General features: G+C 37.2%; 1 protein-coding gene across 8 annotated transcripts; it reads right to left on the bottom strand.

The window, feature by feature from the left end:
- Window positions 1-11,225: 11,225 nt before the first annotated feature.
- On the bottom strand, window positions 11,226-76,234 carry ATP2B1 (ATPase plasma membrane Ca2+ transporting 1). Of its 8 annotated transcripts, none has more exons than XM_044678343.1 (21): window positions 75,788-76,229; window positions 63,243-63,440; window positions 54,484-54,738; window positions 54,268-54,393; window positions 51,744-51,884; window positions 48,298-48,336; window positions 44,202-44,363; window positions 42,691-42,905; window positions 35,968-36,210; window positions 34,638-34,879; window positions 31,286-31,523; window positions 29,501-29,680; window positions 28,518-28,605; window positions 28,076-28,182; window positions 25,929-26,120; window positions 25,557-25,770; window positions 25,088-25,299; window positions 20,746-20,853; window positions 18,739-18,921; window positions 18,271-18,384; window positions 11,226-12,662 (listed from the first exon to the last, which is right to left on the bottom strand). In XM_044678343.1, the coding sequence occupies exons 1-21, from the start codon at window positions 75,993-75,995 to the stop codon at window positions 12,351-12,353; spliced, it is 3,777 nt and encodes a 1,258-aa protein (XP_044534278.1). In that variant the 5' UTR covers window positions 75,996-76,229; the 3' UTR covers window positions 11,226-12,350. The 8 variants fall into 8 exon arrangements, with proteins under 8 accessions (XP_044534278.1, XP_044534279.1, XP_044534281.1 ...); XM_044678344.1 differs by having other exon boundaries at window positions 18,298-18,384; XM_044678348.1 differs by having other exon boundaries at window positions 12,544-12,662; window positions 18,231-18,384; window positions 75,788-76,228.
- Between the last annotated feature and the right edge of the window lie 46,664 nt (window positions 76,235-122,898).

Raw genomic sequence — 122,898 nt, 5'->3', positions numbered from 1 at the left:
CTTGGTGCATATATATTGAGCAGTGTTATTTCCTCATTGTTTATACTGCCTTTAATCAGGATGTAATGACCTTCCCTGTCTTTTTTAATCATATCTATTTTTACTTTGGCTTTGTCAGAGATCATGATAGCCACTCCTGCCTTCTTTTTCTCATTTGATGCCCAAAAGATTTTGCTCATACCCTTAACCTTGAACTTGTGTGTGTCTACCCACCTCATATGTGTTTCTTGTAGACAACCTATGGTAGGATTTTGGTTTCTGAACCACTCTGCTATTTGCTTCCGTTTTATGAGTGAGTTCATCCCGTTCACATTCAGAGTTACAATTGTTAGTTGTGTATTCACTGACATTTTTTGTATCCTCCCCTAGACCCACTCCTTCTTATTGCACTATTTTCTTTTACACCAGTGGTTTGCTTTCAGCCAGTATCCCTTATCCCCTCCCTTGATTGACTTCCCTTTCTGTCCACTCCCTTGTTGTTCCCTTCTTTTTGTTTTTTTAAAGACTGAATGAATTCCCTCCCCCTTCTTCTTCCCTCCCTTTTTGGCCTCCCCACTCCCCTGCTCCCTTTGGTTTATCCCTTCTGACTTTCTCAGTAGGGTTATATGGAGTTTTTTATCCAGATGGATAATAAAGCTACTCTTCCTTCTCCGGGTTGATTATACTGAGAGTAAGGTTTGATTATTACCTCTTAATGCTCTCTTCCTCTCCTTCTTATGGTAGTATTTATCCCCTCCCCTTCCCATGCCCTCTTTGTGTGTAATAGAATATCTTATTTTTCTTATTTACTCGGATTTTTCTTGGTGTCCCCTACTATTCCTCCCCTCTTTCCCACCCCCCATGTCATCTTAGACCATTTAGTATCCTGTCCTCTCCCTATGAATTATTCTTCTGGTTGCTATAATATTGAATATTATAATAGTGTATAGAGTTCACTACAGAGAATTATACATAGCATTTCTCCACCTAGTAATACAGATAATTAGATCTTATTTATGCCCTTAAAGAGTCAAGCTTAAAAGACTATGAGTTTTCTATCTTTTCCCTCTGTTTCTTATTTACCTTTTCATCTTTCTCTTGATATCTGTGGTTGAGTGTCAAACTTTCCAATTAGTCCCGGTCTCTTTTGTGCAAAAACTTGGAATTCTTCAATTTTGTTGAATGCCCATACTTTCCCCTGAAAGTATATGGTTAGTTTCGCTGGGTAGTTGATTCGTGGCTGAAGGCCCAGCTCTCCTGCCTTTCTGAATATTGTATTCCAAGCCTTGCGTTCTTTTAGTGTTGAGGCTGCCAGATCCTGTGTGATCCTTATTGGTGCTCCTTGATATTTGAATTGTCTCTTTCTGGCTTCTTGTAAGATTTTTTCTTTGACTCGAAAGCTCTTCAATTTCGCTATTATATTTCTGGGTGTTGACTTTTCTGGGTCCAGTTTAGAGGGTGTTCTATGGATCCTTTCAATGTCTATATTGCCCTCTTGTTGTAGAACTTCAGGGCAATTTTGCTGAATAATTTCTTTGAGTATGGAGTCCATGTTTTTATTTATTTCTGCCTTTTCTGGAATACCAATGATTCTCAAGTTATCTCTTCTAGACCGGTTTTCTTGGTCTGTCACTCTCTCCTTGAGATATTTCATGTTTCCTTCTATTTTATCAGTCTTTTGACTTTGTTTTATTTGTTCTTGTTGTCTTGAGAGATCATTGGTTTCTAAATGTTCGATTCTAGCCTTTAAGGACTGGTTTTCGGCTCTAATGTTTTGGTTTTCCTTTTCAATCTGGTCATTTTTGGTCTTCAGTTGTCTCGTCTCACTTTCCAGTTGCGAAATTCTGCCTTTTAAACTGTTATTTTCCTGCCAGATTTCTTCCATCTTCCTCAGCATTTCATTTTTAAACTCTTCCATAACTTGTGACCAGCTTTCATTTTTTTGGGGAGGTTTGGATTTTTGTTTTCCCTCCTCTGTTGTCTGGATTTTCTCTGTGTAGAAGTTGTCCAGTGTTCCAGAGTTTCTCTTGATGGTCTTTTTCTTCTGGATTTCCTTATTGCTGGCCATTGTTAGCCCCGCCCCTTTTCCGCTTTGTCTTTGCACTCCGGGTCTGCCTGGGCCTTGCAAGCTTGGGGGGGGGGGTGGCTCTGGTCTCCTTGTCCTCGGGATCAGGCCTCCTGGTAGTTCCCGGTCTGCCCCTCTGCCCGAGGTTCCTTCAGCAGTCTTTGGGGCTGCTTCCACAGCCACGCTCAGGTCTGCACCGGGTCCTCACTGGAGGTCCAAGCCTGGGCTGGAGATCGTTATTCAAGCCTCGGGCACTGCCTTTGCCTGCGTTGATGCTCTTAGGGCCCTGCCTTCACCCCCACAGAAGGTAGTGAAAGTCTGTAGGCTGGAGATCTTTATTCGCACCTGAGGCGATGCCTTCAGAGCTTGGGAAAGGCTGAGTTTTAGGGGCCTTTGTCCAGGCCGGAGGCGGTGCCTTCACCCACGTGGGCGCTCAGGGAAAGTCCCAGCCACCTGGGGTCCCTCGTCTTGCAGCGCACAGGTACGGGCTCAGGGGCTGCCAGTGATTGTCTGGTTGCCCCAGTCCTGTTTACCTGCTTGTGCGGTGTGGGGGGTGGGGGAGGGGCTTCTTCCTCACATGTTTTAGTGAGAGCTGTTTCACCCCTTTACAGTGTGGAAATGCCCCGATTCTGCGTACCTTCAATGCTGCGCCCTGTTGTCGGGTTCCTTCGTTCCTCTGGACTCGTTTTTATTTCCCCTTGAGGGGTCCTGTGTGGTTCGGTCAGGAGAGATCGAGCAGCTGCTCCTTACTCTGCCGCCATCTTAACCGGAAGTCACAAATTAATTTTTAAAAAAGGAAATAAATTGAGAGCAGCAGAGGAAATGAGATGGAAAGGTTGGTTAAAGTAGATAGTATACATTTTATGTAAGTTGAATAACAAAAGCAGAACATGGTTTGGAAGGGCCAGAAGAGGCAATGGACTGACTCCTCCTCTTCTCTTATGGAGGATAGGATGGAAAGTGAGACTTCATTGGAGGGCATTGTGGGAAAAAACAGCTTAAGGAGGGTCTGTTAAAATTTTTTTTTGTTAAAAATTTCAGAAATTGGTGAAAGCTACACATCAGGGCTTGAATTATTTTATTCATTGTCTAGACATAAAAAAGTGATGGAGAAAATGTTAATGATGCCGATTGAACTTTAAAGAGTGTCCTACTTTTTTGAGATATGGTTGTTCAACATTGAGCAGGATACCCCTGGATAGGGATCATCTGGAAAAACCAAGATTACAGTTCCCAGGTTGAGAGTAGAGGAAGTAGGTTTAAAAAAAGCCTAGGACAGAGGAAAAGTTCTCCCACTTACAAGTTGGCTTAAGGAGGCCATATGGCCCAGAAGAAAGGATCAGTAGTGAAACAATGGAGCAAGTATTTATTTATTTTTTAAATTGAAATTTTGAATATTTTCCTATAGTTACATATTTCATGTTCTTTCCCTCTCCCCCAAACCTCCAACCTCCCTCCCCCTGTAGCCGATGCACAATTTCACTGGGTTTTACACATATCATTGATCAAGACCTAATTCCATATTATTGATAGTTGGACTAGAGTTATTGTTTAGTGTCTACATCCCCAATAACATCCCCACCAGCCCATGTGTTCAAGTGGTTGTTTTTCTTCTTGGTTTCTCCTCCCACATTGGAGCAAGTATTTATTGGCGGACTGGAGCAAGAATTTTAAGGGAAGGGTTTTGCCCTGGCGTTGGCAGAGATGGATAACAAGGAAGAAGGAGGCAGCGAGGTGAGAGGCTAGCTCATGTTGGACTGAGGACAGAGAGAGTGGGAAAAGGCTAAACACAGGGTTGGCCTTTGTAATGATGGAAATTCTCAAGAGGTGGTTATTTCTTAATTTTTAACTTAATTGATCAGTTGACCAGTCAAAGCATCCTTTGTCTTTCTCCACCATCCAAAAAGATAAGAGAGCCTCACTCCTCTGGCCCCAGTCTATGTATGTACACCACTTGTGAGCTCACCACTCAGCCCCTCCCCTGGACATCCCAAGAAATCTCTGATGGGTAATAGCCACCGAGGATGTGGGCTTAGAGACCTTGACTCCTTCCTCATCACTTTACCACAAGAGGAATGTGTCCTTGCTGGACCAGGAAGATACCAGCACATTCTGCCATGGGGCTGGTCCACTGGACTATCAATCCAATATGGCGGCTTGGCCCTCTCTTAATCTTTTTCCTGGGTCGGGGTTCAGGTGGCTGTCCTGTCCTGCCCTTAATCCTTTTATCCTCAATAGGGTCAAAAGATCCCAACCCATTTTCAGGACCAGGAGTTCTCTTTCTTTAGCACTGGGTGTAGTTTTAGCTTAGAATCAGACTGTTTCAGCCAGTCTTTGAGACAAACTCTTTCACAATTCAATATTAATTTTCCACACCTTTACGATTGGGGAGATTTGGGTTATTTCAGTGGGTCTTTCTTTCTTTCTTTCTTTCTTTCTTTCTTTCTTTCTTTCTTTCTTTCTTTCTTTCTTTCTTTCTTTCTTTCTTTCTCTTTTTCTCCTTTCTCTTTTTTCTTTCTTTCTTTCTTTCCCCTTACATTCTGTCTCTGTATATTCTAAGACAGAAGAGTGGTAAGGTAAGGGCTAGGCAATAGGGGTGAAGTGACTTGCCCAGGGGAAGTGTCCAAGGTAAGATTTGAACCCAGGACCTCCCATCTCCAGGTCTGGTTCTCTATCCATTGTGCTACTCTGCCGGCCAAACTCAAGGTCTTTTATTAATGGTGTACCATCTCCCCCTTTTCCCATCCCTCAAAGTGTATCTCATCCTGACATTACAATGTAATCAAATATAAATTATGTTAAATACTCAGATTTCTAAAAGGTGAGTTTCTTGGGACATTTTGTACTCTTTGGGGCCCCTCTCTGCACCTCTTCTCATTGATGGCAAGAACAGAATAATAGCAGCAAGCCTTGAAAGTCTGCAAAGTGCTTTCTTTATACACTTCATCTTGCTTGAACTTCATAACAAAGTGGGCAGGAGGCTACTCCAGGGGTTGTTGGTTGGTTGGTCATTTTTGACATGGCCCTCGGAATTCACTGAACTCACAAAGGAAACTCTCTACATGGACTGGGGCAGAACCTCCTTTGCCACTTACAGTCTAAGTTCCCTGGACCATGGAGAGGCTAAATGAAATGTCCAAGGTCAAACAGTGAGTATGTGTCAGAGGCAGGATTTGAACCCAAGTGAGTTCCTTAACCCTTAGGCCACACTGCCCCTCCGGGATCAACATTTCCATTTTACATATGAGGAAACTGAAGCTTGATCATCAGAGGCAGGATTCAAAATAACAACTTAATAAACTAAGAAACAATAATTTATTAAACGCCTACAATTATGGGCCAGGCACTGTGCTAAGTCCTGCTCTCTCCAGTCCTCCAGACTTAAAAAATCAGAGTCACCTTTAAATGTTTCTCCCCGGGAGCGAGAAGACCCAGTGAATTGAGAGCCAAGCTTGGCGTTGGGAGGTCCTGGGTTCAAATGTGACCTAGGATACTTCCTAGCTGTGTGACCCATTGCCTAGCTCCTTAGTTTTTGGTCTTGGAATTAATGTTTAGAAGGTGAGTGTTTTAAAAAAAAAAATAACCCCTCCAGGAATTTTGCTCTGTATCTTGTATAGACCTAGTTGTTATCTCTCCATTAGAATGTAAGCTCCTTGAAGGAAAGAATCAGGTTTTTACCCTTCTTGGCAGCTCTAGTGTTTAGCACATTGCCAGCCACAGGGTAAGCATTTAATGCTTTTTTAAATTGACTTGACAAGATTCAAGGCTCCCTGCAGAATGTGGACAAATGTAAATAACTGATCTATTTTACAGCCACCTAAATGTTCTATACCTAAATTTTAAAAGCTTACAATATACAGCACGTACTGTTTTAAGTGTAATAGAATTCATTCTATCTGGGTTTATTCTCTAATTTAACAATAATTATTATTTTGTTATTAATTGTATAAATTCTATATGACTATATGATATAAAATCATAATTAATATTATTATTACTAATAAAGCATTTAGTCTCTAAGTAAGGGTTATGAGAAGACTCAGGAAAGAAATCTCATAAGAAAAGTGAAGGAGAGAAGGATCCCCTTTGGCTGGAAAGATAGGAGAGAAGGAGGGGAGGAAGGAAGGCTTTAGAGAGGAGGTGGCACCTGAGGCTGGCCATCAAAGAAAAGCAGGATTATGAGGGACCAAAAAAAAAATGTAGAGGGCACAAGCTGTACCCAGTAGTGGGGGAATAGGACAAGATTAGGGAGAACTAGTGGTGCCTTTTGGGACTTACTTTACAGTAAAGGAAACTGTAAAATATGGTTAGAAAGGCAGATTGGAGCTAGATGATGGAGGGCCTTAAATGCCATGTTAAAAAGGAATCATTGAAGGTTTTTTGAGTTTCATTCTTAAAAACTCATTCATTGGAAGGATCAAATACAAAGAAGAATAAACTGGCGGAGTAGTGGGGAAGGATGCAGGGGCATCAGTTATTGGATACTATTGAACAGCAGGTCAACTAAGTGGTAATGACTAACCAGGAGGGGGTCAGTAATATGAGAAATATTCTAGAGGAACTATTGATAGGACTTGACAACCGATGAGATGCTGGGGAATGGAAGAGGAATAAAAGCTGACTTGGTGGCTGAACCTGGGTCAAAGTATTGTTCACAGAAGTGGAGAAGAAAGGAAGCCATTTGCAGTTAGGTTTTCAGCATATCCAGACAGACATCAAAGTGGTGGTGTTTATAGTTGGAAACATGGAACTTCTGCTTAGCAAAGAAGTCCTCTTCAAAGAGGGAGAACCAGCGAACAACTGGAGAACGAAGAGAACAGAGAGCAATGCCCCTGAAATTGTGGGAGGAGATGATAATCAAGAAAAGTGGAATGAACAACTTTTAAATGAGGCAGAGGAAGGCTGGGAAATTCCCATTATATTAGTTACAGGTGTCCAATCTCGAGAGAAGCAGGCATGAAGTCCAGATGGTAGCACACTGAGGCATTTCCCATTACTAGAAGCCTTCAGGAGGCTGTGAGATAGACAGTTAACAGGGATGAGAAGATCTTTTTCTCTTACTCTGTCTTGTATTAATAATTATTTGTGCATGTCCTGTTTTAGCCCTTTAAGGGTGGTACCTTCATCTTTGTATGCCTAGCACCCTACATAGTGGCACTTAATGTTAACTGGCTTACCACTGGTTCTGTCCTTATCAGTCACTTTATTAAGTAATTATCTCTTCATTTGTTTATAATTCAAGATAAAATGCTTGCTTCTAAACAGTCCTGTAAATGAAAAAGAACTCTTTAAAGCGCTACTCTTCAATAGACATTTAGCTTGGAGCTCAAGGAAACATTCGGTCTTAAATATCTAATTTCTATATTCTATAATCAACCCGCCATAATTCGCAAACTACAAATACTAGCATGAACGTTGTTTCAACAATAGACACAAATGATGGCTGTGATTGTTCATTCTCTCAAATGGATAATTCGAAAAATTATGTACGAGCCAGCCCCTTCAATTAAAATAATTATAAAGCACCCAGAATTTGAATTAAGGAAAACATTGCTAAAATGACAAAAAAAAAAAAAAAAAAAAAATCTCAACTGGCCCAAAACTTCAGTGCACAGAATGTTCTAGAAACCAAGAACCATTCTCTTATTTCATTAAATGTCAAGTAACTTTAAAGACAGTCCAATCCTGCCCTCCTCTCTCCAAGATTTAAGCTTTTTTCTTAATAGACTATCAGATATTTTCCCTCAAAATCAGGATCAATAATTTCAAGTTTAACGTGCCATCGTGATGTCTTTTCGCTGGGTGGAACCACACCCTCCCCACCAATCTGCTTCTTCCTCCACCTGGTTCTGAAGAGATGGGGACTGGACCTGTGAATATATTGGTAGAGGGCGAGAGCACTCTTTTCACTTTAGACCCTGAGAAATTAAGTGATGCTACGGTCCAAGGTAACACAGCCAACCATGTATCGGGGAGAGGATCTGAATTCAGGTCCTCCTAGGTTTGAGGCTGCCTATCCATTCAGCGTTTCTAGTTTTGGAACCATCATCACGATCACTTGAGCCACCTCTGCAACATGTAAGCCAATCTGTTCCCCAAAAGGCTCCACTCATTATTTTCTTGGTCAATGTCCACACCCAAATACCTTTTCCTGGCCACTGCTCATTAATTAATTAGTGTTGTGTCCCTCTATTAGAATGTAACCTCCTCCCCATAGAGCCAGACTTTATTTTACCCTATGCTTGTGCCTTGGATTTGTGCCAAAAGAAAATAATAGATACACCAGTGTGTTCAGTGTACCCTTGCGAGGAATAAGCAAGCAGCGATTGCTTACCCACTAAATGGGGATGCCATCGTCTGAAGAGCCAGAGAAAACGATTAATAAGGGAGTAAAGTAAGCAACCTTTAGAAATCGGCTTCTTAAAGTCGAATACACACATATATAACGTAGATGAAAGTCATCTTGATGATTCCAAAACTCTCAAAATAAATGAGTAAAAAGCAAACTAAACTAGCAGGAGACCTTTTTTCCTTTTTTTTAATTTTTAACCAGGCTCATTCTAAATGCAAGTTGGATATATCCTTGGTACGACATTTGGAAGATTGTGAGATTACTCACATATACTGGGTAAAAACCTTATTCTGCAACCCACAAACACATATAATAATACAGCCATCAAAATAGACTGCAATGGCCCATTCATTGATGCCAAGATGCCACCTGGCCAATAGGAGCTCAGGGAGGAGAGACACAGGCAAAAGGCAGAAATTTACAATATAATTACAGTTCACCGTATGTAAGAAATAAAATACATGGCCATGAGATAACAATCCATTTTTAAAAACTCTCTTTTTGTTGTCGTTCTGGTCAGCTCTAGAAAGAAATTTTATTTTTAATTCAAAACGAATTATGTGAAATGCACATACAAATCCGAACTTGACAGAATAGAAAAATATCTCATGAGGATGATTACAATAGCAGTTGGTACTGTTAGAAATTTCTGGTTTGTAAAGCAGTCCACTTAAGTCCTTGTTTGAGCCTCACAACAACCCTGTGAGGTAGGCAGGGCAGATATGACCTTCTCCACGGAGGGCTTGAGTGGTGCGCCCAGGGTCCACGCAGCCCACGTCAGGGGTGGGACTCCGACCCAGGTCTCCTCCCTCCAGCCCTAGAGCTGTTTCCTCTAGACAACAGGGCAGCCAGAAACAGCTTTTTGATCAATTTCTGCTTCTTACATGTATTTAGATGCCCCCCTCCCCAATTTTACATAAAATGCATTTCAGTCCACTTAGGAATTATTTATACGTCAAAAAACATTATTTCCACAAAGCTGCTTGTTATGGAAATTCTGTGCATCAATGTAGCTTCAAAAGGAAATTGGTTTGAGTTTTACAAAAATTAAAGGAATTACTATCGATGAGTTTCAGAACCTATCAGAGCATTATTAAATGAGAAAATAGACCCTTTTGAGCTTGTAATACCAAACACTAAATGTGGCAAGGGGTTAGAGGATAGGGAGGGTGACGGAAGGTATGCCAAGCCCTCGTCCTGGACTTACTTAACACGGTGGTCTCGTGACAGAGGAAATGACTGATTATTTCAGTGCTATGACACATGGGTTTGCATATGGCTGATTAAAAAAAACCCTGAAGATTCTGGCAGGAAAACCATTTTGACTTCAAAATTTGATATACTGATTCTAACATTTAAAAAGTTGAGTCCTCATTCACAAAGATAGCCTATTTATTCAATTAAAATGAATGGACAACTGGTACAAAGAGGTAAAAAAAACAAAAGGCCAAACTACATGGTGAGCATCGTTAAAAAAAAAAAAATCTCCATATCATCCTGATATTTCAGTTGGCTTGTACGCGGCAGAAGAATCTGTGAGAATAACGGAAAGGATGCGTATCTGCTTAGAAACAATCGTCATTTCCTAGATGTCGTGAAAACTATCACTTGGGGCATTAGGAAGATGGTAATGAATCATGCTTGGCATTCTCCACCCCTTCCCTGGTTTCCACACGAACACTAGAAAATGCATGGAAATATTAACAAATAGACAGGAATTAGAAATATTTAAGCATGCAAAAAAATTGGGTCGGGGAGGGAGGCAGAGGAGGAGAGACGAGTCGAGTTTGGGACCGAGTTCAGCTCTACGTACTATGCCCTTCGCTAGCCCGCTTGTGTTTTTCTAGTTGAGACTGTTCTTGGGAGCTCCAGCAGAAAAGAGTCAGAGAGAGGAGGACGCAGATACCCACCATCCTCACCCAAATGCACGGCTGAGCCTGGGGAACCTCAGGACCTTGCCTGGAGACCAACTCTGACTAAAGCAGGAGCGAAATCCCTTTCCCCTTCCCGCCGTGTTTCCAGGCAGAGCCCCAAAGGAGGCTCGAGTTCCGCTCCTCGTGTTCCAGAGAAGGAAAGAGAAAAGAGAAGACAGCTTAACTGACTTGTTCAGCCCCAGGTCAGGCAGGCGTGAGGGGAAGAGGGTGGCTGAGCAGCCCCAGACCAGGCGGGAGTGAGGGGGAAAGGGGGGCTGAGCACCCTGTTTTCCCAATCCCAAGTCCAGGGCCTTTTCTACCCTATCAGGCGCCCTCTTTCTGCGCCAGTCATCAGTGACTTTCTTCTAGGCTCTGGCAGAGCCAACGCATTTCTGGACCTGAGGATGGTGACCACTTAGATGGAAGGACACAAAAGTGTAAAGTTTACACTGTAAACGATGGCGGCCCACGAGGACCTCGTGGCCTCCTGGGCCCTGAGCACCGGCACCGGCTCACGGATGGCTGGGAGGAGGGGACCCGGCGGAGGAGACGCAGGCAGAAGAAAGGAGACCCCAAATCATGCCCACTGAACTAGCCAATCTGCAAGGCGAGTCTCATTTGGTTTGCACACTTATGGGCAAAAATTAAAATGACAAAAGGAAAGGCTTTTTCATGACTTAAAAACCAAACCAAACATGAGTTGATTTGGGCTAAAATGAATTTTCGGGTGCTCGTGCCAAAGCTGTGGGCTTTTCCTTTCTCCAACGCCAGGAGCGCTTCCGGCTTACAGGACTTCCTGGGGCCTCCAAGGTGACATTAGCTCAGTGAGGAGAATGAATCACACCCTGAAGTTCCACCTTTGTGGAACTGTCCCTAGAACGAAGCTGAGAAATTTGCAAAAAGACATGGCTACATATTTATTTAATAAAAGGGCGTGTTTATTTATGTTTACAAACAGGTTTCAAAAACAAAAGGAAAACATGTATGCTACTACTACTAACCTTTTTTCAAAATGCCAACAGCCCTCATGCCTTATGAAGGTTTCTTAAGATTTATTAGAAAAATCAACACAGTTCACTCACAGTTCACCAAGACATCACTAAACTAACAGGTTTAGACAAAAACAAAAAGGACTAAGGTTTTGTTGCATTTTGATTTAATTCAATTTGCCTGAAATAACAAAAGCATTTCAAGCAACTTTCATTATGTAATTGATGTCCCGCATTAAACAATCTACTAAATTCTGAACAAAAAGTTATTTAGCAAGTTTTCCAAAATTTTTAAAAATTAAACAGTTGTTTTCAAAACCATTAAGTAGTAAATGTATTTAAGAAACTAATTAGGACAGAGGCCATAACTTCATTAGGACACTGCTGCTCATGTTTCCACAAAGCATTAGTGTTATCTATTTGGCTATCAGTATTAGCAATTTATCTACAATATTTAACAAGGTAAATTGTAGGCAAAAATTTAGTACAGTTTCAATAGAAACACCCTTTTTCCTGAAAATACAGCAGTATTTGAAGGACTAATTTTTCTCTGCATCAGTTATAAGGAAGCTTCCCATCTATGAACAGGAACAATAAAAGTATCTACAAACCTTGTAAACAGATCTGTATCATTTATAAACATAAATAATCCAAATTATTAACAGCCAACAGCAGAAATTAAAGTATCGATTCAATGATCCAGGGCTCCCTTGTCTTTCTCAGCTTTTCCTCCTCCCTCCCCCCTCCCCCCTCCAAGGATCAAGAGAAACTAAAGCTCTGCTAAACCCACTGCGCAGGACCATGCGTAAGTACAGTCGATGATCCACAGGTCACTTATGTCAGAGTTCAGTACTCCCCACCCCCCGAAAAGCACCCTCAAAGTCTGGCGGAAAGCTTTTATGGTTTAAAAAAATAAATCTACATTCGTACAAGTATGTCTTCTGTTGAAGTCCGAGACAAGAATACGATCTTGTCCAACACGATGTGTGAAAAGACCCAGTTTCAATTTGTTTCTTTACAATGCAGCTAGTGTGTTAACATTCGGCTTACAATCAGAGTGATGTTTCCAAACTATGTAGTGGGCTTCCTGGGGATGAAGAGGTAGCAGACTTGTTCATTTCTATTGTAAGATGAATTCCGCTGTCCACAGCATTATTATTTTTGTTGGGAGAGGGTGGAGGACTCGAGTTACGCTTTGTAGGGGCATCGTCTTCAGCATCAGTGTCATCAATAAGGGGAATGTGAGGCTCAGAATCCTCTATCCTAAACTCAGGATGTGTCATAAAGTTGTGAATCGAACTTCGTGACTCGGGTTTTTCTAGCCCTTCGTATAAAGAACTACGAAATGCATTCACCACTCGAATCTGCAAGGAGAGCAGAGAGAGAAGGGTATGAGAGGGCTGCAGACAGGCCTTCGTGGAAAATGGCTTATTTATGAGTCTGAATCCACAAACAGCAAGGTATGAGTGAGTCATATTTGCAATAATGTGCAGTGGGACTTGCAATAACACTGTAAAAAAACCAAACATTTTAGTAAGACACTGCAAGAACAACAAAACTACACACTCTAACAATCAAGGTGTCTAGAGTTTAAAGTCGTGTCAAAATAATCACATCACTGGCCAATGGCTGAGACTTTAAAAGTCAATGTCAAAATGAAGCCATTTGAGTAAGAGCTTAATTAAAAAAAAAGAAAAAAAAAAGCACAACAAAAACCGAATTATACGTAAGCTTAGCCCATTTCCGTTACAAAATGTTTACTGGAAACCAATCAGAAAATGCTGAACAAACTCAAGCACAGAGGGTTACTTTTCATCATGCTAGGAGTTAGGGGGGCACCAACTATGAAAAGCCAAGCAAGTATAAGCTCAATGCAACAATGAATTGACATCCATTCCTCTTATGCCCTAAATTAAAAAAAAGAAAAGAAAAGAAAAAACCCTTCAAAATATGCCACTACTAACAGATATAAATATTTGAGTATATGCCCATTTCCCTAATGAGTTTGAATTTTCTATTCAAGAAAAACATCCCAGACATCAACCAACTCTATATAGCAGTGGGAAGAAAATGAACACAAGATGCACGGTAATTTCCCTAACACAATTTCTCTTTTCTTTAATAACAACATATAAACTTGTCCATGAGTTCTTTCATTGAATCCAGAAAATATAAAGGTATGGCACAACAAACTGAGTGACAAATTTAGTAGAATTCTAATTTAAAAGGTTTTCTGAGAAGAATGAATTAAGGCACTTTGTTTTTAAACTCTTGCTTTCTGTCTAACAACTCTAAGATGCTAAGAAGAGCAAGGTAAACAGGGTTAAGTGACTTGCCCAAGGTCACACACAGCTAGGAAGTCACTGAGGTCCATTTGAACCCAGTTCCTCCTCTGAGGCCAGGTCCCTAGCTGCCTCCAAAGCAGGTGAAATTCAAATGAAAAATTCAACATGAAGAGTTAAGCCATTTTGTTAGTCAAGTCTCAGTGTGGCTTTCAATGAAAGAAAAATACTTTACTTTTCATTATGCTTAAATAAAAGCAACCTAGATTTGGAAGTATAAACATTCTTTGCTATGGCTCACAACCCCTCACCCTCAAAGTCTTTTCCAATAAACACCCTATTAGGCACAATTCTGTTCACTGCAATACACGTACAATATTCCACATAGTCTCAGCAATTAAGTATACAATACCATATCAATTTACATTTGTGTTTAAAGCTTTACAAATTATCTTCTAGCTGATGTGTTTTTGTTTCCTCTAAGATTAGGCAGAGTACACTCTCGTGCATGCACAGAGAAGCAATAATTTGTTTCCTGAATAAAAAAGGATTATAATGACAAACAGTATACATATATTCCAGAAGCCTAATGTTACAATAACCCTTACTGTATTTTGATCAAGTTCAGTGGTGTGCACCACTTCAAATGCAAGGGAGCACGAGGCACATTCAGCCCAAGTTTTAACTCAAGGGTGAGATTGGTGGAAATTCTGAGCCTATGGGCTTTGAAATACCAACAGAAACTCAAATTTGCACCTTCCTTCCAACTCCAAATCCAAGTGATTTGTTCACTAAACTCTTTAGTAAAGCTAGATGAGACAGTTATTGAAAAGTGTTTAGCATGCTGCCTAGGACACACTATGTGCCATATTAGTTATTACTATTAATGACACTTAAAGAAAATGGGGAAAAAAAAACCACCCTAAAATGAGCTATTTTATAGTACAGCATAAAAATACGAGCCAAAAGGGTAAATTTACAAAATACTTATAAAGTTTTATGCTCATTTCATCAAAAAGGAATCTTGACCACTGGGACAAGTTTATAGTTTAAGAATGACTACTTCCTTTCAACATACACACAATGTGTTTATCCTTGGCTCCATTCAAGGTACTTCGAGGGATTATAAGATCCTAGAATTTGCTTCAGTTTCCCCCCTTTTTAAAGGCATCCTTACTTTATATAACGTGTGGAAGAACTTAATGGCATTTCCTTCACAGAACCTTGATGATTCTTTGAAGGTAAGGAAGTAAATTGTATAACGAAAAAGATAACAGCATGCAGAAGAGTGGTTATATGAAGTTTAGCAGTTAAGAAAGGCAGACAGGGGAGAGAATGAGAACTCCCAGGGATGAGAGGGATGCCTGTGGTTTGAAAAAGCTCTAACAAGGCAGTGGGGGGAAATTCTTATGTTAAAATAAAGCAGTTTAATGGCTATACTGCCTAGCATGTCACAGGGCAGTTCATCTATTCTAATCATCATGTCATCAAAACTTCAATTCTCAGATTTTTTCTATGGGAACATTTTCCAATTTCACGACGAATGTCAATGGAGAAAAACAAGAGTATGGTTTTACTTTGTAGCCAGGCTCAGCAGAACAGAAGTCTATTACCTACGGGACTGCGCACCTTTAAGTAACAAAGAGCAGCCAACTTATGACACTCAATAGTGCCTTTCATCTGGTCACTCTTTTTTACTTTAATATTCCAAATGTTCATGATTTTGTTCATGTCTGTAATGCTTCTATTAATTCATGTTGCAACTACTTCATGTAGCCTAAGCCGTCTTCACCAGATGCTACACCTCTCCCTTCCCACCCCATCACCCATGAATCACTGGACACCAGAATTTTGGTGAAGAGATTCTCTAAACATAACTTTGCGGGTGAGGACCCTCCAGAGAGGCTAAAGTCAAGACACGCCTTCAGGAGGGTTCTTGGATAGGAGTTCCCGAGAAGTCCACACTTTACACGTTATTGTGGTAGTTATATCACATGTCAGACTGAGCTTGTGGACAACAAAAATACTGAAATTCTTGTCAACTGGGTCTCAAAGTTAAGCCAGGCCTCTGTACCATATACAGCACAGTGCTTTCATGTAATCATAAAAGAACACCACAAACAACAAATATGATGCTAAAAACCTAGATATGTTTAAAGCAATGTTCTGTTAGTTTGACTCTTTGGTGACCTCATGGAAACTCCCACTGGCCATTATTTCCCTAGAGTGGTCCATAGTTCCTGTAATTTCCTTTCAATCTTCTCCACATCTTGCAAAGGTGACGTCTGGCCATTTCAAGTTTCTTAGAATCCTTTTGGTTTCAAGTTTTTCATAGGATTATTCAAAGGAGATGAACAATCAGATGAAGCTTTTTTTCCTGCCCATGGAACCTAAGTCACTAGATCTCAGGGATGTAGTTATTTGAAAGCAGTTCAGTTCACTCTTACTCCTTCCTCAATTACATAGGGCTTCCATTCTCTCATCACCACTGGTGCTTGGTCCTTTTGAGTCTGAAGATCATTATCCTCAAAAGAAAGGGCAAAACAAAGTAGGAGATCTGAGGTGGAAGCTTGAAAGCACAAGGTAAGAGTTGGCTTCCTGGCCACCTACAGAAATTTCTGAATTGCTAAAGATGGTTAAGAATGCACTGATGGTGATGTCACTTATGATGAATGAGTTGGGGTGTGTGCACTGAGTGAATGAATCTAGCTTTCTTGCAAGGTGAAACATTCCAGAGGCATTAGTCTAGGAAAGCTTTATATTATTTGACTGAATAGAGAACTCCTATAATCCTAGAATTTGTTCATGCTGGAGGAATAGAAAAAATAAATGTTGAGTGAGATCAGTTATGAATAGGCACTGCTAGAAAAGGGAAACAGGGTCATACTGGGAAATGGTCATTCTCAACTGGTCACAGATGTTGCTTTTGAGGACAGCTAGAGAGAGCCCTTGGACTAAGTTGACCTATTAAAGTCATAATGCTCCCAAGGCTTTTGTAAGAATGGAATGAATTTCAAAGAAAAAAAATTTAGAAAAGCTTTATCACCTTAAATTATGCTAGCTGTTAAAATGTTAAGTGTATTCAGTCTTAGAAAAGTTATATTCTCAAGAACTATCAAATATTTACATACTCTTATCACTAAATTCTTTTGGAGGAGGCCAATCTTCACAACACTCTCAAATAAAATAAGTAAAAATGGTTTGCTTATTTTAAGACTGATAGCTATTTACATGGACTCAACCAACATAACCTCCTACCAACAGAAGCGAACAAAACTTCATGGGGTGGTGGCCTGATGTAGAGCAAAGTTCGATTTTGGGAATTAGGTTTTGGTCCTGGCTTTTATTAACTGTGACTGAGTAAGTCACTGAATTTCATTTTGGTTCAATTTCCTCTCCATAGTAAAAGGAGGAATAATAGTATTATCCTTCAATGAGATAATATTAAATGCCATCATGTTCCTCCTTTCAATGACTTCCAGAAACATTTTTGTGCTCTGACAATAGAAATGCTGCGAGAGAAAACTTAAAAGTGTAGTGCTCAAACAGAAAAATCTCCTCTCCTTCAACTAACCATTACTTTTTACCTCCCCACCTCTAGTGCTTCTAGCCCTTTGGCAAGAGGTAAATAAGATTTTTGTCCCGATTGAGTTGCATCCACTAGAGGTCAACAATTTTGTTGGAACTGAGTATGGGCCCAAAATAGTTGTGAAATATCTTGAGGATGATCCACCATGAAATCTGGACACCTGGAATTCACTGTAAAGGCAAAATGATTAAAACACAAGATTTTTGAGAGTTTGTTACTTTCTGAAACCCTAGTGGGGGAGGGGGGGAGAGGGGACCACCTGTTAATTTATCTCAACAAATAAAAATTATACAATTATGTAATGGTCAATGAGTAGCCCATAAAATTTTCCCAAATTCTAATTTTGCTACATTAAATGAACATAACTAGTTTACTGTATCATTTGAAATGACTTTAAATAAGATCATTTAAATGAAATAAACATATCAATACTACAGAACCCCGAAGTTTAGGGACACAGATATACCTGAAACAAATCCAACAAGAGTAGCTTTGGAAGCCACTCTTAGGCAGCCAGCTCTCTTTTATTCCAGTTGCTCAGGGCTACATTCGGAAACTGAGCAACATAAAAATAAAAAAGATCCCATTCATTTTCAGTTTGTAAAAAGCTCTTTCTCAGGTCAGTGGGATCAGTTTCAGATTGTATGCTTCTGGGAACAGTGCAGTATAAACATGTTTAAAGGCATATACTCAAACACTTATAGCAGTTTTTACTAACTCTATACCCCCACATCATTCCCTATGTGAATAACGAAAAGTTCAGCACATAGGGAAAGTCTTTAGTTCTATACCCAGTCTTACATTTGGTTGTAAATGCTTCATCTTTTATCTAAATTGACAAAAAATGAAAAAACTGCCACCCCCTCCAAAAATAAACAAAACAAAATGAAAAACCTCAAGGTTTCAAACCACTTTATGAAAAGAAAAAAAAAGAAAAAAAGAAAAAAAAAAGCTTTATGAAAGGCCTGAACAATGAGTTTAAACATTAAGGAGAAAATGAGAAACGTCAGGTGTGTGAAGGAGGAAATGTTAATTTCATGCACTTAGGAACACACACTCACACCCCACAGTAGTAGAAGCGGTAGTAGAGGAAAACACTACATGTGTAGGGGTAGAAATATTTGTTACATCATGGTGCTGGCTGGCGATGGAGGGTTGCCGCCTTAGAGCCCCCTGAATGGTACTTCCACTCTGGAAAGCATTCACTACATCCATCTGCAAGGAATCAGAGATTGTGACAGCTTGCTCAGCAAGAGAGAGAGAGAGTACAAGAGAAAGGACCATCCCATCTATAAACACATAAAAAGTAAAGAAAAAGGCACTTTTTATAGAGCAAATAGGCAAGAAGAGCATTTAGAGAAGAAAATGAACAAATCAAGGAGCAAGAGGGCTAGACACGATTGCACACCGGTAAGTGAGTACAACTCAGTCATCTTAGACTAGTCTTCAGAGGCCTGAGGAGTCCCATGGGCTGGGAAGGTCAGAGTGAATGAAGGGCGCATTTGAGTCCCTCCCCCTCTCATCCCCCCCCAATCTCCCTGGCCCCCAAGGCTCTCCCCCCACCCATACCTGAGTTTGTATTCGGTTCAGACCCCTAAACCACAAGATCTGTCCTCGTCGTAACTCTCGCTCAGCATGGTCAATCTCTTCAACATCTTCAGCTAATTCTTCTTCAGGAATTTCTTCTTTCTGTGTTCCATGACCAGCTTCTTTAAGGAATTTTAAACGGCTAGTTGGAATTGTTGAAATGAGCTATGAAGTAGGGGGAAGAGCTCTAAGAATAACTCAAGTACATAATTAAGCTGGTCAACTTAACATAGGAGATGCTTTTAAAATGACAAATGTGATCCAACCAATAAGCTTAGGAGCTCTTAAGTTATCTTATTAAGATCCCATCAATCAAGTTCTAAGTTAGCTTATCATTAAAAATGTTACTGTTAACTTTTTTTCTACATGGATATAAAATGTCATTACATGTTCAACATTTTACTTAACTGGGCATTTAAATTTTCCTCACAATTTCACAAACATACTGAGACATCATATTTTGTTTCAAATAAAACAAATCCAGTGGTAGTCCCGTTTGCTGGAGGTGAAAATATATACATACAAACCCTTTCAATAGTAGAAGAAAATTATATCATTAGAAAATATTCAACTACAAGGTTAAACTGACTTGGCTTTATATTATGTAAACACTGGAATGTAATACCATAACTAAGATTATACCGGTGCAGCTGGGTGGCTCAATGGATTTAGAGCCAGGCCTAGAGAAAGGAGGTCCTGGGTTCAAATCTGGCCTCAGGCACTTCCTAGCTGTGTGACCCTGGGCAAGTCACTTGACCCCCATTGCCTACCCTTACCACTCTTCTGCCTTGGAACCAATACACAGTACTGATTCTAAGATGGAAGGTGAAAAATCTTGTTAAAAACAAGACCCCCCCCCCCAGATTATACTCTAGAAATAACCCCCCACATGCCAAAGAAAAGAGAATGGTAAATGCTGGTGGAATTCCTAAGCAAGTAATAAGGCCACTAGAACTCATTCAATAACCTGGAAAGGGAAGAGGAAAGAAGGTTCTTCTTGTAAGATGGCCAGGCCATGGCAATATCTCTAGGGCAGAGGGGTGCTCACAGAGAATTTCCAGTGGTGACTTGGAGAAGAAGGGAAAACTAAAGGACAATGAAGTGCCAACTTAAGAGTAGGTATCTGAAAATAGATTTAAGTTCCTTAAAAAGGGTAAAGCCAGGATGAAAAGATTTTGTATATATACATGTATATTTATGTGTGTGTCTTTATGAAAGCCTATGTCAAAAAACCTTTGAAACAAAGGGACCTAGACTCTGCTGGTGGAGGGCAGGTGGGGCGTAAGCCTATAGGCACTACTTATAACTTGTCACGACATTACGTACATGTAATGAAGTGTACTGAAGAACATGTACATGAAGACATGATCTTCATATTTGCATATGTCAAAAATTAGGACACTGATTAAACTAAACATTAAGAGTGAACGTTTATACATTTTACAAAATGTGTAAACAAAAAAACTACGAAAAGAAAAGTAACGCATTTGGAATTACTTAAACAGAAACACCTTAACGAGTTAAGCAGTTTGGCATTTTTTTTTTTTGGCAGACTACTAGAGAGGACCTAAACATCAATTCTATATTCATGACTACTTCTGTAAATGAATAGGAAAAAATTTCATTGAAACTAAACAATTCAGCAATTTGAGCTCATCTTCATTGATTTTAAAATTCCTTCTAAAGTCTTGCTGAAATAACTGCTTCTGAAAAAAGTTAACTTCCCAGGAGAGGAGCCCAGAAATTTTAAAAATTATAGATGAATTCATGCAAGTGTGGTGTAATGAATAGGGCTCCAGTCCCTATATAAGCATATTCATAGTTGACACAAAGTGAGAGACTCAAATAGACCTTAAATCTTTGGAAACAAATTCCCAGAATGACACCTACCTGGAATTAAGTAGTAGACAGTGCTAATTAAAAAAAAATTACTAGCAAGAAAATTTGATGTGATTTTGAGTTTTACACAAATAAAAGTGAGATTTTTACCTGGCCCCAGAGTAACGTTCCCATTCCTAGGAATATTGACCACAGCCACTGTTCTATTGAAAGTTCTGAACAACTGAAAGGTTTTCCACCAAATTGCACAATTATTATCTGCAGGAGCAAATCAAAGTAAATTCATTTAACAACACTGACAGTTCTCTTCTTACAGGAATCTTTAACTTTAAAATACATAGTTGTCTCTGTCTTCGCTCAGCATCTTTTTAAAAAGCACCATTTATTATTTTGTAATTCCAAACTGAAATAAAAAATTTCTCAAAAGAATATGCTAATTGTAACAAAGTGGCCTATATCTGGCTGTAGGCAGCTATTGATGTATTTTACAAAGCATTTGGGACAACCACAATATTTGTGTTGAAAAATGACTGAAGATAATGCTATAATTAGGCATGCTCTTTCACCAACCTTAGTTACACACATATTTTAATAAATGCTTAAAAAGAAATGAAAACCAAATTCTTAGTAACTAAATTAATACTGGACTTATTTATGCAACTCAAATGAAATCCTAAACTAGCCTTTCTTGAATTTGTGGTACTTTAACTTAACGTATTTTTTTTTCTTTTGGTATAAAGCATACAAATAAATAGCTATGTTTGTCATTTAAAACCATTAAAGTTTGTAAGGAAAAAAAAGATGAAAATATAGTTATTTATTCAAAAATAACTTGTTAGAATAAATATATCAAGGACTTCTAATTTCAATTATAAGGAAATTCCCATCTTCCTGGTTATAGATTTCACTCCATATATTATTTAGGAGAGGTGCCTGAGGCTCCCAGGGCTTAAGTGACTTACTTAGGAAAGTTAGTAAATGTAATAGGTAGGATTTGAACTCCAGGGCTCTTGACTCTAAATCCAGCCTCCTCTCCATTATGTCCTGATGCATCTTGCCACAAAATAGTATTCAGGAATGATTCCCTGTTCAACTAAGTGTAATACTATCTATCATCACTAAAGAAGAAAAATCAAATGAGTTAGAATTTACTATAGAGCCAAACTGGTCAAAATCCCTCAGAAAATCAACTGTACAATGTACAAAATAGAATACTTAATTTTTAAAAAGGAACTAGAATGGTCAGAATTGCTAGGTTACAAACTAAAGAGATATCTGCCCTCCTTTCCTCACATAGCACTTGTAAAGATCAAATGAGATAAATGTAAATGTACTATATAAATATCCAGATCTATCCCAACTTGTAGTCTTGGCAAGCCAGCTGTGAATCTGGCAATGGGAGATGACCAAATCTTCCTTCATTAAAGGATTATTGATTGAGAGCTGAAGAGGGGCCTTAAGCCTCGCCAGATGACCTCCCCCTTCCACCCCCCACCATTTTACAGGTAAGGAATTAGAGGCCCAGAGAGGGTAAGCAGCAAAGGCACAATTTAACCAGTCTTCAAATGCAGGGCTCTTTCTCCCTTAATTGAGGGTTTTAAAATAAGAGTTCCTTTTTTAAAAAGGAGAGAGAAGCCTTCTTTGTGCTTTATTCTTTCTACTTTCTCTCTGTTAAAAACAAAGACAAAATCCAACAGGGGTTAAAAAAAAACAAACAAAACCAACTTTACAACCATATATGGAAATTAATTACTACATTGTAAGCTCATGAAGGACAGAAAGGGTCATCTTTCCTTTGTAGCTTACATGCCCAGGGCCAAGCAAAGTGCTCAGCAGAGGGGCTCAAATGTTAACTGGGTGGGGTGGGAAGACTTTGTTAAAATGAGCATTTTAAAGTGCACATGGAAAAATTTCCCCAAAAGCAGATAAGTCAACAATATTGTAACTGAGTTGACAATCTTCCTGGTAGAATAGGTATTTCTTTGTTTTTAATCCTTACCATCTGTTTTGGAATTGAAGGAAGAGTGATAAGGGCTAGGTAATGGAGGTTAAGTGACTTGTCCAGGGTCACACAGCTAGGAAGTATATGAAGCCAGATTTGAACCCAGGGACCTCCTATCTCTGGGCCTGGCTTTCTCTATCCATTAAGCCATCTAGCAGCTCCAATTAAAATAATTTCTCAAATTTTTCATTCAAAAGAATGTTTATAGATTTTCTGGTCAGAAGGGAAATTCCTAATTATCAACAAGAAAAAGAACCGAGAATTTTTGCCTCAAAGACCTGTCTTTGAAAGGTTATGTTTTAGATTCATATTTAATCATGTACATTTATAAAGAGGAGAGCCAACTTTGGGGCTCCTCAGCTTTTAAGTTAGCAAAAATAAAATAATTTCAGTACTAAAAATATTTGTTCTCAAGGAAATAAAGGAAGATATGGAAGAATATTAGATGTAGGAAAAAAGAAAGGCTACATTTAAGTATTGTGTTTGGAACCATTTTAAACAAAAGACATGCTAAGAGATATTTGTTTTCAGCAGAATCTTTAAAATAAGTTTTGAAGGTAAAACTACAATTTACTAGTTGATATTACAATCTGTGTTTTAAAAAAAAGGAGAGTTTTCAGAATTGAATGTTATCATTAAAGCTAGCCCACAGAAGAGTATTTACATCTTTTTCAAATTTGTTAAGTCATTAAAACACAGTCAGTACTGTATTTTAGTATTTCACTGAATTGGGCTTTTGGAGGTACAATTCAAATACTTGTACAAAATCACATATTAAAAATATAATTCAGCAGAGTGATCCATAGTTTTGAAAAGCTTAATAATAAGAAGGATATCTCCTCATAAAAAGTGAGGATGAGACAACTGATAGAGCACAAATATAAACTTCCTTTCTGAGTTATAAAGTGAGTAGTAGCAGCAGCTCTTGCTAAGTGAGCCAGCTCAGTTGTTTAGAAATTGTTCTGATCCACACAAAAGAGCAGAGACAATAATACTCACAGATACTGGAGTAGCCCTTTATGGTTCCAAAGAACCTTCTGCATACTGCCATCTCATCTGATCCTCACAGTTCACCAGGGAGGTGATGATTTATTAAGAGCTTACTATAGTGCCCAGAGTGTAAGTATTCTTCATACCATTTTACAGATGAGAAAACTGAGGCTCAGAGGTAGGGCTAAGTGTCTTGTCAAAGGTTACATAGCAAGTAGCTGGGGAAGAATCTGAAGCCAGGTCCTTTGGCTTCAGACCTACTGCTTTATACACTGAACCATAATCACCACCAGTATCCTACTTCATTGCATAGCTGCTTAATGGAAGGAGAAGTGAACTTCATTTAAAATAATGACTTTATAAGAGTATTGGGACTATGTTTTTGCATAATAAATACTGACCACAGCTAGAAAGTAAGATACCAGATTTCCTCAATGGCATAAATACACATTTGAATCTCATAGTAGTTCTTATAAAAACACATTTTGAATAATTAAATTTAACAAATTTAAATACAAAATTTTTGTTATGTCAAGAAATTTTATGAAGATGTGGATATGGATTTTTCTAAAACTTAAAGTTATTGGGGGCAGCTGGGTAGCTCAGTGGATTAAGAGCCAGGCCTAGAGACAGGAGGTCCTAGGTTCAAATCTGGCCTCAGACACTTCCCAGCTGTGTGACCCTGGGAAAGTCACTTAGCCCTTATTGCCTACCCTTACCACTCTTCTGCCTTGGAGCCAAGGGCCCTAACAAAATAAATAAATAAATGAACAAACAAACAAATAAAGCTTAAGGCTATTATCAAATAGGGTTGTCTAAAGTAATTTTTCCAGGATCCCAAGTTCTAAAATAAATGCTATACAAAGTTAAAAATATTAAAATTTTTATATTTTTAATTAGTTAATATTATTGGTAATGACTGATAATACTTGTAGAACTAATCTTCTTAACCATGGAAAAATTTTTCTTAATTAAAAAAAATTAGTTCTACCATTGAAAAAGCTCACTTTTTAATTCTAAAATTTACTGTGTTCACTGACTTCCTGTGTGATCCTAGTTCAAGATTTGGTAATCTCTAAGGCAGAACAGCATGGGGAACGATGATTTGCAAAAAATGAAACAGACATACATAAAGACATTCACAATCTAAATCAACAAATGACATCCTTTACAAAGTCATGACATTTGATTATCTCAGTATTTCCTCTGAAAAATGGGGAAAATGTTAAAATTTTCCTATTTATACATGATGACATTTATTACCCCATTAAAAAATTTTGTTTTGATAGTGGCATTTCAAAATATAAAATGCACTGACAACTTACAGTATCAGGACTGGAACTGACTCATAATTATGAACCCCAAACAGTTATCCAGTACAATGGAGGACTGGATAAGAAGGCCATAACTATAATATCTAGGTTATTTTTTTGACAAGCCTATCAATCTGCTCTCACTGATACAATAATAAAATTTGCAACTGTCTTCTAAGTTACCTACCTGGACCACAAAAGTGCCCAGAACAATTGTACAGAAGATAGCATTGTTGAAGATGCCTTCAAACACATTTCTTTCACCATGAATTTTTCGGGCATTTATCTCATTGAAAAGTTGCATCAGCACGAAGGTGTTAAACACAATAGTATAATGTTCTGAAGGTGGAGCATGCAAAGGGGCGTTTCTTCCACTATCAATATCGAAAAATTTTTCCCCTGAAATAAAGAAATTGGCACTTTGCAATTACAACATAAAACACAACAAATTTATTTGATGAGGTGTGGAAGTTATTTTAATAAACAATCCTTTGTTTGCTCTCCAGAAAAACAACCATAAGCTACCACTGTCTGGAAAGCAGGAATTTGAAGGCTAAATGGGGAGTGTCTTGGAAACTTGATTACATGAAAACATCAGGGACATATTAGGCTGGAACAGGAGTTAAATGAAGCTTTGCTAGAGTTCAATATCTTACCAGCAAACAAGAGCGTAAAGACTACGACAAGCTGATAGAATGCATGACCCAAAATATTCTTCATCATTGTGCGAGAGATGAGAGGCTTGTTTCGGCCGTAAGGCTTTCGAAGCAAGAGAGACTCAGTAGGGGGCTCGGTTGCCAGAGCCAGGGATGCCAGTGTGTCCATGATGAGGTTTACCCACAGCATCTGTACAGCCTTAAGAGGTGAGTCCTATAAAAAGACAGGCTTTCTCATAGCTATTCTGAAACATCTGGGATTGAGAAAGTTGACATTTTTCTTGAAACATCAGGAAGAGTGCCGCATCAATTCTGATACTGCAGTTATTGAACTATTTCGTTTAGAGCGAGCAAGCTGTCCTTTCCACCTACCTGAGTAATACAGGCCCCCGTGAAGGCAACGATCACAGCCACCACATTGACTGTGAGCTGGAACTGAAGGAACTTGGAGATGCTGTCATAGACATTCCGTCCCCACATGACGGCTTTGACAATGCTTGTGAAGTTGTCATCAGTAAGAATGATGTCCGATGCTTCTTTGGCTACGTCGGTTCCAGCAATACCCTAATAGGAAAAGCAGGAGAGCACACGAGTACTTGATGAGTCGGGAACAAGATTAGATGGTGAAAACCAAGCTGAGTCGTGCCTCTGAACCGATGCGCAGTGAAGCAGTCTTAGGACCAGAGAGCAGCTATGGGACAAGAGCCACACAGACAAGCCACTGGATGAGGCTGCTCCTCGGAGACGGGCTACACTCAAGGAGCACAAAACACAGTTTAGAACCCAGGCCCAGTTCTGAACGTCCCGTGGCTTTGCTCTGCTAATGCCAAAGTGTCTTCCCCCTCTTACATTCCAGCACCCAATACAAGAGGAAAGCACGCTGCATTTGGAGAACATTGGGTTTGATGCTGGGTTCTGCCAGTTCAAGTCTGGGTGGCGTGAGTCAAGTGACCCTCTCGGGGGCCTCTCGCTCTGGGACCCTGTGAATTCAGGCTCTTACATCTCATGGATCTGTCTCCTCTGTTTTTGTTCCTACGATAACTCTTGAGTTGCATGCCAACAAATGCTAAAGGGGCTGTGGGAAAACAGGCATATTTGGCACACTGTCTGTGGAGCTGTGAATAGAACAGCCTTTGAGGAAGGCAACTGTGCCTGGCCAAGTTACTAAATTGAGTGTAATGCCCAATAGTTCTAGGCCTTTACTCTAAGGAGATTAAAAAAAAAAAAAAGACAAAAATATTTATGACAGTTTTTTGTGGTGGCAAAGAGCAAGACGCCCAAGGAGTGTCCACTGACTGGGAAAGTAATGCCCAACTTATGGTATGTGAATATAATGGAATACTAACAGGATATGAGAAAGAAGAGGTTTGCCCTTTTAACAATGAACAATTATGAAAAGACACAGTGAACAATCATAATTCTGGAGGCCCAGGGAGGAAGAGTGCTGCCCTATCCCCACTCCCAGAAGCGGTGCCAGTGGTCTCTCTGCCTCAAGCTTTTCCTCATTCCAATGCACTGTCCTCTCAGTGGTCAAGGTGAGCTTTCTAAAAGGCAGGGCTTACTCTCTCATCTCCCTGTGCAGTAACTCCAGGGGTTCCCTTCTCATCTCCAGGATCAAATCTAAAATCCTATTTGGCTTTCAAAGCCTTTCATCAACCGTGCCCTTCCAACCTCTCTGGTTTTCTTTCACCTATTTCCCTCCATCTCTTCTGGGATCCAGGGACACCAGCTCCTTACTCTTCCTTCAATAGGGCCCTTCCTCTCCCCACTGTAGGAATCTTCACTGGCTATGCCTTATGCCTATGACTCTCTCCCTCAGATCCACCACCTGGTTTTCTTCAAGCCTTAGCTAAAGTCACACAATCTGGAAGAAACCTTTCCCAGATTTCCCTGGGTGTCCTCCTCCTGACACAAACCCCAACTGATCTCCTCTATCTCTTGTCTGTGCAGTTGTTTGATAGTGGCTCTCCCATTAGACTGTAGACAACTGGGAAGCAACAGGTTTCTTTTGGCCTTTCTTTGCACCTCAAATGCTCAGCACAATATCTAGAATATAATAGGGGGCTGATAAATGTTAATTTATTTTTAAACCCTTACTTTTCATCTTAGAATTGATTCCAAGTTCCAGGGCAGAAGAGTGGCAAGAGCTAGGAAGTGGGTCTTTTGTGACTTACTCAGGGTCACAAAGCTAGGAAGTGCTTGAGGCCAAATTTGAACTCAGGACCTTCCATTCTGAGCCATGGCTCTCTATCCACCTTGTTACCAGCTACCCTGAATAAATGATAACTGACTAAATGACTAATATGCAGAATGAGGCACATTTTTGGACATGGCCAAGAATAAGATTTGTATTGCTTGACTAAATGCTTACTTGTTATAAGTATTTTGTTTTTCTTTTATAATCTTTTCAGGTGGGGAAGGGGAGAAAAACAAAAAATCAATGAAATCATTGAAAAATTTTAAAAAAGCATGCCAACTAACACATTAAATTTCAATATGAATATCTCCTAAATTCCTACCATAGCAAATCCAACATCTGCTTTCTTTAGTGCAGGGCCATCATTGGTACCATCTCCAGTTACAGCTACAACCTGTCGTTGCTCGGAGACAGTACTGTCAATTATGCCTAAAAGGGAACAAAAAAAAGAGTACTTTAAAAACTGTTCTCTTTACTCCACAAGGTAATTGTCTTCTGGCCTAAGGAACTAAAAATGTTAGAAAACCAACAAATTACAAGCACTCTCCAAAGTTAAGAAGGACACCACCACATTTTTTAAGAGCAAGTCTGGATTATTAAGATTATGATGAATAACAACAATATTCAGTTTATCAAAGAAAGTCAGTTTATTTTGGATGCCAAGGAAAAAAATTAAGAGTTTCATAGATAAGAACCTACTTGATAATTAAAAAGTTAAAAGTTAAATGTTAAATGTTAAATGTTTTATTTAAAAACCTGATTACCTTTAACCAGTGTGTGCTTGTCAGTGGGAGATGATCTAGCAAGTACTCGAAGCTTTGGCCAAATCTTGTCTATGCGTTCTTGTTCAATCTGCAATTGTAATCAGAGTTAAAACTAGCCAATGCAAATTGAGTAAGTGGCCCTTCTGCCTCCATTTCCCCCACCACCAATCTACCTTCCATCCTACTCCCTAAATAATAAAACATAGCCCGGATCACTTAATTTCCTATAGCTTCAAAACCTTCAGCAAAATACTCCCAAATACCTAAGGAACAAAGTCCAAACTCTTGTAAGTCTGGCCTTTGGAGCCTTTTACAATCTGTTCCCAACTAGTATTTCTAGGTGCTAATTTCACTAAATACCTTCAAGTAGTCTTGGTTTTTGCGTTTTCTTCTTCCTTCTCTCTTCCTCCACACATCTAGCATTTGAAATCCCAGATATCTTTCTGAGTCAAGCTCAAATTCCTCTGCCATGATACCTGTTCCATGACTCCACAGGCTGTACTGGACTTCTCCCTCTGGGTACCTTCCCACTTAAACTAGTCAGGTTCTAGACACGCAAAATATCCTATGTGTAGATATTTTACCTTCTCTATTAGCATATAAAATGTCAAAGGACAGAGATATCTCTCATTTATTTTTCTGACCCCCTAGAATGCCTGGCACAATATATTTTGTGGCTATAGATAGCAATAAATATTTGCTAAATACTATTCCCCAGCTGGAAATTATTAAGAATAAATTCAGTGGGGGCAGCTGGGTAGCTCAGTGGATTGAGAGTCAGGCCTGGAGACGGGAGGTCCTAAGTTCAAATCTGACCTCAGACACTTCCCAGCTGTGTGACCCTGGGCAAGTCACTTGACCCCCATTGCCTACCCTTACCATTCTTCTGCCTTGGAGCCAATACACAGTATTGACTCCAAGATGGAAGGTAAGGGTTTAAAAAAAAAAAAGAATAAATTCAGTGAAGGAATCAAAGAACCTACCTCTCCTTTTTCATTCCTTATTCTTCGGTTGAAATCTTTACCTTCTAGGCACAGGAAATCTTCCCCAGGATGCAAAATACCACATTTAGAAGCAATAGCACGAGCAGTATTAATATTATCACCAGTGACCATCCGCACAGTAATTCCAGCACGCTGGCATTTTCTTATTGCATCTGGTACCTAGTTTGCATGGAAGAATCTCATCATTACATAAATATGTAGCCATATCTAATATAGGAAGTACCCAATTCCATATGAGATAATAGGTCCACAGAAATTACATGTGTATGTGCTCACAAATACACCATTAAGTATGTGCAGAAGGATGCTGTACTTTCAAAGCAGAAATTCAATTATCTAAAAAAGAAGGCTCCACTCTTTCCAACACCCATAAGAATAAAATCTAAAAATTAATCACTTTATCAAACAGTGGTTCAGTGATACAGAATAATTAGTTCTTTAAAGTCTTTGGATAGGAAGAAAGTTATGATTTTAAATGATTTGTGAAACTTAAATGAAAGAATGATCCCTAGAGATTTTCTAAGGGTTGTTTTTCTAGCTCTGAGTCCATTCTGTATGTGAATGGCTATACTGTTTGGTAATTTTCTTATTCAGTTAAATACATAAGTAAAGTAGGACAATAACACAAAAACAGTAAGAGTCATCTGTATTTTTTAGCTTCTGAAGATACAAGATTTGGGGGGGGGGAGGAGGGGGAGGAGGTTATTATTGCATATTTACCCTCCTGAAAACCTAAGATGAAAAAATATGATAAAACATGCAACTAATATATACTGTCTAAGGAAACACTGAATTGGTAGTAACTCCACTCAGAACTTATTAGAGAGTAAGGAAGCTCTGGAATGAAAATCTCATAATTCATTTATGGAGAGGGGGACCATTCTTTTCCTTTCAAAGGCAATTCTTACACTTTCAGATGGTAAGGCAAGAGAATCTACATGGAGAAAACTTTTGATGTTAAAAATATACTCTGCAAAAAAACAAAAAAACCAAACAATTGAAGTAGCTAAATAAATTGAATAAACTTCAATGGTCCCTCCTAAAAGGAAGAGCAAGTGAGCAGCACACCATCATTGTAAAGGGCAACAAGTAGGCAAACATCACATCCACCTGTAGAACTTAATATGCTTTCTATTCAGTCTGAGGTGGAAGGAGTTAGAATGGTTTTCCTTGAATAAAAAACTGGTAAGGGAGAGGGAGAGAGTCACTAGTATCCCAGTGTATTTATAGTCCCTAGTGAACCTTTTAGAGACCACTTGCCATGCCCTGCCACACCCCTCCTCCCCCATAGCCTTATCCCAGACAAGGGAGAGAGAAAGAGAGGGGAGTGGCCTAGGTGCTCTAATCAGGGGAGGGGAGCAGCTCCACCTGAGTCCCTCTGCCTTTCTAGTAACCATAACTTTGGTAGGTGACCGCACACATGCCCACAGAGAGGTCTCTATGTGCTATCTTTGGTTCCCCATCATCACAGGTTCCCCATCAGAGCCCTAGAACAAAGACCTGATTGGGTGAAAAAGCAGGTGCATCTTCAATTATTTCAAAAAGCAATCTGCTTAATAGTTTGAAAACACTTCAGCATCTTTAAGGCAGAAATTTTACCAACAATTTCCAAAACACCCTTTACCTAATTCCAAAAAAATTAACAGCTTTAAGTAACCATACTCCCAAATTGTTACCTCAAAGTTGATCAATTATGCTCCCTAATTTTCTCCCTAAGAGGCAAAAACACTATGTGGTTTAACTAAATGGACAGAAGTTCTCTACCTCCGGTCTCACGGGATCTTCAATCCCTACAACAGCAATGCAGGTTAGGCCTGTGACGATGTCATTTTCATTATCCCACTCTGGTTCAGGTTCTCCTGCTGGGAAATCTCGGAATGCAAGACATATAGTTCTCAATCCTTCTGAAGCCATTGGTTCAATCACAGTTTTAACAATATCATCCCGGTCTCTTGGTCTGAATACCTTTGCTTCACCATTAGCACTCAAGATTTTGAAGCACCTATAAAGAAATGTAGAAGGATCATAAATAAATAAAAAATAAAAGCCAAATCCTGAATGTTGGTAAGAATTTAAGAAAGTTGCCAAGGCATTAAGTAGCTATGTGACCTTGGGATAAATCACTCAAAATTTATGAGTACCAGTTTCTTCATTTTTAAATCAATGATCTCTAAGGTCTCTCTCCTTCTGCTTCTGGAATTTAATCTTTTTATGAAATTGGTTTCAATTGAATCATGCTTAAAATATCTTTGGTCCTGGGATTCTGCAGGGCTCTCTGTTTTTTCTTTTTTTTTTAAACGGATGCTCTGTATGTATCACTGTCATTTCTTGATATGTACCCCACAATTCCCAAACCCCACCAAAATAACCAAGCCGTTTAGTTATTTTTCAGTTGTTTGCAATCATATATAACCCCTCTTTGGAATTTTCTTGGCAAAGATAATGGAATAGTTTGCCATTTCCTTCTATAGTTCATTTTATATATGAGGAATTGAGGCAAACAGGGTTAAGTGACTTGCTCAAGGTCACATAGCTAGTAAGTGTCTGAGACCAGATTTGAACTCAGGAAGATGGGTCTTTCTGACTTCATATTCTATCCACTGAGCCATCTAATAGTAGTCCCTTTTTACGATCATAAAAAGTTTAAAATCATAGGAAATACATTATAAAACTATATCATCTGTACCTTAATTTTATTATTCTTGTGAGTTTGCTGCTACACAACAACCTTAAATTTACAAACAAAGCAGGCTTTAGATGAAAAACAAAGAAAAACAACAGATTTATTATAAATTATATCAGTTTTTCTCAAGTAGGCTCACAGGAAAACCACGCCTGAATGACACCCACGCCCCCCTACCAAAAAAGGTAGTTGAAATTATGACTTGTAACACTTGTATTAATGAAATTTTTTTAAAAGAAAAAATTTTCACATCAAGTTGTACAAAGCACAAGTAGAAAAATTTGTTTAAAACAAAACAAAATTTAGGAGCAAAAGATCACAACACAGGCTTTTCTGTGAATAATTTAGAATATCTATGTCATGTAGACATGTTTCTCTCAAAGATGTGACTTTAATGCTAAAATGGAAATTAATTTTTCTTAAAAGAATATTGGAGGAGGGGGCAGCTGGGTAGCTCAGTGGACTGAGAGTCAGGCCTAGAGACGGGAGGTCCTAGGTTCAAACCCGGCCTCAGCCACTTCCCAGCTGTGTGNCCTAGAGACAGGAGGTCCTAGGTTCAAACCCGGCCTCAGCCACTTCCCAGCTGTGTGACCCTGGGCAAGTCACTTGACCCCCATTGCCTACCCTTACCACTCTTCCACCTAGGAGCCAATACACAGAAGTTAAGGGTGAAAAAAAATAAAAAAAATTGGGCTATTAATACACTGCCTTCCATCGGGGCACCTACCTCTAAGTCCTCAATCTGGGTGGCTCTTGTTGGAATGTTAGAAGCCATTTCTCTGGTGCCACATTCAAGCTGTCAATACAGCTGTTACTTCTTTTCCTACATGACCATAGCATCTCCTTTCTCAGTCAAAAATAATGTTGATTGATCAAATGAAGTAAACTTATAAAAAGCTTTTTACAAACCTCAACAGCACTGGGCAATAAAGTCCTTTCTTTTTGATTTCTTAGATCTGGGATTAATATGGGGGGAAAATCCTTCTACTGTGGCAAACATAAGCTCTAAAATTAATCTAATACCCTAAAACAAGAGCATATAAATACGCTTGATTAAAAAACAAACAGAAAAAACATTTATTGTGTGTATTACAAAAAACCTAATAGACCATTGGCCTTGGAGTCAGGACCTCAATTCAAATTCAGTTTCTGAGTATTCTAGAAGCATCAGACAACTTGGAAGCTTATCTCCTAAAGTCTGATTCCCATAAAAATCTTAATGTATTGGTATATGAAGTATCATGGTAAGCAATTTTTCCATTGATAGAGCGATTCCTCCCTCATTCTCTGGACATAGCTGAAGACCTTTTCTGTGACTGATAAATAGAACATTCCCCCTAATCTTCTCTCATTGCCCGCTGCCCCCCCCAACTCCCCCGGGGGAGGAAGAGAGAGAGAGACAGAGAGAACCCTAATCTTCTTCACCTCTGGGTCTTATAAATGCCTCTTTTAAAAGCTTGGGGGTAGTCTTCTCAAGGATATATTTTATTCATGTATACAGAGACAACAACCTCAAATTTTAGACAGAGGGAAGAATGAGTATTAGGGTGGGTAACTTTAACATCTTTTCAGTAGCTAATGATATTATCTGATTTATTTCTTCTATAATGACTCCCTCTCTAAAGTATTATTAAAAACTGATACTCAAGGGGGCAGCTGGGTAGCTCAGTGGATTGAGAGTCAGGCCCAGAATCAGGAGGTTCTGGGTTCAAATCTGGCCTCAGACACTTCCCAGCTTTGTCACTCTGGGCAAGTCACTTGACCCCCATTGCCTAGCCCTTACCACTCTTCTGCCTTGGAGCCAATACATAGTATTGACTCCAAGACAGAATAAGGGTTAAAAAAAAACAACAACAACAACTTATTGTGGAATCCTTTAAAATTTTCAAGTCTCCATCTTATATTTCTCCCATAAAAATGAGTCAAGTTTATGCCTCATCTTTAGATGAGGCTCAGGGAAAAAGGTGAATTCCAAATGTAGTTGTCCAACTAAGAACAGATCTCTAAGGAGATAGAAGATACTGGTTGAACTCTTGCATTTTATTTCACAGATATAAGCATTTATAAAAATACAGGCCATTGGTGTCAAATACATATAGAGGCCACATTAAACTACAAACAAAGATCTTTGTGGGTACATATTGATTCCATGTAATATTATCTATGTTCTATTGTATTTATTTTATTATTTCCCAATCACATTTTAATCTGATTTGGGCCACATTCAGGCGTATTTGGACCATATCTTTTATATGACATTTATGGTAGGCATCTTACAAAATTCAGTAAATTTAAGAATAGCAAACAATAAAGTATGGAGATAGAGGTAACAGTCTTATGGTCTTATCAAATAACCAATATATACATGTAACGCTGACCAAATGATTCACATTATATAATGTTACCATAAGCAGCAACTGATTGTGTACTTACTTTTTAAGAATGATCTCTGATGCACCCTTGCTGAATATTCTGTAGCTTCCATCTGAATTTTTCAAGACGGTGCTCATAGATTTCCTAACCGAGTTGAATGTGTAGACCTTATACAGAGCTTCTTCAGGGATTTCATTCCTTACATCCTGATAATCTCGTTTTAAATCTAAAACAAGTCCCAGCAGGGCACATTCTGTTTTATTGCCAACATGACGCGGTAATCCACCTTCTCTCTCTGGTGGCTGTAAGAGAAAAAAAAAAACAAAAAAACAGAAACTAGTTTCCCTCACAGAAATATAAAAAGTTGCCATTTTTAAAAAAAGACAACAAAAATATGTATAAAAAAAGTTATCACATGTCCAGGGAATACAAAATTTGCTATTGAATATCATATAAATTCTTAATAAATCTCATTTAAGTATAAATATCTTTATTTGGAATATAATTTATAATTTGATAGGAAATAAAATAACTCACACCTTACTCTTTTTATTTTTTTAGAAGCTGAAACTGCTACCAAATGTCAGGGCTATAAAAATGGAACACATATCTTTTGCTCTTTAGCCTATCATTCTCACTCCATATAGTAATTTTGTTTATATTTTTATATAGAAATAATATGGCAAAAGGAAAATTTAAAAGTAAAGCAGTTTTTTGCATTATTAAGTTAAGTGATTCCTTGGGAAGGTGAGTGAATTTGTAGTTTATTGTATCCAAGGGCCAGTTTCTGGAGACAGAGGCCAAAGAAATGATTTCTCTTTAAACCAACGACAGCAAATATCACTATAATTTTTAAAATATATATTTTTTTAAAAAACAAAACAAAACTATTTTTGGCTGGATACAAAATTTTCTTAAAAAAAAACAAACAGATCTTAGTTTCTAGATAACCAAGAACTGAGTTTCACATAAAGCTGTTTAGGAAAAAAAAAGCTGATGAGAAATTAAACTGATCAAATATTTTTTCTTAGCAGATGTAATTAATAATGGTTGTGAAATCAGCAATGTATGTAATGGAAAACATACTCAGATTGATAAGAACACATCTGTCAAAGGACAAATAAATAGGTTATTTGGTATAATACACGTGTGTGTGTGTGTGTGTGTGTGTGTGTGTGTGTGTGTGTGTGTGTGTGTGTGTGTAGGTAAAGTTGGCTTGGTTAGCACAATGGAGAGTTGGAGAGAGTGCCAGGCCTGGAGGTGACAGGACCTGGGTTTGGATGTGGCCTCAGACACTTCCTAGCAGTGTGATCTTGGGCAGGTCACTTAATCCCAGCTGCCTAGTTCTTCTGCTACTAAATATATATGTGCAGGTTATTCAAAGTCTTACCAATATTTTTGATGTGTAAGCACAATTCACAGAAATTCCAGTTACAAGACAGGACAAAATGCTTGCTGGAATAGCATCAGGGTCAGGAACTTTTTTATAATGCTTTTCATTTATGTAAGCCTGGACGACTGTCATTCTATTCATGGTCAATGTCCCTGTTTTATCTGAGCAAATGGCTGTTGCATTTCCCATTGTTTCACAAGCATCCAGATGTCTGACTAGGTTATTATCTTTCATCATTTTCTATAGTAAAAAATAAAAAGAACAAATTTAGTTACTTACAAATATCATTACTATATTTCAAAAATGAACATGGTAAACCTTTAACACTGAAAGACGATCAAGTGTCTTGGTCCATTGAGGAATAGTACATGAAATCCTTGGTTTTTGTCACATCAATTGTTTGCCATTACATAAACACTTATTTTCATTTCTTATTATCTTAACTCATTTTATTTAATTATATCAATGATCCTCAACACACTGGATTAAAGAAGTGCATATGTACAAGTTTATAGCATTTTGCAACGAACTTTTCAAAGAAATTTCCAGTAAAGAATTGTTAGCAGGCAACTGGGTGGCTCAGTGGACTCAGTAGAGATGAGAGGTCCTGGGTTCAAATATGGCCTCAGATACTTCCTAGCCTTGTGATCCAGGGCAAGTCACTGCCTAGTCCTTGCTAGGTAGGTAAGGATTTAAAAAGAAAAAAAAGAGAGAATTATGTTAAACTAAAAAACAAGGACCTGTGTGCAATATGCTGCCTTGAAGATACTATAATTCAGCTTTATTTTTTTCCTACAAAAGAGTGCAACAGCATAGTACCAAAAATTTGTGCTTGTATGGAGGAATTAGATATCAGGCTAATTAGCCATTTGAGCTTTGAAAAAAATTGTTTCCATGTTAAAGAGTAAGGCTTCTTATTCACTCAATAGAACATTTATCATTCAGCATGTAATTGCCTGGCATGTTCAAGAGAGAGACAGTGCTAGGAGCTGAGAGTAAAAGACTCCCAAATAGATGCCAATCCCTGCCCTCCAGGAACTTCCATTTTCTCCCCCCTGCCCCCAGTTTATTTATTTATTTAATCAGTTTCGGCTATTTTTTTCTTTTCTACCCCCCTCCCATAGTCAACAAGCAATTCTACTGGGTTTTACATGTGCCATTGCTCAAGACCTATTTCCATATTATTAATAATCTGCACTAGAGTGATTGCTAGAGTCTACATCCCCGATCATATCCCCATCAAACCATGTGATCAAGCAGTTGTTTTTCTTCTGTGTTTCTATTCCCACAGTTCTTTCTCTGGACATGGATAGTATTCTTTCTCATAAGTTCCTCAGAATTGTTTTGGATCACTGCATTGCTACTAGTAGAGATGTCCATTATATTCAATTGTGCCATAATGTATCCATCTCCGTGTATAATATTCTCCTGGTTCTGCATCAATTGCTGGAGGTTGTTCCAATTCACATGGAATTCCTCCAGTTCATTATTCCTTTTAGCCCAATAGTATTCTGCCACCAACAGATAACCACAATTTGTGCAGCCATTCCCCAATTGAAGGGCATCCCCTCATTTTCCATTTTTTTTTTTTGCCACCACAAAGAGCAAGGATATATTTTTGTACACATCTTTTTCCTTATCTTTTTGGGGTATAAATCCAGCAGTGGTATGGCTCATCCAACCCTTGAGCAATTAATGCTTTTCCAATTGTTTAGATCTTAGTTTTAATTGTGTGGAAAGCGTTTTGTAGTTGGGTTCATATAATTCCTGCATTTGTCTTGGCAAATAGATTCCTAAATAATTTTATATTGTCTAGGGTGATTTTAAATGGAATTTCTCTTTCTAACTCTTGTTGCTGAGATGTGTTGGAAATATATAGAAATGCTGATGATTTATGTGCATTTATTTTGTATCCTGCAACTTTGCTAAAGTTGTTGATTATTTCCACTAGCTTTTTAGTTGATTCTCTAGGATTCTTTAAGTAGGCCATCATATCATCTGCAAAGAGTGATAGCTTGGTCTTCTCACTGCCTATTTTAATACCTTCAATTTCTTTTTCTTCTCTGATTTGTCAAAGACTTTTTCTGCATCTATTGAGATAATCGTGATTTCTGTTGGTTTGGTTGTTGATGTGATCAATTATGTGGCTGGTTTTCCTAATATTGAACCATCCTTGCATTCCTGGTATAAATCCCACCTGATCATAGTGAATAACCCTTGTGATCACTTGGACTTTTTTTTGCTAGTATTCTATTTAAGATTTTTGCATCTATGTTCATTTAGGAGATTAGTGTGTAGTTTTCTTTCTGTTTTTGGTCTGCCTGGCTTTGGGATCAGTACCATATTTGTGTCATAAAAGGAATTTGGTAAAACTCCTTCTTTGCTTATTTTGTCAAATAGTTTGTATAGTATTGGGATTAGTTGTTTTTTAAATGTTTGATAGAATTCACCTGTGAATCCATCAGGCCCTGGGGATTTTTTCTTAGGAAGTTCTTTGATAGCTTGTTTGATTTCTATTTCTGATATGGGATTATTTAAGTATTCATTTTCCTCTTCTGTTAATCTACACAGTTTATATTTTTGTAAATATTCACATCAATATCACCTAGATTGCCGTATTTGTTGCCATGTAATTGAGCAAAATAATTCTTAATAATTACCTTAATTTCCTGTTCATTGTGGGGTCACACTTTTCATCTTTGATACTGTTAATTTGATTTTCTTCTTTCCTTTTTTAAAATTAAATTAGCCAGTATTTTATTTTAATTATTTTCTTCAAAGTATTAGCTTCTAGTCTTATTTATTAATTCAATATTTCTTTCAATTTCAATTTTATTTATTTCTCCTTTAATTTTTAGGATTTCTAATTTAGTTTTTATCTGGGGATTTTTTTCATTTGTTCTCTTTCTAGTTTTTTAATTTGCATGCCCAATTCATTGACCTCTTCCCTCTTTGATTTGTTAATATATGCACTCAGGGAAGCAAATTTTCCTGAGTACTGCTTTGGCTGCTTCACATAGATTTTAATATGATTTCTCCTCATTGTCATTCTCTTCAATGAAATTATTGTTTCTATGAACCAATTTTGGAGAATCATTAATTTCCAATTAATTTTTGATTTGCCTCTCCATGTACCCTTACTAATTATTATTTTTATTGCCTTCTGATTGGAAACAGTTATTTATTGTTTCTTTTTTTGCATTTGTTTGCAATGTTTTTATGCCCTAGTACAGGTAAATGTACCATGTGCCACTGAAAAGGTGTATTCCTTTTTGTCTCTATTTTTCTCCATATATCTATTAACTCTAATTTTTCTAAGATTTCCTTCATATCTCTTATTTCTTTCTTATTTATTTTTTGGTTTGATTTATCTAAATCTGATAGAGGAAGGTTCAGGTCTTCCACTAGTATAGTTTTACTACCTGTGTATTCCCTATCATTTTGATTCCTCTCCTAGTCCTGTCCTTTCTTCTTTCACTATTTCCTTCTACACCAGGGTTTTGCTATTAATTAGTCCCCTTAATCCCTACCCTTATTTTACTTCCCTTCCCACTCCTCCCTCCCTTCTTATACTTTTCTTTAGAGTCTATTAAATTCTCTCTCTTTTGGTACTCCCTGCCCCATTCCCCCCTCTTTGGTTTTTTCCTTCTCAACTTCCCAGTAGGGTAAGAGAGAATTCGATACACCAATGGATCTAGATGCTCTTCCCTCTTAGAATTGATTCCACTGAGAGTAAGGTTTAACTATTATCTATCAGTATTCTCTTCCTCTCCTTCTTTTAATAGTATTCTTTCCCTTCCCCTCCCATGTGTGGTATAATTTATCCTATATTTCTTATTCTTTCAAGTTTCTCTTGGTGCCATCTTCTATTCCCTCCCTTTTCTTTTCTTCTTTTTTTCTTTACATATCATGTTAAACCACTTAGTACCCAACCTCTACCTATGAATAATTCTTCTAACTATAATGATAGTTAATACTGTTTTTGAGACCTACAAATTTCATTTTTCATATAGGAATATAAACAATTTGACTGTACTGCAGCCCTTAACCTCTACCCCCTCCCCCCAATCTTGTTTACCTTTTCATGTTTCTCTTGTATTTTGTATTTGGACATTAAAATTTCCGTTTAGTTTTGGTCTTTTCTTTACAAATACTTGGAAATCTATTTTATTAAATGCCCATACTTTCCCCTGGAAGTATATAGTAAGTTTTGATGGTTAGGTGATCCTTGGTTGTAGATCCAATTCTCTTGCCTTTCTGAATATCATATTCTAAGCCTTGTGGCCCTTTAGTGTGGAGGTTGCCAGACCCTGTGTAATCCTGATTGGGGCTCTTTGATATCTGAATTGTCTCTTTCTGGCTTCTTGCAATATTCTCTCCTTAGCTTGGAAGTGTTTGAATTTGGCAATTACATTCCTGGGGGTTGTCTTTTTTAGGATTTAATGTAGAGGGTGATCTATGGACTCTTTCAATGTCTTAATCTGCCCTCTTGTTCAAGAATATCAGGACAGTTTTCTTGGATAATTTCTTTTAGTATGATGTTAAGGGTCCCCTCCCCCCATCCCCCAAGTAGACCTATGAGTCTCAAATTGTCTCTCCCCTCCTGGTCCTGTTTTCCATCTTCTCAATGAGATATTTCATACTTCCTTCTATTTTGTCATTCCTTTGACTTTTCTTGTTGTCTTGTGGGATCATTAACTTCTATTTGTCCAATTCTAGTCTTAAAAGACTGTTTTTCAGCTATAATCTTTTGATTTTCCTTTTCAGTTTCATCAATCCTACTTTTTATGGCTTCTAGCAGGTCAATTCTGGTCTCCAATTTGTTTATCATTTCATTTGATTTTTGGGCTTCTTTTTCCAAGTGGTAGATTCTGTCTTTTAAACTGTTTTCTTTTTTGAACTATTTCCAACTTTTCTTGCTAATTTTCTTCTTTCTTATTTGGTTCTTGAACTAGTTCCTCCAGAGCTTGTGACCAATGTCCATTTTTTTGGTAAAAGTTGGATGTGTCTGCTTGTTTGTCGCCCTCTGCTGTCTCCTCTGCAGTCTGCTGTTTTTCTCCATAGATGTTACCCAGGGTCAGAGTTTTTTTTCTTATTTTCTTAATGTTTTTTTTTTTTGGTAGTTGTAGATTGTAGTTCTTGGGTGTTGGTGGCCATTGTTGTTAGTTTTTTCTTCACTTCTCAGCCAGAAGTCTGAGTGAGGAGGGTAGGCAGCTCTCTCTGTACTGAGCTACAGAGCAGTTTTTGCCCGAGGCTATTTTTCAGTCTTTGCTGGGTTTGTTGTGGAAAGCACTTCTCTGCCCTATCTCTGTGCCCAAGCTCCTTGTTCCTCAGCCTCCTAGGGTCCCAAGTCTTGGCTGCTCTCAGGGGTAAGTCTGTGGTGTCCTCAGCTAGTCCCAAGAACCTAGAGATTGTCCTGCACTTGCTCTGATTCTGGTGTCTTAGGTGGAGCGGGGGAGGGGTGATCAACTTGAGCTTTGGTAGGAATAATTTTACCCCCTTAAAGCATGGAAATGCCCATACCCTGCCTACCTCCAAAGTTGGGCCCTAACATAGAGCCCCTTAGCTCATCTGATTTTGATTTTTGTTCTTTTGAGGTACTTTATATTGGTCAGAGGTGGGGAGAAGACAACCCTCTGTAGCCATCTTTGCCCAGAAGTCAGGAGCTTCCATTCCAGTAGGGAAGGCAGGGGGATGTGGGAGAAGGGAGACTAGAAATAGCTTCATTGTCAAGCTCCATCTAATCTCAGAGGAAGGCATGAATCTGAAAAATTTTGCAGCAGCAGAACAACTGCATTCTAGGAATTAGAGAGAGTCTGTGCAGTCAGGGAAGTAAGAGACAAAAGGTCAAGTTCAGCAATAATTAGGAGTTTGATTTGGTTAGAAAATAGCATGCATAAAGGAAGTAAAGTGGAAATGTGCAGTTTAATAGGTGTGGAAAGGTTATATATGTGTGTGTACATATATATATATATATCATGCATAAAAATAGCATAGAAAACTTAGAATTATTGCAACTACTGTACTTCACAAAGCTTTTTAATAAATGTCTTACTTGGAAGGAAAATGGCTTTTCATGATACTCACTAACAAGTATTAATTTGTTGTCTTTTTTCCATTGATCACCTACAAAGTCAATCTCCTAAATATCTGTGTGGAGCAGACTAAGATTGGGACTAATTTAAATGCTCAGATGTCTAAAACCTTAAACATTGAACTTTCATGTGCTAAGTAGAAAACAATTAAATTATACCTCCCATTCATCCTTTTGCCCATTCTAACTTCACAGTAATAGATAATTTTGAAAAAAAAAAATTTAAAGGGTGATTCTTTCCAGGTCAAGACTTATAAGCATTTTTCAATATTACAAATTATAAAATCATTAGGGTAAGAGTTACATTCTTTTATATAGCACACTATATAACTCACATTTATGAAGAAAAAAGTTATTTGTGTAAAATTATATGTGTAACATTTTTCTAATAAAAATTTTTGACTTCTGTAACATGGAAAATGGCAGGGTGGAATTCCTGCAAGATACAGGGTCAAGCCTCACCCAGAATTCCAGGGGACCAGAAAATATTCCAGAAAATACTTAGGGAAACCTCCTCCAAAGAAATTATGATTATGTGGGCCATATGGCTATTGTTATTTACCATATTGAGAAATAATCTTATTTAAAAAGATTTTCCTCTTCTGAGTCATTACTACAGGACTTACCTTTACAGAGTAAGCAAGTGAGATAGTAACTGCAAGTGGAAGACCTTCAGGCACTGCTACCACCAGGACTGTGACTCCAATTATGAAGAACTTGACAAAATACTGGATATAAATAGGTGTACATTCTGCCAGCCATGGTCGTTTCTGAACCCAGAATGTGTCGATTACAAAATATAATACAAGGATGATAACTGTGATTGCAGACATCAATAATCCTTTCATTGGAAAGAAAAAATTAAATAGAATTACCTAAGGAAATAGGACATTTTAAAAATATAACAAATTCATGATCTCTAATATGGACTTTCTAAACTAATCTAATCTGCTTATTTGTTAACAGTTTGTTTATACTTCGTAAATGATTCGTAAAGAGTCAAAAGAGAAAGAGAAGAATTATCTTGTCTGATCTCCAGAAAGTAAAGAAACAGAAAACATCATAGATAGACAAATTCAAAGTTTGTAGTTTTATATCCCAAAACATGTATTAAGTCTCTAAAAAGGGAGGAAAGTATGGTATGGCTAAATTTCTTTCCAATTCTTGGAATTAAGATGTTCAGATAATTTCATTATTTAATGTTAGAAAATGTCAGTCGAAAAGTTTTGCACTGAAATAAATTTCAAAATAAATGGTTCTTCACAAATTATTTATTTGCAATTTTAGATAACTTGCATGCCACTACAAATAGAAATGATTACACATTTTAAATATGCCTAAGATTTTGTGCCAAAGTAAAAAGGGACAACTAGGTAGCACAGTCATTGAGCTCCAGGCTTGGACTCATGAAGACCTGGATTCAAATATGACCTCAGAGTTCCTAGCTGTATGACTGACTCTTGAGTAAGTCATTTAACGCTGATTGCCTAGCACTTGCCATTTTTCTGTCTTAGAAGTAAAGGTAAAGATATACATTCTTAAAAGGCAGAATTTCAAATTTTTTGGCAAGGAAGAGGTTCAAACCTCATTGTGAAGAAATGAAGCTGTGTTGACCACCTTTCTAAGGCTTCTTCCAACCTCTAGCTCTATAATATACATCAGCCATTCTTCTACAACTTAAAAAGTCTTTAAGAGGGTGTTGTGGACACTGAAAAATTAAGACTTGCCCAGGGTTGTAGTACCCATTCCTTACACCCTCATAATTTCGTTTTAAATTGAAAACAAGTCCCAGGCTCATTATAGCAAGTTGGATCTCAATTACAAACTAAGCAGGGAAAAAAGGAATGATGGAATCTTATTTGAATAAAATATAATTAGACAGCTTATACAGATACACTAAGACTTCTGGGACCTCCTTATCCTTAGCTATTATCTCTAGCTGAAGAGAAATAAAATTAGTGTGTGTAATAGATGTGTCCTTCCTAATTTACTTTTTATTCATACCCTCCAATGTAGAACTTTGGCTCTAAAAAGAAAGTGATATAAGCGACTTTTAAAAAGAAGAAAATAGTCAAAGTTAAAAAAAATATATATATATATATATATTCCAATCTCCCACCTCCCAATTACTTCATACCTGCTTTTCCAATCTGAACTGCCAATTTTGTAAGTTTTCCTTGTAAAACCGACTTTTCTTTCTTTGGCAAGTTTGCTTTCTTTTTGTCTTTTTCATCACCATCTCCTCCTTCCTCACTCTTCAATGGCTGCATTTCCATGGCTGCACCATCCTGAGCTTTTGCTAAGATTGAAAAGAAACATACATTAAAAAAAAACCAAAACATCATATCATTGGTATGATTTATATGCTATTAGAATTTTTATTAATGTCTTATGATCTGTAGAAATCCAGAAACCACTTGATAACCCAAAGACCCCCCCCTCAAAATACAATAAATGAACATTTATTATGCAACTATATTATGTGCAGACAATTCTGCCATCCATTGGCAAAGATACATTTGGATGAGACACAAGCCCCGGCCCTCAAGGAAATGAGGTCTAATAAACACCCTCACAGTGGTCATTTGAATAGTATTCTGTTCAAATCTAATTGGCTAAAACACAAACATGCATTAATGCAGATAACATATTTAAGTATGTTAAATTATTACAAGAAGTACCAAGGTGACAGAAAGAAGGGAGAGGGAAAGGAATGAAAAAGGCAATCTAGAGTGATACTTGAATTGGGCTTTATAAATGATGGGTTTTAATAAACAAAGATACACAATAATAAAGGAATATTATTATTATAAAAAGTATACTAGTGTGATCAATGTTAGTGAACATTCAGAAGATAGACTTGCCTATATTTAGCAAGGGTATAATGAATGAAGGAGAGTAATATTAATTAAGGTTGGAATGATGGTATGGTACCAGTTGACAGAGGGCTTTCAAAGATCAAAACCCTAATTTGATAGCCAATGGAGACACTAAAGGACTTTTTAGCAAAGGGGTGGCATTTTGGCAGCTGCTGTAAAATCAAAGAACTTCAGAGTTGAAATGTCTTCAGTGGTCACCTAGTTTTAACTCATTTGTCATAAGGAATTCTACCTCCTCACTCTACTCATGTCTGAATTATGAAATAATCTAGCATTTCTGCTTGAAGAACTCCATTGAGTCAGTTCCTTCTACAGTAAGTCCAAATTTGCCTTTCTGAAACTTGAATCTGTTACCCCTCAGTGACCATTTAGTCCAAACTAAACTGAAAAAAAGAATTCTCTATAGAAAAAAAAAAAAAAAAGCTTCTTGGCTTTTTGTTTAAAAACCTCCAGGCAGAGAGAGTCAACTTGGAAGGCCCTTTATATTATTTAGTTTTGTTAGAAGTTTTTTTTTTATTTCTTTCATGAAGCCTTAATTTGCTTTTGGGGGGGGGGCGTGCAACATTTCTACCTATTGTTCCTAGTTTTGCCCTTAGAGGCTATAAAACAGCCCTTCCAATCTACTTGAAGATAACTTCCCTGACCCACTCCAAACCTCATGTCTCCAGTGTGAGACTCTCTTCGGGTAAATGATTGGATATGAGAGACATCAAAGTCAAAGATCACCCCCAAGACTATGAACACATGAAATACGGATAAACTCTAAGAGAACACCACTATTAAGAGATAATGAAAAGGAGGAGACAGGAGTTCAGATTTGGAACCAGAGGCCTTGAGAATGTATCGCTTTTAGTTAAGAGGATTTCCAATAGAAAAGAGTCAACAGATTTATTAATAAGCTAGAGAGGGGCCAAGAAGAATTAAGAATAAAAAAAAAAGTCTAATGGACTAGGCAATTAGGTGATCACCGGAGAGCTTGGAGCAGTTTTATTAGACTGGTGAGGGCAAACATCCATTTGCAGGGGATTGAGAAGAAAAGTGGGATGTGAGGAAGTAGAAATATAGGTTGTAGACATCTTTTTTAAGGGAGAAGAATAAGCTGGGTGGGGTCAAAGTTAAACTTTCCTTTTTTGGACCCAGGAGAGGAATACATAATTTAAAATGTATTGTGGGGGGAAAGAAAGTTATCAGATGAGGGGAAAGGGTGTGGTCTAAATCAGTAGTTGAAATTCCATTGTGACTGGAGGCAAGAAAGACAAAGAGTTTGAACAATAAGAGTTTGTGAAATGACAGAAGGAAGCTGAGGGAGTTCATACATTAGAACCCAAATCTCAGGAAAGGGATTACTTAACTTTCTTTTTCTAATGAAAAGTTCTGAGGGAACAGTTGGGAGCAAGAAGAGTTGGAAAGTGAAGCCAAGAGGATTATCTGAAAGGATTTTGGTAAACACATTAGCTGCCCCTTGCCCACTCAAAAAAACTGAAACATTGCATTAGGTTGAATAATAACCAAGAAATCCAGTGAGATGCTACAGGAAGTGATTTCTTCCAACACAGAACTAGACAAAAGTCAGCCAGAAGTCTGCAGGCAGTAGGAAAAGGAGCTGCCAGCAAAGCCAGAGCCAGCTTAGGCAAGCAAGCCAGCAGCCTTTCAGCATGACCAAGGACTGGCCAAAGACACGTGTACCCTGCAGGGCTCTCAGGCCAAAGGCAGGAAGAGCAGAGGACGACTCCCTGGAAAAGCCCCAGAATGGCTGTAAATCTACAGTGGGGGATACTGGAAGCTATCAGGTGAAGTAGCAATCTGTGCAGGAGCACCTAGACTAGGACATTCCACGATTCCAGCACATCAAATCTCAAAGATGAGGGGGTGCCTTAATTCCAGGAGACTGAGGTCAGCAGAGAAATCCAGGTGACTCAAATCAAGGTTGCACAAGGTTGACCACTCCATAACACAGTAAATGCATACATAATTTGGTGTAGAAACAACACCAAATTCAACAGAGAAACAGGTGGGGAAAGGAAGAGGAAGCTAAAAAGGGAGAATGATACTGGGAAGGAAACAATGACAGGCAAAACAAATACCCTAATCATGAAGTAAGGATTAAAATAGGGGGAAAAGTCCAAGGACTGCAATCTAAGGGGTTCTCATCAACAAGTCTGAACTGTGATCTATAAACATGATGGAATAGGACTGTGATATAAGAAATGATGAAAAGAGATTAATTTCAGAGAATCTTGGGAACGTGATCCGATGCAGATAATGAGTAGAACCTAGAAAATAACTGATGCAACGACAACATTGTATGAAAAGAAAAGCTCTGAAAGAATCCCCACTACTGATGAAAGTGATGTGCAGCTGCCCCTCCAGAAGACCTACTGTTATTGTTACTACTCTTCTGTTGTCAAGACTGGGTTGGACTGAAGATGAAGAGACCTCTATTTGTGAAAATGGCTACTGTTGGAATTTAATATTTTTTTTCTTCCTTTTTAAATTGGGGAGTGGGAGTAGTAATAATGGTTTTCTCAATAAAAGAACACTGAAGTTTGCAAAATGTACAGAAAAGAACAGAAGGAAAAATTGATGAACAAGGAAATTTTGAAAGAAATGTGTGGAATTTGTTGAATATTTTTTTAGAAATCAAATATGAAGGAGAAACTCAGGTTTTATGTATAATTTTCTTCCCTGTGTTAAACTATGTACATAAAAAAAGCTCTTTTGGTGTTTCAGTTAAGAATTTTAAAAATACAATTAAAAAGACTTGGAAAACTCTTTGTAATTATTAGGTGTAGAGAAATGAGATTAAGATTAGAGGATTAATGACAGACTAGACACTACAGGTAAAGTTCTAGCTAATGAATTCTGGATGAGTGAAATAGGCCCAAATTCTTTGAACAATGTTCAGCAGCCCCAGAGAATGGGTTACATCCAAGGAAGATGATTTCTAGGCTGGTCAGAATGTGGTCAGAAGGCAAAGAAAGGCAGAAGTGGCAAAGGATGGAGGAGTTCCAAGTTGGGTGGAGTTAAATAGAGAATCCTAATGGTGAATTTACAAAAAGGTAACTATCAGGAAAGATTCTTACCCTGACCAAGCCAAGGAGAGAAATCACTAGCATATGGCAAAAGACAATTTACTTCAAAAGCCACAATTTTTGCTGTCCCAGTTATTTCCATTATTAACAATGTGGTGGGTAACATTCATTATTGTCTTCTGCATGTCTTCATATAGATGCTATTTTTGAGCCAAGAAGGTAAGTAGAAGAGGTGTAGGCAGGTCATGATTTTTTAATAAAACCAAATGCCTTTCTAAATATGACAAGATAACTAATTTCTAGGTAATGCTTCTAAATTTACCTTTGTTGCGGTTCTCAACAGTTCCATCTTGTTTCTTATCTGTAAGGGAAAAAAATGAGAATGAAGCTCAAAACCCCAAAAAGTAGTATCTGTAAACACAAACTTACTAAATGGTAGCATAATCACTTTAATAATGATAAAAGTAGTCGTATGTTTTGCTTTATGGTTCAGTTGTGACATTTTGCCAATTATGAATGACCTGCTTCGTCATCCTCCAGATTTGGCCAATGAAAATATATTTGGTCAAATCTTTGGCCATTAGTAATCCTTCAGACTTGTTACAAGTTTTTAATGTTCTCCATTTTATTTATTTCTTTTATTGCTGAAGAAATGTTCTGTATTTTATGTACACTTATATTCTAAAAGTCTAATCATATGGTTAATTATAAAAGAGCTGGAAGGGAGTTGAGAAATAATCTAATTTCCTTCTTGTCTTACTTCTCTTCCTCCTTTCCTACTGTTTTATCTCCCAACTCCAACTTTCCAACTGAAAACAGAAAGTAGGAAAAAAAAAACCAACAAAGAAGCATATTCTGAGGCAGCTGGGTGGCTCAGTGGATTGAGAGCCAGGTCCAGAGACAAGAGGTCCTGGATTCAAATCTGAATCAGACCCTTCTTGGCTGTGTGACCCTGGTCAAGCCACTTGACCCTGGTTGTCTAGCCCTTACCACTCTTCTGTCTTAGAACCAATATACAATATTGATTCTATGATGGAAGGTAAGTGTTTAAAAAACAAAAACAAAACAAAACAGCATAGTCAAGGAGATGAGTCCATACACTGACCAGGTCCAGAAATGTATTTCACTTACTACATCCAGAATTCACTGCTCCTCTGTCATGTTATTTCTCATCACTGGTCTTCTGGAGATGTAGCTGCTCATTCCACTGATAGAATTCATAAGGCTTTCAAAGATGTTTTTCATTATAATGTTGTCACTATAGAATTTTCTTTTTTTGCTCACCTCTCTCTCTGCATTAGTTCCTAATTCCCAGAATTTTTAGGAGCCACCCCCCCTTCATCCTTTTTTTGGGGGGTGGGGGCACAATAATATTCCATCATGTTCATATATCATGATTTGTTCGACCATTCCCCAATTGATGTGCAATTCATTGTGAGACCTTTTATCCCTGCTCCCTTTCTGGCTTTTAATCTCCTCTTCAGGATCTGGAAGTTTGTTTTGCTTATGACTATTTCCTCTCTAGTACTGTTGTTATTATTAACTTCCTTTTGCCTCTCCCCACCTGCTTCCCTGTTGAGTTCCATGGATTTCCACGTGTGTGTGTGTGTGTGTGTGTGTGTGTGTGTGTGTGTGTGTGTGTTCGTTCAACCCTCATTTGTTATTAACCTTGGATGATCTCATTACTTTTTCTTTGGCCTGGAAACTGTATTTTTGCTCTGACATTCCTGGGACATTTCCCATGTGTGCTTCTTTCAGGAGGGGTTATCTTCTATTTCATTTTTTTCTTCTGGTTTTAATAGATACAGCCTTGATTTCTTGGAGTACAGCTACTAACTTCCCATTGAATTTGAGCTGCCTCTGTTGAAGCTAAAGCTTTGATTTTTTCCCAAGAAATTAAAAGAATCTTAGAGACTCTCTAGTGAATAGAGTGTTCAATTTAGAAATAACTGGACTAGAGTCTAGTCCAATCCTCTTATTTTAAGAGATTTTTCTGAGAAAGCTCAACTTTGACAAGGTTAGTGACTTGTCTAGGGGAACCCTGAGCCAGAATTCAAACCTAGGTCTTTTAGTAGCATTCTGAAGAAACAAAAGGATCAAAGGATAAAACACGAAATCCAAATTGGGATTAGTTCATGTCTTCATCCTTCCTTCAGCAGGCTTCATATTTATGCAATTTCACTGGTTTTTACATGTATTATTGTTCAAAATCTATTTCCATATTATTAATATTTGTAATAGTGATCATTCAAAGTCAACATCTCTAATCATATCTCCATCTATATATCTAATCATATCTCACAATCCAACTACGTGATTGATCATATGTTTTTCTTCTGCATTTCTGTTCCCACAGTTCTTTCTCTGGATGTGGGTAGTGTTCTTTCTCATAAGTCCCTCAGGATTGTCCTGGGTCATTGCATTGCTGCTAGTAGAGAAGTCCATTATATTTGATTGTGCCATAATGTATCAGTCTCTGTGTACAATGTTCTCCTGGTTTTTAGCCTTTCGCTTTGCATCAATTCCTGGAGGTCTTTCCAATTCACATGGAATTCTTCCAGTTCATTATTCCTTTCATTCAGCATAATAATATTCTATTCCCGTCAAATTATTTTCTTAAAGAATAAGGCCTGACAGTCACTATTCTAGTTACATTCCAGTGGCTGGCCCCTAGTTACTTCTCAAATCAAATATAAGCCCCTTTTGCTTGCAATGTAAAGCCCTTCACTCTCCAATCTAACCCCAACTTATCCATTGACCTTTTCTATATATTATTCTTTTATGACCCAACTGACTTCATACTGTTCCCCAGTGGAGGAATTTATATGGTTGATGATACAACAAAGTTAACTATGGAATAGTCAAATAAGCAGGAGGAAAAGTGAGAATGGTGTTATGAGAACAAAGAGAAAAGCAGATATTTAGGAAGAGAGTATGGTTAACAACAAAAAATAGTCTACACAGGTCAAGAAAGACTAGGTTTGGTAAAAGGCCATCGGAACTGCAATAGGAAGTCACAAGTAACTCTGGAAGTAGCAGTTTCACAATTGAGTGATGAAGTTTGAAGCCAAAAAGCTATGAGTAGTGGGAGAAGTGAGAAGGGAAATATAAGCAATGAGAGAAGACAGCTCTTTGGCAATGAAAGTGAGCCCAGATAGGATGACAGCATGGTGGAGTGGGAGGAAGAAGGTCAAGTGAGGGCTTTTTTATGGACTGGAGAGACACAGTCATATTTATGGGCAACAGGGAAGGAATCGGTAAACAAGGAAAGACTGAAGATGAAAGAGAGAGGGGATTATTGTGGGGACAATCTGATGAAGACAGGAAGTAACGGATTTAAGGCAGGGGTCAGCAACCTTTTTGGCTGTGAAAGCCATAAATGCCACATTTTTTAAAATGTAATTTCGTGAGAGCCGTACAGTGCTCCCAATGCACGCTCCTGTAACAGCGCCTGAAAAATAATTGACTTTATGGCTCCTGCAGAAAGAGCCATACGTTGCTGACCCCTGATTTAAGGGTTGTAGAGGTGTTGGATTATTTTATCATCCCTTAATTTGCCTTCCAAACCTCTTTCATATTAAAATGTTTACTAGGTCCTTCCTCAGTTGTTTATTTCAATGGAAAGTACTGTGCATTCTATAGAATATGAATGCTAAAAAGGCAATTTACATTTTTTCTTCATATTTGCTCAATCAATGAAAAAATCCAGCTTCAACAACCACTTTCAAATATAAACAATGTTTAAAAGAATCAAATTACTGTATTTACTTTTCTTTTCTTTTTTCTTTTCATCTTTCTTTTCTTCTTCTTCACCTCCAGCCCCAAGTAAGGTAAAAATAATTCCAGTTTGGGAGTTCACACCCACAGCAGTAACTACCATTCTTCCAGAGCCTTCCATCACATGGGTACCTGCAATAATATAAAATGTAGTTTCTACTTTGTAAACTTGATGCTATTTAATAAAAAGCATAAAACTAAAATCTTATTTAAAAATAAAGAAAATAATTATTCAAAATTTTTCACAGATGAGTATTAAGAGAAAGCTTTCAAAAGTAGACACTCAATCTCCAAGAAAGGTTTCAGGAAATAGAGGTAAATTATTCAAAGTACTTTCAAACCAGTCACATCTCTATGGTGATAGTTTTCTAATTAGTCAAATCTCACTGTAAGACACAAAAATTAATAGTAGGTATAAATACTCTGTAGAAAAGCATAAATAGGCAAATGGAAGCATTTTTTATGATTACAAACAGCTTGGCAATTCTTAATAGCTTCTTAACATTTTCATGGAACAACAAGTCTTTTAAATCTGATTAACTGGTAATTGTAAAAAAATGTTAAAAAATAAATGAAAACAAATCAAAGATCTCACTTAAAATATCACCACAGTGTTCAATAAGTCACTTTCTGTATTTTGATTCAAGGAGCCCTGTGAATTCTAGATCTTTGGTAAATATCTGTGGAATAAGTTATATGTATATGACACATATTACATCAGAAAAGTGACTCCAAAGAAAAAAAGAAGTCATCATTCTCGACCTTTTTTAACTGCAAAATGAGTGGAGAAAGTAGCAACCTTGATATGCTCAGAGGTCTTTAACAGCTCTAAAGCTGTGATTAGAGGATCCCATTCTGACTAATGCCCTAAAACCTCATAGCTGATCATCCACTCTCACCCCCCCCCACTAGCTGTCTTTCCTTGTCTTTAGTCTGTAAATATGCTTCCCCAAACTACAAAAAAAGGCCCTCTTGATTTTTCTCCCTCTACTAAATTATCATCCTAGATCAGTCTTCTCGATTCACTGGTCAGACTCAAAGAGAAGTCTGCCAATTCTTCCTTTCTTCCCTACTCCTCAGTCATTTGCAATCTGGCCTCAGCCGTCCCCTACCCACACTTGGCCAAGCAACAAGTAGTTATTAAATATCAGGCTTTGTCCAAGGCTGCTCCGGGGATACAAATTAAAAGAAGAAAGAAAGAAACAATCTGTCCTCTTAAGAAGCTGACATTCTATTGAGATGCCAAAGATCTGATTCAGAACCCCCTTACATTTAAACTAGTAAAATATTCTCCCTAACTCACAAAGCTGCAGTCTGTCTGTCTGTCTGTGTCATTGAAATTCTGTACACTACACGACAATCAATCTCCTAAATGTCATAATGTTTATTTCCCTTTTGTAAGCCTGTTGTGACTCTGGGATACTTCTAAGACAGAACACCGACGTCGGGCATTTAGGACAGACACCCCCTGGCTGGTTCATCAAGCCCCCTCTAAATACGCCTCCGTATATTCCAAAAGGCCACTCCCCAGAGAGAGAATGAGCCAGCTCCAGACCTCTGCCTGGGTTGGAAAACCCTTCTGCAATGGATGCTGAGAGAGGTCCTTTAGGAGAGGAACTTTAATTCTTGTCTTTGTGTTTCCAACACTTGGTACAGTGTTTGGTATATAATATGCATTTAATAAATGATAATCAAATTATATTTTTTTCCAACACCCAATTCAATAGACTCTCTGGTCCATGTAAACCTTCCCTGAACCCACAATCTTGAAAGATCTCTCCTTCCCTCAATTGTCTAAAATACTTTGTATCTCTCTCTTAAAACACAAATGGGTCAGTTTTTTTGTCTGTTATCCCTTGAGGAATTTGCTTAATTGCACAGATTCATTTTTGGACACAAATACAACACATTCAAAAATGAAGAGAAGCACAAAGATATTTAAAATAGGTAAGAATTTTTTTTAGATAATTTTTTTTATTGAGTCTATGACCAATAAAAGACATTTCCCTGTCACATCTTTGCCCTGATCCACCTTCTCTCTCTTCCTCAAATAGCTCCAATCTTTTCTCTGAGTGCCCTTGATTGGCTGTCTCCCAGACATACAAAATCCTTCATGTTGCAGCTTGAGCAAGCACCACCTTCCACTTGAATCTGCCCCAACTGCTAGTCTTTAACTATCCTCTTTCTTGTCTATGTGGTCTACCAGGACAGGATATTAGTCCTACTCCTTCAGAGTAGTGATTGTTTCCGATTGGTATCATCGGTGCCTAGCTAACCCACCAAGAGACACTTTCATGTTTTTTACTTGCTTATCTAATGTTGGTCAATAACTTCTCTGCAACTTTTCCAATTCTTCAGGGAGCCTCCCTAGGCCCTGGAAATCAAATGACTTGAACTTGGGTTTTCTTAATTCTATGACGAACCCTAGCCCATTACATTGTCTTTTAAACCATGACAGTTCAACATCCTCATCTTACAGTTTTTAATTGATATAGCCTTTATAAAAAATGCAGACCTGATAAGAGTAAGGGATCTTTATCTAATGTCTTCTTAACATGATCAGATTCTCCAGTCAGTGAGCTTTCATCAATTTTTAGATCATTTCCTTGAATAAGTATCCCATCAGCTGGAAGAAGATCACCTGAAATACCAAGTAAAAAAGGGGTGTAATGTGAGTGAGATCACTGCCTTTGGGGGTGGGCTGGGGATATCCTTTCTCCCAGATGCTTACCATATTTCACTTGGGCAATATCCCCCACAGTAATGTCAGCCACTGGTATCTGAATGACTTGCCCGCCTCTGATAACTGTGAACTTCTGTTCTTGTTCAATTCGACTCTGCAGACCTCGAAACTGCTTCTCTTTACTCCAGTCATTGAAAGCCGTCACTAACACAACACATACTACTGACAAAAGGATAGCAGCTCCTTCAATCCAGCCGGTTTCACCTTCCCCTTCTTCCTCCCCAACGGAAACTTGTCCACAAACTACAGGGAAGAAAAGACACAACTAATTGGTGTGGTTACCATGGCCCTACACCAGCCAGTGGATAAGCATTTACTGAGGAAGCTAGAGGATGCCAGTGTTCAGAGTTCCAGGCCTGGATGTAGGAAGAGTTCAAATCCTGCTTCAGACTCTTTCTAGCTATGTGACTCAGGGCAAGCCACTTTACCTCTGTCTATCTCAGTTTTCTTAACTCTAAAATGGGGGGGGGGGAAGAGAGTTAATAACAGCATATATCTCCCAAGGTGGTGGTGACAATCGAATGAGATTAAAAACTATAAAGTGTTTAGCACAGTGAGTGCCTGGCACATACTAAGTGCGATATAATGTTTATTATTATAATTTTAAAGTTCCCGTTATGGGCCAGACATTGTGTTAAATGCCAGGGATAGAAAGAAGATAAAAGATAGTTCCTCCTCAAGGAGCTCATAGTCTAATGTGAGAGTATTTATTTGGTAGCCTGTTATTTATAATAATCAAAACCACTGTTAAAAATCATTCTATGAATAAATATTAATTTCCTATTATTTAAAGAGTATTGTGTGGACAAAAAAAAGAAAAACGAAAAAGGATAAATCCTAGGTCTTAAACATTTATTGTGGAACTAATGGAATGAGATTATATATTATCTCCTTGTACCTCCTGCCCTGTCTTCCATGGAGCTTCTGGGGAGGGACTTCCTCTATATTACTGGACTCTCTTCTCTACCCTGAGGACCTTAAAATAAAAATAATTCAGTGCCTAACCAAGGGCTGTATGGCTTGCATATGTCAGGGGCAAGGCTTGAACTCAGGCCTTTTGCCAAGCCCAGCCTTCTCTATGACACCCAAATGTATGTACATGATTAATGGCAATAGTACTGAACCTGGGGAGTTCTTTCAATGGTTTTGAAAACTCCCTTTACCAGTGCTTATCCATATTAAGGAGCTAAAAAGCTAATAGAATAATTTTAAAGAGATAAGAAAGGTAGGATCTAGACCTGTGATTACGCTGATTTACAGAGCTCTCAGTTGAGGAAACTCCTATCAAAGCTCATAAGCATCTCCTCACTAGGTTCCATCTCAGTAAATGTAAGAGAAAATCTCTGCTGAAATGAAGGATGAGAGATTCAAGAAAGAAGATAATCTATCAAATAGTCTCTGTGGCATCAGGACAATCAGTACAAATTGAATAAAAGTATTATCCAAGAGCAGTGTTAAGTTTATACTGAGATTAAACACAGTTTTGGGGGATAATTTTCTCTACTACCATCTAACTACTCAAAAAAACATTTCAAGCTACATATTCACATTTGCAGCTCAGATTAGACAACTGGAATGAATATCAAAAAACTATGTTTCTGTTGGCTCTGTTGGATTTCTGTTGGATTCTGGAGATCAACATAAGTAAATCTATTCTATATGAAGTCATTATAAAGTTCATCTAGGTAAACTAAATGATTTTTACTAAATACTAGATTTAAAGCCCAGCTCTCCCACTGACATAGCTGTGTAACCTTGAACAAATCCATGAAGCTCTCTGCCTTTAAGTTCCTGAATTTATGAAGCCAACACTTTACTACTTAATACACAGTATTCTTATGAAAATCAAATGAGGATGCATGACAAGTAATTTGTAAACAACTATTCAAGTGATCCAACTACAATTCTTCTCTAAATTATTCCCTGACTCTTCACAGAAGCTATTCCAAACCTTCTTTCTCAAATATCTTGTCTCTCTCGTCTCTTACTTTCCAAGGAAAACTGAGTCCTTTTGAATTGAACTGAGTTCCCCCTTTCCCCTTGTCTTCATCTCAAAACTCCTTAACATTATCTTCTTTTCCCCAGTTTTTGAAAATCTAGTGGATGTTCACCTTGCCAAGGTAAATCCCTCTACATGTGCCTTGATCTCATCCCTTTTCCTAGTCTTCAACTTTCCTGATCTCTTTGCGGCATCTGACAGTACGGATTCCTCACTTCTGGATCCTTTCCAGTTTTTTCTATCTCTACTCTATAGGTTCTCTTACTTCTAAACATGACCTTCTTAAGTCTCTGTTGGCCATTATCCATATTTTTCATCTCTAACAGTAACTTGTAACCAAGGCTCTGGTCTCTCATTCTGACCCTATCAGCTCCCATGGCTTTGTCATTCTTCTATAGACTACTCACAGATTCCTATATCTAGTATCAGTGTCTCCTCTAAGATGCAATCCAGTACTATCAACTGCCAAGTAGATATTTCATCTGGGATGTCACAGAGATATCTCAAACATGTTTCCAAACAGAACTAATAACCTATTTATGCAATTTCTCCATGTCTGCAAAAGGCCCACCTATCTGATTGCAGTTTCTCAGGCTGGTAACCAATGCATTAACTTTGACTCAAGAGTCTCCTTTGACATGCAGATTGAACCAGCTGTCAAATATTACCATTTCTGTTTTCATGACATGGGACAATGCTGGTGCCTTTGTCACTTCTCACCTCCATGATTACATCTTTTTTTCATGAAAAGGTCTCCCTGACTTGAGTCTTTTATCACTTTAGTCAGTTCTCCACAATGACAAGAGAATGGGTTTTATATTCAATATTATTTATTTATAAATTTATATTCAATAGAATCTAGTGGCTCTCTATTGTTAATATAAAAGAGTTAACAGAGATGGAAGAGGTCTCAAAAAATGATGAAAGCTAAGGATGAGGTTATTTTCCAACATTTGGCACAGAAACGTGTGTTTAGTCTTTAGTTATAAAGATTTTTTAACAACAACTAAAGCACTGGTTTCAGACTGCAGTTCAAATTGAAGTAATGTTACACTTGATCTCTGCATTACTGTCCTCTGATCTGGCAGCTATTGCTTTGTTATAAGCCCTATGCCAGTTGTTATGCTGCTTCATTTTTAAATTAATTTATATTTTGTGGAGCTTGAGATTTTAAAGGTTTTACTTCAGCAGCTATACTGGTGTGGGACTTTGAAGAAGTTTTGTTGATGCTTATTTGAAACTACTGCATCATTATATACATATGTACATGTACATATATATATATATATGGTTTCTCAATTCAGAATTTTCATAACAGAAGGAAGGATCTTAGTCATTGCAATTAATTATAAAATAGCTCACATACATAAATCACAAAGGTTGGAAGACACTTTAGATAATCTCATTTGACCCTTGTTAGTTAGGCAGGGTATTACCTTCATTTTTAAGATAAAGAAACTTAAGTCCAGAAGTTAAAAGTGATGATCAGTTAAGGGTTGGGACCAAATCTGAATTCTGTATCCTGCTACCCTTAAACAGGAAGTTTTAGACCTTTGGAGAGGGAAACGTGCTGGAAGGAATATTGGCAAGAGGATGAAATGAAATCAACAACACCAAGCATGGGAGAAAACCCTGTAAGTCTTCCATCAGGCAGATACCTCCTATGAACAAGGCTTGTGAAAAATGTTATGGACAACAATAGGAACTTTCTAAAGTGTTGTTACACTGGAGACATGGATTGGATAGGACAATGGTAATGGATTCTAAACAAAAAGAACTACCTATTATTTGGTTTCTGTCTTTTCTATCAAAGAGAATGATCCTAACACTAGACAGAATGGAACAGAATTAGAGGTGAGAAACAAATGAAAAAAGCAAGCAAAATGAAAAAAAAATGGTAGTAACTCCTATCCCCCTTTCAGTGGTTCATATCACCTGTGCATGCCATGTAACTGTTGAGGCAATGATAGCAATCCTTTGCTAAATCAGAACACAAGAGAAATGTGCCCGGACTGAAGAATTTCATTTGATTTTTCAAAAGGTGGATTCTGAGAACTGTCAGGCCAGTGAGCATGACATTCTAGTCAAAAAACTAGACTGGGACTCTCAAAAGGATGACTTGGCAAGCACTCAGAAAAGAGGGGCACAGTCATTGGTCTATGAAGTCAACCTAATTCCTTTTTTTGGACAGATTCCTACAAGACCATAAGAATGCCATAGACACATAACTAGCAAGGCACAGGTCAAAGATTCTTGTGATATGCCTTTGGCCAAGATAAAGAGATTCAATTAGGTGGATGTAGAACTAACTAGTCACTGGATTCAAAGACTAAGGTTACCAGTGCTATGTTAATCAAATATGCTAATGTCAGCAAAGTGATTAAGCTGCATAAATCAGAGCACTGAGTCAAAGGGAAGTCTCCTCCACTCAAACCTGTCCAGGTCAGATCTTATCCAAAAGTGTCAGGTTTGGGAGATCATCTTTTAGAAGGGACATTAACAGTCTGGAACACATCCAAAAGAGGATAACCAAGCTGGTGAAAGCACTTAAAACCTTGCCATGAGCATAATGAAGGGAATTGGAGATGTTTAGCCCAGAGCAGAGAAGACGGAGGGGTCATGACCATAGACGTTGAATGCTGCAGGTTTGTCTTAAGGATGAGGAAAGTGATTCAACTTGACTAGAGGGCAAAATGAGGTATTTCTGTAGGGCCTATACAGAGTTAAGACTTCAGCTTAATATAGAAGAACAACTTCATAAAAATTAAAGTAACTCTCAAATGGAACAGATTGCCTGAGGAGGGTTACCTCTTTTCTGACACTGACTATCCATTCTCTGTTTCAAGTTTCCTATTAATCAGCCCAACTTCAAGATAGGCCTCAATGAGATGACTCCTAAGAGATGACACCCTAATCCCATGATTCCATTACTTCTGAGCACTTTCTTGACTTGGATTTTACTACACTTCTAAGACATTTAGAGTACAGTAAGGAAGGCTATAAATAAATTATTTTAGACTAATGTAAATTGAGAATACAATGCTTAAAAAGAAAATGGAAGAAACAGAGCATACCTGACTTAAAAGACTCATCTCTGTCCTCCCCATCTTTTTCAGAATGGGATTTCTTTGTAATTTTCTAACAATGATCCTGCCTTGGCTTTGAGCTGCCAGAAGAAGTTAGTGTGAAACAGCTGAAATAATGAATAGAACTTTTTTTACCCTTCTAAATCCTTACCTTGCAAATACTGAATATTGATTCTAAGGCATAAGAGCAGTAAGAGCTAGGCAATGGGAGTTAAGTGACTTGCCAAGGGTCTCACAGCTAAGAAGTGTCCGATGTCAAATTTGAACCCAGGACCTCCTGTCTCGAACTGGCTCTCAATCCACTGAGCTACCCAGTGGCCCCCTTTGAAAGGAACTTTTGATAAGGTGGTAGCTGGTGGTGGTTTTTTAAAAAACACTATACTTATTATGAATTATATATGAATGTGGTTGATAAAACTAAATACCTTATATTACTGATTAACATTTTAATCTATTAGAACTATTCATTTTAAGTCACTTGTTCCTTTTTAGAGGATGAGTTTTATACTCTCTGAGTAAGCAAAAAGATTCTGAAGGCTAAAGCAGGAAAAGAGTAGCAAGGTTAATAGAATCAGAAGGGTATTGATGGATTGAAGGATGAAATTTTATTGTGCCAACTTTTTTCCAGCAATCATTCAACAATCATTCATTAAGCACCTATGATGTTCTAGGTACTGTGCTAAGTACTGGGAGATAAAAGATGAAAATAGAAAAATGTCCCTGACCTCCAGGAGGGTCATTTTCCTAAGGGGAAAATAATACACATACAAAATATTGAGTAATTTCAGAGGTGGGAGAAGAAAACTCACAACCTCAGAGGAGGATGAGAAAAGGCAGGAGACTGAGCTTGAGCTGAGTCTGAAGACAGCCAGGGGAAGTTGAGAAGGGAATACATTTTGGTCATGTGGACAGAGGTATAGAATTGGAAGATGGAATGGATTATATGAGACACAGCAAGTCACATAGTTTGCTCTGTAAAGCAAAAGAAGGGGATACTGTGAAATCAATCTGAATATATAGTTTCAACCTGGATTATGAAGAGACTGAAACATGTAGAGATACTATCAGTAATTCTCGATTAAGGGAATGACACGGTCAGGCTCTAAGGAGAAGGGATGAAGACAAATTGGTTAGGGAAGAAACTCAGGGCCCAGTAAGCAGGCTGTTCCGATGATCCAAGCTTGAGCTGATAAGGGCATGAACAGAGAAGGGCAGATGTGAAAGGTGCTGCACATACAGAATCAACACCACTGAGTACCTGATAAAGTGGATGGGGGAAGAGAGGGAGAGTGAAGTCAAGGAGGATTCCATGATTGTGAGCCTAGTGACCAATGGACTGTGGTATTCTCAAAAGAGTAGTTTTCAATGGGAAGATAATAATGTGAACATGTTTAGTTTAAAATGTTAATGGGATATCTAGGTAGTGGATATCTGGAAGGTAGATGGTGATAGGGGCCTAGGATGAAAGAGATGAAGACTGGAAATGTAGACTGAGGAGCCATACACCCAAGATGACAACTGAATTCCATGGGAGAATCAAGAGAGAGAAGTGTGTTCAGACTCGGGCATCACTGAAAAAAATGAAAGAACTAAGTAATGCAACAAAGGAATTTGACCACAAATGAACAGCCACACAGATGGGGAGAATGATATTATGAAAACTGTGGGGAATCTGAGAGGAAGGGTTGGTCAGCAGTAGCAAATGAGAAACCAAGAAAGAGCAGGAATGAGAAAAAGTCACTAGATTTAGCAATGAAAGAGATCACTAGAAATCTTTGAATGAACAGTTTGTAAATTTACTGGGCAAGATTATAAGAGGTTGGGAAAAAATAAGATGTGAGGAAAAGGAAGCCTTCCATCACTGAAAGATAGACGGGATATAAATCAATAGCTCAAGGAGGTAGCAGAATAAAGGAAAGATTAATTTTTAATCATGGAGGAAATCTGGCCATGTTTGTGGGCAATAAGGAAGAAGCCAGAGGATAAAGGAAGAGAAGGGGTAATTTCCTAGGGCACTTGGAGGGGTTAGGCTCAAAGCAAAAGTATTGGGGTTGGCCTTGGAAGAGAAAAAGAGCATCTTTTCCTCAGAGTCTAGAGAGCAAGAGTAGACAATGGACATGTTTTTGAGGGAATCTGAGGTGTAGAAATAGGAGAAAAGAGGGATTTCAAAACAGCTTCAACTTATTTAGTGAACTATGAGACAATGGGGAGGGAGTGGTTTAAGGTAGTTTGAGGGGAAAAGATAATGTATGGGACAAATTCTACGGGGAAAGTAATAGGTATGCAATCAGGGAAGGAGGAAAATAATGGATGAAAATAATATTGTAATCTCTTTAACAAAGTTATTTTCAGAAATTACAAAATGTAAACAATGTTTTAAAACAATAATTAACAATTTGGTTCTTATTTCTTAAAGGGAACAAAAATCCTAAAAAGATAAAACAGTCTAAGACTTTAAAGAGGAAGTGTTCAAAGGACGAAATCCAAGCTAACAACTGCCATGTTTTAAAAATGCCCAAAATGGCTAATAAGCAGTGAAATGGAAATTACAGTAACTCTGAGGTTCCTTGTTCCTTGTCATATCCATGAGATGGGCAAAGTTGACAAAAAAGGGACAATGGTGTTAGGCCCGTGAGAGAATAGGCACATTATCACAGGGATGGTGGAACTAGTTCCTCCATTCTGGAAAATGAATGGAACTATGCCCCTAAAAGGAATGAATTGTGCACATTCTTTGTCACCCAGAGATAACACTACTATCCCCGCCCCCCAATCAAATAAAGAAGAAAGGAAAAACCAAAACTATTCTACAAATCACTTTCAAAGTATTAGAGTTCTTGTCAAAAAACTGATACTCAAGGGGGTAGCTGGGTAGCTCAGTGGATTGAGAGTCAAGTCTAGAGACAGGAGGTCCTGGGTTCCAATCTGACCTCAGACACTTCCCAGCTGTGTGACCCTGGGCAAGTTACTCGACCCCCATTGCCTAGCCCTTACCACTCTTCTGCCTTGGAGCCAATACACAGTATTGACTCCAAGATGGAAGGTAAGGGTTTAAAAAATATCAACAACAACAACAAAAAACAACAAAAAACTAATACTCAAAAGATTCAGAACTGGAGAGTGACACCTAGGTGGTTCAGGAGGACCTGGGTCCAAATCTGACCTCAGATACTTCCTGGCTGTGTGATCCTGTTCAAGTATTGGTTCTAAGACAGAATAAGAGCCTTGAAAACAACAACTAAGAAAAAAAATGTGCCCCATCTTTTCCATTTTCCCTCCCTCTCCATATTCTTTAGTAAAGTATTCATCAGGGGCAGCTAGGAGGCTCAGTGGATAGAGTGCCAGGCCTGGAGATACCTCCTAGCTGTGTGACCCTAGGAAAGTCACTCAATTGTCTAACTATACTCCTTTTCTGTCCTGGAAGTGATACTCAGTATTAATTACTTCTTAATGGTAACATTATATTTTGTTTTATTTTTTTTGTCATCAACTTTATTTTTTTAAAAAAACATTTATTAATGTTTATTTTTTAGAAAAGTTAACATGTTTACATAATTCATACTTTTACTTTCCTCTTCACCCCTCCCCCCCCAATGGCTGATGTGTATTTCCACTGGTTGTAACATTATATTTTAAATCATTTTTGAGGTCAGTTCACTTACCTGCATTATTCCCTTCTGGAGGTCGATAAAAAGAAAGGCCCAGTGATACTATGGCTGCAATTTCTAATATAATTAAGGTAACATCTTGTAATGCTTCCCATACTAATTGAAGAAAAGTTTTTGGCTTTTTAGGAGGTATAAAGTTCTTCCCAAACACTGCTTGCCTCCTCTCTATATCTGCAGGATTTCCACTTAAACCTATTTAAAAAAAAAAAAAAAGGCAAATGTGCATGTCAACAGTTGTGATATTTGCTAATTTTAAAAAATATTTTAATTCTAGCATTTGTACCTCCTCAAATTCAAATTTTCAAGGCTCTATTAAAATCACTTATTAAAAACAGATCAAAGCAACAGCCACATCAAGACATGTAAGGGAAATTCTGATTAAATGATTTAAGAAAATGAAATAGAAGTTTTAGTTGCAGAGTGAATTTTTCACCATTTTTCTTTTCTACTCTATTTGCATGTAATAGAGGCAGTAGAGTCCAGTGGAGAAATAATGGCCTTGGAGTCAGGAAAGCCTTTATTTAAATCATTTTGACATTGTATCACTAGTATATCACAGGAGCTAGTTAACTTCTCAGGTTACTAAAGCAACTTAGACATTTGCAAGTAAGTTGGAGAAAAATTTGAGATCTGTATTATTGAAACGAGTTACCCCGTCAGGAGTTGTCGACACCAATGGAATCACATGTCTGTACCAAGAAATTATCTAAATAAAATCAACATAGCATATAGTGGATAAAGTGCCAGAACTGGAATGGCAAGCTCTGTTGCCCTGGGCTCATCACTAAACCTCAGTGCTAGGAACTGTCAACATATTACCTTCATCAAACCTAATCATTTCTTCATTTTCAAGTGTCTTGGTTGGTACTGAATTCCAGGAGAAAACTGCCCTTCAGCTGCTATGGCTCAGCTCACTTTTGGTTTGATCCTCATGGGGCCAGGGAAGAACTGGAGAGCCATACTATCATTAGTTTAGAAGCAATAAATGGTAGACAAAAAAAATCTTAAGGGAAGGTGGGAGTCAAGAGTTGAATGGCAAGGCAGAGAAGGTAGGCTAATTCTTCATAAACTAGTGGTAAACAAGCAGCTAACTCTGATTTAATTTAGTGCAGTCTGATTAACCAAGGAAAATGAGTATTCCACTTAAAAGGAATCTTTGCTAACCATGTGATTTGTTATTATTGAGGTTTCTGATCTTGTAATTATTAATTAGTATAGTATTAATATAGCATTAGTATAAGTTAACATGATATTAATTATCATCATCACCAAAAAGGTCTAGAATTTCATGTTTCTTGACTACTTACTGAAAGTTATTTGTGAATATGGTAAACTAGGAAAAAGATACTTGGAAACATAGACCTGTAAGAATTTATGCCAGAGGAGTGAAAGAATAAAAAGTGAACAGATACCACCCATGGTTGGAAATATACAGAGGCAAGAGCTGGCAGCTTATTCTGTAAAAAGTAAGGACAATTAAGCTAACATGAAGGGACATAAGAGTTGAAGGACTTAACCAAAAGGGAAATGTGTATTAAAAAAAAATTCTAAGGAAATTAAACCAAATGTTTCTTGGTAAGAGATTTTATAAGATTATTACTACCATTCTACAAACTAGATTATGACTATAGCTGAATGGCACCGAAAAGAAGAATTCAAGAGCTCCTAAAAATTATTTGAGTGAGAAATCTTCAGGGCACTTTAGGTCCTGAAAAAAATGTGAAACCACTGTCAAGGATTGGAAGGGATTGTGGTGGCTATAGAAAAAGAATAGGAAGAAAGGATTCTTTTAGCTCAGAAGTGTTAAAAACTCATGAATAGCAGAGATTGTAAACAAAGAGCCAGATCGAACTAGGGTCTGAACTTAACAAAGCAAATAAGATTAAGACAAATTCTCCTCCATTCTGAGTTAATATAATAAAGCATGTTAAATACTGTTTGAACAAGTGATAAGCAACAATGTTTGCATTTAATAGAATCAACTAAGACCATAAAATTGACTACTGTAAAAACTGGTCATTGACTAGTCACAAAACAAAGGATTGAAACTTAGCAGGAACAGATAAAAAGAAATGTTCCATTTAAAATAATTATGGAATGCACAAAATAACTGCTTATGGATTGTGACAATATGACAAAGGCAGTACTAACTAAATGAATTTACTTATGCCATATCAATCTAATTATCAAAAGTTTATATTAGGAGGCTGGTAAAAATATCAAAATTCAACTAAAGGTTAAGAATATAATGGAATAAAAAAAAAGGCAGGAAAGAAGATAAAGTAGTACCAGATCTCCAACAATGCTACAAAGCAGTGATCATCAAAACTTTTTGATGCTGGTTAAAAAATAGAATTAGATCAGTGGAACTGATATACAACATACAAAAGCAAACAAAAATGGTAGCAAAATATTTGATGAACCCAAAGACTCTCAGTTATTGGGGTATCTTCTCAGTTATTGGGGTATCACCTATTCAGAGGCAGCTAGATAGGAAAGTGGATAGAATACAAAGTCCAGAAGACCTGAGTTCAAATGTTTCCTTAAACCTATACTGGCTGTAAAACGTTGGGCAAGTGTCTTAGTCTCAATTTCCCCAGTAAAATAAGGAAAATAATAGCACCTACTTCATAATGTTTTTAATTAGAATCAAATGAGTTAGTTTATGTAAAATGCTTTGTAAATCTTAAAGCCTTAAATAAATGCTAGCAAACATCACTTTTATTATAAATTTGACAATAATTGCTGTTTAGCATCAGATATAGATCAAGATCTCACACATAAAATAAATGGAGGAATTAAGAAAATTTTTGCAACTACGATAAAAAAATGCAAATCACTAATAATTATAGGAATGCAAAATAAAGCACAAGGTATAGTTCTGTGATAGTGTCAGAAAATATTTTTTAAAAAAATTTTTAAATAGGAAAATGAAAATTGTTCAAAGGGCTTTGGAAAAATGGGCAAAGTAGTGAACTAGTGGAGGGAATTTTTATATCAGTGTTGGAAAGCATTTTGGAACTACGTTCTTCAAATCAGAAAACAGTGTACCCATTTACTGAGTGATACAAATACTAGGCAATCACATCAGATCCCATTAATTTCATTACTACCTCTATGCCAATTCTCAGATCTACCCTGCCTTAAAATCTCTGCTCACCTGCAGTGAGTCACATCTCCAAATGCCTTTCAGACATCTTAAACTGAATGTCCAGTAGACATTTTAAACAAGTCCAAAACAGAACCCATTATCTTTCTCCTTAAGCCTTCTCTGTTTCCTACCTTCCTTGTAAACTGTAGAGGGCAACAATAGTACCTCAGGCTCGTACACTAGGAATCATGCTGGATTCCTCTGACCTTCCCTATTTAATTTATTACAAAGCAGGTTCCTCTTGCCTTTATAGTTTCTCTTGAACATGCTTCTGATTTTGGGTGGGACTTCATCCCTGTATATCCTGCTTATGGGGATGGCCTGCTAAAGGGAGTCTGTCTGCCTCAGTCTCCATCCATTCCAGTTATTCCTCCATTCAGCCTCTGAAGTGAAGACAAAATACTGTTTGGCATTCTAGGCCCTTCAGAAGCTAGACCTGGTTTCTTACATCTCACTCCCCAAAGTGTCCTCCTTGATCCAGTGAATGGCCTCCTGGCTGTCCATGAACAAGACCTGCCATCTCTTAACTCCAGATGTTTTCTCTAATCGTCTCTCATGCCTGGAATGGTCTCCTTCCTCATGCCCAATCTATTAGCTTGCTTGGCTTCCTTAAGTCCCAACTAAAACTCCATCATATGTAAATGTATTATAAAAAGATAATAAAAGGGACAATTTCAATTTTCAACCTAAGAAAAATACTATGAACTGATGCCAAGTTTTTCTCTCAGCTCTGAAAGCTGCTCTTCCAAAACCAGTTCTCATCAGGTCCCTCTACCTTCTCCCATTAAAAATTCTAAGATAAAGGGCATCTAGGTGGCTTAGTGGATAGAGAGCCAGACTTGGAGATAGGAGGTCCTGGGTTAAAATCCTAGTTGGGTGAACCTGAGCAAGTCACTTAACCTACACTGCCCAGCCATTACCACTCTTCTGCCTTAGAACTGATACTTAGTACTGATTCCAGGACAGAAAGTAAGGTTTAGGAAAAAAAAAAAAGAAAAAAAGAAAAAAATTCTAAGATATAAAGTTAGAACCCATGATTTCTAATTATACCTAGCATCTATAGAGCTTTAAAATTTTTTGCAAAGTACATTCATGTTAATTTATTTGACCTCTCCACAACAACGCTATGAGGTAAGTAGCACTATTACCCTTTCCATTTTAAAGATGAGGGCTTGCAGGGTCTGAGGAGGCATTTCATCTTGGTCTCCCCTAAAAGGCTTGCTTGAGGGCACTCTTAAGCCACCAACTGTCCTTATCCAACCCCAAAAGAGAGGAGAAGGAGTTCTCTAACAAGTCAGTGAACATGACTTTTATTTTTGGCTAAAACCCAGAGTATTCCGCAGACATTTGTCAATAAGCACTTCCTATGGCTGTACCAGGCACCGTACACATGGGGACATTGTGGCCTCAAATGTGTAAAGATCACACACACAGGGCTGATGGAAGACACTATCAGAAGGAAGGTACCAGAGGGGCTGGAGAGGAGGGTTTCAGACAGGAGGTGGAATGTGAACAGTCTCTGAGAAAGTCAGGGAAGCCCTGAGTTAGGAGTCAGAGGTGAAGAGAGAAAGCATTCTGGACAGGGAGGGACAACTAAGTGAATAGGCATAGCTTCTGGAGCTGGAATCCTGTGCAGGGTCCCCAAGGGGCCAGTATAGCTTAGGATACTGGAAGTGTCCTTAAATATCCAACCAAGAATTTTTATAATTGATTCTTTTAATAGGGAGCCACAGGAATTTGGGAAGGGTAACAACAATCAGACCAGAGTTGCTTTTTAGGAAAAGCCCTCTGGCAGCTGAAGGGAGGATAGACTGGAGTAGAGAAACTCAAGGTGGGGAGACTGCAAGAGGGAATGAAGGCCTACTCCAGAGTGACTGGTGTTATGTGACTAATGAGTACAGGAAAGCAGAAACAAGACCAGTGATTCAGGTAGAGATATTGTGGAATTTTAATTTAAGTTTATGTTGAACTGTAAGACTTCTGGAGCATGTACTAAGCAGTGGAGTCTCTGATAACATAAACTTCAGACAACTAACAATGAAATGAAAAAACCCACCTTTACTATATATTGTTAATAAAATTATTTTTATAATTTACTCTATTATTCATCATTCTCCAAATCGGATGCACACTTTCCTGCTGCTCACCCTATTCCTCCTTTCTTTACCTATCTCTGACTAGATATTTGTTAAGTTTCAGCAAAAACTTCTGTGAAATCTAGAAGTGATTTCTCAATCATTTCATGGCTCTTTATACTCTTATGTACTTGGGTTTTTATTTTCCTCAGGAGTCTTTATGCTCCTTTTGGGCAAGAATGTTATTTTAATTCTTTAAATCACCTTCAATACTTAAGGAGAAAAAAAAAAAAACAAACCAAATGATTGCACAAGGATATTTAATATTTGTAGAATGAATAACCACAGTCCTGATCTTTAAAATATTCTGCTTCAGTACAAAAGAAAAAAGCATGGCCTATTTAAAAACCTTACTCAAGAAAAATGCACTCACATAGGATTTTCAAAGGTCTGATATTTTAGAAATGTCTTGTTTCTAGCAAAGCATAGTCAAAATAATGCTAGTATTAAAAAAAAAACCAAAAACAACAAAAAAAACTCAATACCTTTTTCATTTGTCTTCAAATCAATACAGTTTATTGGTTCTAAGGCAAAAGAGCAGTAAAGAGTGGGCAACTGGGGTTAAGTAACGTTTTAAAATTTTCATGTTGCACACTGAAACTTGTGCATGCTTATTAAAAACTTAGTTTTAAGTTATGTTAGCAGACCAAAAGTTTGCTAATTCATAATAAAAATGAAAAAGCAAAAAAAAAAAAAAAAAAAAAAAAAAAGGGATAAGAGAAGATGGACATTTTTGACCTTTACATTTTTTGATTATTAATCTGTTTCAATTCTAGTCTGAGCCTAAAATACAGATAGCACATTCATATTCTGTCAATATAGCTACAGAACAGGGCACATGACAAACATTCATACCAATACTAGAATACAAGCAGAAGGATCAAATTCTTTCCAACAAAGCCTTCCAAGCAATGTTCTCTCCAAATTCTAAACCAAAGAGACAATTGCAGGTTTATAGTTTAGCTAATCAGAGCTCAAATGATTTGAACTAAGGTAAATGCCATCTTAGATCTCATTTTCTTTGTACATTGTTTCATTGATTCCCAAACTAAATCTTCCTGAACATATGACTGGCTGGAGGCATTTTCTTGACCATATCCCACTGCTTTTCTGGTCTTAGTTTATTATGAAGAAACAATACTTCATTTGGTATTTTATATGAATTAATTTGAAGTCAAGCTGAACTTGTGGAAATTCTGTGCGTGATAACAAAACTTTTCTTGTGGGTGGTGGTATTATTTATATTTTTAATGACAACAGTAATTGCTAAGATAATGTGCAAGATGACATGTTTCAGAGATTCTTTCAGAAGAACATTTCACAACATAAAATTATTATACATAAACAGAGACCATGTAGTAAGGATTTTTCAGATAACTTGAAACTTTATAAACCACATCAAATCAACAGAAACAGATCTGAACTACTTCCAAAAGGGAAACAATGAACAGTAATACTTTAAATCTGTCCATTTATGACTGAATTTAAACACTCATTTTTAATTTTAATCTTAGTAAAATATCATGGTGACAAAACTGGTACTTCTGTTCATTTTTCTTTTAAAATTTTAGATCATAGAAATTTTAAAGGAAGAGACTAATCCAAATATTGCTAATAATCAAACAAGTACTTCTTTAAGAAAGTCAATACCATTTTTAGTTATACTCATATTACTAAGTAGACGTCCTTTGAAAAAGAATTGGATTAAGAAAAACATTCATTTACAAGTTGTTGTTGTTTTTTTTGAGGACAGGAACAAAGAAATGGAGGAAGTGACTTACTATATAGAGATATTTGGGACCTATTTACTCACAAGAGACTGAATCTCAGGTTTCACAGAGAAACAAGCTAGTTATTTAGGTAGATAGACATGAGTTTTTAAGGTGCTATCTATACACAGTCAGTTCAAGCATTTGTGAAAGGCTTATTATGTTTCAGGCACTGTGCTAAGCTTAGGATATAAAGAAAACTAAAATCAGGGATCCTGCTTCCAAGAAGTTCCCATTAAGTGGGAAGCAGCAGCCAAATATGACTGTCAAGTCAATCGTATATCTAGGAAGAATGAGCCAGTGAGCAATGGTATCTCACAGTATGGAAAGACAACAAACAAGAAACAAAGAAAGTAAGATTTACCTTACTTCAAAGCACTTGAGCTCTGATTAGCTAAACTATAAATCTCCAACTGCCACTTTGGTTTAGAAATATGCTCTAAAGAATGCTTTAATCTTTAATGATATCCTAACATTATCTATCTATCTATCTATCTATCTATCTATCTATCTATCTATCTATCTATCTATCTATCTATCTATCTATCTATCTATCTGATTCCTGCAGGTAGGTATTGACAATTTTAGAATAAAAAAAAAATTCTTACTAAAAAACCCAATCTATAAAAACAAAAGCATGGGTTGGGCATGTTTGAGCATTAGAACACTTTACAAATGTAATTAATAACAAATTGCTGATGGATGTAGGTAGGCAATTGTAAGGAGAAATATAGCTGAATTACGGTCTGCAGCTATAAATCAATATAGTGTTCTTAAAAATAAGATTTTGTTACTATGGAGGATCTTTGGGAAAAGGCTAAAATCATACAAATCAGACATTTAAAAAAGCAACTTCAAGCAGGCCACTTGTAGACAAGCTTATGTTCTGGTTATTCAGTCATTTTCAGTCATCTGATTCTTCATGACCTCATTTGGAGTTTTCTTGGCAAATATATTGGAATGGTTTTGCATTTTCTTTTCAAGCTCATTTTAAGAGATGAGGAAACAGGGTAAAGTGACTTGGCAAGGATCACACAGCTAGTAAATATCTAAGGTCTATTTTGAACTCATGAAGACGAATCTTCATGACTTTAGTCTCAGAACTCTATCCAGTGTGCCCAGAGATAAACTCTTGACAGATAAGCTTATAGTTGGCATAATAAGATTAAAAAGCAACAAAATACTAATTTGATGTAGGATATATCACAATGGAAATATGATGTCAAAATGGGCCACTTTAAAGACAAAAAATGAATTTCCCTAGGACTATCTGGATCCTGCCATTTGTAAAGGGTTCTCATGACACGAAAAAATCTAGCTCCTCTTATTACTTAAATTCTCAAGGCCTGGTTCCCATTTTTATGGCAATGCATAGGGCAATATGAACACCCATGCCAGGCATTGTGCTCAGCACTTGATATATAAAGAAAGGCAAAGTTAGGGTTCCTGTTCTCCAGTGGCTCTCTCTCATTAGTGGGAAGCAACAGTCAAATATATAAGTGCATTTGTGATATATATAGTATAAAAGGAAGAAAATTTCAAAAGGGGAAGGGGTTAGAAAAAGGGGGAGGGAAAGGCTTCTGTAGTAGGTGAGATATGAGTCAGCTGCCCTGTGATTCTCCTGATAGATCAGAAGTTCCATGTGGGTAAGGAAGGACTTTCGTGCTTTTGTCAGATCCCCAGGTTTCAACTTAGTGTTTGGCATCTAGGTAAGTACTTGATCAATGGTTGTTTTTGCTCAACTTCCAAGGTTCTATTAGGGGAGAACAAGTTGTAAAACCAAATATATACAAAACAAATTCATAGGAATTCTGGGTTGGAGTGGGATGGAAGGGGAAAGGCTTGTGCTAAGAGGCAGCATCTTCTCTCTCTGTCAAGTTCTGTTCCTCCACTGAAGAATTCCTTTGTACTTTCCCACTGAGTTGTTTCATGAGCATTATAGAGGGCATTGATGTCTTTCCCATTCCTTGGTTTCAGGATCTTGGAGTTAGTTATCCTTGACTCTATTCTTCTTCATCTTCTATACTTGCCAAAGATTGCCAAATCTCTTCAGCCCCACCCCCCAACAATTTCTCTTGCATCTGGACCTCTCTATCTCTTTACACCCAAAGATGTAGCACTAGTTCAGACCCTCATCACCTCTCCTCTAGCCCAAATTGTAAAATTAATATAAAGTATAGGTTTGGCCATGTTACTATCCTGCTCAAAAAGTTTTCATAGTTCCCTATTACCTACATAAATAAGATTCCTCTGTTTGGCATTTAAAGCCCTTTATAACTTTGCTCCAACTTCTCTTCCTAGACTGTTTTTTTACACACTCTACACTCCAAATTCCAAATAGACTGCAAATATCTGAGACTCTATTTCCACATCTTGTTGCCTAAAGGGAAGGTGCTCCCCTATACCTGGAATGCTCTTTTTACTTCTATACCTTATCTAATCCCTTGCTTCATTTAAAACTCCACTCATGTGCTGCTCTTACCTAAGATTTTTGAAGAAAGAATGCCAAAGACTGCTCTCTCCTGGGTCCCTGAAATGACTCTGGATTTATAACTGCATGGATTTTGTATCTTCTGACATATATGTTTTCCCTCATTAGAACAGCATATACTCCTAGAACAAAACGGTGTGGTCACTGCTTGATAAATTGCCTGTTGAATTAGATGAATGGGAGAGATAAGGAAGATGAGGGAACTCAGACCTTAAGCATTCAGGAAGAAAAGGAGTGGGAAATATCCCCCCCCTCCCCCAGTTTTAGAGGTAAGAAAAGAAATGGGAGCAGAGGGGCTAAGAGTAGAGAGAAGAAAGACTATCTGGGAAGCAGTAGGTCTTTTTCAAATAGTGCACTGTTCAGTAAGGATGAGGATTGCTTAAAGAGTTCCCCAAAAACCTGACTCAGAGATCACAGGATCACATATGTCCTGATGGAAAAATCTAGTGTTCTTTCCAAAATACTATGCAACTTAGGGGAGCATTGATGACCTTTGAGAGAAGCAGGATATTTTAGGATCATTGATTTAAAGCTTTATTTTCACTGTGCCATGCTGGTAGTACATATATTGGAAAATACCATGGACATGGAGTCAATGGTGCTGGGGGTTATTTCTATTTCTGCTATTTCCTAGTTCTATGACCTTGCACAATTCATTTATCCTCCTACAAGTCCTTCACTTGTAGAATGTTTTTCATAGTCCTTTGAAACCTAAAAAAAGAAGACATTTAAAGAACCACTGCACTTGGCTATAGGACTTCAGAGAATTTTAAAATGAATGCTCTAGATGGATGGCAGATTATAAAGAGATGAAAGAAAGGATGGAGTAGATATAAACAACTCTTAATAGTTAGATGAGAAAACTGTGAGGCCTTTTGTTTTAAAGACTAACTGAACATATAAAGGAGATATTAAGTTTTGAATAGATTTATAAATAAGAAAAGTGTAGACCTTTGTGAGAAAGAATCATTGTGAAAGAAATCAGTGATTAGATTAAGGGCCAAGCAAGTAGAAGCAAGTCTTCAAGGACTGAGAATGTCTTGATTCAGTAACAAAAAAATAGATGATACTAAAAAAAAAGGTTTTTTTTGAGCTGTGGAAAAGGGAAATTATGAGGGCTTCCATGAAATGGTCTCAATCTTCTCAATGTCTTCTTTAAGGCCCCAGTATGAATTTTGATAGAATCATTACATCAAAATAATTCTTCTATATAAAACAATGTTTAAATAACCATACATAAATAATATTGTACAGTATACCCAGAACTCTGTCAAAGATTTTCCTGTGTGATGTATCCAAATATAATTTTCCCTAAAGTAAGCTTTTTAAAAAACATATTGATTGAATTAACTTTACATCAATTTTTCCTAAAATTTCCTATCCCTTTCTGTTTTATCGTAGCAGTGATAGATAGTGATACTTAGCAAGTGCTTAGTACAAACACTGCTTTGGAGATAATTTCTATAAAATTGGTGAAGGAAACTAATATACCTCCAATTAAAAAATGCACATAGCTAAAGAATATATTTATAACAATAGCTAAAGTATATATTTTCATAAGGAAATTACTTTGTAAACCAATGTGTTCAAGAAATGTGAGCTATTACTGTTTGAACAGCTTTTTATTAAAACAAAGTCTCAAAGTCTTTATTACAGTAAGTTGGGATCAACAAGCATCCATTTTCCATGAGTATTTCTCCTACTTTAATATGACTACTATGTTATTTAAAAATATCCTGAAATTCTGGTTCCATAATTTTAGACCCAAATATTTTATGATAGCTAGATAGCCCCTTATTTCTGAAACCATTTCAAAGATGATTATAGTAAGGATTTACCATTTTCATAGTTCACCCATTATAAAATATTAAATTAATATGAAAGCATGATGGAATTTTTAAAATGCCCTAAGCACATATAGAGGATTCATGGATATATACCTATTTAAGACCTGACATGCTTTTAACCCTAAGGAAACAGTTGTTAGGACTGCATTGTCATATAATCCCATTTAATTTCCTTCAGAAATTGTCTAGCTTTACTCTCAAAGCCTAGGTTAAGCTGAGTCTAACCTCATGGTTAAAAACAGTGTATACAGCTGCTGACAATGTTAATATTATTTTATGTTTCAGATATCAATCTAGGTGGGGTGTGGCTTATTTCTAATGAACTATGTAGGAACTGTTTGCTCCCTAATAGCTAGCCAGAAAACACATTTATAAAATAGTTTTGTAATTAAGAACAAATGTAAAAAACAAAGAGCATTAAACAATTTTAAGTCAAATGATTGGGGATGTAGACTTGAAATGAACACCCTAGTACAACTATCAATAATATGGAAATAGGTCTTGATGGATGACACATGTTAAAACAGTGGAAATGCACGTCGGCTATTGGGGGGAGGGGGGGTTTGGGAGGGTGAAGGAGAAAGTAAGAACTTGAATCATGTAACCATTCTTTAAAAAATAAAATTAAAAAAATAATTAAAAATTTTAAATCAATAAATAGTAGTAAGAACAACAATCATAATTGTAGCTGGCATTCATAGAAGGATTTAAAAGGTTTTGCAAAGTGCTTTATAAACATCTCATTTGATCCTCAAAACAACCTTTGGGGATAGGTACTATTATCCTCATTTTACAGATGAGGAAACTGTGGAAAACAGGTTAAATTTCTGGAGCTAGATTTGAACTCAGGTTTTCCTTACTCCAGGTCCAGCACTCATTCCATTGTGACTAGGTGCATTAAAAAATATATGGAAAATGAAAACAAAATATAAAAATGTGTATAGGAATAATCTTGCAAATATCGAATACACACGAATTGGATTTAGGATATTAAAATAACCAAGTGATCCTGATCTTTTTAGTCGCTAAAATTTTTGTAGAAACATAATACTTCTTATAATCAGGAAAAAGACAATTTATAAATCAAAGACAAAATTGTCCCTGTAGAAAAGACTAATCAAAAGAAACCAAAATTTAAAAATTTACCTTCATTGGGAGAGGTTTTCAATTTCCCACAAATTCCATAGACATCTCCATAGCTTTCTTGGATTTTACGTAATGCATCTGTGGACCTGAGCTCCATGAGAGCCCGGAGCTCAGCAAGCGTAATTCCAAAATCTCCATCATGATTAGCTTCCTTCAAAGAGTTTTTTACACCACTGTATGCAACAGAGTTGTTGGCCATTTCGCCCATTACAAGTATAATTTTTATGATGAGGAAATTGTTTATTTAAAAAAAAACTTTCACTTTTCACTTTCACAAATTTTTTTCAACATGAAAACTGTTTAAATATGAAAATCATCCTCTAAATAGACTCTTCATGATATGACTTTGTATAATAGCATCAGCAGCAACATTTTCCATGGAGGTCTCTTGAACTTTGTCCCATGGCTAGTTTCTTTTCTCCACATTAATCATAAGAAATGTGTAATCTGAAAAATAAAAGATTTGAAAGCATTTTTAAAAAAAGCATTTTTCAAGTAAAATAAATATGAGCAACTTCCAAGGGGCCTATGTCAGGAAGTAGGAGATAAATGTGTGATCTCTATCTCTGTCTCTCTTGTCACACACACATACACACACAGAAATCAGCTCTGTTCAGTTGAACAATCTATTATATAAATGAAGTACTGTTTCAAATCAGTAATTATAGAAATGAGTGAGCAAAACAGGTTTTAAGCTCATACAACATATTAGCAAGGATGGAAAAAAAAAAAAAAGATGAGAACCACCAATGTTAGAAAGGTATTGGAAAGAGGCACATTGATACACTATTGGCAAAGCTAGGAAATTTTAATCCCACCATTCAAAAAGCAAACTGGAATTATGCTAGGAAAAATTACTAAATCATCTATACTCTTTAATCCAGAAATTCCACTGCTAAGCATGTATAAAGAAAAACAGGTTTCATTTGCTTTCAAAATATTCATGGCGACACTTTATTTTAGTAGGAAGAAAGTTGAAATAAAATAGATGTCTACAGATAAATAACTAAATAAATTGTAGTATAGGAATGTAAAAGAATATCATTGTGCCAGGGGCAGGTAGGTTAATGTGGATTAATTGCCAGGCCTGGCAGTGAGATGTCTTGGGTTCAAATCAGACCTCAAACACTACCCTAAGCTGTGTGACCCTGGGGAAGCACTTAACCCCCATTGCCTAATCTTTACCACTCTTCCAACTTGGAACCAATACACAGTATTGTGAGAACTGATTTTTCATATGGTATTATATTTATATCAGAGCCCTGGATTATAAAGTCCCCAAATCAGTTCCCGTATATTAGGGAGATTTCCCGAATCAAGTGTCAGACCAATAAGTCTGCAGATTTTTGTACTCTCTTTGTCCTGAGAAACGTGGTCCTTTCATAGATTCTAACAGTAAAGTTCTATAATGATACTTTTCCAGCGTATGCACAAAACTTCAAATGTCAGTGGGGAAGGGCTAAGAGACTGATGGACCCCCTCCTAATTTAGTTAAATGCCAAGTTAGAGATATCTTGCAATGTTCAAGGGAGGAGCTGAAAGATGAGGCATATAAATTCCTTAGGCCAGGAGTTCCCATTTGTCTTATAATGGTCAAGAAAGTCGTTTGACCATAATTAGGATGCCTTCATCAGTCAAGTAATAAATTATTTTAAAATTAAGAAATGGTATTGCTTGAGAATTTTAACCACTACAATACTGATTCTAAGATGGAAGATGAGGGTTTAAAAAATATTACTGTGCCATATGAAACAATGATTATGAATTCAGAATATCCACAAACTGATGCTGAGTGGAGAACCAGGCAAAAACATACTGACTGGAGAAGTGGAAAGAACAAAAAACAATCCACAAAAACAAAACTGAACACTGTGATGATAATGACTCAAAGCAGGCCCTGAAGAAGAAGTGAAGATTATACACAAATAATCTGTCCTCAGGGTCTAGAAATGAAAGAAATGGAAAATGAACAAAATGGAAAATGGCAAAGTTTGGAGAAGTGCCACTTTAGGAATAGACAGATAACAGGTTTTGTTTTAGAGTTGGAAAAATAGGACTGGAATTCAGGAGAGTTATTTAGGCTACGTATTTAGATGTGGGAGTCACATGGCATCAACATGGTAATTAGTTAAACTCAATGAAAAGTAGACAGTACACAAAGATGAGCTTAGAAGAGGGTTCGAGCTGGTCTTGGAAGATAGTTGCAAAGTTGAATTAATAATTCAGGCAAGGAGAATAAGAATAAGAAAATAGAACCAAGAGATAAGGAGGAAAGAGTTGCCAGAAAGTCAAATTTAGTCTTAAAAATTCAGGGTAATTATAATATTTCTGAAATATCATCATGAAGTATATAATATTTTATTAGCAGCAAAATTCATGGTACCATGTTAGTCTCAGAGATAAAATATATAATGTTCCATACCATTTTTGGTGAACAAATATTATCTATGGAATGCAAACTAAAAGTAGGGAGATACCTCAGTGACCATTCTGTCCAATCCATAACCCCATTAAGAAACACACAACATACTAAGAACTGGTTGTCAAGGCTTGTTTGAATGATCTCCAGTGAAAGTAAATCATTACTTCCCAAGGCAGTCCATTCCATTTTTCTAGAGATTCAAGTGGGCTAAGTTTTAGTTTACATATACATTTACATTTAGTTTACATTAGTCTACTTTTCCTCTTTGCTTTTTTCTAGCCATTGCTTCTAGTTCTAAATTCAGAGAACCAAGCTGAAGTTTAATTCTTCTCCAAAACAGAACTTCCTCTTTGGAGACAGTTTAGCCCTACAAAAAATTGTGTCTTCTTAAGCTAAAAATGTCCAGTTCCTTCAACCAAATCTCACACATATCCCTGAAGTCTTGCAGCATCCTTTTTTTTTTTTCTGCTACATCTCCCTCTCCAGGTTATCCATGTCTCAACTGAATAGAATACCTTAAATCATTGATGGGCAACCTTTTGAGTTTAGTGTGCCAAAATTCACCAAAAAACCAAGCATAACTTGGGTGGTGTGTCGCTTCTAGAAAAAACCCATAATTTTGCGATATTTATAGTTTAAAAAACAAAAATGTATAATTTTAATATAACTATATTTAATAAACCAAAAACTAATTATTTAACTTACCTGCTTAGTGACAGTTGTTTTGGCCTACAGACCTCCCACACAGAGTGTCTACACTACACTAGAGCAAATGTTTCATCCTTGGTACATGGCCCCATACTTCTCTGTATGCAGCCACATGTGGCCGCATGTCATTGAAAATGGCTACTGACACGTGTGTCACAGGTTTGCCATCAGGGCCTTAAATATACCTGTTTGACTGTCTTAATACACTGTTGAGAGCAGATTAATCATATAGCCTACCTCCCCCTTCCCTGATAATTTGTAGCCATATCTCCTCCATTTTGTATTTGAGACAGTGGATTTAAAAAAAAAATGCACAAGATTTTATATTTACCTCATTAAGTTTCATTTATAATAGATTAAGCCTATGGAGATATTTTTTCTGTAAATTTGATTGGCCATTTACCTTTATCTAAGGTATATATGTTAAATGGTACTAGGGAGTGCATGTGCATATGCGTGTTTCTTTTCAAGTTAACAACGTACTATTAATTAGAGCTAGGTTCAAATCTACTTAGTTATATTATCATTTAGCCCACAACATTCCATTTTGTACACAAGAAAAACATGAGAAGCTTTGTCAAATATTTTGTTAAAAGCTGGGTAATTCTATATGTTGCAAACTCCTACTTTCTTAAGTTCTTGGAAGGAAAGCATTCAAATCTAGGCTTGAGCCTTTACATGAATCCAAGAGATTTTAAACAAAGAGTTCCTGACATCAAGACCAGGAGTTGTCATATAGTCAGTCATTCACAGAATGATCTGGACCAGATATATTACATCATCAGCCCACTCTTTGTTAGAATATAAGCACTGGACAGGACTTCCACTCTGTTATGTGGAAAAATCACCAAAATGTAGTTATCTTTTAAAAATAGACATCTAGGAGGAGGTGTATGAAGTGATTCAGAATGAAGTAAACAGAACTATTTATACAATGACAACAATTTAAGGATTTAAGTTTTTAAATGAAAAGACCTATCAAAATCATAAGACTAATTTTGAAAAATCCTTCTTACCTATGGACTCAAGATTCAAAGATGTGATTTTTTTTTGGACATACCTACTATGTAGATTTCTTTTTGCTTCATTATACTTATTGGTTGTTATTCAAAATGACGACTTTTTTTAATGTTGGGGGAGAAAAAAGGGAGAAAAAAATATATTAATGGATATAGAACAAGATGTTTCAAAGGGCTAAAATGCTGAATGATTTATAGAATTTCAAAGAAGCAATATGTAATGGAGGTTCTCATTTCATATACAACCTTCTTTTTCTGATCTTGTGTATAGAAATGCTTGAGTGTAAGTTATTTATCAAAATAAAAATCGGTATTTTTGCATAGTGTTTGCAAACTTGGAAAGTCTTTTGTGATCTCTTAATATTGTAAGAATTTTGAGAATGTTTACATTTTCATGACAAAATTATCAATGTAATGTGTCTTAGTTTCCTTATTGGTGGTAAGATTAAAAAAAAAAGTGGGGAGTGACTTAATATCTCTGGTGTCCAACATAGTATTTCACAAATTGAATTGAAATTAATAAAATTGGGCAAGTAGGTATTTTGCACAAAACCCTGTTAAACATATAAACATTAAAGACTTCTGGAAAGTTTTGTTTTGTTTTAAATCCTTGGGTTACCACACTTTTCCAAATATTGAGATTTGAGATATACTATGGATTATGTGGAAGTGATGAAACCACCAATTTATTCCTCTGGAGCTAACAGAATTAACATGAGTGAAAGGATTGATGATGAGCCTAGCAGAATGTGAAAAAAAAGACAAAGGGTTTTTAAGTGATCTTTGAGGTCTTAAAGTCCTGGAAGAAAAGAATATGCACATCAAACAAAAGAATAATTCAAGTGGGAAAATATTAGGTTCCCTGGACAACATACAGCAAATCAGCTATAAATGAGCAGAATTTATAGTACTGTATCAATGAGATAGAAAGAACAAATATTCTTAATCAGAATAAAGCTACTTGAAAATAAAATTTTAGTAGGTCTGTAGCTAATTACAGTGTAGAATCATGTTAAAGGGATAATTATAATAGAACACAGGAAAAAAGCTCCAAAGAGGTTCAATGTATTTCTAAACTAGTAAATGAGGGAGTAGGTAGGGGAAGTGAAGCAACAGAACAACCCTACATGCTATAAATTCAGGATCTCTGTAACAACAGAGACAGAGGCTAAAAAAGTGCTTTTTTATATGGTACAAAGGAAGGAATAATACTAGGTTTGGTATACCTCAATTTGGAATTATGCCTAAAGGGCTTTAAAAGATTGCATGCCCTCTGATCTAGCGGTATCACTACCCAAAGAAATAAAAAAAATGTTTGTGCAAAAATATTTATAGCTGCGCTCTTTGTGGTGGCAAAAAATTGGAAAATGAGGGAGTGTACATTGATTGGGGAATGGCTGAACGAATTGTGGTATATGATGGTGATGGAATACTATTGTGCTATAAGGAATGATGAACTGTTTGATTTCTATATGAACTGGAAAGATTTCCATGAACTGATGCAGAGTGAAATGAAGAACCAGGAGAACATTGTACACAGAAACTGAAATACTGTGGGACAATCAAATGTGATACACTAATAATAGCAATGCAATGATCAAGAAAATCCTGTGGAACTTTAAGAATCCTAGAGAAAGAACCTTAGGAATAGAAACGCAGAAGAAAAACATACGATTTGTCACTTGGTTATATGGGCATATGATTTAGGGTTGTGGTTTTAAAAAGATTACTCTATTATAAATATGAATAATATGGTATAGATTTTGAGTAATAAGACATATAAACCAGTGGAATTGTTTGTCAGCTCTGGCAGGGGAGACAGGAAAGGAGAGGGAGAGAACATGAATCATGTAACCATGGGAAAATATTATTTAAAAAAATAAATTAAATAAAAAAATCAGAGGGTCTAAAAAGAGATTTATCATTTACACTATAGTATGAAGTTTTAAAAATTAAGGGAATAAGTATAGGGAAAGAAAAGAAAATGATCATTTTTACAGATATGATGATGAAGTCTATACATGGAAACAATATTTACTGAAACAGTTACTTTCAAGTAGGATTGTAAATAACCTATCAAAATGATCAATCTTTACCACAGCATAGTACTAAGAAAACTTTTATGAATGTATACTATCAAATACTCTTTAGAGATAAAGACAGTGCCAATAACAAAAACAATAATAATTTAGAAATCCTAACTAAATTTATTTATTCTGTACCATACCAATCAAACTAAGAAACAATTACTTTCAAAAACAGAAAAAATAAGATTCATTGGGGATGTGGACTCGAAACTACCACAACCAATGCAACTAACAACAATATGGAAATAGGCCCTGAACAAGGACACATGTTACAACCAGTGGAAATGTGCGTCGGCCATGGGTGGGGGGAGAGCGGGGGGTGAAGGGGAAAGTAGGGGCATAAAGTATTTAAACAGGTTAAAAATGAATATTAATAAATGTTTAAAAAAAGAAAAAAAATAAGATTCATCTGCAGTAAGATGAGATCAATATTTTCAAGGTAAATTATGACAAAAGTGGGCAAGAGGGAGACAGCAGTGCTAAAAATCACATAATGTATACTAAAAAGTGTTATCAAAATTTTCTGGTATGGACTTAAAAAGGAAAAAAGAAAGCTAATTAGTAGAACAGATAAAAAGTACCTAATATATGAAGCAAATATAGTAGCAAAATGTGCAATATACTCAAAGAACACAACTACTAGTGTAAAGACAATATGTAAAAAAATTGCTGAGAAAATTGAAAAGAAATCTGGTAGAAAGAAAGTTTTGACTAAGATCTCATACCATTTACCATAATAAGACTGTAAAGGGATGTGTGGCCTAGATATAAAGGCTAACATCCTAAGGATCAAGGATGAGTTCACAAGCAAGTAAAAGAGATGGTCACTGAAGATGAAATGGATAACTTTTATAAAACTGAAATTTTTGCACAAAAAACAATGAAGTTGATTGGAAGGGAAACATTTAACAGAAAAAATAATCTTTGCAGCAAATTTCTCTGATAAACACCTCACATCAAAAATATATATACAGAACTCATTGAATTATGTAACAAGAGCCAGACCAACAGTAATTTCTCAAAGCCACCAGTAGTCATATTTTTAGAAATGCTCAAAGGTACTAATAACACTGAGCTTCTATTTCATACCTTTTGGATTGACAAAGATGACAAAAAAGAAGACAATTGTTGTAGGTACTATAAAAGACAGGCACTCCAGTGCAATGTTGGTAAAGCTATGAATTAGTTCATCTATTCTATTCAAATTTTGCTATTGTCTTGCCTCAGATGATCCCTACTAATGCCTCCCCATTCCCTNTCAAATTTTGCTATTGTCTTGCCTCAGATGATCCCTACTAATGCCTCCCCATTCCCTTTATTTTTTTAAGTTAGGTTGATACATAATGGGTTTTGTGCCTTATTTTAACTCTATGAATGATCATGTTTTAAGTATTGGCTGGACTTGGTTCCCTAGTTTATCTTGCTATTCTAGTCTGTTTTAAGGGTGCATTCATCCCATTCCCAATAATCATTTATGCTATACATTTCCCTCAATTCTATCCTCTTACGCCTTTTGTTCTTTTGTTCCCCCTTTGCCCCTTTCTTCACAAAAAACTAGGTCACGATAGTATAATTATCAGTGCTATCTATGTTTGTTGTAAGCTACCTTCCACACCACTGCCCCTCTTCTATCTTTTTCAGTAACACCTAAATTGCCCTTTCTTTTTTATCTTCTCTTAAAACCTCTTGACAATCCATCCTTAGAAATTAAAGCTTGTTTTGCTAATGACTAATCCATCCTGAAATCTCCCTTCCTCTCCCCTTCTTGCCAGCTTGAGGTTAAGCAGATTGTATTTGTGTATGTGTGTCTTACCCTACTTTAACTGGTTCAAATAAAAGTAGGGTTCAAATGGCAGTAGTTGTCTTAACCCTTACTTCTTTGTACCCAACCCCCAAACCTGCTTGTACATCCTGTTATTTTGGCTAGTAGGTTCCTCAATCCCTAGGCTATTTTTTCCCCTATCCTTTTCTTCTTTATTTTTTTAAACCCTCACCTTCTGTCTTAGAATTTCTAAGGCAGAAGAGTGGTGAGGACTAGGCAGCTGAGAATAACTTGTTCAGCCCAGAGTCACCTAGCTATATGTCTGGGCCAAATCTGAACCCAGGTTCTTCTGTCTCCAGGCCTGGCTCTCTATCCACTGAGCTACCTAGCTGTCTTCCCTCCCCCCTTATTTTTTTAAGGCCATTAAGACATAAGAAAACTACTCCAAGGCTGTCATAGATTATTCTTTATTAACATAGGGTTCTGAGAGGATATATGCATCATTCCTCTAAGGATGTAAATACTTCAATATTTCATTCATTTATATATTCTTAATCATATATAACTTTATGTTTTTAAAAAACCATTTATCTTGACTCCTGTGTTTTGTATCATTTATACTCAGCTCCGGTCTTTTTCATCAAGATGCTTTATTGAATTAGATTAATTTTCTTTCCTTGTAGCATTTTTATTTAGTTTTGACTAGGAAAGTTAATCTTGGTTGCATGCAGGGCTATTTGCCTTTGGAAATGCTGCTTCTATACTCTGCTCCTTGATAGCAGCAGCTCTTAAGCACCTCTGATTGGTTCCTTGGTACTTGAATTCTTTCTTAGATATGGCAGGTTTTCATCAGGATTTCTTGAAAGATGGCATCCAGGTACTTTTTTGGATCAGACAGACTTTCAGAGATCAATTATTCTCAAATTCCAATAAATCTTTACATTCTCAACTTTTGTGACAGTGAGTAATGACTTTTTTTTTTAAGTACCAATGTTTTCACTTTGGTGGTTATGCACAGTATTGAAAAAAAAAAAGGAGAGGCATCATGATTAAGTTTCTATCCACAAAAAAGGAGGGCAGTATTTGTAAAAGTGCACTCCAGAAAGTACTGAAGTAACCTCTCAAGGATCCAATGAGGTAGCTGAACAAATGTAATAGCAGCTAAGTTTGCAGCTGCAATTATCTCAGTCCAGTCAGTGGAGAAGTCAGACTAAGAAGACCCAGAACCATGTGCTTTTTGTCAGGGAATAGTTCTAACATGGAGCCAAAAGGGAGATGAGATGTTACCATTAGTCCTGTCCTTTTTCACCTCAGGGTTCTTCTGATATCATAGGCCCAGGCCCACCCCTTCCAGTGATGCCTTTCCTTAACCCTGCATTTTGTGGGTTATTTCATGGTTACTGTGTTGGGGAAATTACCAAAATTCACTTTTTGATATAAAGAAATTTAAACAGAAAAATATTTTTTCGCAATCTAATGAAAGATTACAATTTTTAGTAGGTGCAGGAATCTAACTCCCTATTTCCCTTGGGTTCAATGTATCAATATTTGTGTTTTTAACTTTTGCACTGTTTTTCTAGGAAAGTTTCTTGGCAAATGTTGAGGCCTGACTGTATTTCTTATTATTTGCCTGTTTTCTGGATCAAAGTTTTTCTCTGGACTCTTAGTGTGTCTTTGGAAATTGTAGCCCTTCAAGCAGATACAATATCTTAATGTTAAGTGTAACTGTCATTCTATTAGCATTAGAATGGCATTTCTAGTGTTATGAGAATGAACAAAATAATCTTAGGATAAAGATGACTTATCCTATGGCAGACTAACGACAAATGTCCTGGAGAGTATTTAGTTTGGCTAACTTTTTACATGGACAGAGTGACCTATATAAACTAAGATAGAAGCAGGATTTAATTTCACCCAAGCTTGCAAGTGAAAGAAAAGAAGATTTAAGTTTCCTGACTACTAGGTTCCTCTGTTCTGATCACTAGTCAATGTTCATAGCCTCCTCAACTATAGAACTATTCTTAAATGAAGTTTTCTTTACAAAGGTAAAAAAAAAAAAAAAAAAAAAGATAGCAGTACTAATCCACTGGTCATGTTAAATATTGACAAGAACAACTACAGAGTCTTTTCATAGAAGTTTAAGTGTTAGTTTAAAAAGTTACTTTAATAAGTACCCCCCCCCAAATAACTTCTTTAGAACAGTTACTTACCTTGTCTTAATCAGCAACTTGTACAGATATTGAGAAAATTTTGGCCTAAAAATTATCAATAAAAATTCATTTCTAAAAAGCAGCACACAAATACTAGCTTCAATTAATATTAAAGTATCTAACATACACAGGGAAGTCAACTATTTTCAAGAAAGAACATTTAAAAAAATTTATTTTAAGCCCATACTGTCCATCTTAGAATCAATACTGTATATTGGTTCTAAGGGATAAGAGCAGTAAGGACTAGGCAATGGGGGGGGAGGGGGAGGAGGTGTTAAGTGATTTGCCTAATGTCACACAACTAAAAAGTTTTTGGGGGCAGATTTGAACCCTAGATATCTCAGGTCTCTAGGCCTGACTCTCAATCCACTGAGCTACCCAACTGACCCCAAGAGCATTTTCAAGATCCCTTCTAGTACAGACCAAAAGGGATTTTGCAGAGGGCTTATTTGGTGTGTTTATGGTAAAGTTCTAATAGACATTTCCTGTGACTTAACTCAAGGAAGTAGGAAGCAGAGACCTTTAACAAAGGATAGGTTCTAGGCCAACCCACTACCTCTTTGGTACACACTGAAGCCAAGACTGATGCCTCTAAAGTGGAACTAGAAAGAAGGTAGGGCTACAGTCAGTGTCATAAGGGAATCTTCGGCATCACTGTTTATGGCAGGAAGAAAGTGTTCATTGGGTTTATGCTTCAGACTAGGACTCTGGGACTAATGGCTTACTCAACATCAGTTGAAGGTGTGAAGGGAAGGGGGTTATAGTAGTTCTAATATCAGAGTTGTCTGGGTGTTTTACAGGGAGAAAAGCAATCCTAATTCCTATGCAGATCTGTTTTTCTAAAGAATGTCAAAGGTAATCTAGAAGGCACCAATCAACTAGAAAGGGAAACTGCAAATTGCTATCCCTATGATTCCAAATCCAGTCATTCCAGGAAAGGAACTAGGTAGGGGCAAAAGACACAAGGAATAAAGAACTTGCACAATTAAAAAAAGACCAGGCTGGAAAAACCAGAGATTAAAAAAAAATTCTCCCTAAATTATTATTGGTTTCAATTTCTCTTAATTGTATATAAATGAATCATATTCAAATTAATAAGCTATTAGAATATTAGCTAGACTAATTTTTAAATTGAAAGTAGGTTTCTCAAATCTTCATTTTCAGTTTGTCATGAGTTTATAAGGTCTTCAATTTTTCAGCCCCTGATAAATCAGTCCTTTTATGTCTAATCCTTCCACATTTCCAAACCTCTCCCTTTCTTTAGTATCACTAGTTATTCTCTCAACGTTTATCATTATGGAGTACCCAGTGACATCATTAATTACTTCCTTCCAGTTTCCTCTAACATATTTACAGTAATAATTGCTTTGATTAATGGCTAATCACAAATCTAAAGAACACCATCAACTTTGCCACCTTCCACTACTTTTTAATATGAAAAGGGAAAATTTTTGATCCACTATACCTCTACTTTAATAAACTGGTCCATTTACTAGTTAAACAATAACTTTCCTATCAGAATAACAAAACTGCAGAGCCTCTAAGTGGCATGATAGCCTACTGTCTAAGCTCTTCAAAGTTCTTTGGAGTCTAGATTTTTGTTAGCCTCTCTGGCAAAACTGTTGAGGAACTAGACCAAATGATTCAGGCATAACCCACACTTTGTTAAGACTGCCACTAGGCCATAAAGTTGGCTCTTCTTGCCTATTAAGGTCCTGAGTGAGATGTAGAACACAGCAGCCTAGGTTTCACTATGCAGTCACTCTGAGGATTAATTTTGTGGAAAAGGGTTATCTTGTCTCTTTGGCTTCACTAAAGCCTGAAGGTTGCTTCACCGCATCCCCTCCCATCCCTAGTGGAGAACTTATTCCAGTAATTTATAATTCTTCCTCAAAGATCTTTAAAAACAATGTCAGATAATCCCACATTACTTCATGGTGTTACTGATAATTTTTTCATTTCTTTTAGACTGAACACATCTCTTTTACATTTCTTCAACTAACTACACTGGAATCACTTCCTTTCTCATCTTATTATAGTTGGAAAATGACTTCCTCAAAGTCTTAAGGGCAGTCCATAAGTATTACTGGCCATAATGAAAATCCAAATAAATGCTTGTTCGACTTTCTCCATGTTACTACAAGCTTATATACAATGAATCCATTAGTTGGATTGTATCATTTGGGCCCCCTTTTAATACATCATACAGTTCATGCAAATACTCTGATGTTCAAGCTTGAAAGACTGCTTTAATACCATTTATATAAACAAACTTCAAATTCAAACTTTCTTGTTTCAGTCTTTGCTTCCCCTTGCCTTTTTTCCTCCCCCTTTTTAAACTTTTGGTCCACCTGATGTATTTTCATTTGTTTTCTTTAAGTTCTCAGGAAGGGCTCAGAAATCAGATCCTGGCTTTCCTATTCAGGTTAAAGTTGATAAAGGCTATGCTTTGGGAAGAAGAATCTAAATGCTTTTTCCCCTATCTTCTTAAAAAACACTCACATAAAAATGACTGAAGGACTGCTAGGTAGATTGCCTGGCAACTGTACCACCCTAGAAAAGGGCACAGGAAAAAGAGAGGATAACATGTCTTGGTATTGAACAAACATCCAATACTGGCTACAAGTTCAGAGAATATAGATGTGTCTGGCTACGCTGAAAATGAACAGAATTTAGGAATATTAGAGAACAATTAGTTCTAGTGCTGACTAATCATCTATTTCATTAAAAGGAGTATGTTTAAAGCAAGCAAGAGTGAGAGAGATGATAAAAAATGAACAGCACCCTGTATTAGTACCCATGAAATTTACAAGACAAAGAGAAGGGTAAGTCCTTCAAGGAAAATTTATGGAAAAAAAAAGACACACAAAAAAATACCCTTCATAAGACAAGGGGAATCCATCAATGCTCATTTTCAGGACTGCTCACCCAAACACTGACAATTGTGGAAGCAAAGTTAGGGTTGGAAGGTGACTTTGGAAGTTAGATGAAGAAAGAGGCTCAAAAAAGCCAACTCATTTTTGGTTGAGGTAATGGAGATAGACAGTATTCCCTAAAGTCTTAAATACAGGCTAGAACTTAGTGCTGGGTCAGATGGTAGGGCCAGAATCTCAACTCAGGTTAACTCCCAACCCAAGACTCTTTCCACTGTACCAGCTTGCCTGGAAGATGGTAATGAACTGACCAGCTTACATCATGCATTAGAGGGTTAATAGAGGTAGGTCTTTTTAGATTGTCACTTTTAAATGGAAATAGCCCTGACTTCTTGAAATTATTATCTGAAAACTCCAAGGCTTTGAGTAATAACAAATACTAACAATAATATTGAAAACACAGAAGAAACCAACTGATTTTGCTGCCTTTTTCTACCAGGAGCTGTGAGGGAACTAGCCCTCAAACTTCCAGAGCAGGGGTCGGCAAGTTTTTTGGCCGTGAGAGCCATAAACGCCACATTTTTTTAAATGTAATTTCATGAGAGCCGTACAGTGCTCTCTCCTGTAACAGCGCCTGAAAAAAAATTGACTTTATGGCTCCTGCAGAAAGAGCCATATCTGGCCCTCAAAAGAGCCAGATATGGCTCGAGAACCATACGTTGCCGACCCCTGTTCCAGAGACTTATTTCTTGGCTTCAGTGACAAATCCCCTCTTCTCCTTAGGACAGAGAGGGTGCTGACCACCTCCCATCTTCTGGTTCTTTAGCTCCTAACCCGAGGACCTAGGCTAACCATGCTAACTGTGGAGAAACAGCACTGACAACTTCAAATAACATTATTGCTCTAGAGGATGGTCCGAATGGCTACAACTCTATCTAAAAAGCCCCATCCATCAGTCCTTAAGTCCTAAATGCAGACTGTTTAATTAAGTAGAAGAATATTCCATCATGTCCCATCATTTCCTAGTTTCAATGGTGTTGAGTTTCAGTAATCAAGGGTTTTTTTTTGTTTTGTTTTGTTTTGTTTATCCTGGGACTCCATTCTAGGAGCATAGGGCCACAACCAGTAGGCAATGGGTCGCTCAGGGTCACCCAGCTGGGAAGTGTCTGAGCCCGGATTTGAACCTAGGACCTTTCGTCTCTAGGCCTGGCTCTCAATCCACTGAGCTAGCCCAGCTGCCCCTACTTTAGGTTGCAGTTTCTTTAGCAGATGTAGTTTTTACAGGGTGGGGTTGCTAGCCCCACACCTAACCCTCCTCCTTTTTCATCCGGGCTAGGGACCGTCCTTAGCCCAGGAGTGGTAAAGGTGGGCGATAGGGGTCAAGTGACTTGCCCAAGGTCACACAGCTGGAAGTGTCTGAGGCCGGACTTGAACCTAGGACCTCCAGTCTCTAGGCCTGGCTCTTAATCCACTGAGCTACCCAGCTGCCCTGGGTAATCAAGGTAGGAAGGTCTAAATTAGAGGCTCCCTTCAGGAGATAAAAGTGAATATGAACACTTGAAATGTCAAACCAGTTGTTCCATCAGACTATACTCAGTTTTTAACAAGCTAGTTCTAATTCGAAAATTCAAAAGAATTTACACTTAAATGCTTCAGAAAACAAGATGTTCATTATTTCATTGCACTAGATTACAAAAATAACACTGGTAATATTTTGGGAGGTTTTAAAACAAACCAACAATCTTGGTGTTTTTTTTATTCTTCTAGTTGAACAACATGAATTTTATTTTTGGAAAAATCTTTTAATTATTAATTCTAGTATTTGAACTAAGATCTTGGGCAACTGGTTCTATCACTTGCTGGCAAAGAGAGGGAGAAGAAATGGAAGGAATGTCAGATTTTATATTCTTGGGCTCAAAGATCACTGCAGAGAGTGACTGCAGCCATGAAATTAAGATGCATGCTCCTTGGAAGAAAAACTATGGCGAAACTGAACAGCATACTAAAAAGCAGAGACATCACCTTGTCAACAAAGGTTCATATTGTCAAAGATATGGTTTTTCCAGTAGTAACGTGAAACTTTTGAGAGTTAGACTCTTTAAGAAAGCTGAGTGCTGCAGAACAGATATTTTCGAATTGTGGTGCTCAAGTCAATTGTAGAGCAAAGAGATCAAATCAATCAGTACTTTTTAATTCACTGGAACTCAAAGGAAGCTGAAGCTTAAATACTTTAGCCACATAATGAGAAAACTGGGTTCATTGGAAAAAACCTGATGCTGGGAAAGATTGAAGGCAAAAGGAGATAGCAGAGGAAGAGATGGATAGATAATATGATGGAAACAATGAACACGAACTTGGCCAACTTCAGGAGATAGTAGATAGCCTGGCTTGCTATGATCCATGGGGTCATGAAGAGTCATAAACAACAGAATGAATGAACAACAAATCTGAACATCTGAAAAAAACAAGACAGACATGTCAGCAGAATCAGTGAGAATTTAGTTAGGTTCTTACCCTATGTGCCATGTATTGAGCTAAGAGGAAGGAAGGGAGGAAGGGAGGGAGGAAAGGAAGGAAGGTAGACAAAACAGTTTAAGAACCCAAGGAACTTCTATTCTAATGGGGAAGATAACACATCACTAAACAGGCAAATACAAGATACCTAAAAAGTAAATTGACAGTAACCTTAGATGGCCCACTATCAAGGTTGTTATGAGGAAGTCTCCTGCAAAACAGTATGTGAAATGAGTCTTGGAAGAAAATGTGAGAATTTAATTTTCGTGTATTGTATTAAATCTTATATGAGGGTAGAAATTCCTGCAGATTAGGGAGAATTACTGTGCATTTCTATGGCTGAAGTCTGGGTCAGAGATTCCATGCAAAATCTAAAGATTTTTGCATTTTCTTTGTCCTAAAGAATATCAAAGAATGTCTTCTTCTCTTCTCTCCTTCCCTCCCCCCCTCAGAAGTTAGTTAATAGTCTAAAAAATGAATATTAATAAATGTTAAAAAAAAAAAGAAGTTAGTTAATAAACCAAGGGAGACAGGTTCTTTTCCTGCTGTATTCAACAATCTGCCCATCTGTGGGAATGGGGAGGGGTAGATAGATTTGACAGACCACCCCTTAATTAGCTATTCACCAATTAGAAATGTCTTGAGATATTCAAGAGAGAGGCTGAATAATGAGCTCCTAAAACTGTTAAGCTGCCTGACCCAGCTTCTGGGTCAATGGCCAGACCTATATGTCATTTTATTGATGTTGGTCTAATCAATAAATGGTTATATATTCAATAAACTGTTGTTTCTTACTGTAAACCAAGCTCTCAAGATAATTTAATCATAACAAAGCCTAAGATTCTAAGAAGTGGAGATAAAGCAAGGGAGCAATCTAGTTGTATGGGGCACATGCACAGGTATAGACAAGAGATGAAGCATCCTCTACAAGGAGCAGCAAGTCAGCCAGAATATAGCTGGATCATAGAGTGCACAGAGGGGGAGTAAAGGGAGCACTGCCAGTATATTCTTTTCAGGATAAGTCACTCCCTCTAGAAGCTCTAGTTTCCCCAGCGTGTAAGAAAGAGATGGCAAGGTCAAAAGATGGTTTGATATGAGTGTGATGCAAAAGAGATTCTGATTTGGATTCATATTCTGGCCACTGGGCAAAACAGTCTCTTTTTTACACCATCTCTGCAGAAAGATGCTTTCTTTGTCTATTTCTCACTTACAAATTACGAAGTGAAATAGTTATGATGGTCTGTTGCCATTTTAAACTGTAATAGCACAATTGATAGGCCAAAGCTCAAGAATATAATGAAAAGATGCATCTGGGACATCATGACTATCTATTCAAAATAACTGGCAGAAGAAGATAGAAGTAAATAATGGTAAAGCTGGACTTGGCAAAAAGTTTCTCCAAAGTAAAGAATTCTTTCCTTGACAAAAATGAGATTTAGACCAACATCTTATACTTACATACCAAAATATACTCAAAATAGATATACAAACTAAATTTTAACAGACAAAGGAAAAAGTAGATGAGAACCAGATGAGAAATGGCCAGAGGAAAAATTCTTCAAACAAGGAAATACAAAGGAAGATAAAGTAAATTAATTATACAAAGCTAAAAAGCTTTTGCAAAACACTATCAATACAACTAGGCTAACAGAAGCAATCTATTGGGAAAAAGATATCAACTACCTATGATATAGTTCTAACATCCAAGATAAACATTATATATCAGATATATAAACACATGTACATTTCCTTTATGTGTGTATACATATATAACAGATAACATGCCATATCTCAATGGATAAATGGTGAAACGATACCAATAGTTTTCAAAAGAGCAAATTATTAACAATCAAATGTATGATAGATCATTAACAGTAAGATTAAGGAAAATAAAAACAGCTCCACTTCTGGGAAATTGGCAAAGATGACCAAAATTAGAGCGGGATGTGAAAAGCCAAGAAAGCACACTTAGTGGAGGTGAGAACTGGTTCAACCATTCTGGAAAACAATGTGGAACAGGTACCCAACTGAGCATACCTTCCAGAAACACTAAAAGCATCCACTGTTCAGTATATCAATAAAAGACACCTTTTTGTTTGAGCATAGACCTGGAAACAAAATAATTGGTGCCCATCAACAGAGGAGTATGGATGCTCTGTAATAGAATTTTACTGAACTAGAAGAAATGATGAAATGCCAGAGTTAGAGAAACATGGGAAGACTTATATAAACAGATGTCAAGTGAAGTGAGCAGAACCATGAGATCCATGTATGATTACTACAATAATAGCATGTCAGAAAATAGCTATGGAAGATGCTAAGAACCCATTCTCTCTTCAATGATCATGTGATCACACATTTAGAGCTGGAAGGGAATGAGGGAGACATTAAGTCCAATCTACTCATTTACAGGTGAGGACACTAATACATAGTGGCAAAATGATCTGTCTAGGTCGCATAGTCTGAAGTATGTGGGATCAAGATGCTGACCTTATGATATAGAATGAAATATGCCTTCTCAGACATAGTATACTGATCTATTTTGCTTAAATATAAGTATCTGTTTCAAGGAAGGACAGATTAGTGGATAGTGAAATATGAAAACAATAATACCAGCAAAACATCTTTTGAAATGCATGGGAAAAAGCACAAATGGGACACAAACACAAGGTAGTAATAAAATTGATCTAAGTATTTCTTGAAAAAAACTAACTTTGGGGGGCACCTGAGTGGCTCAGGTGATCAAGAGCCAGGCCCAGAGGTGGCAGGTCCTAGGTTCAAATCTGACCTCAAGAAACTTCCTAGCTGTGTTACCCTAGGCAAGTCATTTAACCCCCTTGCCCAGTCTTTACTATTCTTCTGACTTAGAACCAATACACAGTATTGATTCTAAAATGAAGGTAAAGGTTTAAAACAAAACAAAACAAAAAGACTAACTTTGTACTGCCCTCTTTCCTATTCTTCCCATCTTGAGATATCTGTTAATAATTAAGTTCAATAAAAAAGAAAACAAAAGCATTCTATAATACACTGTTATTGAAGTTGTGAATGAGTCATCTGATTCTTGTAAATTGGTCAACCCATTTTTGAATGTAATCATATCCAAAAAATGTTTAAACTATTCATAAACTTTAATCTAGTTATACTACAATGGAGATAAAAGAAAGGAGATATGGAGGAGAAAGGAGAATGAAGGAAGGGGGAGAGGGAGTGAGAAGTGGGGAAGAGAAACAGTTAAAGAGGACAGAAAAAGAGGGCAATCCATTGGGAGGGTAGAGGAGAGAAAAGATTATTATTTTTTGTTGTAGGAAGGACCTGGAAATTAAGGGTGCCATTTTAGAGAACTGGAAGTTCAGTGATTTCCTCAAGGCCAAAGTATCAGAGCTAAGATTTGAATCCAAGCATTCCTAGGTATCTAAGTCTTCCTAGTCATATTAGATATAATATATATAAAATATGCACTTAAAATTGCATATAATATTCAGTTTCATAAGTGATCCTTTTTCTATTTGCATATCAAAATATTAATTCTTGCTGATATTTGTCAAGCTCATAACACAAAAAATTGATTTTTAGAATGACATGGCTTTGTCTCACCTCAAGAAAATTAACAAAAATGTTAGGTGTAAGAGTTAGCATTTATATAATGCCTATTATGTCCTACAAAATGCTTTACAAATTTCATCTCATATGATTATAACTATAATTCTACGACAGTTATGGGCAACCTTTTGAGCTTGGTGTGTCGAAATTCACCAAAAAACCGAGTATAACTTGGGTGGTGTGTCACTTTGAGAAAAAAGCCATAGTTTTGCAATATAGTTTAAATAACAGAAATGCATAATTGTAATATACAACTGTATTTAATAAACCAAAATAGGTAAGTTAATCTAGGCAGAATTGTCATCTATAGCAGGGGTTGGCAACCTTTTTGGCCGTGAGAGCCATAAACTCCACATTTTTTAAAATGTAATTTCGTGAGAGCCGTACAGTGCTCACAGTGCGCGCTCCTGTAACAGCACCTAGAAAAAAAATTGACTTTATAGCTCCTGCAGAAAGAGCCATACGTTGCCGACCATTGATCTAAAGCATAGACTAGTGCAGTGTCTACACAACGCTACAGCAAGTGTTTCATCCTCAGCATGCAGCCCCATACTTCTCTGTATGTGGCTGCGTGCGACCACGTGTCATCGAAAATGGCTATACATGTCAGTGCAACAGGTTTGCCATCACCACTCTAGGAGGTAGGTTCTATTATCCCCTTTTTTGCTGTTAAAGATGAAGAGCTAGATGACACAGTAGATGGGGAAACACAGGGCCTGAAGTTAGGAAGACCTGATTTCAAATACAGCTTCTAATAGTAACTTCTAATAGTAACCCCAGGCAAGTCATTTAATCCTACCTCAGTTTCCTCATCTATAAAATGAACTGGAAAAAGAAAGGGCAAATCATTCCAGTATCTTTTCCAAGAAAACCCCAAATTGGGTCATGAGCCAACATCACTGAAAACGAATGAACAACCACCACACCTTTGGGGAAATGGAGGCAAACAAAGGTGAGCTGACCTGCCTGGGGTCAAATAGCTAGTGTGTGAGGCTGGATTTGAACTCAGGTTTTCCTGACTGCAGGCCCAGCACTCTATCCACTGTGGCAACACCAAACTGACTCATAGTTGAGAAAAGATACTAAAAGTAGAAGCATGAAACAGTCTACTTGCTATAATATTAATCCTTACTCACAAGGCTTTAGACTTTGGGAACCTGTTATTGTTAAATATTATGGGACTGTGATTAATGTTTCTGTCTGATTTCAGAAGGGAACACGAAAGCCACTAAACAGTGCTAGGAAGGCACAAGGTCATGGAGAATGACCAGTCCCAATGGGATTGATGAGAATCTGCACAGTACCAAGGAGCACAAGGTCAAACAGACCATACCAATCCAGATAAGATTGAGGAAATTCCATGCCAATACTAAAGGACTTGAAGTTAGTGTAAGACTCAAAGTTGCGACGCTTGACATATGTTAAGACATAGGACGCTTTGTACTGCACGTCTAGTCAAGTACCGAAGGTTGGCCATCATCCTGGCTCACCCTTATCCCTGACTGAAGGTAAATCAGACCAGGGAATGACACTTCCCTTGCACATAAATATGGTCCTCTTTTATATCTTATAGAATGGCAACTTCCTGTAGTCTTGGCTGCCAATGGGTAAGTGCAATATTACTGCATTTTGGCCTACAGACTAGTGGGATAAAAATGACCTTAATTGGACCCTAATACAAGGGCCTGTTATGAATTTTTGTTTATTCAGAAATTTTTATATACATAGATTTTGATATTTTGATTCTGATTTAAAATTTTTTCTTTCTCCCAAAGTTTGATTTTTTCTTCCATTTGTTTTTTCTTTGATAATTGACTCACACCCCCCCATAACTCAACCATGTATACTGAGCTGATCTGGGTGGTTTTTTTTAACACCCTCTTCAGGGGGGGTTGTATTTTTATAAAATCCAAGAATTAAATTTTTGTTCCGAGAAAAATCTTAAGGAAAAGAAACTTGCTAACTCCTTAAATCCAGAGAATGAACTGTTTGCAGAAAGATGCCTAAAGAACCTACACTGCATCAAGAGATCCAGAATGAACTTTTGGGTACAACTGACTGAATTGAAGGGGGTTGAACAGATATTTTGAATGTACATATTTATGCCAAAAGGGGACTGACTACCCAATTGTTTTTTTTTTTTGTCACGCCTAGCAAAACATTGGTTTTGCTTTCTCTCTCTTCCAATTCCCTCTTACCTCTAACTATTGTAGTTAGAAGACCTTTGTGGGTACAAGATGATTTGTAAAGTGATCACTTGGGGAGACTAGGCACCCAAGGATCATCATCAGGGGGGATTGTGTAAATGGAATTAGCTCATCCTCATTCATTCTTTAGACTTAATTATTCTGTAAAGCGATTTAAAATTATGTTAACAACGTGACTAAAATATACCTTTTGACCCCAAAACCCCACTGCTAGATATATACCAAGGAACCTAAAGACACAAGAGTTCTATAGTCACCAAAAAGGACTAATATCAGCACTTTTATGATGGCAAAACACAAAAACAGGAAACAAAACATGTGCTTCTCAACTGGGAAATGTCTAAACAATTTCTGCTTAACAGATTATAAAGGAATATTATCGTTTCATAACAAATAACAAATATAAAGACTATAAGATAGCCTGAGAACATTAATTTATATGAACTTACAGAGTGAAAGAAAACCAGGAAAATAATTTCCTTCACAGAAGCAGGAGTCTATGGGTGTGGGATCCTGGAGAACTTGGCTGATGGGATTTCTGCTCATCTACTTCCCAAATTTCCTTTTTTATTTTTTTGTTTAAAGACATGGCTTTGCCAGGAATACATTGGAAAATTAAGTTTACTGATTATATGAGTAAAAATATTTTTGAAAGTGGGGAGCTTGGCTGGTGCATGTCAGTTAAGGCTATATTTCAGTCAAGTGCATATTTCACTATAATTGAAATATTTTGTAATTCTATGTATTTTATCCCTTTAAATATTATTTTTAGGGTGTCATCTGATTGCCAAAGCAGGCCAAAACAAAAAAGTTAAAAACACCTGGGTTAGAAGACCTTCAAACCCACTGTTCTTTCCACCACACCCTGAAGCCTCAAGAAGTTTCTGTGTCCATTAGACAACCTGAGAAACTGCCATGGGGAAGGAAAGGATACAGTAAGGAAAGTTAAAAGTACGCTATATATTCTTGTAGATGATACAAAAAGTTTAGCTTTCAATAATTCAATATGAAAATAGTTCTAAAAAAGGGAAAATCACCAAGTTTCCTGCAATGTCTTTCAAAAAAATCTCTCAATCCACCTGGGCTCCAATGATACCAGCCCCATTCTGGGTATGTGACCTCCAAGCAAATCACAGCTTCTTCAACAGACATCTCTCAGTTAATTTGCACTGAGAAAAGGTGTGTCTTCATTGCCATTTCCCTGTACCAATATTACCTATATTACAGATCCTGACCAAAAATGACTGATAATGGCATCTTCTGGGTAAAACTAAGAGCAAGGAACATTTCTTTTGCCACATATGAAGTTCATACTGATACCCTTCCCTCAAGAGGGTATGGGGAACTGAACCCAAAGCTGAGCTAGAGTGAATATAATAAGAGAATTGATTAGAAGCTCTGAAGGACAAGATACGTGATTCTGGAAGAGATGATTTTACCTTCTTTGATAAGAAAATGCTAATATGAAGGCCCAAGGAAGTTTTGGGTAAGGCTGCTCCCAAAAAGCAGTACTAGGACATTTAGAAACAGGAAGCCAGCGCTGGTCTAACTTTACTCTTGAGACTCAAAATTTAAGAGTGCAGATTATTTCTTTCATTGCAAATTTGAAGAACCTCTGGTGCTTACCACATAAAATATCAATATTTGTTGATTAAATTCATCAATGAAATTCTCTTCTAGGAAAAGCTCCTATTACCTTTTTTTCCCCCCCATACATCATATTATCTTGGTCCCTTTACCTTTCTGGCCACTGCTTCCCTCTTGACTGTCCCTTAAACAATGTATTAATAAAAGGCTGAGTAGGATTCTCTCTGCTCTTCAACTATACCAGCAGTCTTATGGTTAGTTGAACATGAAACCACGTTTGCAATTTCTAGGCACTTCAGCTAACTGGCTCAGAAAAAAAATGTAACACAAATTGGATGTTGCAAATTGGGAGTGTGACAGAGGAGCAACGTGACACGTACATCAATGGCCATTCCTGACAAGGTAAAAGTACAGATAGAGAACAGACATGACTATCTGGCTCTTTCCTAAACTAAATATTCCTCAGCCCATTCTCCAGATGGTGTTTAAGTCTCTCTTTTCTTCAAGGCTGGACTCAAATGCCATCCATTCTCTCCCACTGAGCTTTCCTGATCCAGGCTGTTCACTATTGCCACCAGGAGAACACCAGCTCCACAGATGCTTTCCTTTTGTTGTTCTCTCAAGATCCCTAGGGCCTTGCAAGTCAGTTCTCAAATGTTTTTTGAATTTAAGAAGGTTACAAATTCATCCAGCATCATTTCAGCTGTATTCCTGAGGGAGTTAGCTGAAGAGATACCTCTCAATACCAATGTTTTGTAAAACTATTTCCCAAAAGTGAGCCACATACCAGTAAGATGGCCCATCCCAAAATTAATTCCAAGAGCAAAATCTTGCAATAAAGCAAAAATGACAGAAAAATGATGGGCAAAACATCTCTCTGGGACCCCCTAAAAAACAAGTAAGTTCACAGATTAGACTGACAGTAATAAAATGAGGAGCTCCTGTCTGCTGGAGAACACCAATCAGAAGGAGTTCAAGCCCCAAAATGGTCAGAAGGCCATAAGGGCAATGGACCAGGTCATTCCTAAGAGAAAGAAATAGCAAACAAAGTATGGGCTTCCTCACTTTCAGTGTTTAGGAGATTTATTTTTAATGTTCTCCCAGAAATCATCTCTTTGGGGCTATTAGATATTTAGATAATACCTGGCCCAATCTTTTAATTTTTCAGATGAAGGAACTAAGGCCTATAGTGGGTAGAGGGAGGTCTCTAACATAAGCTCATAAGAAGCAAAAGCAGGACTCTGATTCTAATTCCAAAGGTCATTCAACTAGGTCCACATTTCATGCCCTTAACGTTATGACAACCAAAGCATTCACAAAAGACTCACATAATTATTGTAAAACCAAATATGATGTTTTGATAAAGAAATTAGTTAGCAATAGCCTGTTGTCATAAAGAGCTTGGCTTAGAGTTGAAGACTTGAGTACAAGCCTTGACCTTGGCCAAATAACATATGAGATAAATGTCTAAACCCATGTTGGCGAACTTATGGCATACATGCCAGAGGGGGCTACTTCCTTCTCCCAATCCACAGATATCTGAGGACATTTGTTTCATGACCTGTTCCCTCTGACCATCAGCCCAATGGGAGTGCTTCCTCCTTCCCTTGTCTGGGTAGGGGGCAGTTCACATGCAGCATGAGGGTGTAGTTTGGGCTCTTGGTCTCTAGAAGTTTGCCATCACTGATCTAAGCATTAAACTGCAACTCTGAATTAGGTGAGGGCATTTCCTTATCAGGTGTTCCCTCTACCAATAAAATGATAGGCTCATATAACAATATTTGAAGAAGATCATAGGTTTAGCAAGTTCAATTTCTCATTTCCAATGTGGCTATGTGATTTGCAGAAGGCCATACACCTGAAGAATTCCTGAGGTTGGCTTCACAGATGGTTAAGTAAATGCCCAGTGGCTGGAAAGATGACTATTCTCATTATCTCTAGTTCTTATCTATATCTAAGTTGGGGCTAAAGTAATTTAGAAACATATCCCCAAACTCTCACCACTTCTGCTCAAGCTACAATCACTCAATCTCCAAAATCTTAGTGACCTTCAAATTCTTCTTTGCCACATCCTTATTAGTCCTCAAATTGTGAGCTCTACTTTCATATTCTCTTAAGAATAATTCTTTTTTCTTTCCATTACCCTAGTTCAGGCCCAAATACTTCAGACCTGATTATGTAATCTTCTAATGGACCTCTTGATGTCAATCCAGTTCTGGTCTCACCAATGTACTGACTATAACCACAAAACTGATTATTCTAAAAGAGTCACTTTCATCAGGGCACTTCCCTGTTCAGTAAATTTTCTATGACTGGCCAATATTGTCAGAAGACCTTGTTCTTATCCATTTCTTACTCATTCTTCCATGTTTTTATTCATACCATTTTTCCTTATGTGTAAACTTCTCTTTGCCTAACTAAACATCTAATCAGTTTTCGAAGACTGGTTTAAATATCATTTACTCTTGAAAACCCTTCTGACCACTCCAAAACAAAATGACTTCTAGCTTCTCTAAACTTTTAAGACCCTCAATTGTCCCCTTGATTTGGCATTTATCATATGTTGCCTTGCAAAGTTAGTTACAGGTTTTTGTGTATAGCAAATTCTGATCTTAAAAATGAATAGTGCTCAAAAAATCCATTTGTTGGTTACTACATGACGCATGATGTTTTCTGACATGTCCATTTAGTTTTTGCTATCTGTTACGTTGGCACTAATTGTTAGTTACGCTCTTCCCACTTCCCTTTCTTTCTCCCTCCTGTACTTTCCTTCCTGTCTTGCCAGTGTACATACCTCAGTCCCCTATAAAAATCTAAGAGAGTCATAAAATTATTAAGCCATGTGATTTGTTTTATAATTTATCCTGTATGTCCAATTTGGTTAATTTGTTATGCAGTACAAGTCAAACATCAGGTTATTTTTTACTTCCTGTGCTCTTTTTCATCATTAAAATTAACACAACAAAAAAAAAATCCATTTGTATGTACGTTACTTGGAAAGAATGATGGGTTTTGCTATAAAATGATATTATAAATGATGACTGGATTCTGAAGTTAGCACATGAATGTCTATTAAAACTACAAATATATAATTGAAATACCATATGCTTGGCAAAGGAAAAAATACATATGCAACCAGTTCGAAACTAGAAAATACTGTAGAAAAAATAAAACTAAATCACTTGTATGCATAATTCAGTGCTGTCAATGCAGAAAAAGGTTTAATTTGAGGAGGATGAGGCCAAGATATTGATGAGGACTACTAGATACTCTAAACTTGTAAAGGTTGACTGAAGCTATATTTCTTTTATTTCAAAGCATGTAGGTTGTATCACCAGCATATAGATTGTATAGATACAATCTATATGAAAAGCAGAGGAAAAAATAAAGAACACAAAACTTTGGCAAAATAAGCAGTGATGGATAAAGAAAGAAGGTGATAGGAAAGAGATCTAGGGTTAGGCAATTTCTTAAGAGCAGCGAAAGACATGAAATCAAATACACAATAGTGCCAACCTAATTAATCACAAGAAGAGACATTATACAAAACAGTTAAAAATTATCAGCTCAAGAAAGCTTGTTTGCTGCAGTGAGGCTTTTCAAGACAGAGACTAGTATACAACTAATTATTAGACTACACAGGAACCATCAAAAATTGGATTTTTCATATTTTAAATGTTAAATCTAGTTTATAATATACAATTTTACATATTACAGAAAAATATAAAACTACGAACATGGCATGCATGTGTTCAAAAGTGAACACATAAAACATTTATTAAACACCTACTACAAGCAAAGTGTTGAGAGATATAAACAGAAAAGATATTACTTGCTCACCAGAAGCTCAAATTCTAAGAGACAATACGTAAAAAAAATTCTGGTTCAAGTCAGAAGGAAAAGCCTGCTGGTCCTTAGGACCCAGTGGTAAAAACAGATGATAATGTCTTTTCTTTTGTGTCTTTTCCACTGCTAAAATATTCTGAGAATGATCTGACAGTGCCATGGACTTTTGATGGGCTGCATCTCCATACTTCCAGTGATGATGGTCAAGGACGCTGGGTTGGAAGCATTACTGTTCTAAAAGCTCTTGATTTGGGGGTCCTGGGTTATCACCATCATGGTTCAGTCAAGGAGATGGTGGAAGTGGTTTGACTTGCTTGGATACATACCATGTCCCATCCTTCCTTCAAAGTGAATTGCTGCTTTAGCTAGGCTGGTTTGCCTGCCCTGTGTGTGGCAGTTGGTTGGCAGCTAGTAGAGATGGCTGGTCTCTTCTCCAAATGAGTTGCTCCCCCAGATAACAGCTTTGAGGGCTGACCTGGAAGCAAGCCCAGTGGTCTGGGACTACTGCCACTCCCAAGGCTCCTGTGCCCTATCTAACTGTTGGCAGCAGTTGGTCAGCAGTTGTTGCTGGTTATGAGGAAGGTAGGGCTTCTATCTATAATGATTTCCTGCCTCATGGATGGCTATGGAAGCTGAGCTAGAAGCAGATCTGGCTAGTCACTAGGGAAACATAGACATTTCCAAGACTCCTAGGGGTTCAGGCTCCTGAGCTGTCTTTGTCAGGGGCTAAGCAAAGATGGTAGTCATGGTGATGTTTTGTACTTGCCTGGCATTTTCTATCTTCTGTCTTTAGTGGTTTGTCTGTTCCCTTTAAGTTAGAACACAAACTCCTCAGTCTGGCATGTAAAATTCTCTACTTTACCGTTCTGATCTGTCCCTCCAAGCTGATTTCATATCGTCCCCTGTTAAGTACTGTCAAAGTGGTCTATAAGCTGCTTGTCAACCGTAGCAATCCATTTCTTGTCATTCTGTCTTCACTCATGCCAACCCTTCTCATGTGGGCCTTTTAGAAACCTGGGAAACTGTCAAAGCTCAGTTCAGATATTGCCATCTTTGGGATTGTCCTAGTTATGAGGGCTTTTTATTCCTTTCTCAAATGATCTCAAATTTTGAAAATTTCTGTATTATATCTGTCCCTGGGTAGAACATAAGCTCTTTGAGGGCAATGACTATTTTCATTTTTATCTTTGAATCTTCAGCATGCCTTTATCATCTTTAATACACAGGGGGCTTGTATATCTTCAAGAGTGTGTATGTGCACACATGTGTGCATGCAGGTATGTATGTTTATGTTTTATATATGTATAATGTAGCTGACCTCTTTAAAATGCCTACTTTACTTTATATTCATATATAAACATGCCCACAGTGGAGCTCTGCTTTTCCCAATCACATTATAAAAATACTGACTTTAAAGTCCAGTACTGGACAGCTTTAATGTGCCTAGCGCAATGTCTGAGACATAGTTAAGCACTTGTATGTTGTCTTTTGAGGCTTTGGATGAATTATTTAAAAGTTATAATCCTTTACCTTCCTTCTCAGAATGAATACTGTGTCTTGGTTCCAAGGCAGAAGAGCAGTAAGGGCTAGAAAATGGAGGTTAAGTGACTTGCCCAGGGTCACCCAGCTAGGAAGTATCCAAGGCCAGACTCAAACCTAGAAGCTCCTGTCTTCGGGTCTGGCTCTCAATCCACTGAGTCACCAGGCTGCCCCCTGAATTAATTGTTTTTTAAAGTGTGAGAGTCAAGTTCAGTTCAAGACTGAAATAAATGAATATTTCAATATTCAGTAAAAAAGACTATCTTCTCTGCAAGACCCTAGAGTGAACACTGTATTTAATCACCTCTTTGACTATTAATATTTTGCTTTCTTAATATCAAGTTTGCAGCTGTATAATCCATAATGAGCAAAAGATCTATAACCTCTGAGTCAGTAAAACATGAGTTCAAATCCAGTTTATGTTATATTATACTGGCTATGTGACTCGTGGGAAGTCAAAACCTCTCAGGAAGTTTCTTGATGAAATCATAGAAGATACTAAATTAAGTAGCTGCCAATATGTGCCATTAAGGAAAACTTTACTATCTCTGACAACTATCTTGACATATAAACAAGTTTCTTTTCCCCAGGGCTTTGTATTGTCTAGTCCAAGCCACAATATTTATCTGAGTATACTGGAAACACTTCCTTAATAATATGTTAATCTGATCACCAGCTGATTCTAAACCACAAATTCCTCTTTAAGAGAAACTACTGAGAGAAACTTTTTCTCTTCAAGAAGATTGTCAAGAGTCTAATATGTATTCTTACAAAAGGGAAATCAAGGCCTGAAAAATGACATTGTATGTACCTACTACAAAGGCAACCTAACAGTGGGAAATGTGCTGGCATTGGAGCTGGAGGAGCTCATTTAAAATCCTACCACCTTTGGTACTTTCTACCTGTGTGAAGTTGGGCAAGTTATTTTATATCCTGGGGCCTCATTTTTACAATGGAGGACTAAACTGAAGTAGATGGTTTCTTTTGACCTTCCTAGGTTGAGATAGATGATCCTAGGAGGTGTTAGGGATAAAGATAAACACATTCTTTAAACAAGTTCACCTATCACACTCTGGACTCCTTGAGTTTTGTCAATAGGAACCTTATAGACTGGTGGTAGAACCTGATCAAAACTTGTAGTAAACCACATCTACAAGTAATAATAACTAACATTTATATAGCACTTACTAGTGCTATATAGCACTGCAGCAACCTAGCTGCTCAAATAATCTATATCCTTGATCTATAAATATAAGTAACTCACTCAAAAAATGAAATAAGGTTAAACTATGCTAGCTCCTTTGTGATCACCACTTCCCTTTCCAGATGTTAACCATCTTTTAATGTGCTCGGAATAATTCCATGAACTGGGGGGGGGGGGGGAGGTGTAATAAAAGAGATATTTGTTCTTCTACAATTCCATGGCATATGTCTCTTTTTTTCCTACGATCTTCCTAAAAAATAGCTAATGGTAGGCCAACAGTCAAATCTGCCTGTTACTTTTATACCTGGGGAGTGGCATACTCTGCCCCATTTTACAAATGAGAAGTCTGAGGTCTAAAAAATATTGAGAGAACCAGTACTCAAGTCCAGGTCCTCTAAGTCTTTTTTCCACATGATTGCCCAGAATCTCTTTCCAAGTCATTATTCAAAGGTGGGTACCTCAAGGTCCAAAGGGTGTACAGAGTGCCAAAAGGAAAAGAAAAAACTCATATACCCTTATCATCTCTCTCTAACCCAAACTCCCAGCAATGATAATAGCTAATAAGATAGGTTAGCTAAAAGTCCATCAAGGTAACACCAGGAAATGGTAGTTTGCAAATCCAGGATTTAAAAAAAAAAAAAAAAAAAGCCAGAACACTCCCCTTCCTCCTCATTCCTCAGTAGAAACCATAGAAGCAATACCAGAAGTTTAGGTAGCTCTTCTTCCTCTCTGTTCCAAGAGTGTTCTTCTGTTCTTTTTTCCTATTTTTTTAAATCTACTTTTCCCCATTAGAGCTTTAAAAAACAAAACTTTTTCCTGTTATCCTGAGTTTCAGCATTTCTGATACACTTTCTTTTTTAAAACCCTTACGGGGGCAGCTGGGTAGTTCAGTGGATTGAGAGTCAGGCCTAGAGACAAGAGGTCCTAAGTTCAAATCTGGCCTCAGACACTTCCCAGCTGTGTGACCCTGGGCAAGTCACTTGACCTCCATTGCCCACCCTTACCACTCTTCTGCCTTGGAGTCAATACACAGAAGTTAAGGGTGTAAAATTAAAAAACAACCCTTACCATCTGTCTTAGCATCAGTGCTGTATATTGAATCTAAGGCAGAAGAGTCGTAATGGCTAGACAGTAGGGGTTAAGTGACTTGCTCAGGGTCACACAGCTAGGAAGTATCTGAGGCCAAATTTGAACCTAGGACAGTCTGTTGCTCTACCTGGCTCTTAATGCAGTTGAACTACCCAGCAGCTCCCTTCTGACACATTTCTTATAATGTTGTCTTTGTATATGATATATCTTATATCCCGCCCTCCTTGTATTTATTAAGCAACGGAAACCAAGTTGATTATCTATGAAACTGACATTCTTGCACTAGGATCTGAGGTCATAATTCCTAATGTGGATCCTTTTCTTGGAATTCCAATGAACTTCTGACTAGGCCAGGTGATGGGACAGAATAGATATGAAAGTAATGGAAAAATGGCAACTGGAAAGGTACGAGATTCATTCATATTCCCTCTCCCTACCCCTTCTTCCTCATCCTAAAGCTGGCCCTTCATTTACCCAGAAACCAAAGAGGAATTTTCCCCAGTGAAAAATAAGATGGAATGTAATAATGATAAGAAATGCTGAATGAGGAATTTAGAGAAATATTGGAAAACCTATTTAAACCAACACAAAGAAAGCAGAACTAGAAAAATCCTCAGATAACAATTTTAGTAAACTTAACTATAAAATTTATCTAATGCCACATGAATTGCAAAGACTAATATTAGAGTAAGAAAATAGGGAAGAATTCTAGTGTAGAAAAGACACCAATAAAAAAAACTTTTTAAAAATTTTGGACATAGTTGCTCCAAGGTAAGGGATCCTATGAGTGATCTTGAGTTTGTGGAGCAAACTACATCTACTGTGTCTTGATGTATATTTTTATTTAGAAAACGTGCGGGAAGCAGCTGGGTGGCTCAGTGGATTGAGAAGCAGGCCTTGAAACAGGAGGTCCTAGGTTCATATCTGACCTTAGACACTTCCTACCTGTGTGACTTTGGGCAAGTCACTTGACCCCCATTGTCTAGCCCTTACCATTCTTTTGCTTTGGAACTAACACACAGTATTGATTTTGACGTGAAAGGTAAGGGTTTAAAAAAAAAAAAAAGTGCAAAGTATCTAAATCTGATCCTGAGCTCTGGCACATATTACCCACATCACTGGGGGGAGACTTTCTGGATCTTTTTCCTTCTCCCACCTATAAAATGATAATGGACTGGATTTTAAGGTTCATTCTACCTCTAAATCTATGACTGTATCTAAAATTCATTCCCTGAAGCATAGTCAATTTTCAAAAGAAGACAAAGTTGACAATAATATGAAAAACATATTTAAAACCACTAATAAAGAAAATCTAAATTTAAACAATTCTGAGGTTTAAGCTCATATTTAAAAAATTGAAAGATGGAAATAACCAACACGGAGGATAGAGGATATCATAAGAAGTCAAGCATGCTAACACAATGATGATAAGTTTTGAAATAATACAACCCTCTTGGAAAAAAAATTGGGCATTAAGAAAAACTACAAAACTGTTACTCTTTGATCCAGCAATTCCACTATTAAGCATATACTGCAGAGACAGAAAGAAACATCTTATATATCCCAAATTTACAGCAGATCTTTCTCTGGCAACAAATAACTGGAAACAAACCTGATACCTATTAAATGAAGAATGGCTGAAGTATAAACATGTAAAATGAGGAATTGTAAAAAGAAATAGGAAAGGAATAAGCATTTATTAAGAGACTACTATGTGTCAGGGATTGTGCTTAAAGTGCTTTATAATCTCATTTGATCCTCACAATAGCCCTGGGAGGTAGGTTCTATTATTGTCCCTATTTTACAGCTGAGGAAACTAAGGAAGTTCAGCAACTTGTCCAGGGTCACACAGTGTAAATGAGTCCAAATCTCAACTTGGATCTCCTCTATTAGCCAGGTTCAGAGCTCTGTGCACTATGGCACCATCTAGAATCCCCTAGAAAACCATCTGTGCAACACTAAGATCAAGTAAATGAAAACAAGACTAAAAGACACTGATATTCAAACTGGTTTGTTCATTGAGAACAGATGATAAATTATTTCCCTCTTCTCTGTGAAAAGATGAAATCTAGAAATATAGGCTATTGCCTATGCAATTGTATTATTTGTGCTTGGCTATTTATTCTAGCTTTTCCTAGTTTTTAAGGGGAGCTGGGAAGACAAGAAGGGAATAAAATTACTGGGGAAGAGACTGCTGTTTAAAAAAAAACAGCACAAAAATTTTAGTTTCTAAAGAGCCCCTTTTTGGAGGGCAAAGATTTTATATATACACTAAACAGAAATTTGGTGTTGATTAAAGTACTATGAAAGAAAATGTATTTGTTAAGGGATGGCTCTCTGGGAGGGAGAGGAAAACAGGAGAAATCCGATGAGTAAAAACAAAAGATACTGGAGCAGCTAGGAGGCTCAGTGGCTTAGAGGTCCTGGTTCAAATTTGGTATCACTCTTTCTAGCTGTGTGTCCCTGGGGGCAAGTCATTTATCCCTTATTTCCTAGCCCTCACCTCTTTTCTACCTTGGAGCCAATTCATAATGTTGCTTCTAAGGAAGAAAGTAAGGGTTTAAAAAAAGATACCCCCAAAAAATATTTTTTGAAGGTGCTATGAAAAAAACCTACTGAATAACGATGAGATTTTCCCCCTCCCTCTGGGAATCTAAAAATGTCTTAAGCCAATAAAATAAAGCAATAAAATAACCTTAAAGAAAGAAAAATTACATATTTCTCTCCAACTCTAGAATTGGAGAAATGAATTCTTAGAGATTAAAAAATGTTCAGTAGGTAATCAGAGTCCCTATGATATACAGGGCAGTGGCCTTAACTGCGGTGGGACACAAAAGAAATAAATAGAAGACAATTAGGTCTTTGACTTATTGCTTGATTGCAAAAAGAATACAACTGAAGAGCACTTAAGAACAAAATGAGAGTGGAGAACATTGTACACAATGATTGATACACTGTGGTACAATCAAACATAACGGACTTCTCTACTAGCAGCAATGCAAGAATCCAGAGAAGGCTGAGGGACTTATGAGAAAGAAAACTAGCCTCATGCTCAGAGGAAGAACTGTGGGAGGAGAAACACAGAAGAAAAACAACTGCTTGATAGCATGGCCTAATGGAAATATTATTGGGGTTGTAGACACTAAATGATAACTCTAGTCCAACTATCAATAATATGGAATCCTAATTCTTAATCCTAAATATTAATCAATGATACATGTAAAACCCAGTGGAATTGTGCATCAGCTNGGGTAAGGAGGCTTGGGGGAGAGGGAAAGAACATGAAACATGTAACTATGGGAAAATATTCAAAATTAAAATTAAAAAGAATAAATGAAAAGAGTTCAACACACACACACACACACACACACACACGAGAGGAAGCAAAATAGAGTCATGGGATCAGTCAAGTGGAACTGATCATGGTCCTTGGTGAATTATGAGGACAGAAAGGCAAAGTATTAGGAAACTAAACAAACACAAAAAAAGACAAGCTAAAAACCAATAAATTAATCTGGAGATGAGAGGCAGATTTACTTGCCTTAAACAAAAAATGCAGATAGGACAATAATAAAAGATGAGGTAGAAATTGAAGGTCACCTGGAAGTAACTAAAGGGATAGGCAAAGGTGCTTTATATCCAATATGATGGACATTAGGGAGTTACTACAGACATAGCTAATGGGAAAATAACAATGAAAACGATGTTTGAGGAAGCTTATGTGTACATCTAGAATTCTATATTTAGAAAGGACCTTGAATAGAGTTCAATTCTCCCATCTTGTATAAAGAAATTAAGACCCCCAATGTCACAGAATGTGGCAGCACAAGTTTTCTTCCTCCCACTCATAACAAAATGATTTGGTTTATATAGTGGGCATTTTAAATACAAGAAGAACTACATGTTGTTTTAAAAATCAGATTATTTATCAATGCCTGTCATGGTGTCTTTCACAAAGCAGGTCCTTGATGTTTATTGAACTCAACTCCAAAACTCATAAAAATGAAAAATTTCACAGTAATACAAATTTTTTATGTGCCACATCATCTATATATTGAAATAATTGTATTTTTGCTTTTTAACAAAATGATGATTCCTGAAACCATCTTACTAATTCAAAATTACTGAATCACAATATAAAAATATAAAACACAATATAAAAACAAACCCTATATAAATTGAAAAGAAAATTGAAAAGATTGAATTAAAAAAAGGCATTTCTGGGAACAGCTAGGTGGCTCAGTGGATTGAGAGCCAGATCTAGAGATGGGAGGTCCTGGGTTCAAATATGACCTCAGAAAATTCCTATGTGACCCTGGGCAAATCACCCCCACATAATGTGGCCATTCCTGCTCTTTACTTTGGGACCAATGCACAGCACTGATTCAGAAGGTAAGGCTTTACAAACAATGAAAATGAAAAACAAAGAAGGTATTTCTACAAAGAATTTCTATAATACTATGACTTCCAATGTATGAAATACTAGAGTGTTTTCCTCTTACTATTTATGCAAACCATCTTTCAAGGTCTTTTCAAGGCTTATCTTCTCCAAAATGTTTCTTCCCAGCTAATAAAATTAGATCTCTCCCTTCTCTGGGCTTTTATTGTACTCTTTACAAACCATGAAGTTTAGTAACAGTGTCAGATGTATTCGTTTTACTTTGGCAACAATATGATACACTCCTTGATAGCAGGAATCAAACCTCTAGTCTTCCCAATTATAAGTTGCACAGTGCTAAGGATGTAGGGGGTACTCATACTTCTTGGTAGTCATTGCAAAATATCAAATTCACTTTAAATCAGTGTAAGATTCATCTTAGTAAAAATCCCCAAACATAAGCTTTCTTAATTACTCTTTCATCCCCCAACCCACCTCCTCACCCCCATCCCTACAAAAGAATTAACCTTTAAAAAAGATTTTCCCCCAAAGCTACTTGAAGTGTACTTACTATGTAGCTCTAAGGAAAGCAGCCTGCTAACATTCCACATTCAAATGTTTTGAGTGATAATTATATTTTTGATGCAAGAACCTTTAGTTAGCAGCACTAAGGGCTCTCCTTGGGCTATCAGCAAGTAATCTTTTATTGCTCCTGCCACGTCAATATTGACTACAAAGTAGCTAACCCTACAGGATAAATGCCTTTTTATAAAGTTTTATAAAGTAACCTGGTCATTATTACAGTGAAATGAATTGTCAGAGTTAATTAGTTTGGAGTCACTTCATTTAGACCTAAAAGATTCAGTGATCAGAGTTCTATGCCTTTTTTTGTGCCTTGACCACTTTGGCAGCCTGATGTCTATGGATCCTTTCTCAGAAAGTTTGTTGCCTACATTCATGAATGAAGGAATGTTATATTTCAGTAAGAAGTTTATGAATTAAAGATGTAATCTCTTTCCCATCCAAGGGAAAGAATTCATTGGGTCCCCAAGTTATACACCTTGAATCTAATATAACTTCCTTGCAAACAATAAACTGGGAAATATCCAGCAGCTTGTCCAAGGCTATAAAATTACTGAGAAAGTGGTGGTAGATACTGCTGGGTTTGTACCCAAAGAGATAATAATGAAAAACATTCATAAATACTTATAGTCATGCCCTTTGTCAAAAAACTGAAAAATGAAGGGGTGTCCATCAATTGGGGAATAGCTGAACAAATTGTGAAATCTGATGGTGATGGAATACTACTGTGCTGAAAGGAATAATGAACTGGAGGAATTCCATGCGAACTGGAAAGACCATTAAGAAATGATGTAGAGCAGTGGTTCCCAAACTTTTTCGGCCTACCGCCCCCTTTCCAGAAAAAATATTACTTAGCCCCCTGGAAATTAACTTTAAAAAATTTTAATAGCAATTAATAGGAAAGATAAATGCACCTGTGGCCATCACTGCTTCTCTCTCCCCCCCCCCCCAATAGCTGCAGCATCCACCAGGGGATGGTGGCGCCCACTTTGGGAATCACTGATGTAGAGCAAAAGGAGCAGAACCAGGAGAACATTATATACAGACTGATACATTATGACACAATTGAAATGTAATGGACTTTTCTACTAGCAGCAATGCAATGACCCAGGACAATTCTGAGGGACTTATGAGAAAGAATGCTACCCACATTTAGAAAAAGAACTGTGGGAGTAGAAATGCAGAAGAAAGATAGATGATCAATCACATGGTTCAATAGGGATATGATTAGGGTTTTGATGTTAAAAGATCACTCTACTGCAAGTATGAATAACATGGAAATAGGGTTTGAGCAATGACCCATGTATAGCCCAGTGGAATTGCTTGTCAGCACCAGGAGTGGGGATGCAAGAGGGGTGGGAAAAATCATGAATCATATAGCCATGGAAAGATATTCAAAATTTTTAGAAAAGGGAAAAAAAGTGGTGGTAAAACTAACTTAGTCAACATTTCCCTCTGATACATAGCTAGTGAGCATCTAAAACAGAGGTATAAGGGCTTAGAATGTCAAAAAGCCAAACAGAAGATTTTATATTTGATCTCGGAGGTCTTAAGGAGTCACTGGATTTATTGAATATTAGGGTGACACAATTGGACCTCCACTGATTGGAGAATGAACTGGAGTGGGAAAAGACTTGTGGCAGGCAGACTAAACAGCGCACTATTGGGACAGCCCAGAAGAGATGAGGGGTCTGCTCTTGGGTGGTAGGAGTTCTACTTAATAGAGGAGATCTACTTAATAGATCTAAGACCTTAAGCTCTAATAGGAAAGTTTGATATGCAGAGATTTTGGAGAGAAAAATCAATAGACATTTAATAAGCTGCTACAATGTGCCAGGCAGAGTGTTAAGCTGTGATAAAGAAAGAAGTAAAAGATAATCATTTTATAGGTAAAGAAAGAAATCTAGAGAGGTTAAGGGACTTCTTCAGTCATACAGGTAGCGAATGTCTAGGATTCCAGTCCTCTTCTCTCTAGATAACTGTCTCTACCTTGACAATATCATACATTCCAATGGCTTTACTTCTGATGAAGATCAAATGAAGTAATTCATGTAGGATCTCTGTAAACCTTAAAAGCATTATATTTAAGTGTTTATTCACATGGTTCGAATTAATTTTTAGAGTGTTTTTTTTTCCTGTTTTTAATGTTGACTTCATTTTGGACTTCTCTTGGAAATTGCCATTTACCTCATATAGATCTCTATACTGTACACTGACTGTACTGAAATGATTCTATAACTTAGTCATTCTTTTATTGAAAATAAAGATTTTACTAAGTTCACATTTAATTATCAACAATACTTTAGACCAAAGGTATCAAACACTAGGCCTGCAGCATGTGACTGAACCAGATTAAAATCTCATTCAGAAATACTTAACAAATAAAAATACAATTAGTGTTAATAAGTCAATGTGCAGATTGCAGGGATCCTTATTGTCTAGTGACCCTCATTTCTATAGGTTGACATCGCTGCTTTACACTTCGCAGTATTTTCATTTTTATAGTGAGTTTGGATTTACTGACTTGTACGCAACCAACACAATTTTGTTTTAAATTTATTTGGATAGTTAAAAATAAAGTTTTGGAGGGGACAAATTAAAAGTAACTTATGAGAAAAATAATTTTACAGAAGAAACTGTTGGACTTGATCTCTTTATATCTGCATCAGATGTTCCCAGACCATAATATTGTTGGAAACACATTGACTGTCCCACCCCCACCTCCCAATCCTGGTTCTTTCCAGTCTTCCCGATCTCTCTGAACTGTTTCCTAACTTGTTCTGCACTTAGGATCAAATATCTTAGAATTTCTGTCTTATTAACTCCTATCAGTCTATGGTCATTCCTTTAGTCAGCTCATTTGTTCCAAATGCTCTTCTCTCAAAGAGTGCCTCACAAAGATTTCATTTTGACAATGTAACTGGTAGACTAGAATCTTTACTATTAATTCATCCTGGTAACAACATTGTTGTGTCCTCATTAACAAATATAAATAATACAAAGGGGAAAGCAGGCATTGTTACAAATGGAAAAAAGATCAAGCAAGACAAGAGGTTTGGTTCTAGTTCAGCTACTAATTAGTTAGGAGACTTCAGTCAGTCAATCATCATTTTTCAGTCAAAACACCCCAACCCTGTTTCTTAGTCTGTAAAATGACAGCACTGGATAATTCCTAAAGTTCCTTCCAATTCTCTAAATTTCCTAATTGATACAATAGTAAAGATCACAAGAAGGATTAAATAGAGAAGAGACAATTAACATGGAGTAGCTAATCCCAAAGGGGCAAAATAGTTTCTTTTATACTGCATATTACTGTTCATAACCAACAATCTCACATTGGGCTTATTTCCCCCTTCCCTAGAACAAGTACTCAAAGGAGGGAGATCAATTCCTAAACCTTTCATTATTTATAATTATTATTTAGTTACCATTACCATTAGGTTTCAGCCAAACTAATAGGCATAACCAGAGCAGGTTTCTGCCCAGGATCAGTGGCACACCCCAGATCATGGTTCTTGTTTCTAGCCCAGGATCCACTAAGTACCATTCAGGGAAACAACCTTCAAGGTGCTAAGACTTGGCACCTATAGAGAGCTATTGTCTCAGCTGAGACAGCAACTAAAGTAAAGATCTAGAAAAGAAAGGTTCTTTCTTGACATGGCCAAATTGCTCAACATTTTGAGTATTAATAGAAAAAGGAAAATAAGGAGGCTTTAAGACAGAGATGAAGAATGTTTGGGGCAGCAATCAGATTACAAGACAAGGGAATTAACAGAGGTGCAACTATTTGAATACCTTTGATCTTAAAAATAGTCAGGTAATTCCATCTAGCTGCAGAGTAAGCTAGGAAGGGAGTTAAGGGACTGGAAGGTGGAGCAGGATGTCAAGAGAGGACTCCAGCTCTGAATATTCAAATTTTTTTCCTTTTGTGTTATAACACCAAGAAGCCTTCCTTCCCCCTCATTAGTCTCTCAAACCTATTTCTCCTTTTCACAAATTTCTAGAAAGGATTTATCAATATATGGACTCCATTTCTTCACAACCTATTTGCTTCTTTATTACTATTCTATCCTCTCAAAACTTAACCACTTTCTCAACTAAGTCCCATGGTCTTTTTCCAGGCTCCCTGACCCCTCTGCAAGTTTTGAATTTGGTCAATAACAACCATTCTCTTCCCATCAGGTATACTTTCTTCTCTAGATCCTCTCTTCTGATTCTCTTCCTTTGTGGAAGAGCACTCCTGCTTCTCTTTCATGGATCATTATCAATCTTTTCTTCCCTAATGTTGGTGTTCCCCAAGGCTCTGTCCTGGGCAGTTTACTTCTCTTCTCTTCTCTTCTATGCTCAATTAGGCTGCTCTCATCAGTTCCTATAAGTTTATTCATCTCTTTATTGATGACTCCATAGTCTATATAGCTAGCTGTAATTGCTTGCCAGAAAGCTAGACCCATATATCTAAATTTCTTTTAAACATTTCCACCTGAAAATCCCTTGAGTATCTCAAAACACCAGCATATTAGAAACTGAGCTCATCCCCTCCTCCAAAAAACCATTCACCCTTTCTCTGGATTTCCTTGTCTCTATTAATGGATAAGTACTACTACCAAGTTCATAATCTCAGTCACTTTGACCCTGAAGTCCTAGTTGATTCACAACTGTCCCCTTTCTATCCATTCATAAATGTCATCATTCTTCTTGGGGCTATCACCTCTTACCTGGCTTACTATAATAAAAAACACCCTAAATGGTTTGCTTGCTTCCAGTGTCTCTTCTCTGCTCTATCATCTATACATCTGCTAAAGTAATATTCCTAAAACATATGTATAACTTCAACACTCTTTTCTATGCTCAAAAATATTTCATGGGGTCTTTAGTGACTAGTATAAAAAGAAACTTCTAAGTCTGACATTTAAGGCCATCTATTTTCCAAACTACTCAATTTTATTTGATGTCAGCTCCTTTCATGCAGTCTCATATATTATATAATCTCTGGTGTGAGAACTTGCTAAATTCTTTTCAGGGCTGCTCATTTACCTTTGTGTCCACCTCTCAACTCTCACTTGTGATTCCAAAAAGCCACACCCCAATAAAACTGTCTAGGCAGGTGGGTTTGAAGGTAACCAACAGGCCCCAAAACCCATCAATGAGTTAGGAGAATATCTACCCCAAGCATGTGAAGACCTCAGTGAAATGGGTAGATGAGAACAATTTGTTCCTATGGCAACAGCTGAAATAGGTGCTTAGAGCTAGGTCAAACTAGGAGGATGCCAGTCATCTACTGCATCCCAGGTTATTACCAGCCATGCTGACTTTTGTCTTGCCATTAGATTTCAATGACTCTGGAAGAGAGCATGAGGTTGATGGCTTTATATAACCTGCCTCACTTAAATCCAATTCACCTGAATGTCATCAACCCATGATGTTATTGGTCTTCTGAAAAGAAAGGATTTGAACAATAACTATGAGCCCAACTGGATTACTATTCCTTGAACTGTGACTTTATAAGTTTCTTACCAGCCTCCATTTATTTGTATATCATCACCCCACCCTATGTACTTGAACCCCACCTCTGCTGAATATTCAGCTCAAGGTCAAGTGCCATCCTTTCATTGAAAACTCTTCTTTAATGTTCACTTCTAGTTAGAAGTGTTCACATCTCCTCAAACTACTTTGTATTTACTTACTTGTATATGGGGGCTCAGAAACTTTTAACCTCAGAAAACTGAGGTTAAAAGTTCTTATTCACCAGTAACCTGTCTCTAAAATAAATATAGCTTACCTTCTGTCTTAGAATCAATACTATGTATTGCTTCCAAGGCAGAAGAGTGATAAGGGCTGGGCAATTGGGGTTAAGTAACTTGCCCAGGGTCACCCAGCTAGGAAATGTTTAAGGTCAAATTTGAACCCAGGGCCTCCTATCTTTAGGCTTGGCTTTCAATCCATTGAGTCACCCAGCTACCCCCTTATAATAAATTTTTTTTGAATGAAGTCAGGTGTGTTCAAATTATTCAGGACTTCAGGACTTGAGAACTGTCTACTGAGACTTGGCTATAAAGGACCTACTAAACTCAATGAAAGCTACAACTGTGACAGCTTCTCTGTCGATTAGAACTTTGCTCTATTAGAGCATGTTTGCATCAGAGATAGAGAGACTGAGAGTGTCTCCTACTGAACTCTTAAGTTTAGTTTCTACAGAAAATCTTTTTTGAAACTGGGAGAAGAGGGTGAAGAGCAGGGTGGGCTTGAGTTGGGGACAGTCCAGGGCACCACAAAAGCAATGGGTTCCTGGAAAAAAATACTGAGGTCAAAGACAAAGAATTCATTCAGACAACTTTATACCTGGAGTTACCCCAGAAAAGGGTTTGGAAATTCATCAATTTCTTCCCCACCCTCTTTTCTATTAATTCAGGTTATTACTATAATTAGTTCCTCTCCATTATGAAGGAAGTTATTAAGCCCTTACTATGTGCCAAGCTCCGCTGATGTTGAGGATACAAAAAGAAGAGCAACATAGTTCCTGCTCTCAGGACAGGTGTCTCCTAGGTTATGTCCTAGACCAGTGATGGGCAACCTTTTGAGCTTGGTATGTCAAAATTCGCCAAAAAACTGAGCATAACTTGAGTGGTATGTCACTTTGAGAAAAAAATACATAATTCCGTTATAGTTATAGTTTAAATAACAAAAATGTATAATTGTAATATATAACTGTATTTAATAAACCAAAATAGATAAATCAATATAGGTAGAATTGTCATCTATAATGCAGTGCCCCTACACTATACTATAGCAAATGTTTCATCCTTGGCATGCAGCCTCGTGTCATAAAAAATGGCTACATGTGTCAGTACTGATACGTGTGTCATAGGTTTGCCATCACTGTCCTAGACTCTTCTACCTCTCTATTACTTCACTTGGTGATCTCAACAGCTCCCATGGACATAATGACCATCTCTATATTTCTCAAATCCTGCCTCAAACTCTCTGCTGACCTCTAACCTTGCATCTTCAACTGCTTTTTAGATATGCTGAACTGCACATGCAGCATAAATTTAAAATGTAATTTATCTTTACTCCTAAACTCTTATCTCCTACCTGCCCTGTAACTAGGCAAAACTATCCTGCTAGTCTCTCAGGCTCATAACCTAAGGAGTCTGCTCTGACTTACTGGTCTCCCTGGCTTCCTTTAAACCTCAACTGAAATCCCACCTTCTGCAGAAAACTTTCCCTAAAATCCTCTCTATCTCTAGCGCTTTCCTTCTTTTAATTATTTCCTACTTACCCTTTGAGGGTAGGGACTGTCTTTTGCCTCTTTCTGTATCTTGAGTGCTTAGCACAATGCCTAGCACATAGTAGGCAGTTAATAAATGATTGACTTAATAATCAGTCAATTCAACTGAGTGACTGAAAGAGAATACTACATATACAAGCAGATTCATTGGCAGGGCAAAGAGCACTAGGCCTAGTGGCCCTGCATTGTCTCCATTCTAAGAGGAGGAACAGAGGGGGTGGTTTCCTGCTCATTCAAATGGTATAAGAACCTATATTCAGACTGGAGTTGGTGAAGAGAGGTAGGAAGGAAAGTGGGTAATAATCATCCAGGAAGGGGGAAAGAAGAGAAAAAAAAACTGGCAGGAAGTTGGGGCAGAAGGGCATATAAAGGTGCCCGATTTCTGCTGCTTCCCACCCCCAAACCGCCTACCCCTCACCCAGGTTCTGGAACCTTGCTTATTCTAGTCTAGGAACCAAATTAGATAATGTGCTTCAAAACTCCCACTGGTAAACTTATATTTACTCTTATTTACAACAAATTTGTTAGCTGGAGATTGCCTATACTTCACTTTTATGGTAGGAATGTTACCCAAAGGTCCATAATGGTTCTCTGCTGCCTTCTCTATTAAATTTAGGCTTTAAAATATTGAAAGATACCTCTTTAACTTCAGTTTCTATACCCCCCTGCTTTATAATCCTTTCAGGTCCATGGAAAGCTTGACAATGATCACTCAATTAATAACATTTATTATTATACAGCATAAAGTAATTATTTACATGGCAAAATTTTGAAAACTCTTTCCAGCATTCCTAAGAATCTCTTGAAACAATAATCTCTTGAAAGATTAGTCTCTATATCTGACAGGAGGTCCAATACAAAAAAAAAAAGGATGCTTTTCTTAGTGTTATTCTTATTGCTATGAATACAGGCTTGGTTTGCATGAATGCTAGTTTTGAGTTTATAAGTAATTTAGTCTTTTTATTCCTTTTACTTCAAGTAATTATTAATAAATATTATAAAATATAATACTTGTGGTTATTGTATATTAATTTTAATCCTACACTATGAAAATTAAAATACTAAACAAGCAGAATTTTTAAAATGATATTTTGTTAAAATTACCTATACAGCAGATTTTTCAGTTAATAAATCCTCTGAAAATGAAATTCCACAAAAAATTTTAAAAGTCTTAGCATTAGGAGGCAAATAAAATGACATGTCCACCACTGTAACTCAGTGAAGATAAATCTAAGACTGAAACAAAACTATTCCGTAAAGGAGTGGAGGAAGAGATGAGAATGCTATATTTTAAGATATATAGTACTCATGCAACAAATGAGGAGTCTATGGGAGTATTTAAATAAAAATCAAAGGAAGCAGAAAACAGAGCATCTAGACTTAAAGAGAAAATAGACATGGAGAAAGAACATGAATCATGTAACCATGGAAAAACTTTCTTAAAAAAAATCATGCTATATTTAAAACAACAAAGAAACATCATGTTACCTTATATTATTTTACATCCTTTAGCAAAAAAGAACAGATTTAGGGGGCAGCTGGGTAGCTCAGTGGACTGAGAGTCAGGCCTAGAGACAGGAGGTCCTAGGTTCAAACCCGGCCTCAGCCACTTCCCAGCTGTGTGACCCTGGGCAAGACACTTGACCCCTATTGCCCACCCTTACCAATCTTCCACCTATGAGACAATACACCGAAATACAAGGGTTAAAAAAAAAAAAAAAGAACAGATTTGTAAGTTGTCTCCCAATAATTAGTCATTTTTTCTTCATTTTCAAAAAAAAACGGGGGGTGTGTGTGGGGGAGGGGAGTATTCAACTATATGACCATATGCTAGACTCTTCCTTGTCCTCCTGACTTAATTTCAAGAAGTGAAAAGCAATAGCTTTTTGGATCCATTCTGAGCAATAAAGAAAAACTAGCTGCTGAGTTAGAAATTATACTACCTAAGAATTTATGATAAAATAATTAAAGATGGCCCTCTCTGACTAAACTCTATGTTTGGGGAGAGCATGCTTTAAAATGTCCAGCAAAAGATAAGGAGGATCCCATGACTCAAGTTTTAAAAGTATATTGGGGGGGGGGGGGCAGCTGGGTAGCTCAGTGGATTGAGAACCAGGCCTAGAGACAGGAGGTCCTAGGTTCAAACCCGGCCTCAGCCACTTCCCAGCTGTGTGACCCTGGGCAAGTCACTTGACCCTCATTGCCCACCCTTACCAATCTTCCACCTATGAGAAAATACACCAAAGTACAAGGGATTAAAAAAAAAAGTATATTGGGGTGATAATATATGTATAACCCAGACTGAATTGCTTACCAGCTTCAGGAGGAGGGGAGGGAAAGGAGTAAGACAGTTTGGATCATACAACTTTGGAAAACACATAGAAATTTATTTATTACAGGTAATTGGCAAAAAATAAAAATAAAGTTGGTACAAAGTATGTTAGGAGCTCTAAAACCCAGAATGAGATAAGAGTAGCATAGAAAGCCAAAGGCTGGAGGTGGGGAGACAGACACCTGTATTTAAGCTATGTTGAAAAAAGAGGAACAAAGAATCAAGAGGTCCCGGCTTAGTGTAGATGGTAGCAGCTGGGTACTACAGTGGATAAGTGTGCCAGGCCTCAAGTCAGGAAGATTCAACTTCCTGAGTTCAAATCTGGCCTCAGCTACTTCCTAGCTAGTGTGACTCTGGGCAAGTTGCTTAACCTGGTTAACCTTAGTTTCTCCAGCTTATTTTGCAGATGAGGAAAGCAATGGCAAACCACTGCAGTTATTTTTGCTAAGAAAACTCCAAATGGAGTCACATGGAGAATCAGACACAACAGAAAACTAAAGATTATTCTATACAGCTTTTTTCTAGAATAAGGAGCATACATAAATTGGATGAAGAATTTTGTCACTGCAGTAATCTTCTAGTGTGGGAACTCTCTCTACCACAGTGGGGCTCCACAATTTTTCTCTGCCAAGAAAATGATCTTTGGGATGTTAAGAACAACAACAACAACAAAAAGGTAAGAGGCCAAATCCAAGATAAAGGGAGAGATCTCGGAGCACCTAGCTAAACTTAAGTTCAAACCACCAGTTGGGTGAATTAAATTACATCTTGTACTGTACTGAGGGGTGGGAGGTGGCATTCAAGATTGCTCACCTACTGTGAGTTAACTTGAAAAATGAGGGAGAATAAAAAAGTAGCTTTAAGACAGGCAAATTCCTACCTAATAAGTATAGGGCTATTCTCTAAAATGAGATTTCAAAATATGTACATTTCAAAAATGTACAAATTTTCATTAGGGGGCAAGTCTTGTGGTTTCACAAATGACCATGGGCCTGAAATCTTCACCAAGACCAGACTACTCTCCTGGTAAGTTCAAGTCTCATAAAGTTACCTAAGTGTCCAGAAGCAAGCCAAGACAGTATTGGTACTCAGGTTATCCTTTCTGACCCTAAGGCAGAATACCTCTATCAACTATATTATACTGTCTCTCCACACAAAATTAACATAATATTTGCAGCAGTGGCTTTTTATTTTCTTCAGGTGAAGATGTTTTACTCACTGACATCATTACTGTTCTCCTGCATCCTTTGTCATGTTCCTAGTCTTTCACTTTTCCCTGATCTTCCTACAATGTCATCTTTATTACTATCCAATGTTTTAATATAGAAAGACATTATGAGATTCTTTCCAACACAAGCCAGATTTTTGTAGGGTATACAGCCTATGTTGGGACCAACAATATATTTAAGTTTGACAGAATACTAAAAGGAATTCTGGCTGGATGGGCTACAGATACTAAATAAAATAATCAACTTTTTCTTTCATTTATGACCACTACTCTAATGCTTTCCCTCTCCATAGCAATGTTCTAGAATTCATGTCAGATTGATTGTGTTTCTAAGTAAAACCTAAATTTGTCTCATCCTTATGGTACTGTTTCCTCAAAAATAAAATAAAATTTAAAAAATCATTCTGCCTAACTTTTCCTAAAAGATTCTTTTCTATTTATGTTGAACATGAAGCTGTGGAACACAAATCACAATGTTCAAGTTTACTTTCAGATGAATATGTCTGAAAAATCACACTCTTTAGCCATCATTGCATCTACTGAATATACTAAACTTATTTTCTAATCCCCATCACTTCATGACTTATGAACACTATAATGTTTTTGAGGAAGGGAGGAACAAAAAACTCATTA

The sequence above is a fragment of the Gracilinanus agilis genome, chromosome 5, assembly GCF_016433145.1.
Source record: "Gracilinanus agilis isolate LMUSP501 chromosome 5, AgileGrace, whole genome shotgun sequence".
NCBI lineage: Eukaryota > Metazoa > Chordata > Mammalia > Didelphimorphia > Didelphidae > Gracilinanus > Gracilinanus agilis.
Note: the sequence above shows the minus strand (reverse complement) of the source record. Positions and strands in the feature narration are given on the sequence as shown.

Bases quoted from the DNA above. Each gene is read 5' to 3' on its own strand.
- ATP2B1 (XM_044678343.1), bottom strand. From the start codon at position 75,995: ATGGGCGAAATGGCCAACAACTCTGTTGCATACAGTGGTGTAAAAAAC. The intron at 51,885-54,267 runs GTCTGCATTTTT...ATATTATTGCAG, and splicing joins AGATCCCTTACTCTTATCAG to GTACCCATGTGATGGAAGGC. The intron at 34,880-35,967 runs GTAAGACTTTGA...TTTCTCTTACAG, and splicing joins CTTACACATCAAAAATATTG to CCACCAGAGAGAGAAGGTGG.